The following is a 121,896-nucleotide window of genomic DNA, read 5'->3' on the forward strand; positions in this document are numbered from 1 at the left end:
CTTAAAATGCATAAGAAATGTCATTGAATTAATATTGACACCGGCGATTCTAGAATGTGCTCTCGTTCGAAACATTGTGGTCGTTTTGTTAAGCAACTGCAATAATAATCAACAAATTAGGTTAAATCAATACAATATTTTTTATATATGTATGCCTAATTTACTTACATAGGTGCATTGGATCTTAGTTTTGGTGTCTAACACTTGAATGCTCAAGACTTCAGAGTATGTTTCTGACGCCTAAGGTATAATAAAAATTATATTAAAGCATTTGCCATATAATTAAATTTCGATCAAAACTACATTTTACCTCAACAATTGTATAATGACATAATGGTTTTCAAATGGAAGATGCATGATCACCCAAGAGTTTTTGTCTATTACCATAGAAGTAAAAATATTCTACACAAACGCAAATAAAGTGCAAAATATAAATCGCATGGCAATGCTAACAATTAATACATGTTAACAATCAATACAGTGAATCGCAGTGTACGCCACGCAATCCACTTTTATTCCAATAATCACATTCGCTTTACTTCCACATTCGAATAGTAAGAGTTGACAACCAATTACTGTTAAAAAACATATATTTTATTATGCGAGAAATAGACCAAAATATTAATTTTACAATATATGTATTTAAAAATATGTATAAGTTAAATGTAAATTTTCAAATTTTTTTTGTGTATGTACATTTATATCTATTATATGTATGTAATTGTATCACTATTTAACAAAAATTATCTATCAATTATCTAGATGCATGATCACCTAACAGTTTTTGTCTATTAACATAGTAGTAAAAATATTTTACACAGACGCAAGTAAAGTGCAAATGTAAATCGCAATGTAATGCTAACAATTATACGACATGTTATTAGTGAATCGCAGTGAATCGCAGTGTACGCCACGCAATCCACTTTTATTCCAATAATCACATTCGCTTTACTTCCACATTCGAATAGTAAGAGTTGACAACCAATTATTGTATAAAAACATATATTTTATTATGCGAGAAATAGACCAAAATATTAATTTTACAATATATGTATTTAAAAATATGTATAAGTTAAATGTAAATTTTCAAATTTTTTTTTGTGTATGTACATTTATATCTATTATATGTATGTAATTTTATCACTATATAACAATAATATTCTATCAATTTAAAAATGTTTCTAAAAATATATCATACATCTAAAAGTGTTTTTGGTATTTTCTAAACTCTACAATTTATGCCAATACGCTGCAGTTTCCCGTTAATAACAATTATTGAAGCAAAGGTAGAAAAAAAAAACAACACACAATCGTATTTTCGTGAGACGTAAACGAATTACTTATTATGACTGGGCTTTAGGACGCACGAATGTAAGTGGGTAAAATTGGATAATGTGACGTTCACTGGACGGTATCGCAATGCTACGCTTAAAATGCATTAGAAATATCAGTAAATCAATATTGACACTGGCGATTCTAGAATGTGCTCTCGTTCGAAACATTGCGGTCGTCTTGTTGACCAACTGCAATATTATTCAACAAATTAGGTTAAATCAAAACAATATTTTTATATATGTATGCTTATTTCACTTACATAGGTGCATTTGATTTTAGTTTTGGTGTCTAACACTTGAATGCTGAAGACTTCAGATTATGTTTCTAACGCCTAAGGTATAATAAAAATTATATTAAAGCATTTGCCTTATTAATGAATTTCGATCAAAACTACATTTTACCTCAACAAGTCTATAAAGATATAATGGTTTTCGAATGTAAGATGCATGATCACCCAAAAGTTTTTGTCTATTAACATAGTAGTAAAAATATTTTACACAGACGCAAATAAAGTGCAAAATGTAAATCGCAATGTAATGCTAACAATTATACGACATGTTATTAGTGAATCGCAGTGAATCGCAGTGTACGCCACGCAATCCACTTTTATTCCAATAATCACATTCGCTTTACTTCCACATTCGAATAGTAAGAGTTGACAACCAATTACTGTATAAAAACATATATTTTATTATGTTAGAAATAGACCAAAATATTAATTTTACAATATATGTATTAAAAAATATGTATATGTTAAATAAAAATTTTCAATTTTTTTTTCTGTGTATGTACATTTATATCTATTATATGTATGTAATTTTATCACTATATAACAAAAATATTTTATCAATTTAAAAATGTTTCTAAAAATATATCATACTTCCAAAAGTGTTTTTGGTATCTTCGAAACTCTCCAAACTATGCCAATACGCTGCAGTTTCCCGTTAATAACAATTATTGAAGCAAAGGTAGAAAAAAAACAACACACAATCGTATTTTCGTGCTACGTAAACGAATTAATTATTATGACTGGGCTCTAGGACGTACGAATGTCAGTGGGTAAAATTGGATAATGTGACGTTCACTGGACGGTATCGCAATGCAACGCTTAAACTGCATAATGAATGACATTAAATCAATATTGACACTGGCGATTCTGGAATGTGCTCTCGTTCGAAACATTGTGGTCGTCTTGTTGACCAACTGCAATAATAATCAACAAATTAGGGTAAATCAATACAATATATTTATATATGTATGCTTATTTCACTTACATAGGTGCATCCGATCTTTGTTTTGGTGTCTAACATTTGAATGCTGAAGACTTCAGATTATGTTTCTGACGCCTAAAGTATAATAAATATTAAATTAAAGCATTTGCAATATTAATAAATTTTGATCAAAACCTAATTTTACCTCAACAATTGTATAAAGACATAATGGTTTCAAATGGAAGATGCATGATCACCCAACAGTTTTTATCTATTAACATAGAAGTAAAAATATTCTACACAGTCGCAAATAAAGTGCAAAATATGAATCGCAATTTAATGCTAACAATTAATACGACATGTTATTAGTAAATCGCAGTGTACGCCACGCTATCCACTTTTATTCCAATAATCACATTCGCTTTACACCCACATTCGAATAGTAAGAGTTGACAACCAATTACTGTATAAAAACATATATTTTATTTTGTGCGAAATATACCGGAATAATAATTTTACATAATATGTATTTAAAAATATGTATATGTTATATGTAAATTTTTAATTTTTTTTGTGTGTGTACATTTATATCTATTATATGTATGTAACTGTATCACTATATAACAAAAATATTTTATCAATTTAAAAATGTTTCTAAAAAGTATATCATACATCTAAAAGTGTTTTTGGTTTTTTCTAAGCTCTCCAAACTATGGCAAAACGCTGCAGTTATCCGGTAATAACAATTATTGAAGCAAAGGTAGAAAAAAATAACACACAAGAGTATTTTCGTGCGACACGAATGTAAGTGGGTAAAATTGTATAATATGACGTTCACTGGACGGTATCGCAACGCAACGCATAAGATGCATAAGGAATGTTATTGTATTAATAATGACACTGGCGATTCTGGAATGTGCTCTCGTTCGAAACATTGTGGTCGTCTTGTTAAGCAACTGCAATAATAATCAACAAATTAGGGTAAATCAATACAATATATATATATATATATATATATATATATATATATATATATATATATATATATATATATATATATATATATATATATATATATATATGTATGCTTATTTCACTTACATAGGTGCATCCGATCTTTGTTTTGGTGTCTAACATTTGAATGCTGAAGACTTCAGATTATGTTTCTGACGCCTAAGGTATAATAAAAATTATATTAAAGCATTTGCCATATTAATAAATTTCGCTCAAAACTATATTTTACCTCAACCATTGTATAAAGACATAATGGTTTTCAAATGGAAGATGCATGATCACCCAACAGTTTTTGTCTATTAACATAGAAGTAAAAATATTCTACACAGACGCAAATAAAGTGCAAAATATAAATCGCAATGTAATGCAAACAATTAATACGACATGTTATTAGTGAATCGCATTGTACGCCACGCAATCCAATTTTAATCCAATAATCACGTTAGCTTTACACCACATTCGAATAGTGAGAGTTGACAACCAATAACTGTATAAAAACATATATTTTATTTTGTGCGAAATAGACTAAAATATTAATTTTACATTATATGTATTTAAAAATATGTATATGTTAAATGTAAATTAAAATTTTTTTTTTTTTTTGTGTATGTTCATTTGTATAATATATGTATGCAACTGTATCACTATATAACAAAAATATTCAATCAATTTAAAAATGTTTCTAAAAATACATCATACATCTAAAAGTGTTTTTGGTTTCTTCTAAGCTCTCCAAACTATGGCAAAACGCTGCAGTTTCCCGTTAATAACAATTATTGAAGCAAAGGTAGAAAAAAAATTACACACAAGAGTATTTTCGTGCGACGTAAACGAATTAATTATTATCACTGGGCTCTAGGACGCACGAATGTAAGTGGGTAAAATTGGATAATGTGACGTTCACTGGACGGTATCGCAATGCAACGCTTAAAATGCATAAGGAATGTCATTGAATCAATATTGACACTGGCGATTTTAGAATCTGCTCTCAATCGAAACATTGTGGTCGTCATGTTGACCAACTGCAATAATAATCAACAAATTAGGTTAAATATATACAATATTTTTATATATGTATGCTTAATTTACTTACATAGGTGCATTTGATCTTAGTATTGGTGTCTAACATTTAAATGCTGAAGACTTCAGATTATGTTTCTGACGCCTAAGGTATAATAAAAATTATATTAAAGTGTATGAAGATATAATGGTTTTCAAATGGAAGATGCATGATCACCAACCAATTTTTGTCTTTTAACATGGAAGTAAAAATAATTCACACAGACGCAAATAAAGTGCAAAATATAAATCGCAATGTAATGCTAACAATTATAAAGACATGTTATTAGTGAATCGCAGTGTACGTCACGCTATCCACTTTTAAACCAATAATTACACACGCTTTACTACCACTTTTGAATAGTAAGAGTTGACAACCAATTACTGTATAATTACATATATTTTATTATGTGCGAAATAGACCGAAATAATAATTTTACAATATATGTATTTTAAAAAATGTATATGTTATATGTACATTTTATATAATTTTTTTATGTATGTACATTAATATCTATTATATGTATGTAATTGTATCACTATAAAACAAAAATATTTTATTAATTTAAAAATGTTTCTAAAAAAGATATCATACTTCTAAAAGTGTTTTCGGTTTCTTCTAAACTTTCCAAACTATGCCAATACGCTGCGGTTTCCCGATAATAACAAATATTGAAGCAAAGGTAGGGAAAAACATTACACACTCGTATTTATGTGCGACGTATACGAATTAATTATTATGACTGGGCTCTAGCACGCACGAATGTAAGTGGGTAAAATTGGATAGTGTGACTTTCACTGGACGTTATCGCAATGCAACGCTTAAGATGCATAAGGAATGTCATTGAATAAATAATGACACTGGCGATCCTGGTATGTGCTCTCGTTCAAAACATTGTGGTCATATTGTTGACTAACTGCAATAATAATCAACAATTTGGGTTAAATTAATACAATATTTTTTATATATGTATGCTTATTTGACTTACATAGGTGCATTGGATTTTAGTTTTGGTGTCTAACATTTGAATGCTGAAGACTTTAGATTAGATTTCTAACGCCTACGGTATAATAAAAAGTATATTAAAACATTTACAATAATTATAAATTCCGATCAAAACTTCATTTTACCTCAACAAGTGTATGAATATATAATAACTTTGAAATGGAAGATGTATGATCACCCAACAGGTCATGTCTATTAACATATAAGTAAAAATATTTTACACAGACGCGAATTAAGGGCAAAATAGAGGTCGCAATGTAATGCTAACAATTAATTCGACATGGTTATAGTAAATCGCAGTGTACGCCACGCTATCCACTTTTAATCCAATTTTCACAGTTGCTTTACTCCTACATTCGAATAGTAAGAGTTGACAACCAATTCTGTATAACTACATATATTTTATTTTGTGCTAAATAGACCGAAATATTAAGTTTACATTGTATGTATTTTAAAATATGTACAATATATGTTATATATAATTTATTTATACTTTTTTTTTATGTACGTACATTTATATTTATTATACGTATGTAATTGTATTGCCATATGACAAACATATTCTATCAATTTAGAAATGTTTCTAACTGCATTTTTTAAATAATATATCATACGTCTAAAAGTGTTTAAGGTTTTCTCTAAACTTTCTAAACTATGCCGATACGCTGTAGTTTCCCGATAATAACAATTATTGAAGCGAAGGTAGGAAAAAAACAACACACAATCGTATTTTCGTGCGACGTATACGGTTTTATTATTGTGACTGGGCTTTAGCACGCACGAATGTAATTGTGTAAAATTGGAATCTGTGACGTTTACTGGACGGAATCGCAATGCAACGCTTAAGATGCATAAAGAATGTCATTGAATCAATAATGACACTGGCGATCCTGGTATGTGCTTTCGTTCGAAACATTGTGGTCGTCTTGTTGACTAACTGCAATAATAATCAACTTATTGGGTTAAATCAATACAATAATTTTATATATATATATATATATATATATATATATATGTATGCCTATTTTACTTACATGGATTAATCTGATCTATGTATGGGTGTCTATGATTTGAATGCTGCGGACTTTTAATTATGTTGCTGACTCCTGAAGTATAATAAAAATATTTTATAAATAGTACAAAGGTTTGTTTTGAAAATACTATTATATATAATTACGTTATTTTAAAAATCGCCTGTAGCTCCTAATGAAAGTTTATGGATCGTGCTGGAAGGACAGAATATCATTTATTCACCTCACGTTCCGGTAGGGTCGGTCTTGGATGTACTTCTGATATGCTGGATTTTCCTCGTGGACTTCATGGTTGTCTGCGACAGGGTGAAGTTCCAGTAGTCGTCTTGGAAGTCTTTGCTGGTGTAGGTTGGGCATTGGTGAAGTTTCTTGCTCTTGTCTCGATAGCGAGAGTGATGTGATATTGTATGGAAACTCCAATTTTTTATATAGTGGATTTTTGTCAATATTATAGTGCAATATCGTTCTGCTTTTCGCGGTTTATGGTACTTATTCAGGTTTTATATTTATTTTACAATTTTAAGTTTTCTCACGACATTGTTTCTCTTGCGGTGTGTAAATTTTTTCCTTTCGCATTTCATTAGGAAATAATCTGTGACGTGGTAAACGTAAGATGTAATTTTTTTTATGTGGGATTTTAGGTTTGAGTCTAGTTTATTTACTTTTAATCCAAGCGAACGTAACATATTATTGCTATGTTCAAAGACTCCCCTAATTCTTGGTCGCGCTTGGTTAGTAGATATGTGCGTGGGCGAGTGGTCGATTAGATATTGGAGACTGTTTATCACTACGCCTTAAGAATATTTTAATTTTGACGACCTAAAATAGCGGTTATTAACTTTTTGTATCGCTGTTCCAGCAAGCTTCCCTATTTCTTGTTCGCGCTTGATCCGCGCGTCAGTGAGGTGTTGATTAGACATGCGAAAATGTTCTATTCTTCGCTTCCAGATAAAAATGTGATTGTCAATTGGTGGTCCCCACAGTACACCCCCTCTAGCAATTTAGAATTGTGAAATTAAATTAGGGAGCCAGACGTGAAATTTCTGTAGAATTTGTAGTCTGGTCTTAATGCGTAGCATATCGTCGCAAATGTGAAATTATGTATTTATTAGACGAAGAAAAAAAGCGCATGGAACAAGAGTTCCGCAGGTGTAGCGTCTTGTTGGCCCGATGAAATATGCATCATGTGTCTTGTGTGCATATAGGTGCATTTCTATGAACAAGACGCTCTCAAATTGGTGGCCCTGGTCTGTGGTGATTCTAAGAGGTACGCCAAATCTTGATATTCATCCGTTAAAAGGCTCTTTGGCTACTGTTTCGGCCGTGATATCTTCAATGGAACAAGATATCTGCAATGGAGTGAATCTGTCGATATGTCTCAGGATATATTTTTTCCACGTGACTGCGACAGAGACGACGATGTCAATGTGAATGTGAGGAGGCTCAACGTTTCCGATTGGAGTAGATGTGTGCAGTTTCCTTTTGACAATTGACATGCTGTGCCTTCTCTGGCCCATCGTTTGCAGTTAGAGGGTAAAGAGGGCAAGTAAAATTTGGCTGAGACTAACTTGGTAGTGGCGGTCTTGCGGGGTGTGAAAATCTATGACACGAATCGAAAGCCTTTTTTCTAAATTGGAGCGGCAGGTACGGTCGCTCTCTTCCAGTTGATGCATCGCACATAATAGTGAAGTCTGATCCGAAAAAAATTACGGGCTTTAAGGTTGATCGTGTTTTTATTTTTGGATCAGCTGCTAGTTGTCGGGCCAGTTCTTCATAGTCAATTCCTCTTGTTGCAGTTTCAACTCTGGATAAAGCGCCGGCTACCACACCATCACCCGCAACGTGACGAATGTAGGTAGTAAACTGTGCAATATAATCCGTGTGGCGAAATTGTCTCGTTTCTGACTAAACGCATATTGTTGAGGTTTATGGTCGGTGTAGATCGTAAATTGTCTTTCCTCTACCATATGGCAAAAGTGTTTCACTGCCCTGTATATGGCCAAAAGTTCTTGGTCGTAGATGCTGTATCGCATTTCTGTTGTTGAAAATTTCTTAGAAAATAGTGGGCCCTAGTCTTCCCCTACTTGTTGTGGTACTGCGCCGATGGTTTTGTCTGATTCGTTGGTAAAAAGTGCTAATGGTATCTTTCAATACGGCTGTAGGATTCAAATGCTTATTTAAGCTCATTATTCCAAGGGATTGGATCGTTCTTTTTCTTACAGCTTTTAAGTTGATCGGTTAGTAGTTGCTGACCTTTAGAAGCGTCAGCAATGAATCGGTGGTAGAAATTCAGCATGCCGAGAAAACGTATAAGTTTTTTCATCTGTTCCGGGCGACCTTCTCTGGTAGAAATTTGGTGTCACTTAGTCGGCTAAAGAGTTGCTGGAAATGCTCCTGTTATTGCTGATGGCCCTCAGATGCGACGAGAATGTTGCAATGTATATGAAGAAAAAATCTAGGCCCCTTAGTACTGAATCCACGAAGCGCTGAAAGGTCTGTGCTGCATTTCTAAGTCCAAATGACATAAACGGATATTCATATAACCCGAACTGTGTCGAGATAGTAATTTTTTAAATGTTCCCGTGAGCGACTGGAATTTTGATTAGCCAGTGCGTGAGCGAAGTCTTCGATATTCGGTACAGGATTGCTATCTGGTATTATTCTAGCACTAAGGTTCTTGTAGTCTCCGGTCTCCATTCTCCTGAAGTTTTCTTGGCGACCAAATGAAGAAATGACGACAAAGGTAGACTGTGTGCAAATGTAGTAACAAAAGTTTCGTTAGTTGTTGGTAGGTCTGCTGTGTATAGTAGGTACATTATCGGCCCAAGCACACTGTCTTGAAGGACCCCCGATCTTATTTTTGAATGAGCTAACACTTCGTCCTGGTATTTGATTCGAACATGTCTATCACTCAGATATGACTAAAGTATCACATACATGTTATAGGGGAATGCGTTTTTATTGTAGGTCCTATTGCCTTTGTCAAACCACCTCCTCCACCACCACCTCCACCACCACCACCTCCACCACCACCTCCACCACCACCTCCACCACCACCTCCACCACCACCACCACCACCACCACCACCACCTCTATCACCACCACTTCCACCACCACCAACTCCACCCTTTGTCAAACGTCTGGTTGATGTCTAGAAATGCAGCTGTACAGTACCGTTCATGGAAGTTTCTGTTCATCTCACCCGCCACTCGGTGTACTGTCTTTCTGAATAAAACCAAATTGTTGATAAGGAACTAACCTTTTTCTCTGTAAAATAGGTCTAATTCTTCGGAGCAACAGTGTTTCGAAAACTTTTGATAATATAGGTTGGAGACTTATTGGCCTATATGATTTTAGGTCTTGTGAATCCTTTGCCGGTTTTGGTATCATTATAACCTTCGCAGTCTTCCATTGAGCTGGATAGTATTAGTGTCTCAAAGAAGAGTTAAAGTAAACGTAATCATTTTAATAGCATTATCTGGAAGTTCCGTTAATATTTTCCCCTGTAATTAGATTATGTCCAAAAGTTTTTTTCCGGTTGAGATTGTTTTTAATAACATATTTACCCTCTCTCATTGTTATCTTCTTTACAGACACATCGAGTTGATACGGAGCGTCTAGAAAGGACAGTACCATCCTCTCTTCGTTAAAAACCTTTACTAAATGTTCAGCAAAAGCTGTAACTTTTTTTTATTGTTTCTTGTCCATTTTTCATTTTATAGTTTGTTTTATTGATTTTGTTGCCTTCCAAAGAGTTTAGTTTGTGGCTTCGTTTGCGTTAAAGTTTTTAAGATAATCCTGTATAGCTTGATTTTTTATGTCATTTAAAGTTTGTTTCAATTTTTTTGCGACTCGATTGAATTTGGTTTTAATAATTTTGTCTCTTGACAGCATCCACATTATTTTCAACTTCCTTTTTTCTGCATCTTATTCTTTTACAAACAATGGATTATTGCTTTTGGCGTTTTGCTCTTTACGTTGGGGGGTGGAAACACGAGCTGCGTTTTATATGGTGCCGGTGACACAAGAGGCAGCTTCATCTATTTCTTCTTCTGTATTTTAAGTATGATCCTCTCCTCTACTAGACATCTGAATTTGTCCCATATACGAAAATTGGGGGTGGGTTGGCTTCCTTTTTTCTCTTCTTTTTGTTCACCTTCTTCTCCGGCCAGGGCTCCATATCTACTCGATGTGTGGCTTAGCCAATAGTCCGTAATGGTTTTTTTCTTTTGATTTATTCCTTTACAAGACAGGTTCGCTTGGTTTTTCTAGATTCTTCCATTTTTCACTCTTCATTAGTTTTGGGATTCGGGCTAGGTCTTCACTATCAGTTTTACTGTCCGACATTTTCAATATTTATTATTATTATTTATCCACTGCCCACTGCAATATTATTGTCACCATCACAAATGTCATAGATTGAAAAGCCGTGTTTGACTGGCGCTGCGCGATTACACTTTTAATATGCACTTGTGATTATGTTTTAAGATACTTTTGGAATTGTTTATGTTGTTCTGTCTCCGTTTTACAAATCACTTATACGATTCGCACAACCGTTACGGTATAATGTTCGCGACCCAAAACTGACTTAAATATAATAAACCCAATGGAATGGAGTGAAAAGTGCAAGGTATCATGACAAAAGTGTGATTTTCAGTGTCTCAATGCAATGCTATCAATGAATAAGAAATGTTATTGGTGTTATAATAATAGAGGCTATTATATAATGTGTTCTCATTCGTAAACATTATTGACCAACTGCAATAATAAACAAACAGTTGGTTTAAATCAATACAATATTACTACATATGTATGCTAATTAAACTTACATAGATGCAACCGATTCTAGTACAGATATCTGAATTTAAATCCTGCGGTCTTCAAATAAAGTTTCTGACGCTTAAAGTATAAAAAAATATTATTAAAACACTATTTTTATTAATATAATTCGATTAAATCTACAGTTTACCTCAACCAGTGTATGCAGATAGTTTTCAGAATTAAAATATTATTATCCAACAGTTAGCCATAAATATAGGAGTTGAAATACGCAATACAGACTTGAATATAATCAACTCAATGGAATAGATGGAAAAGTGCACGGTATCAAGACAAAAGTCTATGCGTTATTTTCGGCGTTGCAATGTATTTCTATCAATGAATACGACATTTGATCAGTTTTATAGTAATTAAAGCAATTTTATAATGCGCTTTTGTTCGTATACATTATGGTAGTCTTATTGAATAACTGCAATAATAAACAACCAATTGGGTTAAATGAATACAATATTTTTTATATATGTATGCTGATTTAACTTACATAGATGCATGATGTTGTCTTCCAATTATGTTGCTGACGCTTTAAGTATAATAAAAATAATATTAAAACAGTATCTTTATTAATATAATTTGATTAAAACTACATCTTACCTCAACCAGTGTATGCAGTTAGTTTTTAGAGTAAAGATGTTAACACCCAACAAAATTTAACCGCAAAAATAGAACATGAAATACCCAACACAGATTTTAATATAATATACCCAATGGAATAGACGGAAAAGTGCACAGTATCAAGACAACAGTCGGTGTGAGATTTTCGGCGTTGCGGTGCAGTGTTATCAATGAATATGCCATATCATTTATGTTATAATTGCAGTGGCAATTTAACAATGTGTTCTCAGTTGTATACATTGAGGTAATCTTATTGAATAAATTAAATAATATACAATTAATAGGGTTAAATAAATACAATATTTTTATTTATGTATGCTTATTTAACTTACGTTGATGCAACCGATTCTAGTATGAGTATATAACATTTGTATGCTGCGGTCTTCAAATAATGTTGCTGATGCTTTAGGTATAAGCAAAAATAATATTAAAACAGTATCTTTATTAATATAATTTGATTAAAACTACATTTACCTCAACCAGTGTATGCAGTTAGTTTTTATAGTAAAGATGTTGCCACCCAACAATTTTTATGCGCTTTTGTTCGTATATGGTCGTTTTGTTGACATACTGCAATAATAAACAAACAATTGGATTAAATCAATACAATTTTATTATATATGTATGCTGATTTAACTTACATAGATGCAACCGATCCTGGTACGGGTATCTAACGTTTGATTGCTGCGGTTTTTACATCATGTTGCTGACGCTTTAAGTATAATAAAAATAATATAAAAACTGTATCTTTATTAATATAATTCCATTAAAACTATATTTTACCTCAACTAGTGTATTATTCAGATAGTTTTCAAAATCATCCAACAGATTTTGGCCATAAAAATGGGAGTTGTAATACCCAAAACAGACTTAAATATGATGAGCCCAATGGAATAAAGTGAAAAGTGCACGGTATCAAGACAAAAGTCGGTGTGTGATTTTCGGCGTTGTAATGCAGTGCTGTCAATGAATATAACATTTTATTTGTGTTATAATAGCAATAGCAATTTCATAATGTGCTCTTGGTCTTATACATTAGGGTCATCTTGTTGAATTAATGAAATAAAATACAATTAATAGGGTTAAATAAATACAATATTTTAATTTATGTATGCTTATTTAACTTACATAGATGCAACCGATTATTGTACGAATCTTCAACATTTGAATCCTGCGGTCTTCAAATTATGTTGCTGACACTTTAAGTATAATAAAAATAATATTAAACGTTATTTTTATTAATATAATTCGATTTAAACTACATTTTACCTCAACTAGTGTATTCAGATAGTTTTCAGATTTAAGATGCTATCATCCAACAGCTTTTAGCTATAAAAATAGGAGCTGTAATTCCCAAAACAGACTTGAATATAATAAACCCAATGGAATAGAGTGAAAAGTGCACGGTATCAAGACAAAATTCGGTGTGTGATTTTCGGCGTTGCAATGCAGTGCTGTCAATGAATATAACATGTTATTTATGTTATAATATAAATAGCCATTTCACAATGTGCTCTCAGTCGTAGACATTGGGTCGTCTTGGTGACTTACTGCAATAATAATCAAGCATTCGGGTAAAATCAATTCAACATTACAATATATGTATGCTGATTTAACTTACATAGATCATAGTATAAGTATCTAAAAGTTGAATGCTGTGTTCTTCATTTTATGTTGCTGATGCTTAAAGTATAAATACGATAGTTATATAACATTTTATTTATTATTATAATTTGAATATTTCTTTATTTTACCACAACAAGTGAATGTAACTTGATTTTAGTAGCATGATGATATTTGCTAACAGTAGTATTATCTAAAAACATAATATGTTTACACTTTTATTATTACAAAGTCTTTTTATTGTACTGAAGGTTGCTCCCGATGCAATTAGGTCTAAGCACAGAAAGGTCAATATAATTGCTAAGGCACAAGATAGACATTCTAAAAGAAAATTTCACTCTTAAAATTGATATCTTTGTATACGACAAGATCATATAACTAGTTGCTCTCAATTTTAGTTCAAAACCTAATATATAAAATATTATTTTATTCTGTTTGCTACCAGGAATATATCATAGCGTTGTAACGCAAAAATATCAATAGAGGGTCAAATTAAACGAGTACATGATTACTATCCTATTCAGCAAATATGATTCTGAGAAGATACACACCTAGTAATCATCATTCTCCCGGAGCAATTTGCATCACAATAGTTTATGTTAGGGTGTCTAGTATTGAAATCTTTAGTTGAAATGACAGCTTTCAGGTCCAAACACTGCACCACAATCCCTCCGAAGCAAATTGTTTCTTAGATAGTTTCCTAGCTACCGAATAATATTGTTTTGTTTTTTATTTGAATCGCGACGGTTTTTAGTGTTAACGTTGAATTAGGCGTCGGTTATCGATTTTTAAACAAATATCATGACTTTTATATCTATTCTTGAGAGACAGTTTTTCCGGCGGAAGATAAATTTCAGAATGTACTCGTACATTTATGTATGTTAACGTGGGATTTTAAATGAGTTTCGGTGTACACGATAATAATACTTACTAATTTGTAATTTCGATACGATAGTTTTCTTTCGGATTCCACGAGAATTCAGCGTCCATCTTCGGGTACGTGATACGGAGGGCAGTAAACTGCTCTTACTCCAGGCTGAAGATTGGCTCAAGCACGACTGACGCTGCAAAAGGTCTTATTTTTTTATATAAAACGTAAAAACTAATTTAAAGAGCTTAACATTATGTGCAATTCATTAAATTGGTTTTAACTATTTTCGTGTTTATTTTTATGTTATTAGCTACAATATAATAAACATAAGTATATTTTATTTAACGTTGGTAATAAGTGATAATTTAAGTACATTTAGCTGAAGATACTCCTTCCTATACGGGCAATGTTTGTAGTCAGATGATCTCCTCCTCATCTGATACATCTTGCGGGTAATTCGTGGTCCTTCGTGGAGCAGTTGATATTAGCTTGGCTTCCGGTGCATTTGACGCACTTTGTGGTGTCGCCGTACGCTTAACACCTGAAACATTGATTGACATGAATACAATTTCGTTTGTACATTTCTAGGGTATACTTTTCATAGCAAACAAACTGGAAGCGTTTTATAGCGATTAAGCTCACGTTGAAGCTAAACTGCACTAGGTTTAGCCTGGAGTCTTCGTGTCTCTGTCTTGGTCTTCATCTTTAGTAACGTCTGTCTCTCTAAAGCAGCAGCAGCAATGTCGTCAATGAGGATTTTGGATAGTCACCGTAAAACGGATTTCATAGTTTGGTATTTATTGTGAATAACGTGTAAAAAGCACGGATAACCTTTTATTAGTCCATTCATAAGGGTTATTATTATTTTAGTTTATTCATTAGTTGTAAAGTAGGTCCCAAAGTTTTCATTACTACGGGCGGGATCCTTGATGGTTTAGAATTATCGTCACTTTTTCCGGTTTTTAAACCGGTTTTGCCTGATAGTCGCCTGTCTCTTTTAGTTATGTGCTTATTATTAAATATTGCACATTTGTCAATAACGTATTTGTCAGTGCTGAATATAAAGTCTGTTTCACTAAAACTAAATACGATATAGCCTGATGTATATTTATAAATAATGATTTAAAATATTGCGGGTAATTCTGATATTATTAATATGTTATCTTGTTGCTTGAGTATCATTTTAAAAGCCGCATTAAAGCCAACGCATCATTTTCAGGGTCAAGTCAGCATTTATTGGTTTAAACTCTTATGTTTAGTAAATTTTATGCCAATTGTTTAAAAGAGCTCTTTAAATGTCTACGAGGTTTTTTATTAAATAGTAAACTTTTGACTTTAACGTAATTAATTTTTTCAAGTATATAGGAATCCGGAAATCATTTCCTTAAATATTTATGAACAAAAAAGCATCGTAGTGGTTATATGTAACTGTACTTGAATTAACATTTTCGTTTATCAGAAATAAACTTTAAAGTATTAATAACTGTCTTATGTACAATAGTTATTAACATATTTGTAATGTTTCCATATGCAGTATATAATAGAAAAGATTACTTTTTCGTACCCAATAATACTAGGTATACTCGCCAAAACACGAGGGAATTACATTTACTTAATGGAGTCATTACGTACAATTTAAAATTGAATCGCTCATTGAAAGTACAGTTTTCATTTTAGGGTCTTGTCAGCATTTCTTGTTTTAAATTCTTAGGTTTAGTAATTTTTCTGGCAATTGTTTTAAAGAGCTCTTTAAATGTCTATGAGAATTTATTAATAAATGGTACACTTTAGTCAATAACGTAAATAATTATGCTAAATATAAACTACGCTAAAATATCAAAATTAAATGATACCAACTGGACCAGCTCCTCATAGCTAACATTAAACAGGGCAATGTGTAATGCCAGCGTATTAAGTGCGGACGTCCTAGCCCCAACGGCCATACAACTTTCTGCGAGAACTCTCAATGCTCCTAAAAGAAAGGCGCTGAGATATAAGGACGGATGTCCCTTTGTAAAGGTATATTAAAAACCTTTTTTGAATTTTTTCCACTAAGTGGGAAAATTTGCCTTTTTGGGGATTCCAAATTATAGATCCCGATTCAAGAATGCTACGAGCTAAGGCGTTATAGAGGATGCAAATAACTGACGGATCGTCAAATGAAAGGCGTTCCTCATAACAAAGCCGAGCATCTTGGAAGATTTATCACAGACGTCGTGTATGTGTAGAGAGAACCTTCACTTGTTCTAAAAAGTTATTCCGAGATCTTTAGTGGAAGTTTGTTTGTTTGTTTGACAATTTTTTTAATAATAGCTCATGACAAACCTTGTCAAAAGCCTTCTCAAAATCTGTATACACGACGTCTACTTGAATTTCCGATATGTAGTTTTTAATATATACTCTATATTTATTTTTTAACCACTAATAATATGTATATTTCCCAAATACTACATGAGGGAATACCATTTACTTATTGGAGTTATTACGTACAATTTATAATTAAGTCGCTCATTAAACGTACACAGTTTTCGTTTTATTTACTATAAAGTCTTCATAATATATCAGTCTGTTTAATCTAATATACTTCGATATTGTCTAAAGCAGGGGTGGCCTACCCAAGTGATCTTGCGGGCCACTTTGGAAATGCATCATAACTCCGCGGGCCATGTATAAAATTATATATCCCATATTAGATTTAGATACACTATAGACATTTTTTTGAGTGAAAAATTGTCCATGGTGTATTGGCCATTATAAAATAAATATATTTTGTAAAAGTGTGGGGAATCTTGCGGGCCTCAGGGCGGGCCGCGGGTTGGCCCCTCCTGGTCTAAAGTATACTAATTAATAATAATTACGAATACTTGGGCTGATGCTTATAAATCGCCACTAATCTTCTACTATTTTATTTTATTTTACACTTATATGTCTATAACGTAATTTAATTGATTAATATAATTTATGCTTTATTATACACGTATGGAAATAAAGGTGTTTTTTTTAGAGATATAGAATTTTAAAATGAAATAAAACACATAAAAATCGTGGTGATGGCCATGGTATTGGCTTTATTGGAAGTATAATTTTATGCCATTAGTATTTAAATATGATTTCGGGTATATAGGCGCCACGAAGTCCAAATTTCGACCACTTTTCCAAGCAGCTGGGGCCGTATATCAAAAATAACGCGGCGAATGTTGGCTTCCAAATCGTCCACTTTCTCTGGTTTAGCGGCGTAGACTAGCGACTTTACATATTTCCACAGAAAATAATCTAAAGGTGTTTAAATAACACGATTTTGGAGGCTAATTCTAAAGTCAATTACGCGAAATCAATTAAATGCGATAATAGAATGTATCTATCGATAAATTGATTATGGCGCGCGCTGTGTAGTAGGTTGCGCCGTCTTGTTAAAACCAAAGCTCTTTCACAATAATGCCATTCAATTGAGAAACGAAAAAGTGTGTATTTATATATCTACATCGTTCTCAATTGACTGTAATGTTCTGGTTGGCATCATTTTTGAAGAAATATGGACCATTGATTCCATCAGCACATAAAGCATACCAAACAGTGCTTTTTTGTGGGTCTCGATAATAGCTAGTGGATTTTCTTTTGAAACAAAATTTTGCTGTAAAAATGATGATTAAGAGCAATCTTGTTTTCAGACCATTAACCGAACGCACACGACGGTTAAGGGACTAAAAAATAATCATTTATGTCAAAACCAAAGTCTATCCATTTATTAGGTATCTCATGCAATACTTTATGAATAGTCTTATTAAAATCGTGTTTGTGGCACAAAATTAGTAAACACGACAGATTCGTTGCTATTGATCTTGACACACGATAACCACGCTGTTTACAATTAAGTATTATTTGATATTGTTTGAAGTATACTTATGAATTATTATTTCGAATACTTTGGCTGATGTTTAAAAAGTCGACATCCGCCTTTTAATATTATTTTTTATATTACTAATATCATTTACCTCTTAAAAATCATTTTTATTAAATTTTCCTCAGGTCTACCATTGTGATTATCATCTGTCGTCGGCACAGATGATAATCAAAGTGTTCGTATCCCATTGTATTATTTACCACAGTTGCTCTTCAGTTTTACTCATTTTAACGCCAGAAAATAAAACACTATTGTGAGACTCAGTACTGTTAAATATTATCGTCAGTAGAGTATTATTGTCGATTTTATCACACATGCTATTCAACAGATCGTCGACGATCTTTATCGATATATCGCTTTTTATATCCAAATTCATATGCGCCAGGGTGAGCTTACTCTTATTATAATTTTGTAATACTTTAGAAACTACACTCGTGTTGTTGTCGGATTGAATGTACACTATGTCATTCTGTTCTTGGGTATGTTTTATATAAGAGTTTCTAATACTATTTGAGCTGACAATTGTGTACGGTTTCAACTCCCACTTGGAATCGGTTCTGTCGAATTGTTTTTGTGTCCGTCGAAACTCACGATGGTTAGCTAATTGGTCTGTTAAATACTTATTTCCAAATGCTATGTTGTTCCTTAGTTTCAACTGTACAAGTTTCAGTGAAGCCAACGCATCTTCTTCAGGGTCGTGACCGCTTTTGTTATTTTGAATTCTGATGTTTAGGAATTCTCTTGCTAAATGTTTTAAAGAATTTTTTCGCCGTCTATTAGAGTTAGTATTGAAAATTACGCTAGTATCAATAATGTAAGGATGGTACATCTTCAACACATTCAAATCGAAATTAAGTGACTGCCCGATGAGAATGGCATCAGCGGGCAAGATACTTATTAATTGGTTTTGAACATGATGGAGCCGTACCGTTGTCTCTTCTAGTAATTCTTCAGTTACACCCGATTTGTCGGTGTAATAATCGGTTACAGGGTTAAAGGGCTTGACGAAAGAAGTGTAGAGGAGGTTACTTGTTTCGTCAATCACAGAAATTCTGGCCAATTCGATTTCATTGTAACCCGTGTACACCATCTCACAGTCGATTGCAAACATCGGCGAATTTTCAGTGACCGGGTTGTAATATTCTTGGCTGAATACAAACTCCGGTTTCTCTACAATGTACATTGGGATACTATACTCGTTTTCGAGCATTTCTTTAATGCTTAAAAGCAATTCCGTTCTAGAAAACTGGTCGAGCTGGTTGCATGGAATTAAGTTTGGAGTATCAATTTCATTTATTAGAAATAAACTTTTTAGTGATGAAAGTCGGTCTTCTGTGGGTGCTAGCGCACTTGCAATGTTTCCGTAATTAGTATATGTTCCTTTCGCTTTACCACTAATAATTGGTACCATCGCCAAATACTCTACGAGAGAATCATCATGAGTCATTAAATGTAATTTACTGTTAAACTTTCTATTAAAAGTAAATAGCGCTTGTTTTGCTACGAAGTCTTCATACGATATGTTATTTACTACTAACGCTATGGAAGTCTTTAATTTTTTTGGTTTCAAACTACACCATCCCGTTGATATGGATGAATAGTTTACCGACGCGCAGGACAGTAGAAGTAAATGTTGTAGGTCGGTGATAAATAATGGGATACGAACACTTTCAGGCCTATCAAGTGACGATTGAATATCATTGTCATGTAAGGTTAAATGCATTTTATAATTACTGCTGCTTTTTACCATTGTTTTAGATTTATTTGACAGCATCTTAAATAAACATAGTTTGTTGAATTAACTCACATGGTAATATATATTAGAATATTTTTTGATACATACATTTTAATAGGTCAAACAAGCTTAGTCAAAATATAAATAACGGGACAGAAATTGGTCAGCAGTCAGTCTGAAATAATGTTATTTAATTAGTATATTCTACTATAGTGCATAAATGTTACTAATTTTCTAATGAGCCATTCACTAAAAAAAGCATAAATCATATGATTTATAACAATAACCGTTTTAGTATATCACTTTCAAAAACCAGGGCATTAATACTAATACTACTGGTAATCTTCCAGCAATTGAGTTTAGTTTTCATAATGGTGTCAAAAAAACAATTTGACAACACGGAAAATACACAAAGCAACTCAATATGATTTGTGATTTAATGGCCGCCAGTTGTCGAAATGATTTTATCGCAGTGTAAGTTTCATACTCGAGCAGAGGCGGCTGGTGAATAGTTGCGTCTCAGTTGTACGATCGTAAAACAACGTGCTGATGCGTGCGTGTGACGGAGTGAGAGCTCCTCCCTCTCACTTTGTCACACGCATGCATCAGCACGGTGTTTTATGATCGTGCGACTGAAACGAAACGCTTCACCAGCAGCCTCTGTATACGAGCATTGTTATTCCATGTAGTTTTAAATTAAATCTGCTAAGAAATCCCGTGATATCTGCAAATAAAGTTAATTTATAAAGCTATTATGTGTTTGATAATATTGTAGTAGCTGAGATCAAGTATTTTCGTTGAAATAATAAATAAATCGTTCTTTTGATTTTAATAAATCTCAATGTTGAGCCATAGAAATGGTGTATAAGAGAACAAATTAGGATATTCGCCTGCAATTTTTGATAGAAAAGTCATGGAACTGACACCGGTTAAGTTCACCGCTGACACAACTGGTTTATTAACACACGATAGATTGAGATATTTCCCACAAAGTATCTGCCATTAATAATACAATCAATACTTGAACACTCTCTGGAAGTTGTCCGAACCGAAGTTTAACTGAAGTTGGCCAAGGTCGCTGACTTCCGAGTAGCAGCCACACTGCCACAAATTTTATATGCCATCCGGACGGCGGCCGAGAATGACATCCGCACGGCGGCTGCCGTCACGTACAGCTGGCATATTTGCCGCGATCGAAAAATGTGCCAAATAATCGCAATTTTTAAATTGTCATTTTATTAAAATTACGCTACTGATAATTATAAAAGTTTGTGTGGGCACTCGCCAATACAATATCAGTGAAAACTTTGGTCGTAAATATTCAATTTACGCAAAATCTTTGTCGGCTTTTGCAAAATGCTATAAGGCATAAAATTGATACTTTAGAATACGAACACCAGATGTGTGACTATCCTAGAATTTGTCGCCATCGATTCTAAATAAGAATTCGTTATGGTGTGACATATGTATATATAAACCGATCTAGGAAAATACGTAAGGATATTCGAAACGATTTTTTTAAACAAAAGCAAGTACCAATCATTATTTTTCAATTATTTAATTTTATATGAAAAAAAATATAATATCGATATCTGTATCGAAAAATATACTATCAAAAACATAATTAATCCCTTTTGATGCCCTAAAATATTCAAAGATGTCAGTAAGAGTCTGTTGAAGTTACCGATAATCATGTGGTATTATAACTTGACCACGTGACCATGATGCAGCGCTCGACATGCGTGTTAACCATAGGACGCCTACGCGCATACTGAAATTGAACCGAGTTACTCGTTCTATCTCAGTTTGTGAAACACCAAATTATTATCTCTCTCACTCTCGTCACTTAACACGCGAGAGAGCGAAAGGGGAAGTATCTCACCGCTCGCGCTTGAAAGAGCAGCTCCGACTTCGGTTCCTTTGACTCAGCCCTTTTGCCGACAATGTTCGGAAGCGCTCGAAGCTGGCCAAGTCGACTGAATTACCCCCAACTTTACCTCCCGTTCTCGGTAGCCTCGGACAACTTCCGAGGGATTTTGAGCGGACAGAACCGAGCTCGATCGAAGGTAACCCACTATATTCTCCGTCCTTAGCTAAACTTTGGCCAACTTCCAGAGAGTGTAGTGCAGGCATTAACGTTTTCTCAACCTCATTACACATATACTCATCTGTAGTTGCTCCACGGAGAATATTCATGGAAGTTAATTTTTAAATCAGTTGAAATATATCATTGACTCCTCGAATAAACAGCAGCAACTGAGCAGTATCAGCAAGATCGATAATTCCCAAAATATGAGCTGCGGCACTCTGTTTCCTCTCAAGGACGCCATTATTACAATATGTTCATAAGTTTGTACATGTAAAAATATTTTCTTTTTTTAAAATCCCCAGTAAGCATGAACTCGAAGAAATCTAACGTTTGGAGTTTTTTTGCAAAATACATTCCTTCAGAAAAAGGCAAATGTACTACCTGTTCTATAATACTAAGATATATGATATTCGTAAAGTTGACAAAAATTATTTGGAACCGAACCGGGTACCCAGTTTCTTTATAAAAAAAATACCCGAGAACCAGGTAATTAATTTATGCGGGTATTTTGATGCCCTAGCTATAGATACTGCGGCGGTATATCGGGAAAAAAAATTATATGCATTGTTAAAACACAAAGACTTAATAAACAATACGCAGCTGTATTCTCAGGTCGGTTTTAAAAAATATTCTAGTACAAATTTTACGGGCTATACCCAGAGGTCAATTTTAAAAATTTTGTTATTAACAGTTTTTAACAGCGAGTTTACTTTCAGACCACATAAAAAAGTTATTACACCACTGTTTTTACACCAAAATTTATTTTAAGTTTATTTGATCCACAGTGGTATATATTCTATCATTAGTTAAAGCAAGGTTAATTTATTTCAAAGTTATTCTTGTTTGACACAAGTGCGATGCTTTGTTGTATATTGTCTTCTCTTTTCTGCTTGTTACATTCAATAATGTACGAGTGTAGAAGAGTTATAATATTTTCAATTGTTCATTTCTACTCACCAGATAAGAATCAAATGATTTTGGTTATGTAATTGGACGATACAAATTGTACACGTGCAACGGGCACAATGTATTCATTAAAGTTTAGGAATAAATTACTGTAATTATTATTGATTCACTTACATTATTTACAATTTTAAATTATAATAACTTTAAAATCGTTATTTATTAAATTGCATTTAATATATGTATAATATATTTTTATTAAAAAAATATATTATTTAATAGTTCTGCGTAAAACAGTTTTAGGCCCTCCGCACACGGAGCAACTGTTTTGCAACTCGAGTTGCAAATCAGTTGCGCATGCAACTATTTGGTGACCACGCCTGTGTACGGGAGTGTGTGTCCGCACACGAGTCGACTAAAACCAAACCGATTTCAAATCAGTCAGCATCTGGTTGCATGCGATATTTTTTCCTAGTCACAAAACAGTTGCGTTGCATGGTTTCACGTGTCTTCACAAAAAGTTCAAGAAATGAGTGAAGCGGTCAAGTTGTAAATTGTCGTTTACGCTTTAAAATAACGTTTTAAAACTACTACTTGACATTTTGCGAAAAACAGCTTTGTGACTACAAACTTATAGAGAACTTTGCTCCGAATAATTCAGAATCAGTTGCGCTCGTGTGCGGTGTGAGGTTTTAATTTGATTGCAAACTGGTTGTGTGTGTGACTAGTATGCAATGAATTTGCAACTCGAGTTGCAAAACAGTTGCTCCGTGTGCGTAGGGCCTTACAAAACCAACGGTTATAAACATACACTATCATAGGGCCTGTAGTTTTTTTATTGACTTACAAAAAGTGCAGAAACTTATGGCTTACCCTGTATTTGATGAAATATTTTTACTCTTAGAAAAATGCTTAGACGTATGTATAATTTAAGGAACGTAATTCAGATCTACTTTGAGATAAAATAATATTTCTTTTTATGATTCAATGACAAAGACTAGATGTGTAATTTTGGGCAACGTCACTAATGAGCGCGGACAAATGGGCGTGCGTCAAAAGAGCGCTGCCTTATAAGCGCTGCGTCATAAGAGCGTTTACCAAAGTAGCGCTGTAACAAAATAGCGTGCGTCAAATGCGCAGACAGCCATATGAGCGTTTGACAAAAGAGAGCACGTCATAAGAGCGCAAAAATACTTGGAGAAAATCAAGTAATGAATATTTTAGGAATTAGGTATACAAAATATATGTAAATTGTGAGAAATTTCAACAAATAAAAATTCACGAGATATAGGTGGTAAAATTAGTATTTTGTGTGCCAGAGCATAATGACGATTAAAATAATTAGTCAATGAAAACATTATTATTTAATAATTATTACGTACATACTCGAGTATGGCTCCCCATCCTCATACGTACGATATACATATATTTTTACTAAAATGAAACGCTGATTTGGAATTTATCATTACATTTGTTCTGTAATGTATCATTAAATTGACAAATAATTATCAACTCGACTTGGCAGGTATACAAAGGTCGTCGGACCTTTTTTTTCATTTATTTTAGACAACTACATTTTATCGTGAAAGTCGAAAACAAGCACGATATAAATTTTAAGAGCTAAGTGTAAGATAAAAAAAATAATCTGAAAATAAATGTAATTGCAAAGGGGTAAAACAGCAATTTTGCTAAATTCATTTTAATCATATTATATAATTATCAAAAAGGAAGTAAGCTATGATTTTTTAAATACCTAATTGTAACACTTTACAAAAAAAATTCACCGCTGTCCAGGTGCATAACAATGCATGACATTGGTGAATGACACGGACGATACGCAATTGTTTAAAATTATTTTTACGATATTAAAACTAAAGTAGTAATTGGTGAATCAGTATGATTTTTTTTAAATACTTTTTTAGTCTGATATTTAGTTTTAATGTGTTATTCCTAGAGACGAATTTTTCGCGATTACGATAAAAGTATTTTTTTGTGAATTTCGTGCTTTGTCCAATTTAAAACGGGTAGTATTTATACAAATAGAACAGTTAGAAAAAAATAGTAATCTGTCTAATATTCTAATATTTTGTCCGGGGCTTTGCCTTTTTACCTGGCTATCGATATCATATTTTTTCCCCTTATATTACATATTCGTTAAGCTTCAAAAACTACTTGGCGGCACGCACATTTAGAAACTGTTATAGATTAAATTGTTATCTATTAAGAAGATTAATCCTTATAGATAGTTGTAAGTCATTCGTGGTATTTTTTTTTATACTTTTCAAAGACGCAACGAAACTTTTTGCAAACGTTTTCAGTCAAAATTCAAAAGTATACTGAGCGCTATTATATTTATATATAACTAGCCTATTTAGATTTAAATAGATAACAGTAAAATGCAATTTTGTGAATTACTAAAGTTTATTCTCACACTAATTTCCAAGGCTCAAAACATAAAACAATTTCGCGATAAGGGCCAAATCCACGATAAACATTTATCAGCGCTATTTCTTGGTTATTATATTTTTATATAACTACCTTATCCAGTTTAAAATAGATAACGGTAAAAGATTGTTCTCACAGTAATTTATAAGTCGCAAAATATAAAAAAATCGCGTAAAGGGCAAACCCACGATAAACACTTATCAGCGCTAGTTCTGTATTATTATATTTATATATAACTATCCTATCTTACTTAAAATAGATAACTGTAAAATATCCCATTTTTGGAAATTCCAAAAGTTTGTTCTCACAGTAGTTTCCAAGGCTCAAAACATAAAAAAAATTCGCGTAAGGGCCCACTATAAACATTTATCAGGTAGGTATTTATAATAAAATTACCGACTTAAGCCTAAGTGTTTTATGATATCGGGTAGCTCTCTTAAATTCTTGAATAAAAAAATCAAACTGTTTAAGTGATATTTTATGATTAAATATGCACAAATGATAAGTAAATATTTACATATATCTTATGTATGTATATTATATTTTGTTTAGACCGAATAATGTTTTCATCTTTCAATTCTTTTCTAAAAAATATTACTTATATTTTCGTATGTACGTATATGTATATATATATATATATATATATATATATATATATATATATATATATATATATATATATATATTTTAATATGTATTAAATTATGTTAACTATTTAATTAATTATAAGATCATGATTTGCATCACATTTATTTGTAATGCATTTTTATTGTATCGCCCAAAAGACCATCGCCCATTTTGACCAATTGAATTGTCTCTATAGTATGTATATATACTAAACACAATAATTCATTAAAATACTAAATTAACCTAAATTTTCGATATACAAACATATGTCATATATGTATGATTAATGATAGATTAATGTTCTTACAGTTTAATATATAAAACAATAATCGTTTAATTAACTGAAATATATTATATAATATTCGTACTCAGTCGTTATTCGAGATAGAGTGTAGTCGTATAAAATATATACCCAAAAACCAACCAACTGTTTATCGTCAAATAGCAAAAAAATGTATGGCGTCAAATAGCAAAAAAAAAGATCTATACCTGTCCTAAACTTTATGCATTCATTGCAGGTAGAGTAGATATATATTTGTCAATTTAATGAAACACTACCGAACAAATCTAATGATAGATTTAAAATCAGCGTTTCATTTTAGTACAAAATATATGTATATCGTACGTATGGGGATGGGAAGCCATACTTTCGAATGTACGTAATAATTAATAAATAATAATGTTTTCATTGACTAATCATTTTAATCGTCATTACGCTCTGGCACATAAAATACTAATTTTACCGCCTATATCTTGTGAATTTTAATTCTTTGTAAATTTCTCACAATTTACTTATATTTTATATACCTAATTCCTAAAATATTCATAACTTGATATTCTCCAAGTATTTTTGCGCTCTTATGACGTGCGCTCTTTTTTAAAGCGCTCATATGACTCTCTGCGCATTTGACGCACGGTATTTTGTTACAGCGCTACTTTGGTCAACGCTCTTATGACGCAGCGCTTATAATGCAGCGCTTATATGACGGCGCTCATTTGACGCACGCTCTTTTGACCGGCTGCCGTAATTTTGTGTATTGTATTGATATTACTCAACATGCACCCTTTTTTAGTGATAAGGCAACAGCTGTCAAAAATATCTCTTGGCGTAATTAATGCACGAGAACTTTATAAAAAATATCATTAGCACAAATTAAGTATTTTTTTAAATAAAATGATAAACCGAAGTAGAATAGAATCTGTACACATTAGAAAAAAATAATGCGGTACTTACATTTCTCATCTGGTTGTTCTCTCGGCAAAATATGACAGAAGACCGAAGATTCAGCTATAATTAAAAATAATAATTTATTTAATAATTAGTTATTTAGGTACTATTTTAAATGTTAAATTTAGAGGCGCAGCTGCCACATAGAAAGACCCATATTGTTTACAAAGCTACCGTTTGTTAACTTGCGACAAATATTCGTCACTGGTAGCTTCATAAATCGTTCCATCATGCGTATTTTATAGCGTTCGTCTCTTTCGATTCAAGTAGAGATTACGTTAACTGTTGCCACTGATAAATTTCAATATTTACAGAATCCATTAGAAACCATTGTGTAATTACGTTTTTATATCTTAAATACTGTACAAAATGAATGAAGAGTTTTTTCAAAATCAGTTCAGTAGCAATCGAGACTTTAGACAAACGCATTCGCAGTTGGATATTGGGATTCACCCCTCGGTCGGTCCCGACACACACATAGACTGCCACCCCTAGAGTCTGAGCAACCCTCAGATATTGCGCATCTAGATTTTTCGCTAATTGAGCCAGGTCATGAAAATACAACCACCGAAATAAATAGTTTCGACACAAACATTTATAAATCTATAATACCGCTGCAATTATATTCAACATACATTTATAAAAGTGTGACAAATAAAGCGCAATGCAAAACATCAGACTATGTATTTCTTTTTAGAAAACATTTATAGAAAAAAAAACAGATCTACTGAAATATAATATAAGACAAATCTGTTCCATTTTCTAATAACACAATATCGCGGAGAATCGAAGACTTGTCAGCAGACTTGCAAAACCAAATTCGAGAGAATTTCGAAATATCTGACAAACTTTGGTCTCTTCAAGTGGATGAATCAACTGATTGATCAGTGGAAAAGCTCAAGTCCTCGCCTTTATTCGGTACATCAGAGAGAATAGATTTGTCAACGAATTTCTATTTTACAAAGATTTTAAAGGTACGACGAGAGGACAAGATATGTTTGAGTTAGTGGATGAAAAAGTAGAGCCGTTCAAATTAAATTGGAATAACTGCGTGAGTATCTGCACCGATGAATGCCCATCAATGTTGGGAAAAAGAAGAGGATTTGTAACTCTGGCACGTCAAAAAAATTCGAATACAATTGGTGTTCACTGTATGATTCATAGAGAAGCGCTCGTATCAAAGTCCTTGCCTCAAGATCATCAAATTGTTTTGAATCAAGTCGTCCAGGTTGTTAATTATATCAAGTCTTGACCACTTCAGTACCGAATTTTCAGTCAACTATGCGATGCAATAGATTCCGAATACAAATGTCTGCTCTTCCATACGGAAGTTCGATGGCTGTCGAAAGAAAAAGTTTTGAAACGGCTCGTGCATCTCAGAGTTGAAGTTATTTCGTTTCTTGAGGTTGCAGAACACGGATTTGAATTTGATATCCGTGACGTGATTTGGTGGTTGAAAGTTCAATTTCTTTCGGATTTGTCTGCAAGGACCAGTCGAGAATATCATCACAACAACATCAAAATTGAAATCGTTTGATGGAAAACTATCAACGTGGAAGGCCAAGACCTTGAAACGGGATTTCGATTGCTTTCCAACCGTCAACGAATCCCAATCAAAGCTTAAAATTGTCTCACAAATTCTCGCTTCTCTCACTGAACTGCAAAAAGCTCTCCAGCATTACTTTCCATCACTCTCTCTCGACGAATATGAGTGGATTATAAATCCATTCGCAAAAAATAAAGCAACCAATTTAACAAACGATGAGGAGGAGCAGCTGATTGATTTGCGCAACGATATTTTTTTGAAATCGAAATTTAACGAACTGAAGTTAGATGAATTTTGGCTTTCCTCACAGAAATCACATCCTTTGATAAGCTTAAGAGCAGTTAAAATCCTTTTACCATTTTCTTCGTCTTGGCTATGCGAGTTCGGATTTTCAGCATTGACTGAAATTCTGTCAAAAAAAAGAGAAAGGCTACTGAGAATCGATGATGAAATGCGTACATGCTTATCAAATTTTGAACCACGATTCGAATTGATTTGCTCACGAAAGCGAGCACACCCAACTCATTGATAAAGAATATCTTTCTGTGTTTAAAAAAAAAATTATATTGATAATAAGAGTTATTTTGAAAAATAAATTTGATTTCTGATTCAATTTTTTCGTCATTTCTTAGAAATTCATACATTGGTGTAAACAGGTGTGTCGCGTAAATTCTTGATTTCTTTTACTGTGTCGTGGGCCAAAAAAGTTTGGGAATCACTGATTTAGAGTGTATCATATTTATTGTATTTCCTCTACCGCTTCGGATAAAATAATATTTAAAAGGTTTATATTGTGCCTGGTTACCCCTGCTCACAATTCATAATCAATGTTCAGCTTTTTCCAGGGAGAGGCAAAAGCTGGCCAATTAGTGGTAATTTTTTTGATATTTCTATTTCAATGAAATTTATAGTATTTCATTAAATTGCATGCATTTTTCTGGCCAAATTTAAAGGGGTCCATGTTTAGTCCACAAAATCATAGTAAAAAAGAATTATCCTTTCTCAGAAAGTAAAAAATCCACGTACAAAGCAATAATATCGTGCCGTCGTTGTCGTAGTGGGAACGCTCGGTATCAAGCGTTCCCACTACGACAAAATAATTACGACACAAATAAATTCATCAATGCCTGTTTTGTGTTCGAAGACGTCATTTTAGCTTTTTCAATGGGTGGGGGGGGGGGGCAAAAGCTGTTTTTTTTAATATTTATATTTCATTAAGATTCATTAAATGACATGCATTTTTCTAGGCCAAAAAAAACTTACAATAAGTGAAAATTGAATGAAGCGTATCTAAACCGAATTTTTGCCTTTATCCGTTGCAACGGCGCTGACCCGATTTTATTGCTTTTGACGTGGATTTTTGACTTCTGAAATCGATAATTATTTTTGCGCCCTCCTATTGATCAAAATTCGATTTGAAAACACTTTGACCAATACTCTTATATCAGAAGTCCGCAGGTCCGTAATATCGGTAAAGATAGTTATCATATTCTTAAAACATAGTGTAGACAAATTATGGAGCAATATGGGAAATGCGACGTCTGTATGTACTTCTTTTCTCCTGAGACCTAATATAAGTTATAAACCTATAATAAAATTAACTATAATGAAAGTATGCTATAATGTTTGCATCTGAACAAATTGAGTTTCATAGACATTTTAGAACTGCATATAATTTCACTAGCGCATATCAGTTAAAATATATTTTCGCTAGTATAAATATATATTTAATGGTGAAAATGTATTTCGACTTCGCTATTGAAAAATGCACATTCACAGTAATATTTATATATCGCATGTAAATGTATATAGTTAAAATCATATAATTTTACTAGCACTTGCCAGATAAATTATATTTTCACTGGTAAATGTATGTACATATATTTAATAAACTATACCTAGGGCATCCAAATACCAGTCCAAATTCATTACCCGGTTCTCGGATCATTTTTATTAGGGAACCGGGCACCCGGTTCGGTTCCTGGTAATTTTTTTATACGGTAACTATTATATACTGACTCGGAGTTCAAATTTACGAATATTATATATCTTGGATTTTGATATTTTATCTTGAATTTTAATCATGATTCATTTTACTTTTTCGATACCCTGCTTATAACTACCTACTCTGTATGCAGCTGTGAATTTAATGAAAAGCACCGAATATCATTGCCCGGAAGGGTTTGACTAATCTCTAAATCGGTTTTGCAATATCGAAAAAATCGCGTGACAACAAATGTTTAAGAATGTTCAAATGAAAGAACCGGGTACCCGTTAAAATGACCCGGTTCCCGGTCCTTAAAATATCATCGGTAAAAAACGCGGGTATCCGGATACCCGGTTCTGGCTATTACCCGGTTTGAAAGCCATAACTATACCAGTGAAAAGGTTTCATTGAAGTGACATATTTAAAAAAAAAATATCGGGATAGATTTGAGGCTGTTCTTTTAGATGTTCTTTGAGGGATAACCCGAGATTTTTTATAATATTTCTATTTTATTAAGATTCATAGATGACATGCATTTTTCAGACGAAAATCAATAGGGTGAAACGCCTGCCTCCCCCAAATGACGTCACTGTCTAGGGTAAGCGCAAGCGCAATACGCAAGTAAGCTCTTGGTGTGTCCATGTAGAACTTGCTTTAAACCAACAAGTAGATTGCTACGACGCATGCGCGTTAGTACGATTACGAACAATGGTATCGACATGGACACTTTTAGGTCGATACCAGCTGTCTGCTAAAATTACAACGAACGCGTTTAAGTAAAAAATATTGCGCGGTACAACCCTAAGTTATTACATGTTTTGTTTCCAATTTAAAAATTCCGGTTTTATAGGTAGATCTTAGAATATGCTTTGGTAACTTGCTGTCTCGAAATTAAAATAAAGTAATTTGATGAATCGAGCTTAAAATCTTTAATCTTGAAAAAAATCTCTAAAATAAAATAGCAATTTTTAAGATTGAAAAATATTAGTGTCATACAAAAAAATTCCGAGTAGTCATGCTAAAATAATATAGACATATGCTTAAATGGTATAATTACGTAACATACTTATACTATCATATTACCGTGTATGAAAATGTATCGAGATTGTGCAACTTGTTAACGGCGATGATTGCGATGACTCAGCGGTAGCAGGCACGTTTCGATGTCCACTTACACACTACACACACACAGCTGTTTAGGCTTTTATAGTCAATATTGTTTCATGATTTTTTTATTATTAAATATAAACATATTATGTTTAATTATTACTAGATTCTTTAATTCCGGTATTGCAATCCGTAATTACGAATATGGTATAATATAGCGGAATGCTTCTACCTCCACGTCTGGAGACCGGCTGAGCCCGTCAGTTCCAGGGGTTTCGTTGCCGAGCGAAAACTATCCCGGACCCGATCAATACACATTATTCCCCACTCTGCCGTATAGACCAATCCTCGCTGAGCGCTATCAGCCGGTCACGCCCGGCCCACCCCCCACAGAACCAGACTAAACGTCTGCCGCGCAGCACCGACGACAGGGCAGACACCCCCATACTTCCCACACATGGATTGCGTTGCAGGCCAGATCCAGCCATGACAGAAACGAAAACTGTAAGTCCAGCAAACTTTGATTACTAATTGAGGGCCCTTTGAGCGTTTCGGCACCGGTGCCGTCGGCGTATTCACGTAGCGCTCCGGCGCAATCGATATGACGCGACTTTAACAATATAATACTGTGATAAACGATTAGAAACCGTCGTGATCCTACTAGCGGAACTAGTAGTACCACCCCTCTTCCCTGCGAAAATATCAGCTATTCTTTAAACAATGAAAAAAGTTTTATTTTATGTAACTGATATTATTAGAAATAAACGTAACTAACATACGACAGTATTTTACATAAACTAATATTGTGTTGTAACTAAGATGTATCTGCAAAATTATTGGTTCTTCTGTATTTTTTATGCTACATTAATTCATATGTAAGCATATATTAAATACCAGGGTCATTTGAAACGTACGCGTCCTGATGTATGTTTGTATGGCATTAATTTATCTAAACCACGGGCTTCCCAATGGTGGGTAACGTAAGTGCGTCTGTTGCAGCTCATTCTTATTATATAAACGTTTTATATGTCCCATTCGCAACAATCAGGACTGGATCGACAGTATAATTAAGCGTAAGGTTAGGTCACTAAGTAAAAGGGGAACCACACAATCACGGATTTCAATTTGCAGAATTTTGGAATATGTACAAAGTGGAATTTTTTTTATAAAATTTAAAATTATTAACCATATCTAAGCTAAAACTATTATGTTAATTGAGAGAAGTCCGATTCTACTTTGGACCAGCATAGATCGTTGAAACCGCTGTTTCTTTCTCTTTGTCCACTGGTCCAGATCGACGTCCGGAATCTAGAGCGACCAACTTCAGATAAATACACTAAAAAAAACACGAATTACGGTAAAAAACACGCGACAGCCACAACAAAAAAGGATTTTGCTGTTATTATTAACACTACGTCACTTGCAATTTTTTCGGGAAACGAGTAACAAGGATTTCCGAATCAGAATATTTTTGCAGCTTGGTATATTCCTAACAGACAAAACAATTTAAACACAATTTCTTGTGAACATAGAAAGCGATTTATGTGTGTTTCCAAGGATAAAGATTAGTGGATTCCTGAAAGCGTTCTTATACGGCCATTGTAGAGTCAATGGATCGAAGATTAGCACATTCAGATTGAAAGACTGCGTACTCGACCTCGGACTTGTCGCCAATTTCATTGGAGGTTTGTAATAGCAAATGTTCGAAAAGCCATAATCGGAGCCGACTTCTTGCTTCATTTCAACTTATGTCCGCTTGATTGAAGCCAAGACCACATGCTACGTCAAAAGAGACCCGAAAAAAAAGAAAGAGCGGGTTAAGCTTCCACCTACGATGTCTAATAGTAAGAAGATAAGAAGAGCCTAGGCAAGGAGCTATCAACAGCTTCGCACGTTTATATACATAAGTCCATTGAGACCACCATCATCAAGCGCACGCTTAAAGTCGTTGCCATCAATCAACGAGGACGACCCAATACAATTTCCGTAAAGTGTCTGAAACCAGCATACGGGCAAAAGATTCGATACTTCGCTACGCAGCGCCCGAAAGTGGACTTCAGCTACAAGAGCCTCTAGCACGCACCCACAATGAGACGTGTTAAGCTACTTCATCATAAAAAAGAGCCAGTCCCACTTGAGAAGAAGCATTTACTGTTAAAGAAAAAAGGGTTTCTGCGATTAAAAAGAAACACCGTTGTGAGACCACTTAACCATAAATAATAAAGGATTAAGATTAATTACATTTAAATGAAATGATGCGGGTAACCATTTCCAATCTACCTCAACAGCCAGCGGTAGTTTATATTCGCAGAAATTCGTTACTCTTCTATGCTTGGTCGTCCCGCCAAAAAAGTGCGGACCATAGAGTCCACCATAGAAGGTCTAGAAGTATAAATACTGGAACCATGGCACACTAGAATCACTTCCACTCAGACATTTCGTCTGATCATTTCCTCTTCGACACTTTGTTTAACACAGACTTAAGCATCTATATTGGAGTTCAAGAGACCTTCAGCGTAGACCGCAACCGAGAGGGGACCGTTTCAACTTTGCACCAGCAAAAATAGCAGAAACCGCCGTTCTTTCTCTTCATCCACTGGTCCAGCTTGACATCCGGAATCCAGAGCGACCCACTTCGAAGACGCCTGCAGGCCACGGACGCACCTACAGACAACTGTTGCGCAACAAACAATTATTATTTTTCTTAATCAAATAAATACACCGGACTCTATAACCTGGGACAGTAGAAATTATGATATATACATATCTCCTCCACCGCATTAGAACCTACTTATCTTAATTTAGACCTATCTGCAACAAAAAAATAAGCACCCACAGGTAAAATAAAATCTAAAATGGCACATACATACAGCCTTGGCCATAATAATAGGTTCTTGTTTCGGCTACCGGACGAGATACACGCTCTGAGCACACCACTCCAACGACGGTTTTCCCCCGCTGACTCATCGGTCTACCAGACCGGCTCTGTCATGGCGGAGCCAATCTTTGACGTGGACTCCCTAAGCATGGAGTTCACTCAAGTAAGTGAGCATGCCTCAGACTTGACGAACCTCAGGGAGGAAATGGAGATCCTTCGCCAGGAACTCCTTGAGGAACGTCGACTCCGCATCTACCTTGAGGTGCAAATTGCCGAGCTCTTGAAGGGCAAAAAACCAAATAAAAAAACGGCTTCCGTTTCTTCCGCGTCCGCAACGGAGGCAGTTATTTCTGCGCCTCTAAAAGGCGCATATTCTACTCAAATAAAAAAAAATAATAAACAAAACGTATCCGCGGTACCAATCGTTGTTACCGCATCTGCACCCGCGATACCCGCGAGTAACGTTTCGACCGGAATAGTGACATTGAACACTGCCTCTGCACCCGCGACATTTCTCGCTGATAAACTGACCGCGCCCTCGACTACTCGTTATCCCTCGAATAATAGGGAATCGTCCCCTGCTAAGAAGAGGCTACGGCCTAGCACACCGCCAATAGTAGAAACGGAAATAAAAAAGGCGAATATCCCGCCAATTATTCTTAATAATCCATCAGATTACAAAGCGGCGAGACAAACCATTATCAACAATGGTTTGTCGTTTTCCTCTATTCAGCGCACCGACTGCGCAAAAATTATTGCGGCGTCAACCGATGACTTCCGCAAAATTACTAATTTGCTAGATGAAAGGAAATTCTCCTTTCATACCTACACACTAACCGAAGACAAACCTCTTCGGGTAGTCATCCGGGGGCTGAACGCTGACTTTACTTGCGACGAAATTAAAGAAGAGCTCCTGTCGCTTAAGTTCGAGGTTGAATCCATCAACCAATTAAAAAATAAAAAGTCAAGCAAACCTATGCTACTATTTGCAGTCTCGCTAAAAAAAAGTGAGCACAATAAATCAATATACAATTTGGGATATCTCCTGCACCAGCGTATTACGGTGGAGCAGCAGAATAGACCAAAAGGCATTCTCCAGTGCCACCGTTGCCAATTGTTCGGCCACTCTGCGATTAATTGCAGAGCTACTCCTGCATGCGTAAAATGTGCCGGTCCCCATCTCACCAGAGATTGCTCCCACGAGGAAAAAATTGATAAGCCCTTATGCAGTAACTGCGCCGGTTCTCATCCTGCGAATTACGGGGGATGTGCTAAAAACCCAAACAATAAAAAAAATATAGATTACAAGAAACCGCGAGATAATAAAAAAAACCCATAACCATATTAATAATAAAATAAACGGCTGCTCATTCGCCGAAAAACTTAAAGGAAACCCGGAAGTGACTCCTATCAATAATGTGACAACAGAGAACCCCTCCAATCGCGACGTCATAATCAAGATGTTTATGGAATTAAGTGAAAAAATGAAATTTATCAGTTCCCACCTATTGCCAACATTATGATGTGCGAAAAAAAAGGGAAAACCCACCACCGCAAAATTTTAAGGATATTAGCGTGGAATGCTAATGGCTTTCGCGATAAAAAATTAGAACTTAATCAATTCCTCATAGATCAAAACATAGATATAGCTCTTATTTCCGAAACACACCTAAAAGAATCGATAAAAATTAACTTTGCTAATTACAAAACCTATCGCTCGGACAGGCAAATCGGTGCCGGGGGAGGAACTGCAATTTACATTAAAAACGAGATAAAGCATAATGATGCGCTTACAAAAACATTTAATAAGCTTGAAGTTACAACTTTAGAAGTTAAAGCTGATGCTCGATCGCCCATAATTATTCATTCTGTATATACCCCACCGAAACCGGCGTATCCCATTGAAGATTTACAACATTTATTTAACTATTCGCAACCTATTTTTGCTGCAGGGGACTTTAACTCCAAACATAGAGAATGGAATTGCAGGGCGACTAACAAAAATGGTAGAACGCTAAATAAATTTGCCAAAGATAATAATAACATAAACTTAGAAATCCCAACAGATCCAACCCACTATTCAACACGGGGTGTTTCAGATATTTTAGATATTGCCATAACAAACAACTTACCCACATGCAATATAGAGGTCCACAATAGTCTCGCGTCTGATCATAACCCAGTCATTTTTTGCCTTCCAATAAATTTTGATATTAACATTAGAAGAAACATAAAAAAAGTACAGTGGGATTTCTTCCCTTATTACTTAGAGCAAACCCTTCCTGAACAAAAAGAGCTTAACAACACGGTAGAAATAGAAGAAGAAATTAATACTCTCACTTGCTCAATAAACAAATCGATAGAACGAGTTACTCTCGAAAGAAAGTCAAACAAAGATATTTCTTTACCAAATAATATTCGCGAACTTATTAAAATTAAAAATCAAATTCGTAGGAAATGGCAACAATCTAAGAATAAGTCAGATAAATCAAAATTAAACCGCTTACAGTCCGAAATAAAAACTGCAATTTCAGAATACAATAATGAACTATGGGAGAATAAACTTACCGACCTAAACCCTGAAGACAATTCCCTTTGGAATATGTCAAAAATTTTACGCAGAGATCCAGTAGATATAAAAAAAATTATGACTCCTTCACAAGTGCTAGTTTATTCTTTAGAAGATAAAGCAGAAGCTATTGCCGATAGCCTCCAAGATCAATGTACAATTAACTTATCTTTAATAAATGTAGACTTTAAAAACAAAATAGAAAAAGAAATTAGAACTACTCTAGGAAAAAAACACAACCAAATAGAACCAGTAACGTCAATTGAACTAGAAAATATTCTTCGATCACTAGCCAACCGCAAAGCCCCTGGAAACGATTCCATCCCTAGTAAAGCTTTCAAAATCTTTCCTCCTAGCGCTATCAGTTTTTTTCTTAATATCATAAACGCATCATTTAACTGTCTGTATTTTCCAACAGTTTGGAAACAAGCTAATGTGATAGTTCTGAGAAAACCCGGTACCGACCCAACTCTTCCCGCGAGCTATCGACCCATAAGCCTCCTACCCGTCGCGAGTAAAATATTTGAAAGGCTTATCCAAAGTAGATTATTAAAACATGTAATAGAAAATAAAATATTACCCAATGAACAGTTCGGTTTTAGAACGGAACACTCGGCTACGCAGCAGCTGCATAGAGTTGTAAACCACATCCAGTCGGGCTTTAATAAAAAAATGACAACAGGAGCAGTATTTTTGGATATAGCCAAAGCGTTTGACAAAGTATACCATGATGGTATACTATTTAAACTTATAAAATACAAATTTCCATCTGAACTGGTTAAAATAATTGAATCTTTTCTTAAAAATAGAACCTTTAAAATTAAATTGGAAAACCATCTATCGAGTCCGAGACCTATTCTAGCAGGCGTTCCGCAGGGATCAATTCTGGGTCCATTATTATTTACAATTTTTACTAGCGACTTTCCCTCCAAGCCATATAAAAAAGTAATTACTGCCCTATTCGCGGATGATACCGCCATTTTATGCTCTTATAAAAACCCCCATCGTGCAATAATTCACCTTCAAAACAAACTCAACACTATTCAAAAGTGGTTCGATAAGTGGCTAATAACAGCAAATCCCAACAAAAGCGTCGCTGTAATGTTTAATCGCAGGAGAAAACACGCTTATGCTAATAATAATCTCTCTAAATTAAAAATGTACGATAAAAGCCTCGAATGGCAAAATTCAGCCAAATACTTAGGATTAACTCTGGACTCCAAATTAACATGGAAATCCCATATAAATAACATAACTTCAAGAGACAAAACAACTCGTGCTCGTCTATATCCATTATTAAACAGAAAGAGCAAACTAAATGTAAAAAACAAACTGCTCCTGTACAAATCGATCATCCGACCAGTTATTTCATATGCCTCCCCCGTCTGGGGAGGTATACTTAGTCGTAATTATTCGAAATCACTACAAACGCAACAAAATATTGCGCTAAGAATGGCGACAAATGCCCAATGGTTTGTCCGAAACTCAATTATACATAAAGATTTAAAAATAGACACTTTACGCGATTATTTCGATAAACTTAAAGTAAATTATCATGACAGAAATAAAAATCATTCTAACCCATTAGTTAAAAACCTTAATAAGGTAACATGAATATTTGTAAAAAAAAGTGCTAGCTAACGTAATAAGAAACAAAGTTTTTTTTTTTTTTTACTTTTTTTTTTTTTTGCCCCAAAAATAAATAAATAAAAGTGAGAACCAATTAATAGATACCCAGGTAAATGGCTTTGGCCAGGAACTGGAAAAAAATAAATATTAGACACTGTGTATAATAATAGGGTATCCCTTAAAATGGTCTGTAACTCTTTACTAGTGCATAGTCTGACCGAAATATTTTAGGTTATATAAACATTTAAAACTGAAAAAAACGCGAATTAATTGAAACTAAAAGAGCGAATATAATTTTATTAAATTCGTGTATTGCATATTATTGACTGAATGAATCACAAATTAATTGTTCATGACTCGTTGTCCAAAATGCTTTGAAACGGTTTAACGAATATGGTTATTATAAATCAATGCCAAGAACTGCAAGAAAACGAAAGACAACTGCCCAGGAAAATCGAATGTTGATTCGCGAGTCACGAGAAAAACTTCTTCAAAGCTGGCTGCTGAAGTCTCTGCAAGCGGAGGGCCATTCATTTTTCGCGGACGGTGAGAAGAAATCTTACCAATATGAACTGAGAGGTGGTAAAGCCCGACACAAACCGTGGCTTTCAAAAATAAATAAAACTCAATGACTAGAGTGCGCCCGAAAACACAGAGATGGACATCTGAAAATTATACGATAGTCATTTAGTCCGATAAACTAAAATTGGTTAATATAAAAAAAAATATTAAAAGCTTAATTGGTTAATAAAATTTTAATGCAATGATTAGCCAATCATACTTTTTAAGTTTTTGAAGCCCCTGGTGTAGTACGCGCGCGTCGAAGAGTCAGGGAAGAATATCTAACTGATTGCGTAGTACCCAAAGTCAAATTTGTGGCGGAAGCGTTATGGTCTAGGGTTGCATGGCAGCAGCAAGGGTAGGAAATAATTTGCGAGGGTAGTATGAATAGTGACATTTATATTTCAATGTTAGAATCCACTTTTATGGATTCCTACTAGAAATTATTTTCAAGCACAGCCCACGTTACCATTCAATTCCAGCAAGAAAATGCTTCGTGTCATAATTCACTAAAAAGCAGTGGTTAGTTTGCGTCAAAATGGTTGAATCTTTTAGGATCGCCTACACAGTCACCAGACCTAAATCTTGTAGAGCGTTTATGGGAAAAATTAAAATAAAAGGTTGCCTATCACAATTGCAAACTAAAAATTAGGCCGCAAAAAAAAATTGGAAATGGAATTGAGAAAATTGTCTCCGTCCACCCGTAAGTAATTATTTGACAGTAGGCCAAAAGGGTTGCAGCTGTTATTATAGCTAAGGGTGGGCCAACTTCGGGGTGCCCCATTATTATGGCTAAGTCTGTATGTATATTACAGAAGAAAGAAATTCGGCATTATGCAATGAAGTGTTTAATAAAATTAAAAGTGACAAAATCCTACGTGAATTTTAGCATACAAATTATTGTAAGGCTGACCATACGCCCTGTTTTCATTGGGGTACTCCCGTTTTTGGTATGTATTGTTCATCCCATCTTTTTTAAAAATATGTTTGAGTTTTTCCCTTAACCGAAATAAACTGAAATTCAATAGTTACATCACAATAGTGAATAAATTCATTACATGAACGACAACGGATCATATACATAGAATTATTTTATTTCTACTATTAACAGTATATTCTATGTTTGTGTGTTTTCATCTTAAATAAAAATTACCACGAAATTTTCCATAATTAATAACTGTACTTCGAAGTGTCCGTAGCAAGTGCAGAGCCAGGGACGTGCTTCGGTTATTTTAATGTTCGATCGATCGTTTTGATGTTTACGAATCACATACAAAGCAAATAGCACGTAGGCGTGTTATTTGTTTTGTATGTGATCCGTAAATATCAAAAATATTGATCGTACATTAAAAAGCTTTACAGAACGTTCACTAACTGGTTGTCGCAAAATTCGGAAGCAATCTAAATCTTGATTTCCTGACAATGCGCGACACGTTCGAATGTCAACATTTCCTGTCGGTGGCTTCTCCAATCGGTTATAACTTTTTTATTACGTATACGGTATTATTTTTTATAAAAAAAACTTTTATAGTTTAGGGGGCGTAGCCCTAGGGGTGGTTGACCTTGCGACCAATGAGACTCTTCGGTAAATCCTATTAGATTGTTTATTAAGTTATAATTACAATTTTTACTATGGATGATTACGGCATGACGTTTCTCGTGGTGAAGGTGTCAGGTGTGATATTCAGGTCTGTTGGTGAGGGCGAGTGGCTGGTTCCTCCGGATGGCTGCTGATAGAACTTGGCTCTCTGAAAGTCTGCTGTCTGGTGACGTCTCTTGTCACGTGCCTCAGCCGTCTCGTATCTTGAACCGTCTGCCTTGGGCCGTCTGCCTTCTCCTCGTCGGAATCCGGGCTTATATGCACGCTAACTGGCCAATCACGATTGTGCATCGATCTCCTAGCCTAGCCCAAAAACCTTTAGAAACATATTAAAATTTTATTTAGTTATTTGATGTAACTAGCTTAAAATTTAAAAATACCAATTAACACTTATTACTTCTTCGTATTTTTTGAGTAAATCTTTAATTTTCTTTAACACGTTCTAAATTCATAATCATCTTGTTTTAGAATACCCAACTGAGGCTTCTTTGCCATTTTTTTTAATGATAATTTTTTTTCTGAACTCGAGCAGCGTTAATGGCATTAGAAACAATATGGACATTGCATCCAATAAATGTTTTAGAGTACGCTCGGGATAAAGATGCCGGTTTGTTATTGTGTGCGTGTACATGTATATGAGAGGGAGAAGCGATGCAGCGTGTACTTCGTTGTCTCGCTTTCTCTTTTAAGGACAGTCGCTGATTCGTCAACGCTGTATTCGTCATTACAGTGCAGTGTGGCACAGAAGTTCGATCTTCTCTAGTGATTTATTTTAAATAATTTTGTGTTGATATAGGTTTAACCCAGATATGCCCACTGTCCATAGTTGATAAGGCTTCAAATATACACTGTAAGTTATTCGTTCTCTTACCCGTAGATTAAAATATTTTAATTATTTTTCCATTAATCCATACGTTGTTGGTTTTTTTACACTATTCTCTGTAACGCTTAAAAAACTTATTATTCTTATCGTTGCGCAAATGATAATTTTTAAATTTATTCAATAGTTTCTAATGATTTAATAGAGTCATCGAGCCATTAAACAATCTGCGAATAATTTCTTTCCCCATTTTATATCTTTTTTTCTTTTGAAGAATAGCTAAAGACTTCATTATTTTTTTGACTAGTGAAAGATTTTGAATTTTGCAAATATTTAATTAACGACATTAATGTCTGGTTTCTTTGATTATATAATATATTTTTAATTGTCCGATGAAATTTCCAACTTAGCTCAGATGTATGTATGTTAAATAAACATATATTTTCTTTTAATATAAAAAAAATAAATATTCTGAGCGAAATTGTTTTGAGCCACACAGTTCACGCACACAATAACAAACCGGAAACTCTACCAAGTAAATGCATTATTTTTTATATGCATTTTTATTCCCTTTGCTATTTACTGCCAACTTGTATTATACACATATATAAAAATAACTTTATCCCTTAAATTATCTATATAAATAAATATATTTATTTATTATTCCCGTTACCAAATCCTCACATGTAACAATATCTTTATTTATTAAAAATACTTTTTTTTTATATTGTAAAAGAGAGAGAAAAATCCCGGTTTGAATCAAAAATATAATTTGCGCTCTTTGGGTGTCTAACAAGAGTACACGTGTGAGACTTGTATGATACTAAGCACTGGTTTCCAGATCACTGATTTCATTAAAGTTTATAATGACCGTAGCCAGTATCATTGGCCAGAATCAAAGGCGGCTCCCTACTACATAGTATCAATTACTTCGATTGATGACCCGCCATACGGTTCCCCTTCTAATTTTCGGCCCCCAGGCTAGAGCTCAGTCTACCCCCCTTGTGGGGGCCGTGATGGTGACAATGTTAAAATGAATATGTAGCATGGAGCTGCAAAAATATTATAGATCAATCCTAAACATCTTTCCTATACTTATAATGCTGTCACTTTGCTTAGACGGAGAAGAAAGACAGTAATAGTTACACTGTAAGCAAACGAAATGGTAATAAATAATAAATAAAAAATATAAGTATATAAATAAAATATATTCAAAATATAAATATATATACAATATATATACAAAATAAATCGTCTCCTTTAAGATTTAATAAATATGGAGGGTGACAGCTTTTGCCAAAATTTCAATGCAAGTATAGGCTGGTTTACAGAATATTAAAAAATCCATAATGAGAATTTTTATTTCCGCTAAAGGAGAAATTTAAAAAATATGCCGCAAATTATGAAATTATATTTTTAGATTCTAAAATCACTAAAGCAACGAAACAGCCATGCCTATAAAGAGGTAGATATTTATGTACGTAAGTTTGTGAAATAAATGAAGTAATTTAAATTTCTCCCAGCATCATGCTGCGAAAATGTAATAATTTTACAATTACTTTCCTCCGAGCGATTAAAGAGCTATCATATTTTTAAATTTATATTTAGCATTAAGGGCGTTTTAATAGTTTTATTTATCTGTAACACTAGATGAAAGAAATTTTTCACCATAAAATTGTTTAAATCACAAGGTCATGAGTAATATTATCAATTGAATCGATTTTTTAAATATATTGTTTGGTAATATTACACGTTTTTGAAACGGTATTTTATTTTTACAGTGATATTTACAGTGATATTCTGTAAGTTTATCGAAAAAGTAGCATATTAACTATCAAAAGTATGCTTTAGAGATAAAAAAATGGATTATGTTTTATATGTGTATTTAAGTACTAACACTTATATTTGAAAAATATTGTTCAAAACATATATAATTAAGACAATCGTCGCTAAAGTGAGCACAGCGGCTTCCTCATAATGGTACTGCTCTTACAAAATTTGCATACTTATATTTCTATTTTCAATTCAATGTGGCGCTAACTAGTAATTTACTTATTAATAACTTTTTGCAAAAGCCTCTAAAATAGTAATTTTTTGTTTCTATTTACATTAAGCAATTCGTGTGCTTGTTTTAATTCGATATACATCACTTGAAATAAACAGATTTAATTTATTCATTTAACTAAGTTTGTCACCAGCTTATTCTTTAAAGTCAAGCAACTTCGTAGTCGCCGCGTCACGGTAATTATCGCACCTACGAGTACTTCGCTCATTTTGGAATACCTCAGCTTTTACATTTCTGGCGTAGCGCCTACTCAATAAAACACTTTTTAAAGTTACTAAGGAATAGCATCGGTAATAGGTCGATGCTCGGTATCAGAGAGTCGCAACCGTTTTTCTTATTCTTAACCGTCGAGGACAGAACGTTAGCGCTCACAAATGCTTCTCCTGCACGAACCATCCAGCTTTTAAACAAGCTAGCCAAACACAAATATGTTTTCGGCCCTATCGTGATTAACTATACTAGTCAACACAATTTTAATGTAATTTTAGTAATTTTAATGATCTGGTACGTGATCCAAATTTGTCAAATGCTCCAAGCAGAAATGTTAGGCTCGCGGTTATTAAAGTGGAATCTTGACAAAATTACTCGCATCTTTTAGTTTCTTATTTTGTAAAGTTTAGTTCAGTTCTTAACAGTTCTTGGCATGCAACATAATAGTAAAAAGTAGAGGCTTTTCATCGACTCCTCGAAAATTCACAATGAAAATGATCAACCATCTATACCCATTGGCCGTGCTGCAAATATGGCAGAGATAAACGACAACATGAAGTTGCTGTTGACAAAAATTAGGTATGAAAAATATCTGGAGACCTGAAAGTAATAGGGTTATTATTCGGTATGAAAACGGGATACACGAAGTATTGTTGTTTTCTGTGTGAGTGATATAGCGGGGACAGGAAAAATTATTACACCAGGAAGGAGTGGACTGCCAGAGAGCACCTTATCCCTGGCGCAAAGAATGTTCATTATTTTCCTCTAGTCAAATCTGAAGATATCCTTCTTCCACCCTTACACGTTAAATTGGGCTTAATGAAAAACTTAGTCAAAGACTTGTCTAAAGAAGGAGATCGGATAAAGTATTTAAAGAACAAGTTTTGCAGGACCACAAATAAAAGAGGTTTTGACTGATCTAGATTTCAATCTAGTTTGAGCTAGTCGCTTGGTCAGTCTTCAAGAACGTAGTCCAAAACTTTCTCGGAAACCATAAAAGCGATGACTATATCAGCATTGTGTCCGAAATGCCCACGGCCAGCAAATAAATGGGATGTAATATGTCTTTGAAAATCCACTTTCTACACTCTTGATTTCATCCTCAAAAATTTGGGTGATGTCAGTGAAGAGCACGGAAAGCGCTTTCGTCAGGATATTGCGGCTATGGAGAAGCGGTACCGAAGAAAATGGAGCTCTATTGCTGGACGTTGCAGAGAAACTCTCAATATACACACAAGCACAAATCAGATAGAAAAATTAAGTTAATTTGTATAGTTTTATCATCGAGTACTTGTCATACTATGAAAAAATTATATTATGGAACTTTGTAAAATAAAAAAAAAACCTGACCTCTAGCACTAAACATTCTTTCATTTCGTACATAAACATACTAGATACTTTCCGAAAAATGCATTTAAACTAAGGAATTTAAGTGCATTTTTCAGAAATTTGTCAACCAGTGTTATCTATGAGAAGCTGGAATAAAAATGTGGGATGGTGCTTAGCTATTTTAGATGTCTAGCATTATTGTTTTATTTTATTTTAATTTCTTGACATATACATTTAACATTGACGTGTACATACATTTAACATTTCGTACCAATTTTTAATATGTATATTAGCGTATGTTTGAGTAGTTGAATTGTTTGTGTATGCTTGTATTTATGTACTATGTATATATAATGCATATATACATATACATACAAACTCTCCGAAGATGAAGAGTGACAGACTCTTCGAGTCGTCAGACGCTCATTTAAAATTAAGATCGCGAAGCCAATATTGATAAAAATATATAGCTCACGACAAGAAATTAAAATCTAAGATAAGCACAATATGGCAAATTAATATTTTGTATGACAACACAGGAACAGCTCCAAGAACTGAGAAAGCAGCTCGATTGGGAGCTGTCACTGGACAGTAGTGAGCTGGTCTCCCACGGATGGTACCATGGACAATTGGACAGGGGCACGGCCGAATCTCTCCTTCTATACGATGGCAGTTTTTTGGTGAGGGATTCGGCCACACAACCTGGCCACTACGTATTAAGCTGCCGTCAAGGGACCCATTTCTTGCACTTCGTCATCAACAGGGTGAGTTTTCAAAAAGTTCTATTGCCATTGCATGATTTGTAATTAAAATACACGAACTCGCACTTACACACATATATTGTATTGTGCGCATACATACATTATATTACAGTATTTGAGCGATTCTTAGGATGCTGACTCCGGTCACCAGATATTATACGATGTAGCGAATACACAGTGTGTTTACTAAGAAATTGAGCTAATTATTTATTATTTATATTTTAAATAATGAACAATAATTTCTACAATTTTGTACAAGAATTATTCTGAAGGCTTAGCCATAGAGGTGTTCAAGAGCTCGTACTCCGAGTTATTGCCGATCATTCACACTATGATTTTATTACTTTTGACGTGATGCTTTTACTTCTGAGTGGAGATTTTTGTCGCGTTTTCCTATAGGATACATTTTTCAGTTAATGTCTTTTGACGTCTCAGACCGACGATAAACTTAAACTATACTTTTGCGCCCGCGTTTAAAATTTTATCGAAATAACTCTAAATACGTATATTTTCATGTATAATATATTTTGTATTATATATCTATGTATTTATAACTAACATTTTCTTTTATTTAAATGTACACTGTATATCAGATGTTATAACTGATGAGCAATGCAATAAACAAGATATGATTTTTATGAGTTACTATTACATTAATATTACATTGAACACTCACTCAACAACAGCCTAAATATAAGCAATTTATTAAAACATGTCATATATAAAATTGTATACTAATCTTACTGATGCCGTAACAAAAACGTTCAGAACTAAACCATCGGAAGAGCGCTCAAAGAATTTAAAAAATAATGACTAACACTATAAACGAGTAGTATAAGTATCTGACTATTGCCCCGAAAAACCTGGGTTCGAATATCATATGTACCTTAGTATTTTTAAATTTCTATTAATTGTGCTTAACCTATTGCATTTAGCTTACGCCTGTCATGTTACAACGCAAAATTTATAAAATAAAAATTTTCTAGTTTGAGAATCTCTATTATATTTCAAATTGTCAAAATTTAAAAAATATATTGCCTTCTGCTCAGTCACTTCATTCTCCATGTTCTTGGTCTTCAGTACTGACCAACAAAAAAACTGAGCGCTCAAATCTTCAATACGGTTTTAATAAATTCAAGATGGGCGTTATTCTGGGCCTAATTTTTGAATTGTCGCGAAGTCAGTATCGCTGCTCCTGATCTAATTCTCAAGACGTCATCATTTTCTGATTTGTAGAAATGCACAAAAGTCACACATATTCATAAAATGGTGACAAATTGTGTATAAAGAACTATAGACCAGTCGCAGGTTGTCAGCTCCTGCTAAATTGTTAAAAATAATTATCCATAAATATGTCTTTAATCACTTGTTGGTAGAGTCTCCAATTACTCGAACCATCAACTACTCGAGTATCGAATATTAAAATTTTAAAATACTCGAGTACTCGAGTACTTTCGAGTATTAACCAAATGTACCAAAATAGCTATTATTCAAATTCATGCACATATAAATAAATAAATAAAATACTTAGTATGTTAATTTTTACAATTATTTTAACTTCAACAACATTCTTTTTAAAAACAATAATGCAAAATGTGTCTCGAATTTAATATTACTGCGAAACTTTGGTTTTATTATTCCCGTTGTGGAAAAAACCCTTTCCGTTGCTGTTGATGTTGGTCTTATTGTCATTAACGCGTTGGATAAGGCTTCTAATTTGTCTGTTCGCTTTTTATAGATATAACATTTTTTGAACTCTCTTTTTATGTTCTCTTCTTTCATTCCCTTCTCTGCTTTTCTCTTATTTCCTTCGACTATTGACAAAATAGCATTTTGTAATTCTTCTTGAATAGATTTTTTTTCTTAACAATATACAATATTCTACTCCTTCTGATTAATGCGAAGATTTTAAATCTATATCCTTCGAAGATGTATTTGGGTGAATCCTTTTCACTCTAGAGCTAAACGGTTCGCAAAGAACTGACTTTACTTTAAATGCCTTTAAAACACACAATTGTTTTGATTTATATTTTAAGCTGAGGGATCAGTATAAACAATTTACAACACTTTACGCTACAACTGCATAGTCATAAAACCTAATTTTTTTTTTGATATTTCATATTGTTCATTGCCATAAATTAGGTAAGTCGGGACTGTCGGACAGAAAACACAAAATAAATTTCTCCGTCGTACCCACTAACATAGCCGACGACCGGAAGTATCATAAGATTCCCTATCGAGCTCGACGGTTTACCGTTACATTCTAATTAGAATCCACTACTATTTGCCTCTCAGCCATACACCGTAGGGGTGTTACCCTGCACTTCTAAAGAAATATTTACCATTTTATTTTTATTATATAATAATGCTCTTTTCTTATAATAAATATAAATATTTTATTGGTTTTGGAAACAAAAGTAGTAAGAATACATTTAATAATGACTATAATAATTATATTTATTTAAAATATCGTTGAAATTCCGCACAAAATTAAAAAAAATCAGATACATAAGTAGTAAAATTATAGAATGAAGTTAGTGGTATTGTAGGTTAATCAAATTTATTCATTTAGCAATCCAGAACTAACGCCGATCTCCTAGAAATAAAAATGGGATTGGTGTCGTATGCAACGAAGAAAGAGATAAAGCATGCTCTTTCGTGTAACGGTATTTCGTCCAGATGACATGAGAATCTTATGAAGCCGACCGGAACTATGCAACTACGGAACTATGAAAAAATTATACCTGATAGTAACCGCTCTAACTCGGGACTTCGGGCATAAACGCCAAATAAAAGCAAGACGTTAACCTTTACCGGACCGAGTTAAAGTTAATTTTGTTTCTGAAATATTTCAAATTTTTTTAATTTCGAGTATTAATCGAGTAATTTTCAAAATACTCGATTATCAAGTACTTGAAAAATAGACAAGTATACTCGAGTATCGAGTACTCGATTACTCGAATTGGAGACTCTACTTGTTGGGCTAACAGCACGGGTTTCATCCCACCCATTTCACTGCTACTAACCTTTTGTCTTTCACAAAAACGGTAACAAAAACTCTCGGTGCGGGAATTAAAGTAGATGTCATATATACAGATTTTGATAAGGCCTTCGACAAGGTTTGTTACTAGTTATTATTAAAACTCGGTTGCTTGGATGATTTAACTAGGCTATTCTCTAGTTATTTGAGCGATCATAGACAGTTTGGAACCTATGGCGGACAATTGTCCTCAAGAGTCCAACCTGAGCCCTCTGCTCTTTATATTATTTATTAATGACATAAATACGGCAGTTACAAATTCAAGTATTCTTCTGTGCGCAGATGAAAATTGTATAAATGAATTCGATATGTTGCGGTGATTTAGACTCTCTATGGAGATGGGCTTCCATTAACCGTCTGCTCTTTAGTGTCGGAAAGAACCATACTGTGTCATCTTCTCGATCCCGTTCACCATCAGTTTATTTCTACGATAATTTTGACTAGAGAAACTTTCACTAAAGATCTCGGAATCACTTTTAAGAGCAAGTGGAGGTTCTCTCTACACATACACGACGTCTGTGATAAATCTTTCAAGATGCTCGACTTTGTTATGAGGAACGCATTATACTATGACATATTATTTCGTAGCATTCTTGAATCGGGATCTATAATTTGGAATCCCCGAATAATCAAATACTTCTTTTCAGTAGAAAAGATTCAAAAAAGGTTTTTAAGATACTTTTATAAAAGGATATCTTAGGTTACGATGGTCATAATTTAATTTAAATAAATCAGAAATAGGAACAACTGCTGTTCTTTTTGAATTATCAGCGGTATCATTAGTCATATGATAATTTATCGATTTCAAATGTTATGGACATATTGATTTAAATCAGAAAGTAAACGAAACAAAGCAATTTTGACAATACAACCTTGGAAAATATACACATTTTCGTTTAGTTTTATTACATAAAAATATAAATAGATTAGGCGATATTTTCGATATTAAATGGTAAATGCAATTTCTTCTATATTTTATGTAGTGATCGGATTATTGTGAAAAAAATTGCGAATACGAAAAAATTGGGAGCAAGAAAATTTCGGATAGTAAAAATTCGGATCATAGTTAATTGCGGAAAAGAAAATTCCACATATTTTTTTTAACAAATGGCAATAACAAATATGTAAGATGCAATATAATATATTACAAAATATAACAACACAGGAAATTCAACGTTAAATTAGTCCGCCCACAATGGAAAAATATGAAATGTGAAAGACGAGCCTTTGTTTCCGCTGATGTACGACAATATCATCAGATCTGAGATCAAATTTAAATATCCACAATAGTTAGCTAAAAATATAGTACGTTTAGTTTTATCATATTTTAACGTATATTATTTTTTTTATTAAAAAAGTGCGACTTTTAATTCGAAAATTTTCGTGTTCATCAGCAGTTTTGCTTTCCTCAGTAATCGTCGAATCATATTATAGATAGAGATAGTTTTGAAACAGTCTAGTCGTCTTGTGCTGTAACGAATTTTAAACCTCAATTTTTTAGAAGAGAGAAAAGAGAAGGTGGATATGATAGCCCATTTTCGACCAAATTGTCAGCCAGATTTTATATGTATGTAATTTAATATTAGGCTGGGTCCCCTCGTGCAACGCACACAATGCACATACGGTAGTACCGAACATGTATAGAACGATTCGTCCGAAGGTGTGCCGGTTGCCATGGCCACTAGGGGTGGATAGGTGGTGGTGGTGCAGGGCCTGGAAAATATCAGAGCTGTCTGTGCATTGGACACACCGACGCATCTATTTCCAGACCAGCTCAAAGTCCCGGGTCATCGAACATATGCAGTAATCCCGCGTTGCCTAGGTAACCCTGGGACAGTGCATGCGCAACGCAGCTCGGGCCGACTAGAACCGAGGTCAGTTATCCGGGCGCTGTCGAGACAAAAGGGTCCACCTCCACTGCTCCCCACCCCAGATATTTTTATTATCATGGTACAATGAGCCGCCTTCTGAACTTTTCTTCGGTTCACCGAGGTCACACAAAGAAAAAAGTGAGTTATTACAAATTATTTAAAATAAAATTATTTCATATTATACTAAAACCTTTGTTGTGGCAAATGCATATATACAGCAGTGGCGTGCCGTAATTAGAGTAAAGGGACTAGGCTAGTCCCTTAAAATCTCATATCTAAATTTAAAAATATCTAATAAATAATTCGAGACGTTGTCCATATTGTTCACCCCATTAGCGAAGCTCGGAGGCACTACCTGAGTTAGTGGTAGTGGATTATTATGGACCGTCGTCCGTGTGAGTTAGCGCAGGTCAGATTTACAGGAACAAGCATCTTAATTCTGTTTATTTCATGTCGTTATGTATGGAAGTTACGTCGAAGACAATGATTTTTTAATTTTCTCTTCTCTTCGCGCATTAACAAATTTTTTAGTGAGAATATTTTGATTTGTGTCTTTCAAAAAACAAATGAAATATTTTTTTGTTAAAATAATTAATATTTATACAGAACTTCTTGAATATGAATATGGAAGGGGATACGGCGCACGAATCGATTCTTTCAGAACAAATCACGAGCTCTTGGAATGTTGCATCCTCATTTGACTATTCGACAATTCATTCATAAGTTTAAGTTTTGTTATTTAGAATGGTAGCCCTACTCCGAATAATTCTGTTAAAATGAAAATAAAAAATTATACTCTTCTCTTCAAGACCTTATTATAATTCGTCAAAATGGCTAACTGCATGTAAATTGAAAAACAAGCTTTTTGTCAGCCTTGTATTTTGGTCGAAATAGATATAGAATACCATTGATTTTCGCGTATCAGTAATTTTCATAAAGCCATAAAATAAATGGAAAATCGAATGAAGCGTATCCAAACCAAATTTTACCCAATAGGAGAGCCCTCTTATTGACCAAAATTCGGTTTGAATCTACTTTGCCCTACGCTCTTATATCAAAAGTGGTTTGAATATACTTTGGTAAGCACTCTAAGCAATATGCGAAATGTAACGCCTGTCTGTACTTCTTCTGCTTATTTTTCCCTGAGAGATGAATTGGCTTAATCTGTATTAGGTTTTGATTTGAACAGCAAATGAACGTTTCGCAATTGTGAAATTGAATTTCATAGACATTTAGGAGCAGAATATAATTTCACTAGCGCCTGTCATTTATATTATATTTTTAATAATAGAAACATCTACTTCTGAAAACTTATTTTGACTTCACTACTTCACTGAAAAAATGTATCATTTTTACATCGTAAATAAAATTGATCAGTATGTAAATGTATACATTACTACATATGGAAAAGTTCAAATCATATAATTTTTTAGCACCTGCCAGATAAATTATATTTTCACTGGCAAAAATATATATTTACCGGAGTAAATTTGTTCCGATATTATTTCACTGAAATGACATATTTTAACAAATACTTTCGGGATAGATTTATGACGCATTGAAGTTAAGAAACAATTTCCAACTATGTATGAGAAAAAAACTTGCACTAATCGAGCTTTTTGATAATATTGTCGATGATCCAGATTTATTATGGCATCATCTTGAAAGATGATATAGCTAATATTGACAAAGTATCTGCGTTTGTTTAGTGATATATTTAACACTGGTAGAATAAATAGTGGTAAGATTTAAAGAAACTACAGTTTATAGAATTATTTGATTGTAAAAATTCTACAAAAAAATATTTTCACTTCCCTATGAATTTTCCTCCCTGAAATTTTGATTAATCAAAATTGAAATGTGAATTTACAGCCATATACAGTCAAATGGATTTTTCTGCCAGAATAATTACGAGGGTTATGAAATTTTTAAATGGAATAGAACTGGAAGAAGCGTTTTGGAAATTTATAAGCTTGATCTTAACTATTCCAGTTAGTACTACATCAGTCGAACGTACTTTCTCATGTTTGAAATGTATAAAAACATCAGCTCGAAATACTCAAGGTGAAACAAGGTTTTCACGCTTTTACTAATGTCGAAAAAAAAAGTTTTACTTGAACATTTTTCTTAAATATTTTTCTGTATGACTTTAGACTTTGTCTGGCAGTTAATACTTACTTGTAGGAATTCATTTTGTCTGATTGACTTACCCAGTTGGTACAGATTTACCCCGTTGTAACGCATTGGACTTATACCTGTCATGTTACAACAAAAGATTTCAAATAAATAAACGTATGGTTGAAATAGAGAAATTCAATATATAAACAAATTAACGTAAATGTGAAATTCATCATATCCAGTGGTGTAGCTATGGTGGGGCGGAGGGGGCGGGCCGCCCCGGGCGGCACTTGCTTGGGGGCGGCATATTCGCGATGGAATCGTCTAGTGTGGTTCTTAACCCTGAATATATTAAAATTTATGCAAATCTACGGATAGTAAGGGCTTAACAATAATCAATTTATTATTTTTAAAAATGCTGATTTTATGACTCTGCAAAAAAATGTATGGGGGGGCGGCAATTTTAAGGATTGCCCCGGGTGGCACATACCCTAGCTACGCCACTGATCATATCTTATCTGCTGAATGATATTTTTTTTTTATATATATATATTTTTCCATACCTAGTAATTTGTTTTAAAAATACAGGGTGACCCAAAAATATTTAGCTTAAATATTCTATGTTCATATAATTCATATCTTATGATTACTGGATTCAAAACAAGCGAAACAACTTGTTTTTTCTTTATTTTAGATTTTTATATTTTACTAATATTCGGATATAATAAGTTGAGGTCTAGGTTCTCGATGTCAAGTTGAACCAGTTTGTTCTTTATATATATTTCCAGCCTTTTACAAAAAATGTTTGCCCCTAAAAAATGTACATATTATGTTATTCATTTGTATAGTACGGAGTTAATTAATTCTAAAGTCATACAGTTTCAAATATTTTAATTTTTAGCAAAGAGAGGTTGCGCATTTTTGGTTATGGATTATTTTTCCACTTTAAAATTATTAACTTCTTCCTGCTTAGTTTTTTTTATTTTGTCTGGTCATAACCAGCCATCGACGAATTTCAGCAGAAGTTTTCCTTTCGAAGCAAAAATCGCTGAACGGACTGAACACTACTGACTCAATTCGCAAACTCAACATTGTTGCGACCATGTAAATGAAAATAATATAAATGTTAACGAGAAAATAAGATATTCTGGGTTGGAACTAAGTCGATGATACATTATATATGTCTTTGTTGTTCTTCATTTATTTTTCAGTAAAGCTCTTTTACGACAAGTTAAAGAAAGTCACGCCATCGTTGTGTTTTACATTCTATACGAAATGTTAAAGTATTCAGAGATGCGTGTGAGCTATAAAGCAATTGCAGTGAATTGAAAAATGTTACCTGTACTAATTATATAATAGTTAAAGAAAATCGGTTCTAAAAAAATACGCACCCACCCGTATTTTTCCAATATTTATCAGAGCAATATAAACTATATTCAACGACATATAGAATATAAAAATATTAATTTTCGTCCATATGGCATACCATTTTAATGAAAGATTTACTCATTTAAAAAAAATTGCGGGTTCTGTATAAAACCCAATAACCAAATAGCTCATTATTATAAATTAAGTACTATGGATTTAATAACAGTAAATCGCAAGGTTTGCATGTACATACATATGTAAAAAAAACACTGCAAATAAATTTACCCCAGTACTATTTAATAACACATTTTTACATACAAAAATAAGTTTAAAAGCAATAGCTTAATAAAATGAATACTAGAAATAAAATCTGCTTTAATTTAAGTTTTCAGATCTTTTGTAATAAAAATCTATTAAATTACTTATTTATTTCTTGATTAAGATTAAATAATGCAATTTATATGTAAAAATAATTGGCGTCAGAAATTTGTCAATGCTTGGTAAATTTCATCTGAGTCGCGATTACGTCCCGTATTCTTACCTATTGCGGCTAGGACTTCGGCGCTCGAGAATACTCATCCAGCTTATAAAGTAGCTTGCACTGGCAATGATGTTTTCAGCGATAGCTGTGAGGAGCTGGAAAAAATATGTGGGATTGTGCTGATCTACTTTAGGTGTGCACCATAATTATTTTAATATTTATTGGCATAATTATTGTCTGTATTATATTACATTACATTAGAAAAATCGGTCAGATTTGTAATAAAAAATAAATATCTGTAAGAAAATAAAATTATATTATTTCAATATATAAAAACTAAAAAATATTAACAAAATATATGTTTGCGAATTGTGCTTATTTTATATACAGTATTTATTAAAAAATATTTTGACAGAACTACTGATGATTGTAATTGAACTATATATTTTTATTTTGCAATGGCGTTGTGTGTATGTTTTAATGTTTATCAAAATCACTAAACCATAAAAGTGCGAGGTTTATAGTCTCTTAATAATAAATTTACTTATTAGGTAAATCACCATTGTTTTAATATTTCGGATTTTTTAATTTTTCAATTTTATTAGCAATTTTAAATAAAAAACCAATCGTAGAATCTGCGCTCATTGTATACAATAAATAAATATTTATAACTTTCAAAAATTCAGAAATCGTTTTATATATTATATTATACTGGTTCTAAACGCTTTTTAATTTTTTTATTATTTAGATACTCATAATGTTTTTTTTATTGAGTTTATTATCAACAATGATTTTTTCTTCATTAAATTTACGATACCTCCAACCACAATTGATGTTATCATAACGCAACAGAATAATTTGAATATCGTGCAAAGTTCCCAGACAATTATTTTAAGTTTACACTGTTAGCAGAAGAGCTGCAAATGATGCCAGGTAAACTTTGAAATAGTATCTAAATATCCCTTGTACACACATTATTGTGCTGATGCTATTCATTATCAAATTAAAAAATAATTCAGCTATTACCTTTTATGTGCATACGTATCACCAAGCCAGGTTGTCGAAGCACATCGGGCATATAATTAATTCAGACTCGATCACTCTATTTGCAGGTGGCACGAATGTCTGGCTTGAGGGTACCCAATGTTGATTGCGCGTTCTATTTCTAGGTCGTGATACAACCGGACACAGTTTACGAACACTTCCAGTACCAGTTGGAACATGATGCTTACGACACGGTTCCCGACTTGGTGACGTCTTACGTGGGATCGGGAAAACCTATCTCGCTGGCATCCGGTGCCAGGATACAATCACCATCCAACAGAGTAGTTCCTCTTCTGAGCTTATCCAGTCTAAACCGAGGGGCTAGCCACAACGCCGCCAAGCAATTTAGCGTAGGTTCGTCGTGGAAGTCCTCCAGTGTTACACTTAGCGATAATTCTCAGACTAAGAACTTGCGTAAAACAAGCTCTCTTTGCTGCCATAGTGTTAAGTTAGATAATTGTTCATGTTACGTTACTAATAACCATAAGGCTAACCACACTGCAAACGATCAACATAATATACAATGGAAGGGAGTGCAGAGCGCTCATATTGCTACAAAGTCGATCAGCTTTAGTGAGCAACAGGCGCTACTTAGCGACACGTACAACGGTCTTTCCGATGACTTTAATTTAAAAAAGCAGCGCTCTTTGTCATTGTCCCCTGCTGAGATTTTGACTTATCAGAACAAGAACACCAGCGGCGATGGTCTCACGTCTGATACAAAAAAGATCAGTAAAGAAAATGAGGGTAAGCAAGATTCGTGGGAAAATCAGGGGAGTCCACCAGCTAAGCCCGCGAGAGCTCAACCGCCTGCTTATCAAGCTTCCGGATCCGATTCTGGAAACGGGTCAGGAGATTCAGCGCAGAGCTTAGCGCCGGAAGAAAATCAAAGCGCAGATTCCAGATCTACCTGCAAGGGAAATATACGAAGGCTGGACGTCGCATATGCGGAAGAGATGCTCATGCAAGCGCATCTGTTGGAGTTCAAGCAGATTTCAGCCATAGATGCGAGCATGTTTAGGACTGAGCTGTTTGTCGCCCAAGATAACAAACCGTTGGAGTCAGACACTCTACAAACGATCAAGTTGCTCCTGAGAACATCCGGTCCAATGATATTAGCCAACCATTTGACGAGAGTCGATTTGAAGTTCATACTCGACTCTAACATGGCGAACAATGGTAATCTGCTGGACAATGTGACGGGACTCGAGCTCTGTCTGTTGGTTCACGGAGAGCAGATGCGAATGGACATAATTGAAAGGTAAGAGGTTATTTTTAAAATGTTTGCGAGCATTCATAATTCGCATTGCGTGTTCACAGATATTTGCATATGCTCCTCGATAGCTGCCGCTTTTTGTTGGCTTAACTCGGTTTCGTTTTCATTGCTTTTAGAGCGGAATGCATGAAGTTTTTGATCGTGGTCACTATTCTGACATGTCAATCAGATGCGGAGAGAGCTGATGTTTTAAACGATTGGATTCAACTGGCGATTGAGACTAAAACGGCTCTTGGGAATCTATATGGATTTTCGATAATCATGCAAGGACTATGCACGAAGCAGGTGAATATGATCAGAATATATATATAATGTATGGTATATGTATGTCTATATACAAAACAAAAAAACAACGCTGAGTCTGTGAAAGCACGCAATAGGTCACCGTTAATTTTAGGTTATAACAGGTGTAATAAATACGCATGTAACAATAACGAAATCAGTTTCTCTTTTGCTAACATATATGTTATTACTTCTAACGTTTAGGTCTTAGGCAAAGTTACACTATCGGTTATTACAATTAAGATTGATTGTACTGTAATTATGGTAAATCGTGAATTACATTTTAAATATCAATGATGTAAAGGGTGTGTTTTTTTTTAATAATCAAACATTTGATTTAATTCATTAATTATGAATAATAATATTAATTCAATAACCGCCTTTGGACCTTTTGAAACAGCCGATCCTTTCGATGGTTTTTTCTTAAATTTCGGGTAGTAAATATCAGCTTTTTAAATTGGCGGATGTTGGTTTTTAGGTGTTCAAACGTTCGAGTTCGTCGGCGTAAGCACGACATGGCAGTTAGTTTGTTGACGTCACCAAAACGTGACCTGGGAACTTTTCAGTCAAAACATCCAACATTGCACTTGATGTGTGGAAAGTTGCGCCATCTTGATGAAACCATGTGTCTTGCACATGTATTCGATTTAGTGCGAAAAATAATCAGTTATCATGCGTATTTAGTGCTCACCATTGATTGTTACAATCCAAAATTCATCGTTTTCAAAAACAGTTAGGCCCAATGATGCCGCTTGACTATAATGTGGCCCAAATAATCACTTTTTGGGCATATAATGGTCTCTTGTAAATCACACGAGGATTTTCCACAATGCAATACAACACAATGCGGCAATTTTCTTTTGTTCTAACATACAATCTGCGACTTCCTTTTGTTCTAACATACAATCTGCGTAAATTCTTCGCTATCTTTGGGCTTTAGTTCTTTTGTTATCTGAAATTTATATGGGTGTAGGTCAAATGGACCCAAAAGATGAGACAATCCCGGGTCATCAGTCACATTTTTACTTACAGCAGCAATATTCTTGACTAAACGGGTGCCATGGTGATGCACAGGTCTTGCTATATCTCCAACACTTACAGTCTCTTCAATTTTTTACTAGGTTACGAATTGTTTGCTCAGTAGAACGATGAAATTGACCATAATCTTCCGATAAATTTCGATTGTTATTTTTGTAGAATTGAATAATTTTAACGCAATAATATAAATGTATTGTTGCAAACTAACATTTGACACTTTAAGCACGCGTGATTATCGACAGCTGTCTGATTTACAGTGATGCTAACATAAACTGTTTCAGTCTTTACGAGTCAAGTATTATAGATTAAAAAAAAATAAAACATAAATAAATGTAATGGACTAATCTAACAACATGATGTATGATTATAATTATATATGTAAATATAAATAAATCTATAAAAAATATACTATTTATTTAATCCGTACTGCTGTTGTGAATGTGCAGCATTCAGTATATATGTGTATATTTGAGTTTTAGGTTAGACTTTGCAGATTATTGTATGAGTATAAAAGCCAGTAGCGTAGGGGGGGCGCCCAGGCGGCACTTGCTTGGGGGCGGCATATTCGCGATGGGATCGTCTAGTGTGGTTAAATAACATATAAATAAATATATTTTAGTTACGTAATACTCTTGACTTACATAACAATATACAAAACATATTGTTGCAATCCGCGGGCTCTCGCGCCTGCGTCAGGACTCACGCGCAGATTGGCAGTAAAAGGGCCCATCGGTCGCCACGCTCGGGTGTAGTGCTATCGCTCCTCAGAAATGGTGCCCTGTTAACTGAATTCGCGTGCTTTTATTTTTCCAAAGGCTCTGCTGTAACGGCCCCAAACAGGCTCACGTAACAATATATACAATCATAATACATATATCAAAATCGCTTGTTTAAAAATGGTTCTCGTACATTGTAAAGCAACTCAAAGATATACATGTATGTTTTTTTTTTAAATAGATAAACAATATGGAGAACATGTGGAACATACTAAGACAAAAGCACACGCATTCAGCATTCACATTCGAATCTAAGCTAAGACCCTCTTTTAAAAACATGAACGAATGCATCGATTCTTCTCCTCCAAACATGACACTGCCCCACTTGTTACCAGTTGTGATGCTGCTGAAGAATCCTGGTTAGTGTTTTTAATATTCAAGATAATATATTATTTACAATTTAATACTATTATTTACAGATGCAGATAAGCAGTGCGAAGAGTATGGAGTCAACACGGCAGATTTTGGCCTTTCTATTCTGTCTGCACACTTGGAAGCAGCTAGGAAATATTTAGATCAGATACCATTTTATGAAAGAAATGCTAAGGTAGCCATAGGTGCAACTCCTTCGCAGGTAGACGATATATTGTTGGATTTGTTCAGGACTGAATTTCATATTAAATTTCTTTGGGGTGCCCGAGGTGCTATGGCTCCTTATTACGAAAGGCACTCTAAATTATCAGATATATTAGATACAATGGCTGAAAGATACTTAACGCCGCCGTCAGCAAAATAAGTATTGATCTTAAATATTTAAATGTACATATTTTTAAATTAATATATTCACCATCAATATAGTAGGATAGAGATCTTAGAATATACTCGAGCGTTTTATATGAAAAACGGAAGCTATTCTTAATTAAATTTAAAGCAGACGTGACTCAACCGACCAGCAAGTTAAAAATGACATGATGTATGGTTACACGTATGCATTTCAATTGATATTAATTTGAACAATTACATTAATCAATTATGTATGTATATGGAATTTACCGTAACAACGAGTTGTAAATATAAAATATATTGTAATTTGAAAACTAATTTTCATCGATGGTTAAATGTCATATGTGTCGTAGGTATATAGGTATAATTATTGTTGAATTATGATATTATTATATGATGTAAAATGATATAAACCAGCATTTTTGGAATAGTAAATATTGAAATAAATATGTTGTAGATAAACTAGAAATTATTTATTATGTTCGAAATGAATACTTTTTTAGTCAAATGGATTATTATATAAATATAAATATCAATAGTAAATAAATTTTTCTATATAATAATGTCTAATACGACGTATAATTGGTCGATATGTTGAAATCTAGTCTTAGAAATTATCACAAATATATGATATCATTGACAGATTATCTGAAGTTTTGTCGAAGTCGGATTACGAGAGACTTAATTAATTATTATGTAAGCCGCTTTGTTTTTAGTTTTAGATTAAAGTTGATTTCTTTCGAAAAAATATAATTTGGCCTTTGATTATTAATTGGTCGGATATTAATTGATGTTTATATATATAATTATTAAAGTAAAAGTAAAGCATGGCGCCGTAACGATAGTGCGTCAAGCAAAAGCGCGTAGGCAAAATCGCGAACCGACATAAATTCACATGACAAAAGCGCGATAAAAATAAAAAAGTTCAAAATGCATTTTTGAAAAGACGTATTTTTACTTTTAATAAAGACTCATATAGAAAACCCTAGTAAACACCCCTTTCTATTAAATGCAATGCATTAGTTTTATTATTTGTTGATTTTTTTTAAATAAGTTTCTGCAATATGTATATAATTAAATGATAAAACGAGTCGTGCGTCCTTTATGTTTATAGCATATTGTTTTGAAAACTTTTTATTTTTAAATTTTGCGCTTTTGTTATGTGCTCTTTCGATGGGACGCCGTAATATACATATATGTACATACACACATACATACGTATGTATGTATGTATGTGTAGATAGATGTATTATTAATATATATATATATATATATATATAAATTATTTATTTATATATAAAATAGTAAACACATTTATTGTGTACTATAAAAAAAATACCTATACAACCATTGACGCTACCTTGATGAAAGTAATTTGTAAAATATTAGTAGATGTTGTGCACAATCGATTATAATTCTGTGGATTTTTGAAAAAATACAATTTTTAAACACAGTAATGTATCTTCTATAAATTTAAAATAATCAAAACTGTCATATTCAGTCTGTTGTCATGCATGTGTAATTAAATAGAATTACTGATTGATGTTATTTTATTATCAGCTTTTCTCTATGTGTGTAATATTTGTGTGTTTTTAATCTTTAAACGAATAATAAAAAAATATTTTCAACTAATAAATATTATCAATTGAAAGGATTAAGCAAAGCTGAATGGTGGGGTTTGTATTAAAGAAATAAATAAAATATAAATGTCTATAGAGTTAGATAAATTGCGTCATAATGGTATTATATAATAAACGTTTAGATTGATCTGACATATTAGATTTATTTTTTTTGTTCATACCAGTCATACCTTTTATAAGTTTAATGACCAATGTTAATGAAAAAGATAAAAGTTATGTAAGTACATTAAGGTCTTTTTATAAAAAATATATAAATATACGCAATATATGCGTTTTGTGAAACTGTTTAAGTTCGACTGATTTCGTTGTGGGTATCGTAACTATTTATAATTTTATTTATGTTGTATTATTTGTATCTATGTATGTACTGTAATAATATACATATTAATAATTAAAATAAATAGATAATCCTCTTAAATGTATTTATTTAGATTAAATGCTTCTTTTACATATTATACATTACACAATACGGTCGAATTCTGATATTTCGTCGAAATCTGGAATTGAATACAGTTTTTTTATTATATATTTATATAATCATATAATACATTGAGTACTAAGTCGATTGATCCTGTTCTGTCAATATTGACAATATAGCAGTATATCACACATATAATTTATAATATACGTCTTACTGCAACATATTAATAAAACTTTATCACACTAATTTTACCTGTTAAAAGATACTTTTCTTGAATAAAAGCAATCACTATCGCACGTTTTGTAATACGTCTATATTTAACTCCTTAATCTATACAAAACCATATTTTTTTATTGTGTAAAATTGGACTGAAACTGAGCTTCGCGATGACTTATTACTCAATAACTTTTGAAATTCTTACATAATCTGGCTTTAAATTCCAACATCCATCCTGATCCTCCGTTATTCGTCGACGCACGATAAACAATTTTTATAAAGTTTGAGCTCGCTCTGTACGGTGCTGGATTGGCCTAAAATAAATGTGACAATATTTTATTGTAAAAAAATTATAAAATATATAGCAATTAGTTTTAAATAATATATACATTAGGACAGTGTCTCATTATAACTTCACTGTTTCGATCCTGCAACTCCAGGTAATCGTCTTCGCAATTTGTTGGTCCAATGTCGAATACTAAATTATAAAAGATTTGTTATAAATCGTCAGTAAAAAGAATACTAGAAAAAATATTACCTCCATATTTCAATGTTAAGAAAGTTCCTTTTGGTGTTTCCAATTCCCAAACACAAGGATTTTTTCCTCTATATGGTCTAGGATAAAGCGGGCTGTATATTATTCCTATATTATTATACAATTGCCCCCCACAGCCCATTCCTATAATGCGTTAAATATATAATTAAAACTAGTAATGTATATAAATAGTTTATATATACTATTCAATAAAATATAATTTATACAAAATACTTTGTAGATCTTACCGTGTGTTGATGACGTGTAAGTCGCGTCAAACTCCGTCGATAAACTTGTAGCTTCTTTATATTTAAAGAAAATAGTCATTTTATTTCCAGAAGAAAACAATGGCAATATTGATTGAATATTATTGAAATTGGCCAACGTCAATAACAATGGTGCAGTTTCTGTACCGCCATCTCTCACCTAATTTATGTAAATATTTTTGAAATGCATTTTACAAGTAGTATATACAACATTCATATACTAACGTTTACAACAGACGTTTCTGGAAAATGTGCTAGTTTTTTAACGTACAAAGAAATTGTTCTGTTAGAATCTACTTTTATTCTAGTAACACATTCAGTCGAGTGGTCGTTACTGTCGATAAGTATTCTTCCATTATTCTGCGTGTAGTTTCTGGAGCACTCTAAAAAAACAGTTTTAATACGAAACCCGAATTACTAAATTTCAATACTTTATTTTATTATTACTTGTGTAGCTGAATTCTACTTCGAATCCTTTGTGTTTAATTTGACTATCGATAGACGTATCTAGTGTAATTTTTATGGTAGATTTACTTGTATATAAATCATAATTTGTGATGTTACCGCAGAATATATATTTAATATTTTGGAACGCATTTCCCTAAAACGTAATAATGTAAATATTTAATTTGTATTATAGAACAATAAATGATTAAAATAAATGCAATACTTACGCCATAATCATAAGCAATTTGGTTGCTAATGATATAATGTGATAAGCTTTCAGATTTATCCACTTTGCTCTGCAGTTAAAATCACAATATTTTTATTTGTGTTGTCATATTAATGTATAGTTATAGAAGCCATAAACAGAAAAACTAAATTAGTAGATCTTCAAAAAAACTTAAGTCAGAAAATGATAACACATTTGATAATGAAAAATATTATTTGCAATATGTGATTTCTCTATAAATTAATTTTAATGTTTATAAAAATGTAAATTATAGTTTATAAATTACTAAATATTACGACACAAAAATAAAGACAAAATAAAAGCTAGCTTTAATAATATAATGTAACAATTATACAACAACTATAGAAATTAAGCATAACATATAAATTAATATAATAAAGAAAAAAAATATACTTAATCTGACAATTTAAAATTTAAAAATGTATAGAAAACATTACTAAACTTCGTTTTAAAACAACTAACTAAATTAATTTATTTTTAATTATACATATTGAAATTTAGGAAACACGTTTTCATAATCCTTAGTGTTTATTAATTAATCAGATATTATCGTCTTTAAATCTAACTAATTAATTATGACGCGTGAGCGAATTTTTGTTGTATTTTAGAAAATCAGACAGTAATTGAAAAAATAAGTCAAAATAGTTTAGGCAAAATGACTTCGATAATATAGCTGAAACACATTTATATGAAATTAAAACAAATATAACGCACTTCCTATTTATTTTTTGTAAATTGTTATTTAGATAGTTATAATTATGTTAAATTAATATCTTTTTTTGTATTAAAAAAATCTACTTGGGCTGAATTTTAATAAATATATATATAAATAAAACTTATTAATTTTGAAATTTCTCAGAAATACAATTAATTGCGATTAAATATTATTAAAATAATATTTTTACTTTTAAAAAGGTGATTATAAATATAGTTTAATTGTTTTACTAATATACTAAATAAGGTCGAGAGTATGAAAGCATAAAACATTTTGAAATAAATCTAGATGTACTATATAATCAGAACAGTATTTATAAAATTATTTACATTATAATATATAATATATATTACAAGAAGGGAGAAAAATATTCTTATTAAAGCATATTCTGTTATACCCGCACTTCACTCTCCGAAAGTTGTCCTAGTGGAAGTTCGACCGAAGTCGGTCAAGGTCGCAGTTTTTCGAATAACGTTCGCACAGCCGGGAATTTCATACGCGTGCACGCTTCTCAACCTCGCGTATTATAACTACGTGCGTGTTTTAAACACAAAAAAAATTAAAGCCAAATGGAGAAAAAGGAGATGGTGGATGATTGCAATGCACCGGAATAGATCAATGTTAGTAAATAAGACATTTTATGTTGAATCGAGGCTTCACTGTCACTAATAAATAATAAACAGGAAACGTTCAAGTGTGCAACTAATGAATAATTTCTATTATTTTTTAAGGAAAAGTATGGAAAGTCAATTTGCTGAATTGAGATTTTATATACAATATATAGCTTAGGTCTTTCTCTTTATGATACATGCAAAATTGACTGCGGATTTTTGCGGTTTTTAACACATTGCATACCTTAAAAATGTATTATTCTTAAAAATGGGACGGGGCTTAGTCGCGAAAGTTACGACCTAAAAATTTGTTCAGAATCACCAAATATACACATATTTAAAAAAAAACGATACCGGGTATGATAAAATGCTAGTCAAATACTTTTTCTTAATATAAAACAGCAAATTTGCGACATATACAATTTTTTTTTTTTACGCTACGCGGCTAAATTTTTTTATTACGCTACGCACGGCCGTTAAACACGGAATTCCTCTTCCTCGGGCCTACAATTAAAGAAATGTTAACGTCAAATTTAAAATACAGTTTTGTAATGATTGTAATTTTTTAATAATATGGTTACCGTGGTAAAATCAGTAAACGTCAAATTGTGGATCGCGTACTAATGAAATAAAATAAAAATTTGTTTGGAATGACTAAATATATACATATTTAAAAAAACGATACCGAGTATGGTAAAATGCTAGTCAAATACTTTTTCTTAATAAAAAACAGCAAATTTGTGAGATATACAATTTTTTTTTTACGCTACGCGGCGAAATTCGCACGACCGTTCAACACGGAATTCCTATTCCTCGGGCCTACAATTAAAGAAATACTTTAAATAATTGTATTTTTTAGCACTTATAATATTATATATTTGACTAAGAGCACTTATGGAATCAACTAAAGTGGAGAAATAATTTTGGCCGTCCAGATCGGGCAAAAATACCAAACAGTGGCGCGATCGTGAAGACGCCTATATTAAAATTGAATCGTTCTATCTCAGTTTGCGATAAACCATCTCTATCTCTCTCTCTCGTCACGCGAGAGAGCGAAAGGGAAAGTATCTCGCCGCTCGCGCTCGAAGCGTTTTCGGGTATGACTTTCGGAAAGCGAGGGAATTTTCGGAGGCGACGAAGTCGGCCGCCTCGACCCAAATTACCCCCATTTTACCTCCCGTTCGCGGTGACCTCGGAGAACTAGCGAGAGATTTTAGCGCGGGGACAACCGAGCTCGACCGAAGTAAGCCCGAATTTTCACATTATATTTCCCGTCCTTGGCCAACTGTCGCCTACTTTCGGAGAGTGAAGTGGAAGCATTACAGACAGTTACAGTTAGGCCTTAAACTTTTAACGAGGAAAAAATAATGTAATAATAATTAAACATAATTACCGGGTTTGATATTTCTAATTTATCAGTGACACACTTATCATTGATAGCTGGATCCAGATCAATAAACTTGATCCTGATGTGTATTTTATAAATGCCCGAGAAAACACTATTTTTTATAAACCAATTACACCTGAGACCTTTAAGTACATTTCCGCTTGTATCAATGGGCGATTTGAAAGTTTGTAAATTCTTAGAGACGTTAAGCCTGGTCGTTCCGCATATAGCTGCAAATAATTAGTATTAGTTAAATTGATTATTACCCTGTAACTGTGTATGTATGTACAAAATTGTCCATTACTCGCTTTAAAATTAAAAATAATAATGACGATTTTTATTTACTTAGTACATTGAATTGTGTCATAATTAATATACAGTAGAACCTCGGATTGCGAGTAACTTGGTTTACGAGTGTTTCACAATACGAACATTACTTACACGGTAGTGTAGAAATGATTCCTTTCACTCCAGTACTTGAAACTGTGCCATCGGTAACAAATCGAATGTACATTTGATTTCCGGAAGACACGATCGTAGGTGGTACTAAATGACCACAGTATGTATCAATTAGCGAAGAATAGTGTGCAATACCGTCTCTGATCTGAAAAATACGTATTATATTATTTAGATTCTGACCTGATTGCTCATAAAGGTTCGAAGAATATACCTCAAGATAATCACAAGAGCAATTGTTTTTTATAGTAGTATTAGTAGTGTTGTAGCATTGTGCCACGTGGAAATCTATAAATTTGAATTGTATCACAGTATCTACTGGCGAAAGTACTACCCACTCGCACTCTAAGAAACTTTCGTAAGTCGGCGTTTCGCTTGTTTTAAACTCAATTGCAGTACTATTCACTCTGATATCGTGTGAGCACGCTATAAAAAAAATAAGAAATTTAGTAAACATGTTTATATTACATTATAATCCTTTAGTGTAACAAAAATAATACACTTATTTGTCTCCCAGCAGTATTATTTTGATTTTAAATACATTTATATAATGTTTAAATAGTAAAGTATGTATATATACATACTTTACTATAGTTTTTTAATTAGGTAATTATGTAACGTAATCGCTCAGAAAATCGGCTACAGACAACCATACCAAGGGAGCGGCTAAAGCTGCTAAAGCCATGCGTGCGCCATGAATTGCTTATCGGGAATTGAATTGGTCGCGCATGCGCATACTCGTGCTCGTGTTTACAGTCACCCGGTATCACTTGTTCATCCGGTTGACGTTTTGAATCTGTCTTTTTCGGCTTTAGTGGGAGACGACAGAGGGGGGGGGGGCAGTGCTAAAATTAGCGAACCACCTCCCGAATCATATTCTCACAGTCTGCCTTCTGCAGCGGTTAAAGTACACGCGCAACCACCACACACAACTTTTCCGAGGAACACAAAGACAGCAGAGTGCAACCTGCCCGTTGGCTTTTTACCCCACCGGATACATCTATCCTCCATCTCCAACAAAAAATAGTGATGCCGGTAGACCATCAGACAACCGCGGTCGTCCATCGAGACGACCAAGGTTAATACTGGACGCGAACCATCAGCCCTTTGTCAATGGGAAGCATGTGCTCAAGTGCTAGGGTCGCTAACGATCCGAACTCGGATTACACACGAACTGAGGAAGCAGGTGAGAGCACCCGGGAACCGCCGGCTTCATAAGATTCCCATGTCGTCTGGACGAAGTACCGTTACACGAAATAGCATGCTTTATCTCTTTCTTCGTTGCTTGCGACACCCCTCTTAATTTTATTTCTAAGGGATCGGCGTCAGTTCTGGATTGTTAAATGAATAAATTTGATTAATCTAATTTTCTTAATTTTGCGCAGAATTTCAAAGATCTTTTAAATAAATATAATTATTATAGTAATTATTAAATGTGTTCCTACTATTGTTGTTTCCAAAAGCAATAAAATATTTGTATTTATTTTAAGAAAAGAGTATTATTATATAATAAAAATAAAATGGTAAATATTTCTTTAGAAGCGCAGGGTAACACCCCCACGGCGTATGGCTGAGAGGCAAATAGTAATGGATTCTAATTAGAATGTAACGGTAAACCGTCGAGCTCGATAGGGAATATTATGATGCGCCTGGTAGTTATGAAATATCTCGTACACTTTGCATCCCAAATCTAAATTTAAGGAGTACTAAAAGAATTTTCTAGAACCGCTATTATATCACTTTTTTTAATTTTATGAGTTTGAAAAGTGAACTTATTTATATATATTTGTCACTAGAATTTCAATTAAAATCTATAAATCGCATTAATAATGTTATTATTTATAATTAACTGAAAGATATTTTAAAGGATTTAATTTATTATAATACATTTTTATTATACCGGCGACGAATATTTTTGTAGAAAGATCATTTTCTATAATGAAAAGAATAAACATATTCACTATAAATAGTTGAAGTTAAAATAGATTGTCAACTCTTGCAATAATATCAATCGAAAACAATTTTATTGAAAAAATACAATTGGTAAAAATCACGTATTCAATATAATGACATCTAAATGTCCCTCATCTCGCTGCTGCCATTTCTCGAATCTAGCACTTAGTTTTTGAAACACTAATGTTAGTTTAAGCTAGGTTATTGTAGCTGGTTTACTCAAGTAAGCACGACTTTTGAGATAACCCCATAAAAAATCAAGATTTCACCTCTACGTTATTAGTTTGTTAGGATACATTTCCTTCACTACCGGTATAGTTACATTGGATGTATGTCAAGTTGTCCAATATATTTTAAATAGGTGTAGTTTCAAGTTCAGTTTTAAAATTTGAAGCAAAGTTGATATTAGTATCGTTATAGCAGCAGAACTGTAATTAATAGTGAGCGCTAAACAGGCGCCAAATAATCATATAAATATGAATCGTTGTTTTTGTAAACCGTTTTATATAGAATGCGTATTGCTCCTCTATAAAGCTACCCATTGCGACTAAATTTCTAATGACTAAACCCCTACTTCTTGCAGTTCCCGCTCAAAAACGATTTAAAAAGTGCAAAATATATCCATATTATTTGATATTTTTTACTTAAAAAATAAATATGTGTGTATCTAAACGTTTACAGATAATATATTTTTTATTTTATTTAAAATAATAGTAAAGTACCTTTTACAAACAAAACTTTGGCGTGGTATTTGGTTATTTGTAAATCCGAGTTTAAATTATTGATGACCAAGTATAAGTTGTTGGTCGTAGACTTGATCAGTGGAGGATTTGCGAGATTTCCGCATATTACAGCGATTTTTTTGTTGTCCGAAATACTTGAACCTTCGTAAGCGGTTATGGAATATTGATCGCATGTGAAGAAATTGTATCGAGCGTCAAAAGTGTACTTTTCAAATCTGAAAGTAGGAATTACAAAAAATAATAAATAAATATATAGATATTAATTAACATACTTCCTATTATATCGAAACGTACTTTACAACGATAACTTTATCCAAAGGTGCACTTATGTTCCAATTACATTTTACGTTTACAGGTGACATATCGGAGATAATTTCGGTTCCTGTTGTATTTATTGTGCCTCCGCAACCTAAAAATATTTATTTTATATATGCAATATTTTGAAGTAAACAAATATAACCTTACTTTCCAGCGCGAACGTCAACAGAAAACCGGTGTATTGAATCCAATTGTCAGATTGGAATACAATTGTTACGTCAAAGTCATTATATACCAAAACTCCAGGAGAAGTTATTCCGCAAAATACTTTTACGTCATCTGAAAACGAATCCGGTTGCCATATTGTCAGATTGTCGAATTTACATAAGCCTCCTCTCCCTAAAACAATTTAGCGATGATGTATTTATAATATTAGATAAGTTCATAAATTCGTACGTAAACTCATTAATAAAATTTATGTGATTTTTGTATACATAAAATAACTTCAGTTTTTTAGAAAACTGTAAGGAAATACAATAGTTGAAACCGTTATAATTATTAATCATAATTCTTTTGTAGAAAATTAGTTATAATATCTACTAGACTAGGGGTCGGCAAATTGAGGCTCGAGAGCCACAAGCTGTTATTGGAGTAAAGCCAAGCTGGTATTTTTTTTCGTGGATATTAATATTAATTATATTATATAATGACGTTATTAAGAACGTACTTTTAAAAATGAATCGACTGCTACATTTATCTCAAACATAAATAGTCTTTTGACGAGTCTTATTTGTTAATAAAAACTGACATATAAATGTTATTTTGCAAGCTTAATCGTGAATCAGAAAATCGCTAAGAATGGAAACCATTCTCAGATGTTTACTACATATAAAGTTATTTTATAAATACATATAAAATTGCATAGCGATTTCAAAAACAAACCAGTAATTCTTAAATGAATTAAAGAATCACTGTTTTCTGCAAAAACACTAAAAGATAAAACCGTTAAAATTTTTTTCCCTGTTTGATATTGACTTTTTTAAACTATGGTAATAATTAATAATACAAACTCACCATTTTCGAGGCGGAATTTACTGAAAGTAATTTGCATGCGTTTTCCATATGGAATTGCTATTTGGTATTTACAATTCAAGTTTCTGTCGTATGATAGATCATTCCAACTGGTTGAACCAGGACTAATTAACCTTTGCGGCTCTTCTTTAGCCTCGTACTTTCCTCCGCATTTAGAAGACCAAATAGCCTATAGAAATACAATTATATTTTTTTGCCAAGTAAGTTTGCTAATAAAATATTCATAAACATATAAAACTCTTACTTTAAAACCATCACCAGTTATTTTAGAGTCACTTCTGAACAAAACGCTCATCGTATTCGAGGTAGACTTGAAAACCTTGTTCATAGTTCTTCCGCAATATCTTCCTAGTGATACTGTTTTCGAATCAATATGGTCAAATATCTAAAAAAAAATTATCACTGCACATGTATTAAAATTGAATGCGAGCCTAATAAAAAAAACATATTAAGTAAAATATTTTTATCTATTATGGTTTATATTATCTATGTACATCTGAATGACATAGGTTTAAATTCCGCATAAACACTATAACACAATATATGCTATCAAACATAAGTAGCTAAATGTCGTTTATAAGTTATATATAAGCTAGATAAATATTTAATTACAAAATAAATATCGTTTGAATATAAATTTTTCAAAACCAATCGTATTTACCTCTACAAAGTCTTTGGTGCAATTTTGAGAGGTTTCTATGAAGAATCTCTCTTTAAATTCCAGCTGGATTGAATATCCAAGGGCAACTTTTATTATCCACATGCATTCTTGGTTGTTTTCATATTTTTTGGGATAATTTGGTGATTTTAACATTTTTGTCCATCTGACCTCACCACCGCAACCTATTAAAATAGCATGAAAGTATATAGAATTAAAAATAGCGTACCTAATAAATTATATACAATACGTTTATAGCAAAACTGACTACTAACGCCAAATAAACCAATTTCTACATTATATTAAATTACTAGATAATTGTAACTATGCATATTTATATTTATATTCTAAGAAAAAACAATAATTAGTTAAAGAATGCGTTTCTGTGTAAAATTATTAAGCATCCAAAATAAAACAATTACAAACTTCCATGTCCTTACCTTTAGATTTTACATTTACCGATAACACAAGCTTTGTGGCATTCGTTGGGCCTCTTGAGTGATATTCAAATATCCCTGTCTTCCACGTTACGTTCAAAGTTTTGGTAAACGGACTATCAGAACAAAATACTTCCTTAATGTTAGGTACGGTGAACAGACGCTGATTCATTTCGTACACTTTTAGGTATTCTGACTCGCAATCCGACGTAAATGTCAAATTTGGAGCTGTTATCTGAGGAATAAAAAATTCATTAAACATTTACATTGCAACAAATAAACACGTTTTTTCAAAAAAGATTACATTTCCAATGTAACAAATATACACGTTGCTAGTTTTTATAGGATAAATATTTAATAAGCTTAGCAACTCTGCCGTTTACGCTTGGATTTGTGTGACGTGGAAGAGCTTATTAGATTTAACCAGTGTGTATACATTTTTAACTCCGCAAAATGTGGGATCTTTTTATTATGCGCACAAACAAATAACTCACCACCAACATGTTTCTTTTCATGTTAATAAAGATATGGACAGGTTTTACGAATTTAAGGAAAAAGTTATTATTAATGTAGAAGGTGTAGAAGTACGCCCGTTTCCATAATGAGCTAATTAAATTACGGTTTACGATTAATTTACTGTATAAATAATCTCATTAAGCATCCAGTTTGATTTTGTGAACCCATGCGCGTTGGTTCCCAATAAAAGTTGCATTAATAAATTGTTTTGTAAATATATTCTACTGTGGCGACCACACATATAGGCACATTTAGAAGGGCGATTGTCTCATTGTTAATGACCGTGACCAAAAACGTTCATTTAATAACAATGAGACAAACCATCATGGCACAAGAGGGATTTCTTTTGACAACACAACACGGGTCGTTAAGAGAATCTCTTTTGTGACAAAACGGCACAGACGCAATCAATTACCTCAATGCAAACCCTTTCCGAAAAATTCAAAAATTTGGAGCCAAGCAAAAAACTAGCTTTCGGAAATACACATCCGATTTCTCGATTGGCTAGGAGATCGATGCACAATCACGATTGGCCAGCTAGCATGCACCCCCCTAAACTAACTTTAAAAAATCCCTCGAAACTTTAGGTATGCCAAAAATAATAAATTTAAAAAATTTTGACAAAGTATTTAGTAATCTAATATTTTTAATAATTTATTAAACCACGTTTATGTTAATATTTGTAGAATCGTTTTCGGTCGATTTTTACCTTGGCACATTTATTATGATATTATTTAAATAAAAATAATAATTAAATACTAGCGGCTAGTACATGCCGGATGCAAATATAATTTAGACTAATAATAGTATTAAATTAATTATAAGTTTTAAATTACCTCTAATATGTTTCCAAATGTGCTAGGCAAGGTCCATTTGCAATTGATAGGTCCAAGATTATTCTCTGGCAGATTTAAAACTATCACATCAGATATAGAAATCGGACCGCCACATTCCACGGTATAATAATCTATAGTGTAGTTCATTGGTATGTTATTACTGCTGATCTATGAATAATGCACGCAATTTTTATATTTTAAATGAAAATAATAACAAATTAATAATAAATATGGTACCATTATACTGGTTTCATCTGCCGACGATGTAATGATTTCTGGTTTTTTCAACGTGTTGCACAAAGTCCCAATGATTTCATTGTCTATTAAAAACATTAATTACCTCGATAAGTTAGCAATATATTTACAAAATTGATATTGCTTCATTTATACTTAATACATAATATTAAATTTCGTGATACGTTTTACAAAATACAATAAAAGTGGTTGTAGGGGTTTCGAACACTTGCACAATTTGTTATGATTTAAATGACATTGTAACGACCATACGACCACAGTATTTTTCAACGACGGAAGAGAGATCTCGTTAGTAAACAATTGCGTAAATATTGCACGGATCACCTCATCTGCCCTAAAACGTATATCATCCACAAATACTGCTGAAAAAACTACTCTTTGCTTGGAAAGGATGCGCGCTAGACAATAAATTATATCCTGGCTTGCAAAGAAGGAGAGGCGTATCAAGAGAGATATGACGGAGTCACAGCATCAAAGACAAGCTAGGACACTGCATGTGTATGAGACGCATCAGCGGATCGTCCAGAATCATTACGAGAAAATATCACGATGGATGGGATCCACGAAATCACAGCTGAAAATAATACAACTTGACAAGCTTGAGAATGCTCTCTGACTTACAAGACCTGCCATTTTAACTTTATCGCCTGATATCTACATTTCTCTATATATAAATCAAATACAGTGATGTTAAGAACTAGAGCAAAAATTAAGCTTTAATTTAGTTGATTGCGAAATATGATTTGTGTCACAATTCATGGAATCAGATTATAATCAGTTAGAATAAAAGTCACCCAACGAAGTACAGGCGGCCCTCGGCTTTCGCACATAATTGGTTCCTGAAAATGTGTGCGAATGTTGAATGTTCGAAAGTAGAGGTAAGTAAAAAATAATTTATCAAGTAAATATTAGATGTTTAAGAGGCGTTTAAGAGACATGTTTAAGTGGGGTTTGCGGGTGTTTCCTTTGAAAAGTTATCAAGAGCTAACTGTTTTCCACTATTTTTTTTCTTTATGTCTTTATTGATCGCCCTACGCACTTGAGATATGCGTTTTCCATTGGTATCACAATCTTCCATAATATTTAAAAATTTGTCAAGATCCATGAAGGCTTCATTCATATTTTTCATTGTTAAAGAGTTTTCCAAAATAAACCTGTCTCATCTACATTAAATATTTGGCTAAAGGAATATTCTCCATCTTCAATTATTTTGGATAATTAAGAACTAAATTATTTTTAGCACCTTTATCCGCATCAGCCGATTCTCCAGTAAATTTAATATTATGAAAAGAATACCTCATTTTAAAATTGTAAAACCAATCGTTACTTGTTTGAAAACCCGCGTTAAAATCTTTTTTTGATCTATCCTTCCGATCTTTGTGCAAACAAAGAGCATTTGCTTGAATAATTTAAATACTCAGAGGTACATCTTTTTGATGTTGGTCATCGATCCATGATGACAAAGATTTTTCCATTTCATCCATGTTTTTTTGGAAACATATCTTTAAAGATTGTGAAAATATATCTTTAAATCCACAATTTTCAACGTATTCCTTAATTATATTTTTACTTTGCAAAATTGAACATATCGTAAACCTGTTTGTATCATACGAATGTCCGATTGAAGCAAAAGATTCACCGCTATCAGATATGTCTAATAATTTCCATCGTGTGAAGTTTACGACTCCTTGATTTATTTTTGTTCGTATCAACACTGAAGTTTTTCCGTTTCTCATTCATGTTTATAATTTTTTTCTTAAGAAAAAATTAAATTTAAAAAAATGTTTATTTTTTAAATGTGCGAAAATCGAAGGCCGCCTGTATTTGAGTAATTTATGGATGCTATTATTATAAATATAAATAAATTCCTTGTTTTATTGAAATTGTATTTTAATGAAATCTACTCAAGGAGATGTTACGTTTCTTTTGTAGCGATCATAACCAACACATATGAACAAATGTATAGATTAAAAGCAATAAAAAATTACAACATTGAATAAATCATATTAAAATACACATTTTCTTCTTAAGGCTATTTTTCATAGTCTTAGATATGAAATTGTCGATTGTCCTCGGACCTATTTTTGTTTATAAATTCAATACAAATGCAGCTTGTCTGAAAGGCAAATTATTTGTTTTGTTAGACACACTTTTTTTTTTAATACTTACCAGAATATACAAATATTCTAGACGTCGTGCGAAGACACTTGTTAAAAAAATGAAAACCAATTCGCAATGGAATTGGCGGCTGCATAAATAATTTTGAGAATATTAGTACGAATGTCGAATTTTTTCTGGCGCCTGAAGGTCTACGTCGAGAGTATTCACAATTGTATGCAATTTGCTTGCTTGGCGGTAAAATTTGCCCGCTTGCTTCCAGATCCCTACTACCGCAAACTAAAATATAAAAAATGAAAAATACGTTAATGTTGTTAGCTGTAAAATTGCAGTATCTCGTTATAATTGCACTTGTAAAAAAAAAACACATTTTTATAATTACAATTCTTGAGTAGGGAACAATTTTCACAACACGCTTAATCAGAGTATATTAAATTGTAATAAAATTAGGTTTATGTTTAAACTGATATGTGTTTTTGTGATTTATTACCATTATTTTATGAATTAACTATGTTAAAATATGCCAATGGAAAAACGATAATGTTGTATATGGATTAACTTGAACAACAGAAAAATATATTAGTATTATCATATTGAACTCTTAGATCTAGGAACATAACCTTCTACCAATTTTAAAATGAATCCAAGAAAAATACATGAATTCATAGAATTCAGCATAGTAAGAAGAATATTGACTAAATTTACCAGAGCATGCTCAGATCTTTTTTCCCACCACTCTTCAATAATTGTTACAATATACAGTGAAGTTATAACAAAAAACAAAAATCCACAACTCCATACAACAACAAAAAACCGATTAGGATGATTTCAAAAAAAACATTAAACGAAAGAATAAGTTGTAATCTATCACAAAAAACTCCTGATACAGAAAAAAGATACAAAAAATGAAATTTAATATTTATATAAAAATACACAGGATGCAGCATGGAGAGATCTTTTTTTTTGTAAAATCAAATTACTTAAACAGTTCAAAAAATATTAAAGACAAACTCCTTGAAAAATAAAGCTTATAAAAAATGACAATTTAGTCGATCGCCTTACGACGAAACAAAATTAAACAAAAAATAAAAAAACTATTTATCAAAGAAAATAATAAGGTAATCCAAGTATATTTTAAAAGCGTTACTGCTACAGAGTCCACATAATATTCATTTTGATAGGTAACAAAGAGAATATTAACCAAGCAAAAAACTGGCTTTCGAAATACACATGCGATTTCTCGAATTCTAAGAAGCCACTGCAGCGATTGGTTACAAGATCGATGCACAATCGTGATTGGTCCGCTAGCGTCCATCCTTTTAAAGGATATAAGCCCGGACTCCGAAGAGAAGAGAGAGGGCCGACGGCCCAAGGCAGACGGAAGCTACGGCTGAGGCACGAGACAAGAGACGTCACCAGCAGAGCCAGCGACGCAGACAACTAGAGAATGATCTACCAGCAGCCATTCGGAGGAACTAGCCACGCGCCCTCGCCGACAGACCTGCATATCACACCTGACACTTGTCGCACGCAGCCACAGAGCCCTGAGACATAAGCACCTGCACACCTTCATTGCAAGATACGTCACCCCGTAATCGTCCATAGTCAAAATTGTAATTATAACTTAATAAACGATCTAATAGGATTCACCGAAGAGTCTCATTGGCCGCGAGGTCAACCACCCCTAGGGCTAGGCCCTCTAAATAACTAATCGTAGATTTAAGAGTGTAAATATATTAAAACTAACAAATAAATTTAATTAACATAAGCAATATCATGCGATTAGATTATAATAACTTAAATAAATTAAAAGAAGCCTCCAGTGGGAGACTTCCTACATGTTATTTTTATTTTTCCTTCTCCAAGTGTCTAGTTGCTGAGAGAAAAGAATAAGAAGAAATAACAATTTACTTATACATATATCTTGAGAATTGATTATTGTCCAAGTAGACAGATTGCTTTTTAATAATGAAAAATATCTAAGGATGAGCGTTTAATCATCGTATCTTTCGTGTTTTTATGTAGAAGACAGTGCTTCGTTGTCAAACTAAAATACGGTAGCTCTCCAAGGATCGTTTCTAAGCATGGTTTTTGAATTTCGTGAAGAGATTATATAGTTACTTACTAACCAAAAACTGTGATTTAGTTAAAGCCTTTAAAAAAATTGATTTATGCTTTAATTTATATACGTTTATACTCACTTGTAGGTTTTTCTGACGTGTAACGTGCTTTGAATCGTGATTTGAAAATCTTAGATCTCATCGTCCAAAAAGTTACCAACATCACGTTTCTAGTGGATTCAATGAAGGTATCGTTATAATTTCTCTGAATAGGCGATCCGAATTTGAAGTCATTGTAATACTGGAAATAATTGATGAAACTGTAAATGCGCTCGTTTCGATGAAAATGTCCTGTTGATATGGATTACTTACTCCAAATCTTGATACACCTAGTTTTTCAATCGGTTCCAAGATTTCCAAAGTTACCCTTCTGCCATCAGGTACTGTTATGCGCCACTCACAATACATGGATATTACGTCCGTCAGAATATCGTATTGCGTTGAAATAATTCCCTCGGGAGAGTTGTAAGATCCACCACATTCTGAAATATAAATTCATGTGTCGTTAAATCTTATTTTATTTGTCTCCGTTTTAAGCTTTATTGACTTTTTTGAACTAGATCATGCGATTTAATGCTGTTGGATTTTTTAAGGGTTACGCAGAGTCGTATCTAAATCAAAAAACTGGTAAAGTTTGAGCACATAAAAACCAACAGCCGCCAAATTATTGCCGAGATACCGCCAGAAATGTACGAAAAAGTCGTACTGCTGCAAAGGTCCAGAAGTGGCTATTTATTTATTTTTTATTTCGGCATCTGCGTTTTAATTCAATTATCATTCTGTATATACAAATTTATATTTCTGGAATATATATAATTAGTATCAAAAAAGATTTTTATATGTAGCAAAAAATATTCAATAAATAATACTAGATTGTATTTTATCTAAAGATAAGTAAAGATAATAAGTCTGATATTAATTTTTATTGTCAAATGTACAGAACAATGCAGCATATTCAATATTAATCAGTATACATAGTCCGTTGTATGTATAATATCTCTCGTAAAAATTATAATTTTTATTTTAATAAAAAAAGAGAAAATATTTAATAGTTAATTTATATGAACCAAGATTTTATACGTTTTATTATGCAAAACATTGTTGAAGTGCACTTACTTTCTTTGGAAGCATTATATGTCATAGTAAATCTGAAATTGGTTTTCTTCAAGACTTGCTTCTTTCCTTTTAATCTAACCCCTATGTGTGAAGACATCGATCTGTAAGTTCCCGAATTCAATTCGCATAACTTTCCTATTGGTATTTCTGAAAACAAAACAATATGAATTAACAGTTTTGCATACACATATGCTAGTTAAACGTGCAAAACCGTTAGATTGGGTCACTTTTATACTTTTACTGAAAAATAAAAATTGCAAATAAGAAATCAAGATTGTCGCAGCAAATGATAGCACTAAATGTGATTGCTTCTTTTCCAATTGTATTAGTGTGTGATTATGATTGATTATAAAAATAGTGTTACGAATTAAAAATAACTTTAAATTATCATTATTTTAGAATAATCAGAATTATAAATTATCTAGGATGATCAACAAAAATATATTGGTAATTTATGTACATTTTATATATACTTCTTTTGCTTTTAACGGGTACAATGATAGTTAGTATAAAAAATAATATGTAATAAAGGTATAAAAAATAGTAGACTTCCATATTTTAAGTGAATGAGTATTACCAGTTTCGTTTGAAGGTATTATGTCAAATATTTCTACGCTTGCATTTTCGCAAGAATTTGAAATCCATTCTAAATTTGCTGTAATCGCAAAAGTGTGATCTTTCAAAGTTATGATGTTCCACAAGCATTCTATATCTTCACTGGCAGAGAATAGTTGTAAGAAGTATGGTGAATCAATTTTGCCCTGTGATGCATATAGAGTTCCTCCACAGATATCTAAAAATTAAATATATAATGATTATATAGTTACCATGCATTCGTGTATTTGTACGGTCGTTCCCACATTGAATTGGCCCGAGTAAATTGTTGTGCGAATATGATATAATTTTTATTATATGTAGTAAAAAAGTCTGTAATACTTTTTCGAAGTTTTGTCTTTTGTTGTTTAAATGGTGCAAAGCCTAATTTAATATGTATTAAAAATGAGATAAACATATAAAATACTAATTTTTGTGTGAATATAAATAAATTGTCTAGAAAAACTAAACTTAATTGAAATATAAAACTTCTGATGAATGTTGGATCTTGTATAGAAATATGCTACAAAAATTTAGATTTCTGTAATGAAATAATAATTACATATACACATTGTAAAGGCTCTCTTGTTACGATTTTAGAAAATTTGAATACAGTAACTTGCATTATAAACCTCACTTCTCTACAAAATTATTCTCTTTTTTTACCCTATAACTAATATAAACTGAGATATATTTTTTATTTAATTTTTGACAGCCGTCTGTGGCAAAAAAATATATTTTATTTTAAAAGTTCTCTTTTTCGCGCGTCTCTATATTTCTGTCCATATATGTACAATATATCACTTAAAAAAGTTGGTCCCTATTAGTCTCTTGTATGTATTATATATTCGATCACATAGTTTCATCTGAAAATATTATTATTGAACATTCTGAAGTGTTTCAAAGTTACAATTGAACGATTATTGTGTCAACATCTGTGTACATATTGCAAATTTAAGTTAAATTTAAATTGCCATATTCATCAAAAGCTTCATATTCACTTTGTTTAGGATCTTTTCGATTTATTTTTATTAAAATATAAGGTCTAGATTGCTTTATATTTTTTTGCGCCTCTGGTTTCTCTTTGTTTTTTCTTAAACATCCAAAATCATCAAAAATCGTTTAAAAATTATAGATACAGCTTTTTTGCTTACCTACTGAATATTGTAATACAGATAAATTCGACAAGTATTTTCCATCTGACGATGAGAACAAAAAAAATTTTGGATTGTACAAAAAAGTGGTACGATTTTTGGCAATACTCAAACAAGATTCAAAAAATTTTATGAAAAAGGTAAAAAATATACTTCAATAAATTAAAATTGTACTTCTTTATATTTCCCAGCCATATTTGCGTCATTGTTATAGCACTGAGGTATAAAATATTTAACATCAAAGGTACAAAATTTCTTGACCTTTTTTTGATGGAAAAATTACCATGTTCTGTAATTTTAACGTGTATCATATTTTGAGGTATTGCGTCTGTGGTGGCTCGGACAGATCCGTCAGATGTCCGACGGGCAAATCCGTACGTGTGTATAATATTCTTAGGCACTGTGAGCACTCTGTAGTACAATTGAAATACATGTAAAAGTATTTTGCCTTATGAATTTCATTCAAAATATTTTTTCTTACTACACTGGGAAGTAGTATTATTTAATTTTGAATCTTATTCCCAGTTAGGTTTTTTCTTCTTGAATGTTTCACGGCTTTTACATAGTAGAGTGATTTTGGGTTAATAATTATTTAATTGATAGTTTTAATAAATATGCAGCAATCTTTACTGCATTCATTTCAAATTTGATAAAACTTGTAATGCCGATTTGACCGTTGTGTTTAATAAAATTATAGCCCTAGTAAATACAATTAGTTTATTATTATTTAATTTAGAAATATTAATTTAGAAAACTGATAAGTTGGTAAATAGAATCGGAATCACATTTACTTGTATAGATTCAGTTGAAAATTATAAGCAGAAAAGGGACGAGTGTATTATGTTTATAGAGTATGCAACGATAGTCGTTGGGGGAATTTAAAATGCTCTATTAAGAACGGAGTCATTTCCATTTGAAGATTATTCCGAATGCTACGATGTATGTATGTTATTCTCAGAAAGAATTACCTTTGCAGTTATTTGTATAATCTTTAAGCCGCATTTTCAATTGAAACAAGTTTTTGTATAAGAACTGTATGATCAACTTTGATGCAGACGAAAATTATTAAATAAAACAAAAGTATCAAAATATTACATAAGTACGAAGTATTTGCACAATTATAAGAGGCCATTTTAATGCGGTTCCGATCGTTTGTATTATACCTATGGATAAATTAGCTTTAAATCCATTCTTTGGGTCATTGATGTTTGTGGCGAAATTTATGTAACCAATGTTACCAGTAGTTTTTACTGTTGGTGGTTTTTTGTCAGAACAATATCTTCCAATGAAATCGGAAAATTCTGTACCACCATCGCGAATTTCGATAAATTCATCTTGGCATCTGAAAAAAATATTGGTTGGTGTGTTTATAAATATAATAATTTGCAATAATATACAAAAAATAATCTACATAAAATGATATATACACGATAATATCACGAATTTATTTTAAGCCCTTGACCCTTGGCAAGAATCATCAGCATTACAAATAAGTAGCTCACCATACGTAATTTTATTGATAAAAATATTTTAAGAAATTACCCTTCGCTTTCAGTGAGATCAAATCTATCTATGAAGTCGATTTTTAACCTTTCACCAGCGGGAACCATCACAGTCCAAGTACACTGTGTATGGGGATTTGGAATATTAGGATAATTTGGTGATGAGATTTCTATAGTGGGATTTTCATGTCCCAGGACTATATTTTCATCACATTGGTATGACTCTTCATTGAACTCTAATGTGGATATTGGCTAAAAGAAAAAAAAAACACAAATTATAACCTTGACAATAATAATTATAGAACAAATATTATATTTTCTACCACTACAGCTATAAGTCAATGCATTAGAAAGTAGTAAACATATTTTCAATAGTAATATACATATGAGAAGGGAATGCAATCTGAGCTAAAATTCTTAAACTAGGATTTTGGGTTGTGATCGTTTCATTACAATCCCGGGCATTTAAAAAAAATAAATCGAAAATGGCATTTTTGATTCGGTTTACCTTATTTTATGATTATTTTTAAGTGAAATAAAAAATATTAATTCTATCTCAACATTTTTAAATAACGCACAACATCTAAAAAAAAAAGGACATCTTTTATGTAGAAGGCTCTATAACAATAGTTTTTGGTATGACCATATGTTTGACATTTCATACATTGTGGTATTTATTTTTTATCGCGTGAAGTTGCAATACTTATAATTACTAACAAAAATGTCCATAACCTTGGAGAGAATGTTGAGCAATTTAAAAGCTATATATATGGCTCATTTTTTTCAAAACATCTTTATTCAATGGCGAATTAATTTCATAAAAATAATTAATGACTAGATTTCTTTAATAATCTGTCCTACAAACACTGGTAGATAAAATAGTTTATATGATTGACCGCGTACTTACACTTCGGATATCCATCAATTGCATTTTGGCGTATAAATGATTTCCACTAGTAGATGGAATGCTTAGAAAATAATCTCTTCCACAATACTTTCCCTGTCCCAAAATTGGAGAATCATGCGATATTCCGTCTCTTAGCTTGAACACAAAAAAAAAACAAAAAAATATATTTATTAACATTCAAGTTCAAAGCTCAATGATAGTATAATACCATGACGTAGTTCGAGCAGTTGAATTCAGAATTAGAAATGTTGAAATTGGTAAATTTTGCTTTGATTGTTCGGCCAGTTTTCACTTGAATTTTCCACGTGCAATTTATTCGATGCCAATTAAACATTAAAAATGTCGGTTTGATAATACCAGAAGACTCCTTTATTTCAGAACCACATCCTACAACATATAAAATAATTGTACTAACTTCATATAATAATAAATAACATATATTATGACCATAATATCAAAGCAAAAATATTTTATTTCTGCTATTAGAATATACATTTTTTCACGTTTTTTAACAGCTTAACGACCGAGGACTCACCCACGAGTCCTGAGAGAACCTTTTGCAGCGGCCGAGGACTCGCCCATGCGTCCTGCGTCACGCGTCTTCTTTTATTAAAAATACACTATAATACAATACAGTTTACCCCTATATTATAATGCGAGATGGTATTATACTATTTCTACATAATATAAGATATAAAATAAATTATATTTTACTTTAATTTTTCGTAAAAAGAGTCTTTTTATCCCACTGCGTCGCAATGCAACGAGTCGTCGCCTATTTTAGTTTGTTATATTCTAATATTTTTGGGTTGTTTGGTAACGGTTCTCCAAGCCGCTCCCACTTACAGTGACCATATTTTTTGCATTATGGAATATTATATTTTTATTTATTGTTGTTGTTATTAATAAGTGATAATTTGTAGTAAAAGTTAGTTAATAATAATAAAAACAGTGAATTGCGTATTTACAAAACTAGTTAAATAAACATTAAAGAAATTTTTGAAATTTGACAACGTTGATTAGTGAACGATTTTTTTTGAGCACCACATTAGCTTAAAAATGTGATAATTAAATTAATAACGTGTATGTTTAAATGCTTCTAAATTTTTTTGTATAAACGATTTATAAAAAATATTCATTTATAATAAATAATAATTTGCACTCTCTAAATTTTTTGGCGTCCATTTTCTGCGTACAACTGTTTCGAACACATTTATTTTCATAATTACACTGAGTGATACGTGTAAAAACATTTGTCATTATGAAGAAAATGAACTGGGTGAGTGCAAATTTGTCACACGCGGTCTATGTTCACGTAGACTTGAATTAGAATTACTTTCGCACACATCACTATGTTCACAATCACTGGGGGGCGTTGGACAACGCGTCTTCAAAATTTTCCAAAAAGGTTTAATTTCTTTCGTCCATTTTTCCGTGATTGAAAATAAAATTTTTAAATCAAAATCACAATCACAAAAGATCACAGAGAGAAGAGCAATTTTCGCGATACGTTTCGACCGATAGTTTAGAAGACACTAAATATACTGCATTACTTCGATTATAAAATGCATTTTTTTATCTTTGTGGAATTCCCGAATTTGGGAATTCCACAATAAAAAAAGTGTCATATACCCTAATAGATGAATTCTTAAAAGGTATTCACAAGGTAAGCTGATAAGACGGGACAGGTAGTGGCGATTTACCCTTTTAGAATAACATTGATTGTAATTTATAGTAAATATTTAATATTATATTTGTAAACAAGTTTTTTTTCGTTATATCACTTAATTATGCGGCCCACATATTTAGAAACACTCGTTAAATGAAGTAATTACAATATATTTATGCAAAAATCATAAGGAAGCTACAAATTAAATTTCGATAAAATATATTATTTGGTTTACAAGTTATAGGGAATTTACTAAAAAAGGTAATTTTTTGCTATTATTCCGCGAAATCTCCCGGCCACCAAGGAAAGTTCGGCAAAAAACTCCGGGCGTTAAGCTGGTAAAAAATATAGTGCTTAGATGTGTTATAAGATTAAGAATAATAAATTAACAATAACATTAGATAAAATCGTAAACTATTTTTTTTAATAATAATTTATTAAATAAAATATTATCATAATATTTTTGTTAATCGCTAAACACCTTGTAGTGTATGCGAATATTGTGGGCTAATCTAACTTGTGTTTCATGTAAATAACCAATACAAAATTAAGTAGAAAATATCTTTCCTAAGATTAGAGCCAATCTATCTATTGCAAGTGCAGGTAGTAAATTGTCAACAATGAACCTTTTAGAAATGGGTGTTGGCCTTCACTCAAAGCATACAATATAATTAGAAAGAAACTGTTCTGAGAATTTATGTTTGGTTTTTTGTTTATATCACCTATATAATACCAAATTATTATTATGGAAAGAATGAAAATGATGAATATAAAATATATTGAAAGCATACATGTTACTTTTAATTTATTTAAGTGCAATAAGCCAAATATTTTTAGTGAAGTGTACCGTAAATTTATTTCATGAGTATGGGCATACAAATGGCTAGACACGGTGGCCCAGAAATAACAAATCAAAATTTTTATTTTTAAATTTTAAAAGTGATAAAAAATCAGGTAATTAATACCAATCTATTGAAGAGTCTCACTTACTTTGTATTTGTAAGATGTTTGCCAATGATATAAATTTGTTTTCGAAACTATTATTTTAAACAAGTTGAACCCACAGGTTTAGAAACACTGGTTAAATGACGTAATTGACAGGTATTTATGCGAAAAATCATAAGGAAGCTACATATTAAATTTGAATACAATATCTTAATTGGTTTACATGTTATAGGGAATTTACTGAAAAAGATAATTGTTAGCCATTTTTCCGTGAGATCGCCCGGCCACCAAGCAAATTTTGGCAAATAAATACCGGTCGTTAAGCTGTTTTAATACCAAAAACACATCTCCATTTTCAGAAAAACACAGGATAGATATTTTTTTTTGTAAATAAAATCCATAATATATAAAAATAACGGTATTTAGATACATATCACATCATCACGAGTTGTACAGATCTAAGTTTCATATTCATATTTGAGAGCTTACAAATCTTGTCTTTGTACTAAAAAGACGATATATTTAGATGTTTCTTTTAGCCTTTATAAATTTTACAAAATCATCTCGATATTATGTGATTTTACTACTAGAACAGCGACCACATTTTTTATTAATATTATTAATATAACATAAATTTTCTTTATGCATATTTAGTATTTAAAGAAAACACTAACCGGCGTTAATGGTTCCTTCGAAACCAGTCTTTGTCGTAGTAGAATCAGTAATAAACTCAATCTTCATTTTGTTGCTGGTTGTTTCGATCAATTGCCCTATAATACTACTCATGCAATAGTCACCTATTTTAGTCCAAATATTGCTGTGACTGTTTCCTGAATAGACTCGAACCTAAAAAACGTATTTAGCAGTAATTCAATTAATAATAAAATGATTTTATACGACGGAAATATATAATGTTTCAATCAATAAATATCAGAGTGCTGTTATTGATACTTGATTTTCGAAGCAATACTCTCCAAATATAAGAACAAAAAATTACACCGGAATAAAATTAAAAAAAATGTAATTGCAAATGGGGCAAATATTCGAAATGAATTTTTGCAAATAAATACTTCCGGAAGAAGTGAGCGGATTAATATATAACAAGTAAATACCTTGTCCATAAAGCAAGTACTGTCCGCTTCTAAATTCATTGTTTGAAATGAGAGAATCAAATGGTTGTATGGTTGAGTTTCATAAATCCAAGAACACATTAGGTTGTTTTCGTATTTTCCCGGATATCCCGGTGAGGTGATTTTTTCAATTTTTTTGTCGACGAATTTGATAACACTAGAGCCGCATGTCTCTGTAAACAATGAATTCACTTTAGATTTTCCACTTGAATAATTAAAAAGATATTCTGAACATTACGATTTTTTATTTCTTCTTCGTTATCGAAGTTATCGTAATCTATGGTGTTCCAATTTAATAAAAATACTGTTCCCATTCTTCCATTTCCCGTTTTAAGTTCGATGTACATAATGTTTGAAGTACTTTCAATAGGATCGGGCTTTATAACTCCGCATGTATTTAGCACTTGTTTGGATTTTTCATCGAAGCCATCATATATCTGTAGTAACAATAACATTTTCAATTTTTCAATAATCCATTAGTACAGTTTCTAAACATTTTACTGACATACATGTCGCAACTCGTCGCAATTTTTTTATATATTTTTTTTTAATAAAATCTTTTTAATAAGTTGTAGCAAGTTTGGCCATATTTTTTATTACAAAATATATTTAATAAAGGGCAATAAAATATTTATTGATTCATTTTCCATATAAAAGACACTTATTATTCATTATTTATTCTAAATATTTTGGTCTAATCTGTATATTATATATTAATATAAGAATTCAAGCTGTTAAACAGTCAGTGTAAACTATAATATAGAATAATAATTATTTGCCTTTTATATTTAATAATTATCCACGCTTACTGATTCAATAATTGCTCTTAATATTGGCACATGCGAAATATTTACAATGATCTATATTAAATCAGCAACCGTTATACGTACTGATAAGCGATGTGTACAAGCTCCATTTAAATCAATATCTGTGGCAGAAAATTGTACGAATGTAATTGATATCCTCTCGTTCAGATTGACTAAAATTCTCCAATGGAAAACGCCTTCTCTTCTATACGGCATTGGATAAAGAGGTGAAGCGATAGAGCCAGATACTTGACCAGATATGTCATAGTCTTGAACTAAGTAACAAAAAAAAATTAACGGATCGAAGATTATAGTGTAAATGCTAAAAACATACCATAAGAGAAATCGGCGACGAATCCAGACGCGGTGCCTTCTTCGTCACTGTGGAATTTAATCCAAAGATTTTTACCAGATATGGAATCATCAGGAATGTTTTCACAGAAAGTTCCTGTAGATATTTAAAAGTTTGTATAGTTATAAATGCACAAAAAGAGCATGAGCCACAAACATATATTTTTCAAATAAAAAAGGCAGACTACTGTAATACAATATATAACATAATAGACATACGATTAAGATCAAGTATTATTTATTTTTTAGTTTTTAAAATTAAATATAGTCCGAGATTATATCACCTATCAGTTTTCCGCTTTCGTCATTTTCTCTAATTTCCAAATAATCAGAATCACAATTTTCGCTCACTTCTATGTCAAATTTGGTGAACGATATTTTAATTTGATTTCCTGGTGCCACTATAAACGTCCAAAAACATTCCATATTTAATGGATATGAGTCTGGGTAAAACGGAGATGTGAAAGCACCATTTTCCGAAGTCAAATTACCTCCACAAGCTTAAAAACACACAAGCAAACATAAATCATAAATAAAATACGTACTATTATAATAAGTGTTGGAGTTTAAATATATTACCAGTTTCTAGTACGGAATAGAAGGCTGAAAACGTTCCATAATAATGACGCGGTCTTAGCATGATTGTTAAGGCATTTCCATTACTAACTAGAGTGTGTGGTACTTTATTTCCACAATATCTTCCCATAACTGGTGCTGTTATTGATTTGCCATTATAGACCTGCGTTCAATAAATAGCACCGTATATAACACATTTGATATCGGAAAAATGTTATTAATTATAATTTAATTTCACTGAAATTGCAAAAAACATTTTTGTAAAACAATGTTATATTGTAAAAATAACTCACCTCTGTGTATTCTTGACCGCATTTTGTATTATTCACATTTTCAGAATCTGAGAGCAAATCCATGTAAGTAAAAGTCAAAGACACTCGAGCACCTAAATATATAAATTATGTTGTGATTATTTGTTTCATAAACATTGGTCCTATCAGGATTATTGTATTTATATAATAGATATTTCATAAACATTGGTCCTATCAGAATTTATATATGTATATAATAGAAACTAGTTAATTGCGCACTGTACGACATCTCTGCGGATGCGTATTATCAATTAGAGTATGCGTGAGGCGAAAATCATCCATTATTATTCGAATTACTTGCTCGGATGGACATTTATGTCAACCGTAAAATGGACGTAGCGCACTTTACGTTTAAAGCAATAAATAATAATTTTATTCGCCTTACATGTATTTTCATTTAGTACGATTTAACACTTTTTATTTTGGGTTGCCAAAAAAATTGTGTAGATAATTGATTTTATATTGTATGCCAAACAATATACCATGTGGTAAATTCTGACGTTTAAGTATTTAAAAATAATACCTTGATCAGTACCCACGATAGTCCAAGTGCAATCGGTTAGTCCTGTAGTATGAAGTGTTTCAGAATTAAAAGAAATAATTCCTTCCGAATTCGTTTCAATGTTCATTCCACATATCTGTTGAATAAGTAATAATAATGGTGAAAGTTAAATGCTGATGATTGGGTTTTAATATTTTTTAAAGTATACATACATATATATACAATCTTTTCCGTAATAGTTAGCACATTTAAAACTAAAGATATGTAGTCAGTTTGTGGCTTGATATTTAAAATGGATTATTATATAGTAGTAAAACAACTTGTACTGACTGACAGCCCGCTAAACGAATCATTTTTTTGAAATGAAATTTGAAAAAAAAGTTTACCTCAGACATTTTTGTTCGCTTATGGATGCTGATGAGAGTTACAAAAATAAACAAGAACGCTCCTTTTTATGGGCTCCTTAAAGGTTTACTAAAGAAAATATGCCCCGCTGACTAAAATATGTTGGAAAGCGCTGTTGTATATCATGTTAATATAAAAAAATATGTACCCTCAATAAAAAATAATTATTTTAATGCAATAATTATCATCGATTAACATTAAGTCCGTAGATGTATCTTAAAACCATTTCCACCATTAATTTTAGCATCTTATAGCTATGAAAAATAGTAAGCGTTTTAGTTGCTTTAATTTGTTGATTAATATTGAAAAGTTAACTTCATAATCTCATTGAATTCTATATACAGGGTGAGCCATAAGCTTTTGCATTATTTAAATCGCTTCTGAGCTTCTGAATTTTTGGTCCTTGAAAATTTAATCGCAATAGTTCGCTTCACGGGGGAGCAACCAGCGTTCTACATAAAACAATTTTACAAAAACAATGACCCTCATGTGATTGTTTGGCGCTTGTTTTGCGCTCACGGGTTCAATGGGTTTTATCATTTTGATTGGTGACAGTATAAACTGTAGGGTATTTCTATGTATAAAAAAAAAATGTTCACCATAGAGTAAGAAGCTTTAAATCCTTTGGCAGTTTCTCCAAATGATGTAACGGCAAACTCCACGAGCATTTTATTAGATGTCGATATCACACTTTGATTTGGTGTTGATGAGAGGTTACAAAATTTTTGCAATAGTGTCACGTTGCTTGGTGTGTCACCTTCGTAAACCTGTAAAGCACGTGACACATAATTAAATTTATATACATATATACAATCATAAATGTATTTAAAAAATAGCACATACTTTAATGTAATCAAAACAATCAAAAATATTATTTAGGTCATAATCGAGAAAAGTGAAGTTGACACGATGGAGTTCCGGCACTGTGATGTACCAATAACATAAACCAATCGTTTTGTAGTTCATAGGATAATTTGGCGATGTAATGACACCATTTACTCCCGAAAACTTTCCTCCGCACTCTGAAATAACACATAAATACATTAAATAAACATTTAACTAATTAAATTGGTTTGATGCCGTAATATTGAGTTAATATTTTTTTGGAGCTGATCCTAAAATATTTTCGATCTGGCCATTTACAAAAAAAATTTGCTGACACGATCATTAAAATTTTTTCAATGCTATTCTGCCTTTATTTATTGTCTAAAATCATGACACCAATTTGCATGTTCACAACAGAACAAAGCTATGGATTATTTTTGGCATTAGTTGTTTTATTCGCGCTGAAAAAAGTATCTATGAAACTATGCATTAAGCAATATTAATAATTAACACTACAAAGCAAAAATTAAAGCCTGAAAATCCTGGGTTGTCAACCGAGTAAATAAAAGATCGGTTCCCTTTGGATATTTACTCTCCGAATATATGTACATAGTAAAATTCTTTATCAAACCTGCTGGCACGGAGTCAAAGGTCACATTTAATCTCCGACCAATTGTTTTCTCAGCTATGAACCTAATGTATGCGTTGTTGGTTGAAGACGTGAATATCTGAGTATGGACTTGCTGTTTGCAAGTATAGAACAATGATTGTGCTTGATCATCTCTTCCATTGAAGACAACGAGTGCTCCCGTCGAACACGGAGCACTTGAAGTAGCTTCAAAATTAATTATTGTGATTTGTACCGAACTTCCTTCTTCTACTTGAATATGCCAATCGCATTGAACGTCATAAGCGAATTTGTTCGGAAAGCCAGGCGAAGTCAACTCTCCTTTGGGCCTTTTTATTTTACCTCCGCACCCTGAGATTAGCCGATTATATAGAAAAGTAAAAAAATATGTATTTGAATATTACAAAAAATACGTATGTATCTTGCATACCAAACAATGTCCATTCCAATCTAAATCCAGACTTCTCCAAATAGCGATCGCTGAAGAAATGTATTAAGGTTTTATTGCTAGTTGATGTATATCTTTTTGGCATGATTGTACCGTAATAAATCACAGGTTTATTTTCACTATCATCAATCTGAAATTTGACAATTATATACTTTAATAGGAGATTTTATTAAATATCATTAAATAGGTAAAAACAAAAATTTTAATAACTATGGCTTGGTTTTAAGAAAATTGATAATGTTATGAATTTTATTTATATATATATTTGTAATGGTTTGTAATTAGTGTAATATACTTTCTTAATTTAAATTTATTTAGGATAAAATACATATATAACATGGACATATGTTTTAAACGGTTCCATTACAAAATGGCGCAGAACAAAACAGCGCAGCGACAAAGCACTGCGAGAAAAATGGCGCTAATAAAAAAAATAAAAACAGGAATAATGTATACAAAAAAACCGATAAAACACAGTAGCGATGAAATAATAACCGTTCCTAAATATTTTTTTATGTAAATGTACATTTGCATTTTCACTAATCTTTCGACATTATTAAATTTAATCTATCGATTCTCGTTATTACGTTTTAGGAAAGTTTAAATATATAACTTATTTATTTTTCAATTTAAGTAAACTACCGCAAAAAAATAGTTAGGATCAAAGCCGCGTGTCATGCTCCAAAAATTCTTCAGAAAAATATATTTTTGATGTGACATTGAATTGACCAGAATATGACCGCCCGAGAAGTTTTTTTTACAATATTTAAGGTGTGCCAGGATTGAAGTTTTTCTTCATAATTGTTCAAGCAAAGAATGTTACTGTCCATTTGTAATGATACGTTCCTGACAATAACAGTGGAGGCAAAGCGATATCAGTAGACAAATAATAATAAATACGTAACTTCGGCTCAACCAAGCGATTACCAGTTTGATGATTTCACTATAAGATTTTTTTAGCCGAATTTTGAGGCAAGTTTTTTTTTTAACCATTTTAGTGAATATGATAAATTCGTTGCTGTAAATACACAGTTTTACGTGGGTTTATGTTTGATGACTTGTTTTTGTTATATACATACCTCTAAACGGTCATAATCTTTGTATAGCACATGAGAAGTTTCGACAACGCCTATCGAATAAGAAACGAGATGGGAATCGATGTCGAAGTGACTGAATGTAATGTTGATCTTATTTCCAGTGGGTACTGAAATGTTCCAATTGCAATCCGAGTAGGATGGATACCTTGATGGGAAATTAGGACTTTCGATGACACCTCCAAAGCCATGCAAATTCAAGTTGCAGACTGAAATACATAATTTAATCAATTATATTTTGAACTATATTAAAATTGTATAAAAGTACCAATATCATTATTTTTTGTTCAGTTAAAAAAAAATATACAAATAGAATGTTAGCTGTAAATATAAATAATATAATTTTTTACATTTTTAAATGTCTGAAAACTCCGTCATAAGATGTTTACTAAAACGTAAAAGTGAAATTAAAATTTTACTGCTGATAAATATTTTTAAACTAATTGTATATGATTGTATAATTTTTATTGTCAGATTTGATATTGCTAACAATAATTCTGTGTTTTTTATTAAACAATAATTAATTACAACTTGAGCAATCGGGCAAACACAACTGGAAGTTTTATTTGAGTAAAAGATAAATTTTCTTTTAAAATAGAAAAATTACTATAAAATTAATTATTTTTTTGGTAGCGAAATGTTCAAAAATAAATGTTTAACATAATACCTGCACTACACTCTCTGGAAGTTGGCCAAGGTTGGTCAAGGACGAAGAATATAGTGGGTAACTTCGGTCGAGTTCGGTCTAAAATCTCTCGGAAGTTGTCCGAGGTTACCGAGCTTCGAGCGCTTCCGAACATTGTCGGCAAACGGACCGAAGTCGGAGCTGCTCTTTCGAGCGCGAGCGGTGAGATACTTCCCCTTTCGCTCTCTCGCGTATTAAATGACGACAGTGAGAGAGATAATGATATGGTTCAATTTCAGTATGAGCGTAGGCGTCCTATGGTTAACACGCACGTCGAGCGCTGCATCGTGGTCACTTTATAATACCACATGCTTATCAGGGACTTCAACAGACTCTTACTGACATCTTTGAATATTGTAGGGCACCAAAATGAACTAATTATATTTTTGATAGTATATTCTTCTAACAGATATCGTTAATATATTTTTTTTCATATACAATTAAATAATTAAAAAATAATTAGTGGTACTCGATTTTGTTAAGAAAAATCGTTCGAATATCCTTATGTATTTTCCTAGATCGGTTTATATAAATGTCACATCATAACGAATTCTTATTTAGAATCCATGGCGACAAATTCGAGGATAGTCACAGATGTGGTGTTCGTATTCTGAAGTATCATTTTTATGCCTTATGGCATTTTGCAAAAGCCGACAAAGATTTTGCGTAAATTGAATATTTACGACCGAAAAGTTTTCACTGATATTGTATTGGGGAGTGCCCACACAAACTTTTATAATTATCAGTAGCGTAATATATGACAATTTAAAAATTGCGATTATTTGGCACACCGCCGTCCGAACGTCATTCACGGCTGCCGTCCGGACGGCATATGAAATTTGTGGCAGTGTGGCCGCTACTCGGAAGTCGGTGACCTCGGTCGACTTCAGTTGAACTTCGGTTCGGACAACTTCCAGAGAGTGTAGTGCAAACATTCGAGTTTTTTAAATACAAAACAACATTTCTAAACATCCGTATCCTTAATTAAAATATAAAGTTTGCAAAACTCTGATTTAAAGCAACAAGTAATGTACCTATTTCATTTAGGTGAAACTAAGCATTTTAAAAGTAATTGAAGACACATTTCTGTATTGATAGATGGAAAATTAAGTTTCGTCCCAACCAAGTAAAGATACATTGAGTAAATATAAGCGGATAGACATACCATTCCAGTACAAGCATAATACTAGTTTTGTAGTATAGACACAAGTCATTAGTTTCATAGTATAGACTTTTAAGACCTAATTTTTTTATTATTTTTTGGATTTTTGACTAAAACACATTATAACTTCCTGTCAATTATCCTTCAATCCGCGTATATTTATGAAGAACAATTTTTAAAAATCTTGAATGACATTTGATATTCAACAGGCGATATACTATTACTACTTACTTGTATTGTAGTTGATTATAAAGCCTCGACCATTTCTTGAACTGTCAGAGCGGAATTTGATGTAAACGTGGTTTGAACTTGATCTTATATGTATTTGGCTGTTGGTTTGACGACAATATCTTCCTATTAGACCAGTCTCAGAATCAACACTGTCGAATACCTAAAGAATAATTTATCTCTTGTTCACATATAATAGTATAATACGGGATATATTCGAAAAGCTAATAAAAATGATATATCTTTATTTATTAAATTTCAATAATTTTGCTTTGGTAGGATCAGTTTCTCTTTTGTAAAAAAACAATTTCTATTAATCGTAATGATGTTAATAAAAAGCAAAATGTGTTTTAATAGACGTTATTTATTACCGGTGAATTAATTTAAGAAAATATGAAATTGATAAAACTATTAATTGATAGTTCATGCGTGTTGGATAACGAGAAAGAGAGCAGGGGTGAGATTTTCATGACGATAGAATCAAGACGCTCACTTATTATTGAATGATTATTTAAAAAATAAGTACTTAACATATTAGTTAAACCTAAAACAAAACTTTTTATATACATTTTCTAGACTATATTTATACTTTCGAATACCCTTTTTAAATTAACTAAAATTATATGTGGTTACCTCGACGTAGTCAAACCAGCATTTTTGCGATGATTCGAGATCAATATCTGTAAATACAATTTCCAAAATGGAGCCGGCACTCGTCGTTACTTTCCAATAACATTCAGAATTGTGGCCATAGGGTTGAGGGTAATTTGGTGATAATATTGTGCCCTTTTGCCCTTCAAGAATACCACCACAATCTGAAATATAAAGTTGTAATAAGATTTACGTTTTTTGATACATTTTATAGGCGTAAAAATACATTCAGATTTAATCATCAGTCATTTGGCTTCGCCAAGTTAGATCGTATATTTTTAAATATAGTTGATGTAGGTAGTAAAAATCTAATTAGAAAGTATTCACACACTTAGTTTATATTACATATTACCAGTAGATGTTGATTGCCAAGTCATTCTAAAGCCTCTTCCAACCGTAGTCATATCGGAGTGAAACTGTAGAATCATAGAATTAGTAAGAGATGGAATCGGACTGGTTATTTTCTTGCCACAAAACTTTCCAATTACTGGTGCCAGATGGAAATCACCCGACCTGTAATACAGATTTTTTTAATGGTAATTCTGTACACATTTTTTTTTATGAAATAGAACAAATTGAGTAATTTTTTCCCCATAAGTTATAATTAACACATACGACATGTTATAATGAGAAAGTAAACCGCTAAAATATTCAATATATATATAGTCCAGTCAAATAAGGCGAAATAAAGGCTAAACCTCGGAATGAAAGATACCAAGCTGAAATTTAGCACAGACCTTCGTTTTGATGTTCTAAGGACAGGGTGAAAAGTCTCATAAAATATCGTGTCTGCTAATCAAGATATCAAAGGTCACAAAATTTGTTTTTTATGCGTTGCACGTCATTAGATGCTTTACAAAACTTGTAAAGCATAAAATTATCTACAAGTGTAGTTATTATATTTGTTTTGTATCATTAACCGTTTTTGAGATATAGCGCGAAGAGTGGGAGGCGTACGTCCGTTTATAGAATCCAGCGAGTATTTCTACCTGCTTAACTTGGTATAAGTTTTGAAAAAGTAAACAATCGTGAAAATAGTGGTCTCGGCAAGTCGTTTGAACCATAATTTTAATACTTTCTTCATTGTATTATTAGGAATTAAAAATGAAATATTGCTCGACAAGAAATTTGTGCGAAAAAATTGAAAGAGTTGAGAGTTGTACTTACGGAGTATGTACCAGATGATAAGAAGATCATTTCCAAATTAAGGGAAAAATATTTAACTGATATTATAGTTATAACGAAGATTGGATCATTCCCTATTTTTTCTTTTCGCGATGCTCAAGCTTAAGTTTTATCCATAGCTTGGTATGAAAATAAAAAAGGCACTTCGGAAGAAGAACACTTGCGCGTAGTGGAAGCTGCTGCGGCGATTATTAGAGAAGATATTCGATCTTCTGTTGTTGAGACCAAGTCCTATCCGCCCCCGAGTAAAATATTAATGAAGAAATTCCGAAAACTTTATTACATTTTCTGCAAGAAGTTATTATAAAGAACAGAAAAGGAAAGACGGGGCATTTTAAAACGAAATACACAGCTATAAGTCATGCTATAATGACTTCCATACGAAAACGGTCCTTTTCTTCGCAGTTATTAATAGGCCTATCTGTATTTCTTCATAGAAAAAATACAGATAAGCCAAACATCCAAAAAGACTTTTGGATGTTTTGTCAAGTTTAGGTTTTTTCGCTTCATATAGTGATACTGTAAAATGTTAAATTTCAGCTGTTTATCACCCACAGCCTCGTAATCAACCATCATAGTCAAGTGCCTTAGTACAGTATGCAGCAGATAATGCAGAAAAATATTTATACTCTTGATGGCTATAATACTGTTCATATAATGGGAATGATAAAAATAATAACTCCAAAATCTGAAGTTTTATCTGATGACCGCATAAAGAAATTTACAACAAAACCAAGTGCAAAGGAGCTAGCAGCACTATCACATATACCCCTTCTAGTGTATGAAAATCATGTCGTACCCGGATTGAGCAAGAGATTCAAGTTCAAAATTTTAATGATGTAGAAGAACTAACCGAACAAATATTTAATGTAGTTGATTTGTTGTGGAAGTACGGAAAGTGGAAAAATATCTCACCGTTGCCAGGGTGGAATGGATTTATTGAACAACTTACAAAAAACAATGAGAACTTTGTAACTTCTCGGATTCTGTTACTTACTTTTATTCATCATTCTGTGAGTAATATGGACACAATTTACACTACATTACAGTGTGCTATAAACACTGCCAAGAAACATGAACAAAGAACATGCTTAATAACTTTTGATCAGCCGTTGTACATAAAAGCACGTGAAATCGTAGCAGCTTCAGATGCTAGCTCAGACTTGTCCAGAGTAGTTGTGAAACTAGGAGGCTTTCATATGCTTATGTCTTTTATTGGATGCATAGGGTATATAATGAATGGAAGCGGAATCAAGGAAGCTCTCAGTACAATTTATGCATCGAATTCTGTCGACAAAATGTTGGATGGTCCCGCTTTTGCAAGACGTATCAGAGGCCATACGTATTACTTTTTGCATTATCGATGATGATTTTTGAAGATATGGAGATTGAAAGTTATAATGCTTTAGATGGGTTCATTCAGCAGATAACAATTTGCGATGTTTTCTACGAAACTGTGGAAGAATGTACAGGTAACTCTGGCTCCGTAGTTTACATAGCGTTATCCTATAAACGGATGCGCGCTTCCCACTCCCCGCGCTATATCTCGAAAACCATTAACCATACGAAGAAATAAATTAAAACAAACTTGTAGAAAATTTTATTTTCTATAAGTTTTGTTAAACATTTAATGACATGCGACGCAAAAGAGGCGAGATATTTGCAAAAAAACGATTTTTATGACCTTTGACCTTTAATATCTTGATTAGCAGACACGATATCTTTTGAGACTTTTCACCATATATTTAGAACGCCAAAACAAAGGTCTGTGCAAAATTTCAGCTTGTTTTCTTTCATTCCGAGGTTAAACCCTTATTTGACTGGACTAATATAGAGTTTTGTATAATAATATAAATTTTAAGTAAAAGTATGATAGTGGATACAATATTAAATAGCATGAATAAAAAGAAAAATAATAGTTAATCTTATATATTAATACATTATATGTTTAAATTGCCTATTTATATATTATATACCTAGAGCTGACGTATGTAATTTTCAGTAAAATAAGATTGTTTTTTTTTATTATTATTTACCTGATTTCAAGGTAGTCCGCATTGCACTCATGAGAATTTTCCAAGTCGAATTCTGTAAAGTTGAGCATAATTTGGTGGCCACTCATCGCTCTTATTGTCCAAGTGCAGTCTTTGGAGCCTAAATAAATCATAGGCCATCCTGGTGATGTAATTACTCCCGTCGATGATAGATATGTTCCTCCACATACTGAAATATTATTTTTCTTATACAGTTATAACTCATTTTAATGAAAAAAATTCGTCATACTATTGGAAAAATATTACCCACTAGTTACTATATATAAATCTAATTAAAAAAATGTACCTTTTCTGGAATCTATGAATCCATACGACATTGAAAATCCACCACTCCATTCATTAGTTTCGACAATCGTGTGGAATATTATCGTGATCGTGTTTGTCAATGACGTTAATGATGGTGGTTTCGTATTACCGCAGTATCTATATTATATATAAATGTCAATTACTGTAATATGTTAATATATACTCGCATATAAAATAAATTCGTGCATATTACAGCATGGCTTAAGAAAAGAAAAGGGTGATAGAATTATATTAAAAATATACTTTAATTACTACGAGAATTATATTTTAAAACTAAGTATTCATAATGACAGATAATGTGAAAATTATCATTCTTTATCAACAAAAAATGCGAATAAACTCTATATGTTCTGTGAAATATTATATTTACGGTTGATGGTTGTATGTTTAATCGTAGTAAAAATAATTAGATGGGAGTAAGTTCATACTGATGAGAGTAAGTTCATAAAATATGTATTAGCGGTATTGTATCATATGCTTTTTTTTCAAAATTACTTAAAAATACGCACGAATTTATCAACTAGCCTAATACTATATATGTTCGTACTTTCCAAGTGACTCGGACTTTTGAAGTGCCGTGTTGTTCTCGAATAGTTCAATGTATTCATTATAACAGAGGGAAGATTTTTGTAAATTAAAAGTCATCCAATTAGTCTGAATGGTGTATCCAGATGGTGCAGACAAAATCCAAACGCATTTGTCAAAATCAAATTCGTCGTCAATAATGGGTGATTCTATTATTCCGTTCATATCTTTTAGAATACCGCCGCAAGCTAATTAAAATATAAAATTATTAATTTAAACATATAATTTAAAGTTAAAATATTTAAGCACCTAATACCTAATTATTTATAACTAAAAAATTACATACTGTGATGTCTCTAAGCGTTCCACAAGATTGATAATTAATGATCAATATAAACCAAGTACAGTAAAAAATAAGATTTGTTAGGAATTTCACCTCTTTTAATAATTAGGTACACATCAGTCAGTAAAAATTGAATAAGAAACTATTAAAACATAGTAAAATATGACTTTATTGAATTAATAGTGAAACAAACTATATAAAAAATGTTTATATACGTTTATATTGATAATTCAAGTTCAAGGACTATTTGTTTAATTTAATTTTTAACCTATTGTAATAACTAATCCGATTTTTTATAATAAATATTCGACTTGAAATGATTTTTAATTTGCACTATAAAATATAAAAATATAAAAATAAAGAACCTCACCCAAATTGATAGATGTGTAATTTATTAGAAATCCAGTTCCGTGTACGGAACTGTCACTGTTGAATTCCATAAAAAGATAATTATGGGTTGAGATAAAAGTTGGAGGCATCGTCTTTCCGCAATAAGTTGCAATTTTGGTAGCCTGGTTATTTTCTCCATCATATATCTGAAATGTTTAATAATTGGTAAAAAGCTGTTCTTTATTGACGAAAATCTCTCTTTGCTTTATGAAAAGTGGAAATATTGTAATTCTACCTTTAGATTATCGAAGAAACATAGCGGGTAGTTGTTTCCCTCTAAATCGAAATCGACGAAAGATAGCTTCACTGCTGTTTTCGGTGGCAATTTGATCAAATAAGAACAGTGCCTCGAAGCCGGATATGCCTTGGGGTATCCGATGGATTTTACCTGGCCGCTGTTCTCCGAGAAGATTTTATGACAATCTATATAAGTAATTATTTAATATTATTAAAACAATATTTTCTGCAATCTGATTTTATTTCGTTTTGTTGCGCAATGAAACCTCATCCGTAATGGTTAATTATTTCATGTTTGAATTTAATTGAATTGAATATGTTCTGGAAACTTACCCAATTCAAAGCGAATCTTAAAACCACCTCTTGTGAGACTCCAGTCAGATTTAAAGACGATCAATAACTTATTTGACGATGAAACAATAGGATCAGGGATCTTATCACCACAGAAAGAACCAATCAGATTGTCTTCAGTTGTATCTCCATCGTACACCTAAAAAACGCATGTCATAAATTTATTAAAATAGAGAAGAATCTTATATAATATGAATTTTAGCAACTGATAAACTGAGTTGCTGAAATTTTATTTATCTTTATATCTCCGGCATTCGATTAAGTATGGCATAATGGATTAATATATAAAATAGAGATTGATATTCTTCAGCACTCTTTTATAATATTGAAGTTGTTCATCAGCAATTGCCAATTTTTTGTTAAGCATGGAGAAGAACGAACAATTTTTTTTTCTATAAATGTTGGTATCCCCTAGGAAGCGTGCTTGGATCAGTCACAATAATCAGCTTGCAACAAGTCTTACTAAATAAGCAAGAAGGTTAAACACAGTAGCAAATTGACCTAGCAACAAAATTTGACCACTAATAGCTGCTAGCAATAAAAGTTGATTACGAGAAAAAGCCAAAAGGTTTCCACGTTGGACAGATTGAAAAAAATTTATAATAAAACTATAATTATTAATTAGTATTTGGAAGTTCATAAACGCAACATTGACTTAACATTATATTAAATATTACTTAAAAAAGTATACATCATGTCTGTGTGTACATAGTACATACTAAGGAGCGAAATGTTCGAATCGATAATGAACGAAACGATAAAAAAATATATTATCGATTAGATCGATAATAGTCGATAACAAGGTTTGATCAATATTACCATTCGTGTAATCGATAATGAACGATATTAATCGATAACATCGTTTTTTATCAATTAATATTGTTTAATATTTATATAAATATTGATTAATTTTGTACAACCTCAAAAATTAACGATAAATTTTGAAACTTTCGTTTGTAATAAAAAAAAAATTTATTAAATTATTATTATTACAAAATTATCTGAAATTACCAGTTATAAATTAAAATGACCAGAACATTAATTAATAAAAATATTACTTCATCTTTAAAGCCAAAAAATCACAAATTTTAAAATTTCAAAAAATTCACCTTATTTTAATCACTTTTTAAGATGCATTGATGCATTCACAGCAAGTAAGTCTTTAATCTGTTTCAGTATCTGCCTCTGATTCTGTGTAACTTTCACTGATAGTCTCTGAAGGACCAATGCTGACAACATCATCTTTTGAGTCTGAATCTAGAGCATACACAATTCTTTGTAACTTTTTTCTTAAGTTTTCGGTAACTCTCTTTGAACTTTTTTTGGAGTCACATTCACCGTGTTGCGGGAGTCCTTACTTGCTGCACTAGATGCAGAACTAGCACGACTTCTTGGAGTTAAAAATGATGGTCCCCTCTCCTCATCATCCCTCTCTCCAACAGGTAATTCTTTAACAATAGGAATTCCAATGTTGTATTTAATGATACAGACTCTACTGACTCTCTTCAGTTGTATGTAGAGCAGCGGTTTCCAACCTGGGAGGCGCGCCTCCCAGGGGAGGCGCGGACTATTGCCAGGGGAGGCGCCAACATTTTTTAATGAATTATTTTTTATACCATAATATCTACAAATGAATAAAACTTGATATATTAACGTAACAGTGAAAATTCAGTGCATGAATGTTCATTTTTTTACATTTACATATATTTAATTCCTATTAAAAAAATTATCTGGAGCGGAGAAATTTAAAAATGGCGCGTTTGCAAACGCTCTGTTTCGGTAATACACAAAACGACCGCTAGTTGCATAAAACAATAACCTCAAATTTAAATGTCACTCGTGTCAACTGAAGCGTGTCAGCAGGGCGTGATATTGTTTTTTTTTGAAAATAATCGTTAGTATATTTTAAACTTCATTTTTTTTTATTTAAACTATCATTGATTTTAATTTATATCAATAAAATATTTTTTAGACGAATGGATAAATTTTTGAGTGGTTACAAGAGAAAAGTCAACAATAATGAAGATACTGATGCTGATACTAGTGGGAATAAAATCAAAAAAGTACAAGGAAGTAAAGCTCCCAAGAAAAGACAATACAGTTCATCCTATTTATCATTAGGATTCACTAGTGTCATTATAGATGGCTTGGAAAAACCAATGTGTTTGTTGTGTTCGAAAGTTTTGGCTTCAGATAGTATGAGACCAGTCAAATTAAAACGGCACCATGAAACTCTACATTCTGAATACGTTGATAAGTCCATAGAATATTTTGAAAGAAAATTGGATGAGCTTAATAATCAAAAGCAAACGTTCAAAAATATTCTTTCTGTATCACCAAATGCATTATTGGCTTCGTACCATGTCTCTTACCGAATCGCAAAATGTAAGAAACCACATACAATAGGAGAAACTCTAATTTTACCAGCAGCTATTGATATGGTTCGAATAATGTTCGGCGAATCATATGCAAAACAGTTGCAACAAATTCCGCTTGCTGATAATACAGTCGGAAGAAGAATCAATGATATATCTGAAGATATTTGCGATCAATTAGTTTCTCGGCTGCGTACTTCGAAATTCGCCATACAAGTAGATGAGGCAACTGATATAGCTAAAGATACCCATTTAATTGCATATGTTCGATATGTTGTGGAAAATAATATATTAGAAGATATATTATTTTGCAAACCCATTCCTGGAAAGACCACATCCATTGAAATTTTTAATATAATGGACAGTTTTTTTAAAGAAAACGACATAACGTGGAGTAATTGTATTGGACTGTGTACTGACGGAGCTCACTCAATGTCCGGACACAAAGCAGGTCTTCAAGCATTAGTTAAAAAGAAAGCACCACATGCTATCTGGACGCACTGTATGCTTCACAGAGCAGCTCTAGTGCCAAAAAATATGAGCGAGGAACTTAACAACATTTTTACAAAAATTATAAAAATTATAAACTACATTAAGAACAGTCCTTTGAGAGGACTAGGCTGTTTGCAAAGTTGTGTGTAGATATGGAAGCTAATTATACCTCACTTCTGTATTATTGTGAAGTTCGCTGGCTATCTCGTGCAAAAGCGATTCAAAGGGTATTTGAACTCAAAGAAGAAATAACAGCCTTTCTCGAAGAAAATCACCACGAAGAGGCACATTTGTGGAAGAACGATGATTTCCTTGCTAAACTTGCCTATTTAGTTGAAATTTTTGGAAAATTGAGCAGTTTGAATAAATCAATGCAGGGATCACAAATGCATCCACTTGTTCAAAAAGACAAAGTAAAAGCTTTCATTAAAAAGTTGAAGTTATGGAAGTCAAATTTACAAAAGAATGAGTTGGACATGTTTTCACTGTCAAAAGATTTCTGGGCCACAGCCAATATTGAAACAAGCAAGAATCTTTTTATTGAACACTTGGATGGTCTAGTGCTGCATTTTTCAAATTATTTTAAAGACCTTGATTTCTCAAAGTTTTTGTGGGTACAGAATCCATTTATCGATGATGAAAACGACAAATTTGAGCTGACAACCATTGAAAAGGAAAAACTTATAGAATTATCATGTGATAGCCTACTAAAACAAAAGTTTCAAAATGAAACCTTAATTCAATTTTGGATGAATCTTAAAGGAGAGTATGAATCTTTGTATTGCAAAGCAATGCAAGTGCTTCTACCGTTTGTAACGTCGTATTTATGCGAAACGGGCTTTTCGGCACTGGCTGCAATGAAAACTAAATATCGCAACAGGTTAGTAGTCGAAAAAGAGATACGAGTACCACTCTCCACATTGCCCCCAAGATTTGATAAGCTTTGTGCTAATAAACAACAACAACCGTCGCATTAAATTTTTATGCGATAGATGTAGTTGGTTTAATTGTTTAAAAAAACTTATATATAAAAATAAATATACACGTATGTGTATGTTATAACTAAACCTTGTTATTATTCTGTTAATTGTGGTTTTCAGTTTATTTTTGTAATAAAGTTTTTATTTTTTAAAACGTGTCTATATTATTTAATCTATTAAAAAAATAAAAGGTAAGGGAGGCGCGGAAAAAATTTTTTTTTTTGGGGAGGCGTAGTAACAAAAAGGCTGGAAACCGCCGATGTAGAGGATCTTCTCAACATTTGACGGGATGTTACAAAATTTCCTCCAGCAGAAAAAACCCGTTCACTTTTCTTTCCACCAGGTCAATACATCAAATTTATAAGGTCTGGGATAAATCTTGAAGGAGTCCCACTACTTTTCCACTGCCGATTTTGTCCGATTTAGAGTCTCATGCTGAGAATTTTTAGCCATCAGCTGATCCATGAAATCCATGTCGTCGAGGGCAGAAGTTGATGCCAATCCGATATGCTGCCTTGTTGTAGTTTCCCGTTCAACCTCTTGAGACGATGGATGTGAGTCAAGAAATCTTCTTAGAGTGGACTCTTCGTTGTTGAACTGAGTAAGAGGTAATCCATTATAATATGAGTAAAGTTGATTGGCCATACGTACATGGTGCTCTCAGTACTAGATTTCGGCAAAACTCGTTCCATTTGTCTCTGAAATTCAGTGATGAATTCTTTCGTGAGTTGTTAGATCAGCAGCGAGCACTTTTCCAAGATAAGAGAAATGTGAATATTTTTTGAGCGGTCAGTGAATCATCAGCAGAAAGTCCCTCTCACATCTTTAACTTTATCTAGTACCAGGACTAGTTCGGCCATAAACGTGCAATATGAAGCATAATTTCGCGCGCCATTGGTGAACATTGTTTTATTTTGTACTTTCCCGCCAAATATCGCTTAAACAAACGATAATATCGTTCATTATCGATCACTATCGTTTGAGATCGATAATCGAAAAATTCATTATCGTTCATGATCGATAATGAAAAATTATCGTTCTCGAAAATTATCGTTCATTATCGATCCATATCGTTACTCAATTGATACGAAACGGAACTAAATTTAAAAATAAACATATAGTAAATTTCTCATGATTTAAAACTTTTTTGTGTTCTTTCAATGTCAACGTTCAAGAAATAATATTATAAGATTATTTTACTAACCGATAAATAGTCGAACCTACAGCTACTTGAAGATTCAAGTTCGAAGCTAGAAAATGTAATCTTAATCAACGAGTCGATCGGCTGTTGAATTTTGTAATGACAAATGATGTTTTGGAGATATTTCCCATCATAAGAAGGAGGTGAGATTTCTCCCTTGTCCGTTGTGAAAGTTCCACCGCAGCCTGGAATGCCTTTAGAAAAAAAAACGAGTTATATAACTCACGATATTATAATACAAAAAAGTAAATATTCTTACCTTCAACAATGACGAAAGTTAACTGAAAACCAAAGCCGTTTTGTTGATCGTCACTATGAAAGTATAGTTTAGCTACGTTCCCTGGTGTCAATAATGGTTGAGGATGCGAAGTGTTGCAAAAACGAACAATTGGCAATTCCATGTTTAATTCTTCATAAATCTAGAAAAAAGTACATCGTATATAATTAGTAAATAGTGTACAATAAAGGCCACGCGTCACACGTAGTCATAAAAATACCAAAATGCTAGTTACAGAAGTTATAAAACAAGATACGTTTTTTTTGTAATTGTTTATACATTAAACATATATTTTTATACTTTAAAAATACATAATTGTGATTTACCATTGGTGAACTAATTCAATAATAAATAATAGGAACTAAATTAAATTATTGAATAAATAAAGCACTCTCCTTAGGGGAAATGCCTGAAAATTTAAAGATTGCTACTATTGTACCTATACTTAAAATAAAAAATAGTAAAAAAGTTAAAGAAATGAGACCAATCAACATGCTACCGTGTATAGAAAAAATAATAGAAGAAGTAGTAATCAAACAATTAAAGGAATTTATTACTTCTCAAAACATAATATGTGAACAACAATCGGGATTCAGAGAAAAGCATTCGACTGAAACTGCATTACAAGTAGTGATAAATGATTAGCTGTTGGCTAAGGATACAAACAAAATCATTGGAGCAGTTTTCTTGGATTTCAAGAGAGCCTTCGAAACAATAGACAGAAAAATAATGTTAAAGAAATTGGAGAGTATAGGTATAAGTGATATAGTTTTAAGATGGTTTAATAATTACTTATATAAAAGAAAACAAAAAGTTAAAATAAATAATGTATATTCTGAAGAGAAATTAGTGTCTTATGGAGTACCACAAGGGTCTAAATTGGGACCATTGTTATTTGTTTTGTATATTAATGATATAGTTAATAACGTGAAAAAATGTAAAATTCATCTATTTGCGGATGACACATTAATGTATTGCATAGGTGATAACATTAAAGAAATTGTAAATAATTTAAATAATGAATTAGGTATATTAGAAATATGGTTAAAGAATAATGTACTTAAATTAAATGAGAATAAAACTAAATGTATGTTTATTAATTATAAAAATGTGTTAGATAATAGTACCAAAATAGTAATAAATAACTCTAGTATAGAAATAGTGGATAATATAAAATATTTAGGAGTAATTGTTGATACAAAATTAAATTTTAAAGAACATTGTAATTACATATTAAAAAAAAATAGTAGAAAAATAGGTTTATTATCTAGATTAAGAAATATATTAAGTATAAATACAAAAAAAAAATTTACAATAGTATAATATTGCCCCATTTTAATTATTGTGCAACACTATTAAATATGTTAAGTAAATTAGATAAACAAATGTTGCAAAAATTACAAAATAGGGCAATGAGAGTAATCTTAAATAAAAATAGATTAACTAATTGTAAAAGTATGATTGATAGATTAGAATGGTTGAATGTTCAAGAAATATTGAGTATGAATGTTTTAGTATTTATATATAAGTTAGAAAATAATATGTTACCAGAATATTTTAATAAGTATTTAATAAGAAATAAAGATAATTAAGTATAAGAAAACGAGTACGGCTAGGGGAATTATGTACGGAGGTTTTGATTTATATAATAGTCTTCCAAGAGAAATCCTAAATAGTAAAAATATAACGGGTTTCATAAATGGAATAAAAAAACACCTTCGTACATATAGAAATAAATTATAATATTAAGACTTTATTATTGTATTTTTTTATTTTTTCTTTATGTTATGTATTTTTTATATATTTTTATATATGTTTACTAAAATTGTTAGATGTAAAGATTAGCTATTAAGCTAAATAAATTAATAAAATAATAATAATAATAATAATACTTACAATCTGATTAAGATAATCAGAAAATAAATTATTTTGAGTATTTTGTCAACGCAAATGTAAAAAAATACATACCGCTAGAAAGTCTTTGGAGCAATCTGGGCTAGGCTCAATTTGCATGGTGAAAAAATGGAATTGTATCCGTTTTCCAACAGGCGCTATTATACCCCAGTAGCAGTCCCTATTCGGTGGATAAAGTCCAGGCGATCCAGGAGATTTAATACCTCCGTGGGTGACGTTAACGAATTCTTCTCCGCAAATTGGCATTGTTGAGTTGTAAATGAGAGAAAAGCCTGGCATGGATACTGAATGATCTGAGCTAAACCACATGTAAACGTAATTTTGCGTTGATAGTATGTTACCACCGTTAGGCAAATTGGTGCCGCAATACCTGCCAATCAAACGATTAGCTGTGTTTTGACCATCGTGAATCTGAAACGTAGAAATATTTGTATTTAGCAGTAACGTAAAATTAAAATTAAATTGGTAAATTATTCGCATGGAATTGTTTTATGTCAGTTCGTTTGCTTATAAAGTGTGTAATTTAAACAGATAAAAATGTAAACCAATGCAGTGAATTAGATTTGATACGTTTATTTTGTAAATCTTTTATATATCATATGTCATTTACTTACTTGTAACCAATCAAAAGTACATTCCCTGGAAGCTTCTACATTGAACTTGGTAAACGTGATGTTTAATATTTTGTCCGCTGTAGTTTTAATAACCCAAGCACATCGTATATTGGGTTTGTAGTATGTTATGTTTACAGGAGGATAAACAATCGAACCACTTTCTCCAACTCTGACTCCACCACATGCTACAAGCAATATATTATTATAAAATACAAGAAATAAAACAGTAGAAAATAATAAAAGTTACTTATTTATTAGTTATTTTTCAACCATATAGAAAACTGCTAAAATAAATCCGATAAAAAGTCCCACAATTCATTAATTATTGCCCCATTAGTTTATTATAGTATTTTAGCAAAATATTTGAAAATACAATCTTGATTAACGAACTGTTCAACTTGCACAAAAATCACTTCAACTTAATGGTTTGAAGAAGCAGATATGCGTCAACTTTAATATGAATAAGATTATTGTTATTTTAATGTTACATATAGAAAAAAAGGTATGGCAGAATGGTTTGATCCACAAGTTACAAAACAATTACAAAATTTCCGAATATTTGATGCGCTACACTGAAGTACACGCCATGTTGTTTAACTTAATAATGAGCACTTGATACCGCGCAAAATTCCAACTGAAGTTCCTCAGGGTAGTTTGCTCGTGCCTTTTATCTTTATCTTTTATACAAAAGATATTCCAAAATAAAAAAAAACGTTTATCTATGTACGCAAGTCTTAAAGCAATTGCTAATAAAGTTTATTCGAGGGGTGGAAGATTAAAACCAACCATAATAAAAGTAGACAAAATTTGGCACAGCCTCTACAGAGTGAACTGGGCGGTAATATAGAATGGAAATCTAGCGCTAATTGTTTGGACTCCAAGCGAAAATTTAATCAACAGCTTGCCGCCCAGCGGTTCTTAAACCGATATATAAGTAAGTCCATTTTGTTAAAAAAAAGAGTTAGAGCTATCTTAAAATTTCTATTTTTAATCAATTCACAATTATATCTATAAATAACAGTGTAAATATTTTACTAGTTTTTTATTTTGGTCAATGATATTAATTGTTTGTTGATTTTGAAAGTGAGGCAAACCCATTTAAAAGAAAATATTTTAATAAAAATTGAAAAGCGTGCTATGATAGTTAGTTTCCATAGTTACGAGTCTTACAGACTAATGGTTTCACACAGAAGAGTGCTAAAAAAATGACGCGACCCAGAAATTACAGGGAAACGAAAAATATTATACCAAAGAAAAAAATATTTTTTTATACACATTATATCTAAAGGATGAGTGGACCGTGCCCTCAATGCAACAAAATTTTAGAGAATATTTTCGTGGTAGAATGGAAAGTTCCTCTAGGAAGACCAATGAGGAAAAAGTAAAACGCGCGAAGGAACACATTAATAGTTTTCTTCAATCAAAAAGACATTATACAAGGTCTCACAATCCAAATAGAAAGTACGTAAACTTTGTATTGAATATTAGAAAAATGTACAATTTTACGTTGATAAATGTAAGAAAAATAACATAAAATAAATAGAATTATTTTTAACAGAGATTTTAACTTGCATTTTCATCATCTACGTAGACACATTCTAAAAGTTCGATTTGCTCAATATGCAAATTAAAACGTCATGTAATATTGAAGAAAAAACAAGTCTGATGAAACCAGATGAACTTAATTTAAAAGACGCCAAACTAGATAGAAAAGCCTTACCTTAAGCCTGATAAAGCTCTAGCCTCAAAAAACAGAGATAATCATTTTGCTTTTACATTTGATTTGCAAAAATCACTATCATACCCTAAACTGACAGTTTCTGTTTTATACTATAAACGAAACATGTATGTTTTAAATCAATTTACATGGTGAAATTCATATGTATAGCTGGGATACAACTGCATCCAGAGGATCACAAGAAGTAGCTTCTTGTTGTTTAAACATCTAAAAAATGTGACAACTCAAAAACATATTATCATGTGCATCATAAGATTCCCTATCGAGCTCGACGGTTTACCGTTACATTCTAATTAGAATCCACTACTATTTGCCTCTCAGCCATACACCGTGGGGGTGTTACCCTGCGCTTCTAAAGAAATATTCACCATTTTATTTTTATTATATAATAATTCTCTTTTCTTATAATAAATACGAATATTTTATTGCTTTTGGAAACATAGTAAGAATACAAATAGTAGAAACACATTTAATAATGACTATAATAATTATTCTGCGCAAAATTAAAAAAATTAGATACATAAGTAGCAAAATTATGGAATGAAGTTAGTGGTATTGTAGGTTAATCAAATTTATTCATTTAACAATCCAGAACTGACGCCGATCCCCTAGAAATAAAAGTGGGAGGGGTGTCGCACGCAACGAAGAAAGAGATAAAGCATGCTATTTCCTGTAACGGTACTTCGTCCAGACGATATGAGAATCTTATGAAGCAAACGGGGTAAACCAAAGACTTTCGACATAATAACATTGCCATCTTTAAATGGAAAACTAGGCTTATTACTGAAGAGAAATATAAAGATATGATGGATTTATTGCCTTAAATACCACCTATACATCATGGACATATCAAAAATTTGCACCATCTTAATTAAAAAAAAAATTGTAATATTCCTTAAGGTATTTTGTTATGTTGTTGTGTTTTATGTAAATAATTATTATACTTCTAATTTTTGTTGTTCTTTCTTTTCCATAAAATAATATTAAGCTTTTTGTTTATTGTACCTATTCTAAAAAAGTGTGAAGTATTGCAATAAAATAGAAAAGTAAAGAAATACTTTATTCAATTTTTTCTTATTAGAATTAAACTCTTGAAAATCAACATTTTCATAAGACCATTCCGTTTGAAAGTGAAGTAAGTTCATTTTTTTAGCAATATAAAATAAGTCAATTATTGCTTGCTTATATTTTTAAATCAATTCAAACGCAAACCATTAATTATCCAACAATAACATAATATGAATTTGTCCCACCTTCAAAATCAAAAAAAATCTTAATATACAAAGAATTAATTAGACCCATCTTAATATATACCTGAACGGTATGGAATAAAAACAATAATATTATTTTTTTTAATCGTAAGTAATCCGAAATAATGCTATAAAAATAATATATAATACATTTTTATATACGTATCACAAAAAAAACTTCATAGTTACCCACAAATTCAAACAATCAAAGAACACTGATTTTTTTACGCGTAAACATACTAACCCTACCTAAAAACAACCTACGCAATTCCGAATATTTTACTAGATTATCAAAATTTGAGAATAAAATTGCTTTAAGGAAAATATCAATACATTAGAAACAAGTGAATTACTAATAATTAATAAGTGAAATTGAAAAATATATGTAGATTTTCAGATTCATTATTTTTTCGAAAGGTTTTTTACAGCACAAACATATAAATAGTGTATAAAAATATATAATAAATATATATACATTCGAAGTAAAATACCTTGTATAGGATTTTGGCAAACGCGTCCAGTGTATCCTGACTTGCAATCGCATCTGTACCCCATAGTTTGCGTATCATTAATGCAGCTGCCTCCGTTTCTGCAAGGTTGAGGGTTGCATGGATCTCTGAGATTGTCGCATTTAGGACCTGCACATACAAAGATTATGTTCAAGATATTATGATATAATTTTTCAAGGCTATATGTATATACGAGTGTATTGTGGAGAGTACATATTATATATAGTTAATATGAGAAAAACATATTTCGTGGAAACACTTTTTTTTTTAAATTACATTTTTTTTTTAAAATAGTAAGATAATTTGTATCACCTGTGTAATGTGCATGACAAATGCAAATGTAACCGGTAAAAGTGTTGTGGCAGATTCCATAGACACATAAATTTGGATAACAATGTACCCTTGGTAGTAATGATCTGTTCTGTTCTGTAGTATCGTTAGTCGAAACAGTGCAGCCAAATAGACCGTAACCACTTCCAGTATATCCAGGATTGCATGAGCACTGTACGAATGTGGCACTGATTGCTGTAAGTAATAATAAATAAAATGATATTAATATAATTAAATATATACAATCTGAAGCATATACATACATATATTTAAATACAAATATTTAATAAAATATGAAAGATATTTATCTCTGAGAATTTTTCGTTTAGGAAGTACATCACTATCGTTAAAGACGAATTTATGAACATACTTGTCATTGCATTGGTTATTTAAAACCGGTTTAGAAAAACGCGAGTTGAGAAAAAAATTAAAATGCGTAATATCCATACAAGAATCAACGAATTAAAATGTTAAGGTTTCTAGAACAAATACAAATTTTCATTGAGGCAAACATCCTTTCAAATAACAGGAAATAATATGTATTAAGATTAAAGCCGCTGGCAATTATAAATTAAAAATATATACTCTAGAAGGGGTAATATTTGTTACATTATTGGAATTCTTGCTGTTCCTTGGTATGTTCACCTTAATTATAATAAATTAAAATTAATTAACAAAGATGAATGTGCAATAACGATCATTTGTAGTAATATACAATACAAAATCGTTAATTATTAAAAGTAGAAAACATAATGCTAATAAAGAAAAATAAATAGAAGCTGTCATGAAACTGGACATGTTGGCAAAAATATTTCTAAATATGCAAAAATAAATTATTTTGATGTACTTAACAATAGATATATTTTAATATCGCAATAATTTATTTATATTTCGTTTACATAGTTAATATGGCGAAACAACGCAATGAATTGCAAATCGCAAAAGCTTGGATCATTCAATTTTGCATTTTACAAATTAAAGAATCATATTAAACTACATTAGAAATGAATTGGTTAAAAATATTTGTATGCTTATAAAAGTCATGCTAGATAATATATTTTTGTTATGAAATTGTACTGTAAAGTAAAAAAATATGATTTTTAATGTAACGCTGATTTACAGAACACAAATAATATAAAATTGTAATACATGGGTTGGAAGAGCACGTCGCTTGTGAATTGCATCCACCATTATTAATTTGGCATAGGCCTTTATAAGTGCAAGTGATGCCATTTCCTTCATATCCTGGAGGACAATTTCCGCACGTTCTCGAACCCTGTCGGCCATTAGAATACATATATAAGTGAAAATGAAAATATTGCTTATAGGTTTTCACAATGTATGTACAAACCAAAGTGTTCAAACACTGAACCATTGGAACTGTACTACAGCCACCGTTATTATTTTGACATTCATCGATATCTGAGCAATAATGCCCATTTCCAGTATATCCTAAAATATAAAAAGATAAGGTTATTGATTGTAAAAAAAATATTTTCGCTGATTTATATAATTTATTTTACCACTAGGACAGGAACCGCATGAGAATGATCCTGGCGAATTTATGCAAGGAACGAACGGCGTTACTGAGCATGGATGTTGCTTTTGTGTGCACTCGTCTACATCTACATTGCAAGCTTTATCCACACCATTATTTTTCCAGCCCTTAAAAACAATAATTATTAAATTTTATTTATTTATTCATTTTAATGGATGTACAGGGCATATTAGTCGGTGCACCTTACATAGAGAACTGGGGTTTTGGCTAAATTAAAAATTATATTTTATTTACATATAAAAAATATTTTGTAATCAAAAATCATAACTTTTAAAAACTAATACTAATCTTAATATAAATCAGATTATTTTTGTACCAAAAATATGTTAAACTTTTTTTACGGTGCATACAAAAGTAACGATATAGTGACTAACCTGCTCGCATAGGCACATAATGGAAGTTAATAATGGCACGCATGTTCCATGACCGCAGATTTCTTCGTTTGATCCCAATGAACATTGCAAACTTGATAGAGTACAACGAACTCCCACATACATAGGAGGACAAACGCATTCGAAGGTGCCGATTCGATTTATACATGTAGCTCCATTTTGGCAACCTAAATCAGTTCCTTGAAGTATTTCGCATTCATTTTCATCAACACTACAATCGGGACCCTAAAAATTTTTAGTTACAAATTCACTACATATTATATGAAAAGCATTTGCTTTCGAGTATACCTCATGCCGTATTGGGTTTAGAAATTGCTTGTAGTATTGTTTTCGCTTTCTTTCCATAAAGATAAATGGCTAATAAAAATGAAAATGTATTATTTAAAAAAAGTTTCAATCACAGCAAAGCTATACAATACTTGCAGTGTTTATAGATATGTGTTTAGTATGAAAAATAAATATATTACTGATTTAAAATTGAAGAATAAAATACTAAAGCTAATTGTTATTTTGTATACCTGTTAGCAAATATAAAGGCATGATAATTTTAAAAAATAGAGATTCTAATACCATACCTCCCATCCTTTCGGGCACAAACACTGAAATTTATTGTAAGCATCTATACAAGTTCCTCCGTGCTCACAAGGATTGGTGACACAATCATCAATTGGCAATAGCCTGCTTATTAAATTTACACTGTTTTCCAATTTTCTTATTTTTCTTGTGATCATACTGGGAAATCTCTAAAAAATAAAACATTAAATTTTAAAAATTAAAAGCAGCACCCCTATTTCTAAATACCAATAAAAAAATAATATATATGATATATATATAGTATAGAATGTATATAAGGATATTGGCAATTAAAAGCAGTATAATATTTATATACTTTCGTCTGTTATACATATATTGTAACAATTAGATTCTGAAACTTTTTCAGGCATAGTTTTCGAATATTGTGAATCATATTTTCACTCAGAGTCGTCTATCATACCGCTTTTTTTAATTAAAATATTGTATTCTGTGTCATCGAGGGCATTAGTGATGCATACTTTCTTAAGCAATTACTTTACTATTGACTCGGAGTTTTGTTTCCAACCAACTAATACTCATTCTGCAAGTTTTGATGTCGTTGCTTTTTTATCATTCCAGAAGTGCTAACGAATTGTTTTCCGTTAACAATACAGTATAATTTTGAGGCTTATCAAAAAACACCGAAAATTGTCTATTCACTAATATTGATTTATTTATTAATTAAATCACATAGTGCTGAAAGCTTTGTCTATTCCAAAAGATTTATATACTTAAATTTAAATTACTTATTCTGTGATAGGCTATACATTTTCAGGTCATTTAATAACTAAACGAAACATAACAAACTTTTAAAGAACTTGCTTTAATAAAACTATAGAAACATGATAATTTTCGCTTTACTTATGTCAAGAAGTATCCGTGCTTTTCTTCGCACACAATACTTTTCATTTAAATGCAGCATCTTTTTTTTCAAGTGAATTATCTCAAAATATGCATTAATTAAATTGCTCTTACTGTCCTCAAGTCCTAATTACGTTTTATCTGTAACATTATCGGAATCATATATACCTTTTTCAATCCTGTTCCTGGTGTCATACTATTTTCCAATGTGTGTATTGCCTCGTATAATTTAGTATTATTATATAGCAGTTCTTGTATTTGAGGTATTATCTCGTCCAGTGATTCAAAGTCAATTTTCTTACGACTCAATTTGTTTATTGTAGTTTGGAGCTAAAATAATATATCAATCACAATTGCAAAAAAGTCAACGCAAGCAATAATATTATACTTTTAAAACCATACCGATGTCAACATTGGGAGCACGTTGATTTGTCCCACTAGTACGCAAGAACCCCTACCGTTCATGTCCAAGGTGATGTTTTTACCGAGTCCTGGTTTTATGATCAGGTTTCCTTCTTCGGTGATGAGACGAGGGCTTTTACGGTCCAGGGCCGCAACAGCGACCACAAGGACGCATAGAGTCAGCCAAAACGCCATGCTAGAAATAATCACTATAACATCCCAACAGCGTCGGGTTAACAGAGTGACTGTTGGTGTTTAACGAACAAAAACCATCACCTGATCATGGGGGCGTATACTTGAATACGCCTATCGTAGTCTCAAATTTCATATCGAAAATAATTGATAAAATAAATATACATAAACATTCAGTATCATTTTACGTGTGGCACTGATTAAAATACAGATAGGCAGCACTTTTAAATTCTAACCGTCAATAACGAACTACATAGTGACAGCACATCGCAAAAAGTTATTGTAAATTATACGAAATTAACAGTGTTAGTTGAAGATTATGCAAAATGATATAGCACTTAAATTATAGGCAATATAAACAAAACTTTATATTTGTAGTGCGCCAATAAGTATTTGTCATATATGTATAAGAGATCAAACAACAGTAATTTTTGAATTATATATACGATAATAGTTTATAATTAATATAATGGATGTTACTACATAATTTACTTAGTAGTTGTTGATTGTGTTTATCTTCTAATAACATAATACGCTATCGCCGATCATGTTGCATTAAAATATTTACAAAAAAGAATAAACTTTTTATTCATAAAAAAATTCAATATATACTAATAAAATATATAAAATATAAAGTTAACTTGTAATTAATAAAAAAATGGTAATTTAAAAAATAACTACAAAAAACATTACAGAAATAATTGTTAAATTTAATTTTACTCAGTATTAAGTATGTACAGTCCGTCCAAGATATGAACGCTCAACGTCACAGTATTGGTGAGAAAATATAATAGGGTGACCATATGAAATTACAAGTGCAATTAGTTTTTACTTTTTTAATTTAATTTGTTGAGGAAAGTGTAAAATATCACTTTCTTACTTTTTTGTTTATTTATATACATATTTAACTCAAAAACATGATAGCAGTTATGAAATCATTCTCCAGGTTGAATATCTGTTTAATATAATATTTTTTAAAATACCAATAGAATATTACGGGAATTGTTTTATTGATTATAAAATTACATAACATGGCAATAATTTATAATAAAAATATAACACATAAACAAATTCGCAAAAACTGTATATGAATGCATGCATGCGTACACGCACCCTTATTTCCAACACAACGATGATGAGCGCTAGCATATTGGATGGACTATAATTACATCGCGATTGTATATATAGTACTCATTAATTTTTTAATGGGTACTATGCCAGTAATATCGCTATAACCCTGCTAATACTGCATTTGCGCTTAAGCACTTAAGTATATATTATAAGAGGGGCGGTTGATAATCAGTCGGCCTAGGCAAGAGATGTCGCTACCAGTATCACCAAAATGGCGTTATTCATAAATACTGATCTTTACATGTCTACTTGTCAATTGTCAGCCTGCTGTGTCACTTAGTTTGTTTAGTATTAATTTGAAATTTTCTGTGGCGACTTATGCAAACTTACATTATAAGTTACTTTTTAATTAGTGAATATCAGCGTAAATGTAGTATTTTATATTTTATATTATATTTACTTTTTTTAAATATTTTAATTTTTAAATAGCTAAAAATATACATTTCCTATTTGTAAATATTCAAATAAAATTTCAATTGAGCTATTTATCCGCAAATGTTGAAATCTAATGAGCGCTAAATCAGATGCTAGGACCAAAAAATCTAACCTATCTGTCAGCTCAGATTGACAGGATCAATCTGTCAGCGTTAAGTCAGTGTTTTAGGTCCAACAATTAGAAGAGATACATCAGTATATGCAAGTTCATAATGCAACAACATACTTATGTTTGCTCCAAGTGAATAGCTTGAATTTGGCCATTCTTTAAGAAAAATGATCGCAAAGAACAAAAGTTGATAAAAATCCTTAACGTAGATATGATATTTTAAAACATTCGGAATGAAACGAATTAAATGTTTTTTTTTGCTACGATATTGGGTTTTATTAATTTAAATTAGGTATGTAATTGTATACTATATTCTTATGACTTTTAGGCCGGTTTCACACGTGCCGGATGGATTTGCCTGGCACCAGGCTGGCGGCGTTTAGTGGAAGTGGTGTTGTATGGGCCCGACACTGTCCATACAATACCACCCCCACTACACAGCGCCGGCCCGGTGCCGGGCAAATCCATCTGGCACCTTTCATCCAGTGTGAAACCGGCCTAATGCTATTAACTATTGTATAAAGCACTTCCAATTTTTTTTTTAGAAGCAATGATAATTCTGATGTATTGCAAATGGAAAAACTCACTGTTCAGTCTCAGATCCCATCGACGGAACTCAAAATTTGCAGATTTCATTACGAAGATTGTTTTACAATTGTTTATATAGTTTAATCAATGTATTCTACTAATCCATACATATATCCGAATATTTATATTAAATTAAATCGAACTACGCACATAAAAAATTATTGTCACGTTGCAAAATTAATCAAAAATGTTATCACGTTGTTGTCAGCCATCTTGTTTTATATTTAAATTCTTAGTTTTCATTGGTTGACAGTCAGAGCCTCCAATCAAAAACAAAAGAATTATTCACTTAGGGCTCGGAAATCAAACAAGCAAATTCAATTTTTATTTTTATTAATTTTAATTAAATATACTTTCTTTGTTTATATGAATTATTAATGAAGATGATAAAATTTTATTCACTACCTTCAGAATCAAGATCACAAGGATGGATTGATCGCCATTAAACATTTACATTACTTATAAGCCTCCAAATTGTGTACAAATATATTCAATAATAATATTTATAAAGGGGAAAAGTATAATTTTAGGAGAGAAACAAAAAATATGTTCAACATTAGTGATTATACAACAATGGTACAATCTTATAATTTCAGCGTTTTAAACAAATCTTTATACACAAGAATTAGTACTAGTAATACCGTCTTTTTCCGAAAATAAGACATCCTCCGAAAATAAGCCCTAGCGTGATTTTCAGGAGTTTTTGGAATATAAGCCCTCCCCCGAAAATAAGCCCTAGTTAAAATAAGGTAAACGCCAACATGTGGCAATTATTGCTAGTGCCACACTATTTACAGGCGGCCTTCGACTTTCGAAGGTTCGTCTTTCGCACAATTCGCTATTTCGCACATTAAAAAAAAACATTTTTTTAAATTCATTTAAAAAAATATATATATATATATAAACATGAGTGAGAAACGGATAAACTTCAGTGTTGATACGAACAAAAATAAATCAAGGACTCATAAATTTCACACGATTCGTGACAAAGAAAATAAAAATTATGATTCCAGCGGGAATGACTGCCTATCTCCAGACACTTGATATCGCAATAAGCAAGCCCTTTAAGGATAATTTGCGCGTGAAGATGAATGAATACACTGAAAACAGAATGGTGAGAAATCAATGTGAGAATTTTGTGAAGGTCTACAAGAAGTTGCGAATTAGGTAAAGAATTCATGGGATAAAATAACTGACTTGTGTTTCCAATGCACTTCGAACAGGCTACTTAGACAATAAATACTTATTTAAGGATAGCTATATTGCAGGACATGAGAGATTCGGACCAATGATTCAACAGAAAATGGACTTGATTGAAATTCAGGATGGAATTCAGAATTTGATTAGTTATGACAATGTTCCAAAAGAAAATGAAATGACTGTATTCGAATAAATTTGAAATAAATGTAAAATTCCTATATAAAAATAAATATTAACCGAAAATATATAAATTTACTTATTGTACGTGAAAAGTAAGCCTTCCCCCGATAATAAGACCTAGCTCATATTTCGGACCTAAAAAGAAAGTAAGACAGTGTCTTATTTTCGGAAAAAGACGGTACCAGTTCAATGATAGATCATATTCTGTCAAATTTTAATTTAATAGATTTTTTTTATAATATCGATAATGCTTAAAGTGATCATAATATATTGATTATAGAATGTTGAAATTATATGAAAATTTATTCAACAATCGTGAACCAATTAAAGAAATATGTAAAATAAACTATAGACAGCTACAAAATATAATTAAATATTCTAATTAAAAAATAGTGCCGACTAATAATTTTATAAATAAAATTAAAACCGCTACAAGTAAAAGTAGATACTATAAAACCTTAACAAAATGTTTAGATAGCAACGTTCCATGGTTTAATGAGCATATAAGTAACTTAATTATAAATATAAAAAACAGTCATCACAAATGGAAGCTAGTATTATCTTAACCCAGAAAAAAACCTAGCTAGAAATACTGAAACTGATTATCAAAAATAAATTTATTTACAAAATGCTTCTAAATATAAATGGGACCTAACAACAGAACAAAAAAATAGATGATGAATTTAATAAACATTTTATCTCAATTGGAACGTTTCTAGTTAATCAAATCCAAATTAACATTGATGATAAAAGCACTATCACAAACATGACTCAAATTAATAGATCTATTAATATTCACCAAATTAAATTAGTAGTAGTCATAAGCTGTACATACAAATGAAAAAATAACTCGACGCCTGGTATTGATGGCATAACAGTTAAAATAATTAAATCAATTAACAGTCTTAAGGCTCGGCTACACAGAGAGCGTTCTGTCGTAACGGAAAGCGATATCTGACCGCAGCGGTTAGGCGGTCTGG

The 121,896-nt window shown here is 32.1% G+C and overlaps 3 protein-coding genes and 4 long non-coding RNA genes across 13 annotated transcripts; 2 read left to right on the forward strand and 5 right to left on the reverse strand.

Moving 5' to 3' along the window:
* Positions 1–1,091: 1,091 nt before the first annotated feature.
* LOC148234273 (uncharacterized) lies at positions 1,092–2,893 on the reverse strand. Its single transcript, XR_015809906.1, has 5 exons — positions 2,752–2,893; positions 2,610–2,681; positions 1,737–2,538; positions 1,595–1,666; positions 1,092–1,523 (listed from the first exon to the last, which is right to left on the reverse strand). It is a non-coding gene; the product is annotated as an uncharacterized LOC148234273 (long non-coding RNA).
* A 325-nt stretch (positions 2,894–3,218) lies between these two features.
* On the reverse strand, positions 3,219–3,928 carry LOC148234274 (uncharacterized). The gene is made up of 3 exons (XR_015809905.1): positions 3,790–3,928; positions 3,648–3,719; positions 3,219–3,502 (listed from the first exon to the last, which is right to left on the reverse strand). It is a non-coding gene; the product is annotated as an uncharacterized LOC148234274 (long non-coding RNA).
* Positions 3,929–4,148: 220 nt separating this feature from the next.
* Positions 4,149–9,784, reverse strand: LOC148234275 (uncharacterized). 3 transcript variants are annotated; one of them, XR_015809903.1, is made up of 6 exons: positions 6,880–9,784; positions 5,751–5,817; positions 5,609–5,680; positions 5,324–5,536; positions 4,654–4,725; positions 4,149–4,582 (listed from the first exon to the last, which is right to left on the reverse strand). It is a non-coding gene; the product is annotated as an uncharacterized LOC148234275 (long non-coding RNA). The 3 variants fall into 3 exon arrangements; XR_015809902.1 differs by lacking the exons at positions 4,149–4,582; positions 4,654–4,725 and having other exon boundaries at positions 5,408–5,536; positions 6,880–8,843; XR_015809904.1 differs by lacking the exons at positions 4,149–4,582; positions 4,654–4,725; positions 5,324–5,536; positions 5,609–5,680; positions 5,751–5,817 and adding exons at positions 6,119–6,562; positions 6,660–6,731 and having other exon boundaries at positions 6,880–9,345.
* A 594-nt stretch (positions 9,785–10,378) lies between these two features.
* Positions 10,379–20,406, reverse strand: LOC148234276 (RNA exonuclease 5-like). Of its 4 annotated transcripts, none has more exons than XR_015809900.1 (15): positions 15,244–17,399; positions 14,975–15,142; positions 14,662–14,794; positions 13,729–13,790; positions 13,377–13,657; positions 13,247–13,306; positions 12,891–13,134; positions 12,749–12,819; positions 12,582–12,677; positions 12,440–12,510; positions 12,087–12,356; positions 11,977–12,015; positions 11,626–11,904; positions 11,486–11,555; positions 10,379–11,414 (listed from the first exon to the last, which is right to left on the reverse strand). XR_015809900.1 is itself a non-coding variant. In XM_088187502.1 (15 exons), the coding sequence occupies exon 1, from the start codon at positions 20,274–20,276 to the stop codon at positions 18,699–18,701; it is 1,578 nt and encodes a 525-aa protein (XP_088043628.1). In that variant the 5' UTR covers positions 20,277–20,406; the 3' UTR covers positions 10,379–11,414; positions 11,486–11,555; positions 11,626–11,904; positions 11,977–12,015; positions 12,087–12,356; positions 12,440–12,510; positions 12,582–12,677; positions 12,749–12,819; positions 12,891–13,134; positions 13,247–13,306; positions 13,377–13,657; positions 13,729–13,790; positions 14,662–14,794; positions 14,975–15,142; positions 15,215–18,698. The 4 variants fall into 4 exon arrangements, 2 of the variants coding, with proteins under 2 accessions (XP_088043628.1, XP_088043629.1); XM_088187502.1 differs by having other exon boundaries at positions 15,215–20,406; XR_015809901.1 differs by lacking the exons at positions 12,891–13,134; positions 13,247–13,306; positions 13,377–13,657; positions 13,729–13,790 and having other exon boundaries at positions 15,244–17,050.
* Positions 20,407–32,567: 12,161 nt separating this feature from the next.
* On the forward strand, positions 32,568–60,756 carry LOC148234277 (SH2 domain-containing protein 3C). 2 transcript variants are annotated; one of them, XM_088187756.1, is made up of 6 exons: positions 32,568–32,673; positions 46,370–46,594; positions 56,639–57,774; positions 57,906–58,074; positions 60,067–60,244; positions 60,305–60,756. In XM_088187756.1, the coding sequence occupies exons 1-6, from the start codon at positions 32,656–32,658 to the stop codon at positions 60,619–60,621; spliced, it is 2,043 nt and encodes a 680-aa protein (XP_088043882.1). In that variant the 5' UTR covers positions 32,568–32,655; the 3' UTR covers positions 60,622–60,756. The 2 variants fall into 2 exon arrangements, with proteins under 2 accessions (XP_088043882.1, XP_088043883.1); XM_088187757.1 differs by lacking the exons at positions 32,568–32,673; positions 46,370–46,594 and adding an exon at positions 51,475–51,640.
* Positions 60,757–62,654: 1,898 nt separating this feature from the next.
* LOC148234278 (cubilin homolog) lies at positions 62,655–117,333 on the reverse strand. Its single transcript, XM_088187742.1, has 65 exons — positions 117,082–117,333; positions 116,848–117,009; positions 115,821–115,988; positions 115,228–115,470; positions 114,819–114,960; positions 114,647–114,747; positions 114,445–114,571; positions 113,278–113,490; positions 112,948–113,094; positions 109,469–109,653; positions 108,909–109,265; positions 106,923–107,082; positions 106,667–106,857; positions 101,598–101,754; positions 101,263–101,450; positions 101,008–101,173; positions 100,317–100,542; positions 99,750–99,886; positions 99,446–99,632; positions 96,577–96,737; positions 96,207–96,388; positions 95,577–95,736; positions 93,484–93,707; positions 92,387–92,534; positions 91,960–92,307; positions 91,347–91,525; positions 91,103–91,270; positions 90,120–90,234; positions 89,579–89,670; positions 89,289–89,448; positions 88,994–89,209; positions 88,693–88,806; positions 88,443–88,633; positions 87,791–87,989; positions 87,535–87,725; positions 87,097–87,268; positions 84,017–84,195; positions 83,809–83,943; positions 82,942–83,153; positions 82,563–82,741; positions 80,229–80,444; positions 79,652–79,798; positions 78,848–79,017; positions 78,617–78,776; positions 76,467–76,694; positions 74,280–74,362; positions 74,043–74,210; positions 72,694–72,925; positions 72,257–72,438; positions 71,840–71,980; positions 71,578–71,764; positions 70,711–70,902; positions 70,540–70,654; positions 70,225–70,460; positions 67,764–67,975; positions 67,535–67,697; positions 67,100–67,323; positions 64,361–64,429; positions 64,134–64,287; positions 63,912–64,069; positions 63,669–63,846; positions 63,424–63,564; positions 63,275–63,363; positions 63,091–63,199; positions 62,655–62,745 (listed from the first exon to the last, which is right to left on the reverse strand). Exons 1-65 carry the CDS (start codon positions 117,274–117,276, stop codon positions 62,708–62,710), a joined length of 11,169 nt encoding a protein of 3,722 aa, XP_088043868.1. The 5' UTR covers positions 117,277–117,333; the 3' UTR covers positions 62,655–62,707.
* A 1,605-nt stretch (positions 117,334–118,938) lies between these two features.
* LOC148234279 (uncharacterized) lies at positions 118,939–121,057 on the forward strand. The gene is made up of 3 exons (XR_015810027.1): positions 118,939–119,240; positions 119,494–120,703; positions 120,794–121,057. It is a non-coding gene; the product is annotated as an uncharacterized LOC148234279 (long non-coding RNA).
* The last annotated feature ends 839 nt before the right edge of the window (positions 121,058–121,896 follow it).

This window comes from Plectrocnemia conspersa, unplaced genomic scaffold (assembly GCF_051122295.1).
Source record: "Plectrocnemia conspersa isolate PC_06_02 unplaced genomic scaffold, ASM5112229v1 ptg000006l, whole genome shotgun sequence".
NCBI classification, from domain to species: Eukaryota; Metazoa; Arthropoda; class Insecta; order Trichoptera; family Polycentropodidae; genus Plectrocnemia; species Plectrocnemia conspersa.

What these genes read in the sequence shown, in the direction of transcription:
- LOC148234276 (XM_088187503.1), bottom strand. Translation starts at nt 20,276, where the DNA reads ATGCTGTCAAATAAATCTAAAACAATGGTAAAAAGCAGCAGTAATTAT.
- LOC148234277 (XM_088187756.1), top strand. An exon ending in TGCACTTCGTCATCAACAGG is followed by an intron (nt 46,595 to 56,638) that starts GTGAGTTTTCAA and finishes TTCTATTTCTAG; the next exon opens with GTCGTGATACAACCGGACAC. An exon ending in GATGCTGCTGAAGAATCCTG is followed by an intron (nt 60,245 to 60,304) that starts GTTAGTGTTTTT and finishes TATTATTTACAG; the next exon opens with ATGCAGATAAGCAGTGCGAA.
- LOC148234278 (XM_088187742.1), bottom strand. Translation starts at nt 117,276, where the DNA reads ATGGCGTTTTGGCTGACTCTATGCGTCCTTGTGGTCGCTGTTGCGGCC. An exon ending in ATGCGGTTCCTGTCCTAGTG is followed by an intron (nt 114,748 to 114,818) that starts GTAAAATAAATT and finishes TTTATATTTTAG; the next exon opens with GATATACTGGAAATGGGCAT. An exon ending in GCTGGTTTGACTACGTCGAG is followed by an intron (nt 95,737 to 96,206) that starts GTAACCACATAT and finishes ATTATTCTTTAG; the next exon opens with GTATTCGACAGTGTTGATTC.